This window comes from Erpetoichthys calabaricus, chromosome 11, assembly GCF_900747795.2.
Source record: "Erpetoichthys calabaricus chromosome 11, fErpCal1.3, whole genome shotgun sequence".
Taxonomy (NCBI): Eukaryota; Metazoa; Chordata; class Cladistia; order Polypteriformes; family Polypteridae; genus Erpetoichthys; species Erpetoichthys calabaricus.
The window spans coordinates 108,198,155-108,342,333 of NC_041404.2; the positions used below are offsets into that span (position 1 = coordinate 108,198,155).

Below are 144,179 nucleotides of genomic sequence, written 5' to 3' on the forward strand. Positions count from 1 at the left end.
TATAGCTCCTCTGCCATGAGAGGACAGCCGCCCTAGTTGCTATGGGGGTCATGGGAACCAAGCAGGGAAGCTCAACCCTATAGGGGCCCGTGGCCAACGCCAGGGGGCGGGTACTGGATCCTGAAGCCCTGGAAGCCAGCACTTCCGCCACACCAGAAAGTGCTGGCGGAAGGCATTCCAGGGTCACCTGGAGGGCTTCCGGTTGCTCAGCTGGCACTTCTGCCACACCAGGAAGTGCCAGCAGAAGTTCGTCAAAGGTCTGGAGCATATATGGGGAAGTATAAAAGGTGCCGCCTTCCGACAGTCAGGGAGCTGGTGTTGGGAGGAAGAAGACAAGGCTTGGGAGAGTGGAAAGAAGGCGGCCCGAAGAGGAGTATTGTGAGGGTCAGTGAGAAGGGTGATTGGTGCTGGAGCACTGTGTGTGGTGCAGGACTGTTTACGAACTTGTAAATACTGTAAATAAACGTGTGGTGGATTTAAGAAGGTGTCTGTCTCTCTGTGGTCGTGCTGGCTATCACAGTTGGTTTGGACATGTGCAGAGGAGAGATGCTGAATATATTGGGACAATGATGCTAAGGACAGAGCTGCCAGGCAAGAGAAAAAGAGGAAGGCCTAAGAGAAGGTTTATGGATGTGGTGAGAGAGGACATGCAGGTGATGGGTGTAACAGAACAAGATGCAGAGGACAGAAAGATATGGAAGAAGATGATCCACTGTGGCAACCCCTAATGTGAGCAGCCGAAAGAAGAAGAAGAAAAGTATAACATTTAATGACTAACAAGGAAACATGTACAAAAGGTATAAAATAAAAACTAAAATTAAAAATGGACCAATATATAAAATATACCTGAAACTTAAAAGATAATGAGTACAAAAAACAAACCCAGAAATAATCAAGCCAGACCAACAATCCAAATTTCAAACTATATAAACAGAAAACCAAAAAAGCAAAAAAACAAAATTGTCGAAACATTTCCAAAAGCTAAACCAAAATACAAAATTTAAAAAGTGGGTACAAGGACACAGATAACGGTTAGGTGAGTAATGAGTAGCAAAGTTTAATAACCCACAAGCATGGATGGGCTGGCTTCACTGACCTGTACTTTCAGCAAACTGGCAGATAAACTTTTGAGTAAAAACCATAAGATGAGTGTAAAAAATATATACCGTATATATTTGAATATAAGCCGAGTTTTTCAGCACCCAAAATGTGCTGAAAAACATCACCCTCTGCTTATATTCGAGTCAGGTCCCGCTGCCCCCGCCAACTCGACAGAAAGCTGGAGTGTGAGAGCGCGAGAGATACACATGCGTGCGCGAGAGAGAAAGAAAGAGAGAGACACACGCGTGCGAGAGAGACACACACACACGCGAGAGAGAGACACACACACACAGACGCACGCACAAGAGAAAGACACACAGACGGGCGAGAGAGACACACACACACGTGAGAGAGACACACACGCGTGTGCGAGAGAGCGAGCGAGAGAGATACCATATTGTTTTTGTTGACCCTCTTCTCCACTTACAGAGCTAGTTTACTGGTTTTCTTTGAAATAAATACTCAAAAACATTTAACCTACTGATGCCTCAATTAATGTACGGTAATTTTATTGGTATTTATTTTGATTATTGAAACTTACCAGTAGCTGCTGCATTTCCCACCCTAGCCTTATACTCGAGTCAATAAGTTTTTCTAGTTTTTGTCGGTAAAATTAGGTACCTCGGCTTATATCCGGGTCAGCTTATACTCGAGTATATACGGTATATATATATATAAAGTGAAATGAAACCAAAACCCAATACAAGAGACAGTAATTGTTGTCAAGAGAACAAGAGAGTCAAAACCGAAAGTACATGCAATAAAAGAGCACAAAAATAAACTGAATATTTCTGAGATTTGGTACCAGCAGATCAAATAAGGATTTTTCACCCATAGCTGTCCTTTTATCCCATTGAGCTAATTATGCACGAGTCCGACCTCAGATGCCATGCTCCTAACAACACTGGAAGCAGACCTAATGATAGAAAAAATACTGGTGGCCTTTGGGGATCCAAAATCCTACCAAATCATAACATGACCAAGACAGGCCTCCTATTCTGGCTTGGAAAAGGCCTCACCTCAATGGGCCTAATTGCTGCTCTACTGGCCTAACCCCAGGACTTGCATTCCCAAAAGGAATTTAAGCCTCACATATATACTTAAAATGTCTCAAAAATATATCAAAAGCCCCAGAAGAGGAGAATTATTGAAAAACATCAAATTGTGCACAGGTGGGCAACAAAGAATCATGATAAATGAAAGGGTTTATTTTCAGAAAATTCAAAAGTAAAGAAAGAAAAGCTCACAAGAGCGGAAAAAAGCACAAAGGAGTTGACAAATGGCAACCCAAAAGCAAATAAGTCTCAATACGCAAATTCAGTAAAAGAATCCAATAAACAGAGCTAAATAAATAAAAAAACATAAAAACAGAACACCACACTGTACTCCCTATAATTCCAACAGACTTCAATGTGCCTTGAGCATGGGAAAGGCGCTATATAAATAAAATGTATTATTATTATTATTATATCTGAGCTCTTCAAAGGCTGACCTAAATTGCCAGGAGGAGAGCACAGATGTCAACGTGGCTCCGCCTCTTGGGACCTCACCCACAAAGAACATGGAACATAAGTAAATTTAAAGCAACAGTAGATAATTATAAACATAGCAGAAAATATGTAAAAACTTAAACACATAACTTAGAAACAGCAAAAACAATAATAAAATACATAAACACCTGCTTGTAAAAAGATTTGAGATAACCACTGGAAAAAGAGACATACAGCTACACAGTATAAAACCCAAAATGCAAGACAAAAACTGAAGTCAAAAAATCAGGGACAAATCAAAAAAACAGTGAATCGAAGAAATTGATTATTTTCCAAAGCAACAAGGATGTTTGGAGTCCATCAGTCTGTATGAAGAAGAACATCCTATGGTGACCCTTTAACCTGTCACATGTCTTCTCTGAGTCAGGACCTTGGAGAGCACACCACTGACAACGTAGGATGCTACCCTAACAACAGGTGCACAACTGTAGCACCGGCTGCAAAAAAAAAAAAACGAATTGGTGGCCAAACCTATTATCTTAACATCTTATAATTGAAAACTTAATTGAGATTATTAACAGAATTGAGATTAGTGACTGGATAAAAAAAAAACAAAAAATGTATCTGAACACCTAAAACAGAATTAAAAAATGTACAAAAATTCAGTTATAACAATACCATAACAACTGGGAACAGAGGGACAGTTTCTGGTTCGCTGATTTCTCTGTGGGACATGCTGTCAGGGCATAGAGAATCATTTTTAATATTGAGACTCTTTTTGTCTATAACCTTTGTTCTTGTTTTCTCCTTTTCAATTAAGATGCTTTGGTATCAGTTTGCCATTCTGACTATTGTGCTACTCCGACTACTCTTTACCCTCCTCCATTTATGATCCCAATAATTTCAGGGCTTGTCTATTCTACCCTTAACTCAGCACAAGTCTCCATTCATATGATCCTCATTACACTAACCTTGCGGCAAAATACAGATCAGGGGAGAGATGGTGCAAATCTTGTCAAAAATATGAAAGGAGGGGCTCATAAAAATCAAGGCATTAAATCAAATCTCTCCAACAAGGGGTAGCATTGTACTAACTACAAAAACTACAAATTTTGGAGTGTAATTGAATGCAAAATACCAAGCATTCTGTTTACTATGACTATTTACGATAACATGAAAGTTAAGACAGTTCATCAGAACAATCAAGTCAAAAGAAACATTAAAATGATTTATTAGACTGTGGTGAAGGGTAAGTTGAACATAACTAATATGACATTAACATCTAGTGTTAATACAACATCATAATTAAAAAAGAAACTTTTTATAATTGCATTTCCTCAAGTTTATTGTAGTCAGTGATCTAAACAAATGTAACTTTTATTTTATAACGATAACAACTTTCAAACACATATAGAGTGGATTTAACATTAGGTAGCAAGCCCTGGATAGAAATTAGTTACAGTCATGGCCAAAATTATCGGCACCCCTGGAATTTTCCCAGAAAATGCACCATTTCTCCCAGAAAACTGCTGCAATTACAAATGTTTTGGTATACACATGTTTATTTCCTTTAAGTGCATTGGAACAACACAAAAAAACAGAGAAAAAAAGCCAAATCTGACATCATTTCACACAGAACTCCAAAATTCTGCCGGACAAAATTATTGGCACCTTTTCAAAATTGTGGGTAAATCGTTTTATTTTAAGCATATGATGCTCATTTGAACTCACCTGTAGCAAGAAACAGGTGCTGGCAATATAGCAATCATACCTGAAGCCAGGTAAAATGGAGAAAAGTTGACTCAACCTTTCTGTTGTGTGTCTGAGTGTGCCACACTAAACATGGAGAACAGAAAGAAGAGCAGAGAATTGTCTGAGGACTTGAGAACAAAAATTGTGGAAAAATATCAACAATCTCAAGGCTACAAGTCCATCTCCTGAGATCTTCATGTTCCTTTGTCCACTGTGCGCAACATAATCAAGAAGTTCACAACACATGGCACTGTAACTAATCTCCACGGACGTGGACGGAAGAGAAAAATTAATAAAAGACTGCAACGAAGGATAGTCCGAATGGTGAATAAACAACCCCAATCAACTTCAAAACATATTCAAGCTGTTCTGCAGACTCAGGGTGCAACAGTGTCAGCTTGAAATATCCGTCGACATCTGAACGAAATGAAACGCTATGGCAGGAGAGCCAGGAGGACTCCACTGCTGACACAGAATCATAAAAAAGCCAGATTAGAGTTTGCCAAAATGTACTTGAGGAAGCTAAAATCCTTCTGGGCGAACGTCTTGTGGACAGATGAGACCAAGGTAGAGCTTTTTGGTAAAGCTCATCATTCTACTGTTTATAGAAAACAGAATGAGGCCTACAAAGAAAAGAACACAGTACCTACAGTCAAACATGGTGGAGGTTCTAAGATGTTTTGGGGATGTTTTGCTGCCTCTGGCACTGGATGCCTTGACTGTGTGCAAGGCATCATGAAATCTGAAGACTACCAAAAAATATTTTGGGCGCAATGTAGGGCCCAGTGTCAGAAAGCTGGGTCTGCGTCAGAGGTCATGGGTGTTCCAGCAGGACAATGACCCCAAACATACCTTTAAAAGCACCCAGAAATGGTAGAAGACAAAGCGCTGGAGAGTTCTGAAGTGGCCAGCAATGAGTCCGGATCTAAATCCGATTGAACACTTATGGAAAGATCTCAAAATTGCTGTTGGGAGAAGGCGCCCTTCAAATCTGAGAAACCTTGAGCAGTTTGCAAAAGAAGAGTGGTCAGAAATTCCAGTTGAGAGGTGTAACAAGTTTGTTGATGGTTATAGGAAGCGCTTGATTACAGTTATTTTTTCCAAAGGGCGTGCAACCAAATATTAAGTTGAGGGTGCCAATAATTTTGGCCAGCCTGGTTTTTGTGTTTTGTGTGAAATGATGTCAGATTTGGCTTTTTTTCTCTGTTTTTTGTGTTGTTCCAAAGCACATAAAGGAAATAAACGTGTATACCAAAACATTGTAATTGCAAAAATTTCTGGGAGAAATGGTGCATTTTCTGGGAAAATTCCAGGGGTGCTGATAATTTCGGCCATGACTGTATGACTATCCATCCATTATCCAACCTGCTATATCCTAACTACAGGATCATGGGGGTCTGCTAGAGCCAATCCCAGCCAGCACAGGGCACAAGGCAGGAACAAACCCTGGGCAGGGCACCAGCCCATCGCAGGGCACGCACACACACACACACCAAGCACACACTAGGGACAATTTAGAATCGCCAATGCACCTAACCTGCATGTCTTTGGATTGTGAGAGAAAACCACAGCACCCGGAGGAAACCCACGCAGACACGGGGAGAACATGCAAACTCCATGGAGGGAGGACCCGGGAAGCGAACCCGGGTCTCCTAACTGCAAGGCAGCAGCGCTACCTACTGTGCTACCGTGCCGCCCTAGTTATGACTAAAATAATAAAAAACTGGTTCTAACATATGTACGATGTTTAAGAGAAACATCTGCAAAATAAAAGAGCACAGCTGGTGAGAGGCAAGAGGTTGCTGTGGCTTCATGCTTGGGGAATTTGTCTTGCAGGTAAACAAGCCTACTCCCAAGGTACAGGCTTGTTGCAGACTGCATTAGGTTTTCCTCACTGATTTCACTGTATTATTTTTGTATTCATTTTATTCTCTACCCTAAGAAGCCCTCCAGGGCCAGCTGCAGAGAAGCATCCCCACAGAATGATGTTGCCTTCACCATTCTTAATGGAGGAAAATGTGCATTAGTTGGCTTACGGTAAACATGGAGTTTAGTTTTATGTCCAAAAAACTCAATGTTGGTGTCAACAGGCTGTACTACTGTATTTCAGCTGACTGTGCTTTCTGGCAAACTCTACCTGAGATGTTATGTGTGGGTGTGTGTGTGTTTTTTTAGCAGGTGCTTTCCCTTTTCCACTCTAACATAAAGCTATGACTGGGGAAACACCCGGACAACAGTTGTTGTATGCACAGTCTCTTTAACATGGAACTACTTTCATCGTAGGTCAGTTGGTTCACTAGTCCTCTTCTGACATGACTACTTACTTTTTGTTGACAGCCTGCTATATTCATATTTACAGCTGTTTGTTCTATTGTTTAAAGATTGATTCAACTGGACTCTAAAGGATACGCACTGACTTGGATATTTTCTTGTATGCAACCCCTTGATTTGTGCTTTTCAATCCCCTTTCAACAGAGTTGCTTGGAGTGTTCATTTTGTAGATTAGGCCACAATATTCACTCCCCACCAGTTTATGCTACAATCAATTGAAACCCTTGACTAAAGACAGGCGATCTCCAATTAACTATGCGACAGACAAGTAATTCACTCCAGATATCATAAAGGTTTGGAGCAGCCACCCGTATATTATATCCTGGCTGCAAAAGTTTAAATAATTGAACAGAGATATTCACAAGACTGAGTCCAAAACGGAACTGTCAGACTGGAGGTAAGATGGCCCATAGAGGAAGTGACATCATCGGGGCCGGAACCAGAAGTGATGTCATCAAAGGCCCCTGGACCAGAAGTGACATCATCAAAGGTGCTGGAACCTGGTGGGATTTCCTGGGAATGGTCTGCTAGGGACTGAGAAAGACAGTCAGTGCATCCTGCCGCCCCTTGGTCTGATGTGGTATTACAATTATTCAAGCCCTTTAGCTGCCTCCTACTCGCACGTGTGTGACTAATTCTCTGACTTCTAAAAGCATTTGGCTGCACCAGTGAAGAATTAGAGGTGTTATGTTATAGGAGGTGAATACTTATGCAGTCAGTTATTTTATTTTTTTAGAGTAGTAATCAATTTAGACCACTTGGCAGAGATCTGTTTTCTCTTTGACATGAAAGAGTCCTTTTTGTTGATTAGTGTCAAAAGAGCCAAATTAAATCCACTGTGATTCACTGTTGTATAACATTAAAATGTGAAAACATCCAAGGTGGTGAATACATTTTATTTGCATCATACATATGCTGAACATTTGCAAAGATGGTTGGCGTTTATCCAGTTGTGGTGGACTAGCCTGGACAAAGGTCCAAAGCCAATTTTTTGATTCCAGTCCATCCTTGTCCTCAGGTGCTGTAATAAATGAAATAAGGGCTAGCATATCTAGTAAACAGAGGTTCCTAAATGCATGATGTCATCAAGACAGATGGACTTATCATGACCCTAAATTCAAACAATAAACCAAATTAAACTGAAGCAGAACAATACAGGATAAACAGAAAAATAAGAAACAGAGTAAACAAGAAAGCAAGATCCACAGTTGAATATTACAGAGTCCAGTTACTATAATACATTCCTGCTGCTCCTCAAAGGTTTTGTATACTGTATATGAGGGTGGGTTGACTTTTGATATGCTGTATAGTTTATCCAGCCCTACATACAGACACAAATAAGAAGACAAAAAGAAATATTTACAACAACCATGAACAAATAGATATGGTTTTATAGCATTCCCAAACTCAAAATTACAAAAAGTCAAAATATATAAAAATGGTCTTTTACTGTGGAAAATAATTAAAGGGAGGGGTAAACCAGTAAGTGAATTCAAGGTACACCAATGTCTATGGGTTCTCTGTGGTTTTCCTGACAGATTTTGCCATGTCATTTGATAGCTTGTTTAATTGTCCACCAAAGCACAACAAAGCACTCCCAATAACCACCTGTTCTTTCTCTCTCATGCATCCCCTGCCAGTTGAGCACTTGCCTCCACCTTCCTCCTGGCTCAAAACAACTTTAAGGAAAGACTTTAATGTGGTTTTTAAATGTTGACTCTTTTGTCAATGGTGGCTGCAATGCAAATGCCCCATCTACCAATTAAACTGCCCTTTGTGCAAAGCATCCCAAAACAAATTTCTATAAATTAAAAACTGTGCTACAAAATGTTCTGGACAAACCTTGTACAGAAAAAAAGAGAACTAGTCCCAGCACAGAACACTGGGTGACAACATGTTAAATATGTACCAGATAATGGAATACAATACTGTATTTACAGTAGACTATGTTATAAACAACTAGATGAGTAAATGAAGTGAAGTAAATCAACTATAAACAGTGACTGACAGGCTAACTAATTGTAGCTGAAAAACATAATCAAAAGCGGCACTTGTCTTAATTCTTAATAATGGCGAATTTTCTGTAACAAAGAAAATTACAATATAATTTACAATATGAGATAAAGCAGTTTCAAGTACTGTGACTGGGGTGAAAGCCAGAGAGAAACATCTCTTGAAGATGGTATTTTAAAAGATATGAAATATGTTGTATGGATACAATTTTCTCTAAAACTTAAGAAAAAAAAATAAAGGTTGGTGTATAATTCTTAAGATCATTAGGATTTGAATTGATTTTTCCAATAGACGTCTAACAAATACTTTATGTTAACATTTTTGTTAAAAGCCAAAACCTGGCCTGACTTTTGATAAGAAGCACTTACAGTATGTGTCTAATCTCATTAGTGGCTTGAAAATAAGCTGTGCCTGAAGCACAAACAAACAAACAAACATTGCCCTTTATAGATATAGAAATTGTTAGGTTTTTATTTTCAAAAATTAGAAGGAACTTGGCCTAAAAGAGATTTAGTAGGTTTCATTCTGGAAATTAGATGAAAGATCTCCTGTTGTGCCCAGGAACTTTTCTAGCATATTTGCTGCCCCAGGCAAAGCTGTAAATGGTGCTCAAACTACATACACCAAAATCATGGGCCTGTCTATGACATGAGTTTTTTAAGTGTAGTATGATTACTATTTTACCAATTAAAATAGTATTACCTAAATAACATTCTGTTTATAATCTAAATGTATTATAAGTGAATTACAATTATTCAAGCCCTTCAGCTGCCTCCTACTCGCACGTGAATTTCCCCTTAGGATTAATAAAGTATCTATCTATCTGTCTATCTATCTATCTAAACCGATACATACATTCACATTCATGTATGCATTTTATGTGGACTATAGGTATGTATTTCTTTTGATGAATTTCACAACTCTGGTGAATTGATGCTAAAGAAAACTAGCAGTTTACTGCAGATATTAGGTAAATGAAAACAAATTTGACTTAACCTAAGTTTAAAGTTCTTTATAAAAAATTCAAATTCTTGAAATTCAAAACTGTATTTCTCTTGACTTCATCTTTGCAAACTTAGAAAATAATTCTTTCAAATTGGTTGTTTCAAATAATTCACTCTCCACTTATAAATGTTGCAGAGAATTATATGAATTTACACACACACACACATTTTATTAGTGCCTAAAACAGAACATTTTCAGGTAAGAAAAACAGAAGTTTCAAGTAAAAAGATAGAAATTTCAAGTGAAGGTTGTTATACTCACTTATGCTCACTGATTAGCACATGTAAGTAAGAAGGTGTTCACTGAATGGAATTTGCATGTTCTCCTTGCGTGTGGGAGGGTTTCCTTCCACAGTCCAAAGACATGCAGGTTAGGTGGATTGCTGCTGCTAATCTGGCCCTAATGTGTGTGTGTATGTTTTGTATGTGTGTTCACCCTGTGATGGGCTGGCACCCTGATGCTTACTATGATAGGCTCCAACTGCCCCAGAGATGGATGGATGGAGGGATGGATGAATGCATGAGTGTATATCTTGTAACAAATAGCCCGGCCAAAGACAGACGCAACACCAATGTCCAAAAACATGCGTTTATTTACAATTATGTACAAATTATGGGTCCACCAGTTCACTCACGACTCCTCAGTCTTATCTCTCTTCAGCCGTCTCCTCTCTCTCTCTCTGAGCACAAAGACAACCCGAGCCGCGCGTGCATGCATGCCCGATCTGCGTTTTTTCACTTTGTGACACGAGTCCCCATCCGATTTGTCTCGCGCACGCGCTGGGAAAGCACATTGACATCTATAGATAGACGCCGCATTCACTGTTTTGCCCAGTCGACGCGATACGTCAGCGCATACGCCATATTGCGAGTGGCAAAAGTGCCATTTAAAATAATACAGGTAAACGTGAAAAAAGGGTTTTCTTATGAAAAAACAATAACGTTTTAAACAGTATCATTTACATGCAACATATTTTGGCAAATTGTTTAAATGCAATTACTTATATCCATTTAAACACTAATAATGATAATTATTAAATAATAATAGTAATTATTATTATTATTATTAAATAATTCCTCACATATAAGTAACATTTCTTGGACTGCCTTCTTCCATCTCCGAAACATTTCTAGACTTTGTCCTGTTCATATGCAACACAGTACTGAAGTATTGGTTAATGCCCTAGTCACTTCACATATAGATTACTGTAATGCTATTCTATGTAGCATCCCACAAAAACTTATCCGTCGCTTACAACTTCTTCAAAATTCTGCTGCCAGGATAATAACCTACTGTTCTAAATCCACTGAACCATATTACACCTATTCTCTCTCAACTTCACTGGCTCCCTGTTAACTACAGAATACAATACAAAATACTGTCCTTAACATTTAAAGCTCTCCACAACCTCACTGATCTCCTACAGACTTACACTCCTCTCGCTCCCTCAGATCCTCATCTGCAGCTCTACTTTCTGTACCACACATCAAACTCTGTGAAATGGGAGCTCGAGCACTCTCTCATAGTGCTCCTTAACTCTGGAATTCTCTTCCCTCTCATATACGTCAGCTCGATTCAATAACACATTTTACAACTACCCTCAAAACTTATCTTTTCAAACTGGCATACCAATTGTGAATATTGCACTGTTACTGCCAGTTATCTTTGTTTGTTTGATAATTATTGCTTTTTGATTTATCATTATCTTGTTTTAATTTTACTAATGTTGTTTAATTTTACTGTAAGGTGACCTTGAGTGATAAGAAAGGAACCTGTTAAATGTATTATTATCATCATTATTATTATTATTAATTATTGAGACAAAAACATGACCAATGTCTGAAAGTCAAAATAGTAAGACTGCAACTGGCAGTCTGGTCTTTCTTTTTAACAGTGAAATGATACACTCAATGACAAAAAGAAACAATTTTATTGTACACAAATTGGCTTAATAATTTCTGAAAACATTTCACTCATTTCTCTCTCAATCTCTCTCTCTCTCTCTCTCTCTCTCTCACACGCACACACACACACAATGTGGTTACTTAAATATATACAGGATAGGATCTAAAATCCTTGAAACAGAACTGTATCCATGTGTTGCCACTCTGTAATTTGAGAGTATTCAGTCTGGCAAAATGGTGCAGCCTTAGTTTGTGGAAGACAGACACAACTAAAGACCTGAGCATAAAATGATGGTTATCAATTTCAAACTATGTTTCCTCAATGTGCTCCTTGAGAAAAAATGCATCATCTGAACCAATCTCAGCCTGAACAAACTGATTGATCAAAGATCTACTGACAGCTTGCCCTAATGTCGACTGTTGGATAACATGCTCAGCTACTTTGACCACCTTGACTATACCCTCAGAAGGAACCATCAAACCTCCTTTATTTTTTAACGTGAGCAAGTGGTAGCTTTGATTATATGATGCCGGTACAGCATCTGTTACCAAACTAGCAGGCACACATCACAGGACAGCTTTCTCAAAATCGTGTCTAAGGGCTACCTCCCACTGCTTCCTGAGGTGGATTTCTTTGGGAAACCTTCAAAGTTTGAGAAATGTTAACAGCTAACAACAATCTACATAGTTAGTGACTAAATACATTTAGCCAAAACGTTGATTGGAGGCTCACTTGAGCACATAAATGCATAGCTTTGCTAGCTTAGCCTGGCATAGCTAAAATTGAGATTATAAAACGGGATTTTCTAATGGCTAAATATAACCAAAACAATTGTTCAGCTTTACCTATGAAATGTAATCCCCTGGGATCTGGTTTGGAGCGTACAGAGGTTTGTACAATCCCAAGCAGCATATGTGTGAGGCATGTTTATCCATTACTTCACTCCACAGCCATCCATCCATCCATCCATTCTCTTCCGCTTATCCGAGATTGGTTCGCGGGGGGCAGTAGCTTGAGCAGAGATACCCAGACTTCCCTCTCCCCGGCCACTTCTTCTAGCTCTTCAGGGGAATCCAAGGCATTCCCAGGCCAGCCAAGAGACATAGTCCCTCCAGCGTGTCCTGGGTCTTCCCCTGGGCCTCCTCCCGGTTAGACGTGCCCGGAACACCTCACCAGGGAGGCATCCAGAAAGCATCCTGATCAGATGCCCGAGCCACCTCATCTGACTCCTTTCGATGCGGAGGAGCAGTGGCTCTACTCTGAGCCCCTCCCGGATGACTGAGCTTCTCACCCTATCTTTAAGGGAAAGCCCAGACACCCTAAGGAGGAAACTCATTTCAGCCGCTTGTATTCGCGATCTCATTCTTTCGGTCACTACCCATTGCTCATGAACATAGGTGAGGGTAGGAACATAGATTGACTCATAAATTGAGAGCTTCGCCTTGTGGCTCAGCTCCTTTTTTCACCACGACAGACCAATGCAGAGCCCGCATTACTGCGGATGCCGCACCGATCCGCCTGTCGATCTCACGCTCCATTCTTCCCTCACTCGTGAACAAGGTCTCAAGATACTTGAACTCTTCCACTTGGGGCAGGATCTCACACCCAACCCTGAGAGGGCACTCCACCCTTTTCTGGCTGACGACCATGGTCTCGGATTTGGAGGTGTTGATTCCCATCCGAGCCGCTTCACACTCGGCTGCGAACCGATCCAGAGAGAGCTGAAGATCACGGCCTGATGAAGCAAACAGGACAACATCATCTGCAAAAAGCAGTGACCCAATCCTGAGTCCACCAAACCGGACCCCCTCAACGCCCTGGCTGTGCCTAGAAATTCTGTCCATAAAAGTTATGAACAGAATCGGTGACAAAGGGCAGCCCTGGCGGAGTCCAACTCTCACTGGAAACGGTTTTGACTTACTGCCGGCAATGCAGACCAAGCTCTGGCACCGATCGTACAGGGACCGAACAGCCCTTATCAGGGGGTCCGGTGCCCCATACTTTCGGAGTACACCCCACAGGATTCCCTGAGGGACACGGTCGAATGCCTTTTCCAAGTCCACAAAGCACATGTAGACTGGTTGGGCGAACTCCCATGCACCCTCCAGGACTCTGCTAAGGGTGTAGAGCTGGTCCACTGTTTCGCGACCAGGACGAAAACCACACTGTTCCTCCTGAATCCGAGGCTCGACACTCCGATGGACCCTCCTCTCCAGAACCCCTGAATAGACTTTTCCAGGGAGGCTGAGGAGTGTGATCCCTCTGTAGTTGGAACACACCCTCCGGTCCCCTTTCTTAAAGAGGGGGACCACCACCCCAGTCTGCCAATCCGGAGGCACTGTCCCTGATGTCCATGCGATGTTGCAGAGACGTGTCAACCAAGACAGCCCACAACATCTAGAGCCTTGAGGAACTCCGGGCGTATCTCATCCATCCCTGGGTCCCTGCCACCAAGGAGTTTTTTGACCACCTCGGTGACCTCAGTTCCAGAGATCAGGGAGCCCAACTCCGAGTCCCCAGGCTCTGCTTCCTCATTGGAAGGCATGTTAGTGGGATTTTGGAGGTCTTCGAAGTACTCCCCCCACCAATCCACAACATCCCGAGTTGAGGTCAGCAGTGCACTATCCCCACCATATACAGTGTTGACACTGCACTGCGTCCTCCTCCTGAGACGCCGGACGGTGGACCAGAATCTCCTCGAAGCCATCTGAAAGTCGTTCTCCATGGCCTCCCCAAACTCCTCCAATGCTCGAGTTTTTGCCTCAGCAACTACCAAAGCCGCATTCCGCTTGGCCTACCGGTATCTATCAGCTGCCTCCAGAGTCCCACAGGACAAAAAGGTCCTGTAGGACTCCTTCTTCAGCTTGACAGCATCCCTCACCGCTGGTGTCCACCAACGGGTTCGGGGATTGCTGCCACGACAGGCACCGACCACCTTACGGACACAGCTCCGGTCAGCCGCCTCAACAATAGAGGCATGGAACATGGCCCATTCAGACTCAATGTCCCCCACCTCCTTTGGGATGTGGTCGAAGTTCTGCCGGAGGTGGGAGTTGAAGCTACTTCTGACAGGGGGCTCTGCCAGACGTTCCCAGCAGACCCTCACAACACGTTTGGGCCTACTAGGCCTGACCGGCATCCTCCCCCACCATCGAATCCAACTCACCACCAGGTGGTGATCAGTTGACAGCTCCGCCCCTCTCTTCACCCGAGTGTCCAAGACATGTGGCCGCAAGTCCGACAACACGACCACAAAGTCGATCATCGAACTGAGGCCTAGTGCACATATGAACACCCCTATGCTTGAACATGGTGTTCGTTATGGACAATCCGTGACGAGCACAGAAGTCCAATAAAAAAACACCACTCGAGTTCAGATCGGGGGGGCCATTCCTCCCAATCACGCCCTTCCAGGTCTCACTGTCATTGCCCACGTGAGCATTGAAGTCTCCCAGCAGTATGAGGGAGTCCCCAGAAGGTATGCCCTCTAGCACCCCCTCCAAGGACTCCAAAAAGGGTGGGTACTCCGAACTGCTGTTCGGAGCATATGCACAAACAACAGTTAGGACCCGTCCCCCCACCTGAAGGCGGAGGGAGGCTACCCTCTTGTCCACCAGGGTAAACCCCAATGAACAGGCTCCAGGTCGGGGGGCAATAAGTATACCCACACCCGCTTGACGCCTCTCACCGGGGGCAACTCCAGAGTGGTAGAGAGTCCAGCCCCTCTCAAGGAGATTGGTTCCAGAATCCAAGCTGTGCGTCGAGGTGAGTCCGACTATATCTAGCTGGAACTTCTTGACCTCGTGCACTAGCTCAGGCTCCTTCCCCTTCAGAGAGGTGACATTCCACGTCCCAAGAGCCAGCTTCTGTAGCCGAGGATCGGACCGCCAAGGTCCCCGCCTTCGGCCACTACCCAACTCACACTGCACCCGACCTCCTTGGCCCCTCCCATAAATGGTAACTCCACAGCCGTGCCACTCGCAATATGGTGGCGACGTTGACGTACGGTGCTGATGGTCATGTGGCGTCTAGTAATTCTATGTCTATGCGGGTAGTGACCAAGTACTAGTCTCTGCAGAACAACATGGGCGTTCCCCAAGCAGTATGGGCGGGTTTCAAGCATCCAATCAGAGAACGTAATAGGCGTTCCCCAAGCTGTAGGGGCTGGTTTCAAGCATCCAATCATCGTTAATCCTTTTTTTCGGTGACAAAAAACAGGGAAACTGGAACGCAACCTGCAAAATACAACTGTAACGGCTTGGTTCCGCCACTAACTTTCAATATTTAAAATGCGATGAGCTGGGATGTGTAATGTGCTTGCTTTGCTCTGCATTAAGCGGTACTGTTCCAATTTATAACCAAACACATCCACACGCGATCTACTGCTGAGCACGCTTTTTTTAAATCAACCTACCATTCTTCCGGATGTCAATGTCAGATACGCTGCACATTACATTTATTCTCGTCACTGTGTTATGTGTACATTCTGTCTACCTCCCCATCCCCTTAGCACAGTAACATGACTGTACAATACCAATATTTCTTTTGTCCAATATATATTTATATTCTGCTACAATATTCAAATGAATGTGTATTTAGCTCCTATATAATATTCTGTCTCTGTGCAATGCTCATGCACTTTACCTTTTATACGATTATTCATGTGTAGGCCTAGATATTCCACAAACCTAACACCAGCTTTTAAAACAAATGGCTCCCTCACTCGAGGACATTGCCAACACCCGGCACCATAGCAGAGCAAACAACATCATCAAGGACACGTCTCATCCCGGTCATCAACACTTCAAACCTCTGCCCTCAGGAAAACGTAACGTAAATCAAAGTACGCACTAACAGACTGCCGAACAGCTTATTTAAAATAGAATTCCAGTCGTTCAATAATAACTTTGAACGTCTTTAATATCCATACTCATAAATCTTGTTCATAATACATGTACTGGCTGCTGTAATCTGGCACTCATTACACCTTACACTTTTAAGCACTTTATATTTTTATCTTTTACATGATTGTCAATTTTACTTACTTTTACCTGCCTTGGTTGTGCTTTATACGATGTTTTTCATGCCAAGTCTTGTGCTGTGTGATTTCAATGTTTAATTCAACTGAGATGGGGACTTGCAATGTTATTGTATACAGTAAAAGGGGGTCCAACCCGCTACTAGCAAGGTGCACCTAATTAAGTGGCCATTGAGTGTATAGATTCATGTGTGTAATTAGTTTTTTCTATCTTGTTCATAGTCATAGTAACATTTTTATACTTTTTAATCTATACAATTGTTTCTACACGCTGTGCTGCACACATCCTAGTGATGTGTCGTTCGCGAACGAGCCGGTGTTCTGACGATTTGTCCTACTTTGTCGAAGTATCCTACCGTAGTTTATTTCGACAGATGTATCTATCGATTGGTGCTACCTTATCAAAACATCCTACCTTTATAATGCATATGGGTAGATCATCTCGATGGGGTAAATAACACTAACTAAACATCCTACCTTTATTATACACATGGGTAGATCATCTCGATGGGGTAAATAACACTAACTAAACATCCTACCTTTATTATACACATGGGTAGATCATCTCGATGGGGTAAATAACACTAACTAAACATCCTACCTTTATTATACACATGGGTAGATCATCTCGATGGGGTAAATAACACTAACTAAACATCCTACCTTTAATATACACATGGGTAGATCATCTCGATGGGGTAAATAACACTAACTAAACATCCTGCCTTTATAATGCATATGGGTAGATCATCTCGATGGGGTAAATAACACTAACTAAACATCCTACCTTTATTATACACAGGTAGATCATCTCGATGGGGTAAATAACACTAACTAGACATCCTACCTTTATTATACACATGGATAGATCATCTCGATGGAGTAAATAACACTAACTAAATATCCTACCTTTATAATGCATATGGGTAGATCATCTCGATGGGGTAAATAACACTAACTAAACATCCTACCTTCATAATGCATATGGGTACATCAGTAACACATTTCCAAGGACTGAAATATACTGCAAAGCTGACACATTATATACTGTACAGTATAGTATAACAAAATAAACAACAACTGTATTACATACAACATTATAAAGTATGTGTAATATTTTCTATTGAACATATTAAGTGAAACTTTTAAGGTCCATAAAGCACCTTATTTGAGGGCATTTCAAATAAAACAATAGCACATCATAGGAAGAATAGAAAGGCTTTAATTAACATACATTTGTGAACAATAAAACACTCCAACAACAAAGACCAAAGAACAATAATTATCTATACATTTTTTACAAACATATGTTATTTCAATTTTTTCATTGTATTTTTCACATTCAAAATGTGCCCAGCGACTGCACATATCACACTGCACCTGAAAAATAAAACATAACGATTAGTCTGAACATGGAAACAGTAATAATAGTGACTAATTCAATTAACTATTTCTTCCGATGCGGCCAAGCAGGTGTAGAAGCAGTTAATATGTTACTTGTTAAGTTATATTACTAGACACCAAGAACAAAATTATGAAGACTGAAAATGAGCATAGTAGGATATTATATTATTGTGGATGGTACATGTTGAAATATTGTTACCATTTCAATTGTGCTTTTGTTGGGATCATCTTCCAGCTTGGAACAAACCAAGCAATAACCTTCTGCACTGCCTATAATCACAGTTGTTCTCATTAGTACACAAGCTTTAACATCAGTCATTTGATTAATTTTCAGTATTTTGAAAAAGCAATAGTAGTGTTAGGTGTAACACACTGCTGTTATTCAAAATAAGAAAATAATCTTCACTCAATATTTAATTTACTTTCAATTATTTTATTGCTAGTATGCTAATATTTGCGGCTTCTGACAAAATAATTCTTCAAGCAAACCTAACTTAAAATTTGAAAGTGTGTTGCATCATGTTAGGTTTTCCAAAATGCAATATCAAAGATGTTAATCAGATATCATTACAAACAAGTATTGGACCTTAGAACATTGAGATGCTCCTTTCACATTAACAGAACTTTTGCAGAAGAATCCTTATGAACTGTATGATAAAATACTGTATATTACTGTATGTGAATCATATCGTTGTATTACCTCTGTATTCAAGGAGAGCACAGGCTATGTCCATCTTTGCAGTTCTCATGGCAGACTCACTGGTCAACACATCCATTAGCCCTCCTTTTGTGAGTTATAAATTTCTTCCCACTTTTTTTCCATAGCTTAAAAAAGCAAAATAAACAAGTTGTAATTAGCACATTAAATTAACAGTTTATTTATTACACACTATGTCAACAAAAGCAACAGATTACTTGGCATGAATGGTATATACACCGTATATGTTACACCCATCGGCAGGGGCGGGACTTTATTTATATGGGCACACAGAACATTGGCTCATAATGCCGGCTCGTTCACGAACGACATATCGGACTAGGATCGTACCATTATGTGAAAGAAGAAAGGGGGACAGACGCTCCGAAGACAGCGAGTGTTGGTACAGGCCAGGTACGCTCTGTGCACCTGTCGCTGCGACAGACGAGGAGCCAGATTTAAATGCAAGCGCATCGTGAAGAAAAAAAGAAGAGTGAAGAATTGAGTGAAAGCCGAAAAAGAAGCAGCATCTGACTGCCTTTCAGTGATATTGGAGACTGCAAAGCTAAGTGCAGAATTTGTAATATGAAAATAATCGTTAGAGCAGGGTCAACAACAAACCTGCACAGACATATAAGAACCACCCACCCATCCGTGCAACTGGAGGAGGGCGTGCCCTCTCTCCTGCCATCCACTGACCCTGGAAAAGAGCCAAGTACTTCTGCTGCAGCATCCACTGTCTTACCGAAAACTGCTGGTATAACACGATCTTCAGTTCAAACCAAAATAAGCACATTTATTCCAAAACAAATGACGCCAAACAAACAAATAAGTGTCGATGAGGAGCTGGCTAAAATGATAGCTAGCGACTTTTAACCATTTTCCATTGTGGAGGACAGAGGATTTACAACTTTTGTACAGGCCTTAAACCCCATGTATGTTCTCCCTAGCAGAAAAACTTTGTTCCAAACAATTATTCCATAACTATATATCTGAGGATGGAGTACAACACTGTGCTTTCAGAAACCATTGCTCTGGAAAAAAGTAGCATTTAATGACAACAGAGCTGTGGATGAGGCATTTCAAAGAATAAGTGCAGCAGCAGCAAGATGCAACCCCAGCAGCCTGTCTGCTCCTCCATCAGAGGGCCAAGAGGAAGAAATTGGAGCAGGGGCATGTTCACAGGAACCGCAAGCTTCTGCTGTGTGGAGGCTCTTTGACGAAAGAGCAACAGGAGACACTGCAAGGAGAAATCCCACAGCTGATGCTATGCTGGAGTTGAGGTCCTGTCTTGAGGAGCACCTCATCCAAAGATCTGAAGACCCACTGAGCTGGTGGGAGGCCAAGGCTGCAGTCTACCCACGCCTGGTTAAGGTAATGGTAGGAAGACTTTGCATTGTCGCTACATCGGTCCCCTCAGAAAGAGTCATCTCAAAAACAGGACAAATAATCACGGAGAGGAGAAATCGCATCAGCCCATCTAAGTTGAGGCATCTGGCATTTCTGAATGCCAACCTGGCCTAAAAACGTTTATTCAAAGAGTCATAGTGTTGTGTTGTTGTTGTTGAGTTTGGCCTTTATTTAATTTGTTTGCTGTGGTTTTGCGTTAAGTTGTTCATTTAAAGCTTTTATTAAAATGTTAAACAATAGTAACTGTGTATTTATTGTAATGAAAAAATGCATAAAATACGTAATGTCTGAAAACAATGAATAAGAAATTGCTTAGGCTATACACAAACCATTCATAATTGCTTAATTAGGCTAAAATATAAGCATCCAAGTGATGCTAAACGAAGAGCCATTCGGGAGCCATAAGAGCCGGCTCTTTAAAAGGAGCCAATCCAAAAGAGCCGAAGCTTTGAAAAGAGCCGGAGTTCCCATCACTAACACATCCAGACTAAAATTCTTTTTCCGGTATGATAAGAAGTCCCGTCACACAGCCAATCAGATACTTAACTTGAAATCCGCCCAGTTGTCGTTTTAGCCAATCAGAAACTCCAATGGAACCCACCTACTCCGCTTGAAATCCACCCAGTGTTTGTTTTAGCCAATCAGAACAACGCTTTGAAACCGCCCACTGTAATACACTTCCAGTACTTGAAATCCGCCCACTTGGGTAAGTGTTCTGCATAGACACCCACTACTAAAACCTTACTAAGATGGCTGCCATTAAAGTTTAACGCGGATATTCTAGCTTATGCACGCGCTTCATATCGGTGGTATTTGGACGTAATTAGCGTGTTTTTACATTTGCGTAGCGGGGTCCATTCAAAATGAGGAATCAGTGATGTATAAAGTGTTGTGTCTTTAATGTACTTTTGTATTTCCGATTATTTTATTTTTTTTATTGTAATTATAAAACGAGTGGCGATACGCTGCGAAATAGTAGAGGTAAGATTGTTGTTTTTTCATAATTTTAATATTATTTACAAACAGGAAAAAGTAGGGTGAAATGACACCTTTTATTGGCTAACTAAATAGATTACAAATGCAAGCTTTCGAGGCAGCTAAGGCCCCTTCATCAGGCAAGGTGTAACAACACTCCGATTTCCCATTGGGATTAATAAAGTATCTATCTATCACTCTACTGCCATTATTTACAAACGTGAGTTAGGTAAAATGATAAAAGCCATGAAATGTTTGAACTATTTTGTGTTCAGAGTTTAAATGTTTTGGTAGACCGCAAAATATGAATGTTTCGTCTTGGTCTTCAGTGCCAGACTGTTTTTGGTGTGTTTGTCTTTCTTTTTAGCAAGAAGATTATTAGTAAATTACATTGTATAATTTACCCGGGCGGATCAGAAATGCTGGATACAGATAACCTGTTGGGGAGTGTTATTCTTCCGTTGCTGTTTCTTGAATTAAACAGTGAAATTGTTCCAACCTTGTATCGATTAATGTATTATTCGTAAACTTGAAATTTAGTGACGTTGTGTTTTTGTTTGTTTGTTTGTTTGTTTGTTTTTTTAGACGTAGTTTGGACATGTCCCAAAAGAAGAGAACTTCAAGCCAGAAGTCGCAGGCCCAATCTAATCGGGTATGTAAATATTTGTTTCAAAGTTGTACAACCCCCCCAAAACACACACACACACACACCAAAAAAGAAACCTATAGTAGGCAGAAAATTCGCCAGATGATTAAAATAGGCATGCTTGATGCATACTTTATAGCAAGGAATATAGCCAGATGATAGTGGACAGTGTTGTTTTAAGTTTTGCAGTTAATTTAAAGAAATAAAAAAATGCAGATGACAACGCGTAAAAAACGCCTACAGCTTTGATAGGTGTGGTGCAGTTACAGGATGATATACTATTATAGTAAAGCACACAAAAATAAATTACGATTACACGTTTTAAAGCAATAATAATTTACCATTTACACAGCACCTCTGAAATGTGTGATTGGTGCCATACATTTGTGGTCTCTTATAGATGCATTTCCAAGTGCTCCATACCGGGGTTTAGTGAAGGTTTTAATAGTGATTTTCGCAGTTAGGGTAAGAAAGAAAGGAAAATCTTATTTTCAATTAATAGACTTTTAATTTAGTAATAATCGCTCCACCATTTTCTACAATTCCTAGTTGTGCAATCTTGCATCGGGACAAAACAAACATGAAAGACTCTTGACAAATATCAGAAATTAACAATAGTGCAACTTTTACTTTTGTTTGGAATTAAAAAGATGATCATTGCTGCCTTGCACTAAGAGCATTAGAGTCTATTTGCTTTCTGCTTAATTACTAATTTTAATTCTTTCGCAAGTTTATTTTTTAAAATATGTTATTTAACTAGTAAGCAACTTATACAAAGTGGCACAAATAATGCATTTTATTAGCACTGTTTTCACTATTTCCTTACCTGTGCAGTTTGAAGGGTTTTACTCTTCTCCAGTCAATGATTTATGCCAGCCTTCCTCAAAATAAAATGTTTAGGAAAATGTCTAGTTCATTTTTTATTTAAAAAAAAAAAAAAAAAAGGCTGAAGTGAACACCTTCAGCTCTTTATGACTTTTCCCATATCCCCTCACACTAGCTTACTCTTCACACCAACTCTGAACATCTTATTATGATTTAGTACTAGGAATACTCCAGTTAGTCTTTTTTTAAGATCAGCACTAATCACTGATTTCATGTTACTGAATTGGCTGATTGCATTTTTTTAAATCCCTTTTAAAAAAAAAAAAAAAAAAAAAAAAAAAAAAAAAAAAACACAAACCCTTTACACTAAGCTCTCACATAACCAGTTGCGTAGAAGCCTTATGTGCTATATTAAACTGATAACTTTGATGTTCTTATAATTAAACTATAGGTCACTTGCATTAACTGTTCATTTTTTGTTGACAAAAAGAAATTCTGTGAACTTATTGTGACCATAAAAATGCTAAAATAAATAAAATTACCTTAACCCTCTAAACTTCACTTCAGTTTTGTCCGTTTCGTGCTACTATGACTTAACTGGTCACAGATTCTCCATACTTAACTCAATATCCATATTGAGTACCTCAAAGTGAAGGGGAGACCGTTCTGTTTCAGAATTTTTACAACTGGATATATATTACAACTGGATTTATTTATTTATATATATATATATATTTATATTTTTTTATTATTCATTCAGTTCAATTCGGTTCATTGGATCAAAATAAATAGCAGCTAAGAAGATTTGATTATCCAGTAAGAAATTCTCTTTTTTCCTTCATTGAAGATAACAATGCCATCAGCTATTAACCCTCCACTTTTATTCAGGCAATAAAACAAGCTCTTCCATTCTAAGAAAAATTTACCGGGTGTTAAATCTTCATATTGCAACCTCTTGATGACAGTAAAGGGGTAAGAAAGTAGACTTTCCAGTTACAGTGGAACCTCGGTTCACGAATGTCTCGGTACACGTAAAAATTGATTTACGACCAAAAAGTTTGCCAAACTTTTGCCTCAGTTCACAACCACACACTCGGTATACGAACAAGCCAGTTTCCCTTTCGGTTTGTGCGCGCCGATGATTTCTGCACGTGTTGCATTGTTCTCGGTCAGACGTGCGTGCTTTCGCTGTGAACTCTTTGTGCTCTATTTCATTTCCTTTCCGGTTCGTACACGCCGATTACTGTATTTAAGCACGTGTTCAGCCTCTCCCTGTTCATTGTTCTCAGTCAGACGTGCGTGCTTTACCTGTGAACTTTGTGCTCTACAGTATTTCGTGTGCTTTTGCAGTTAACCTTGGCTTCTAAGCAAGTGAAGAGTGGTGAGAAGAAAGTTTTGCAGAAAATTGAAATCGAAGTAAAGAAAGAAATTATTGAAAAGTATGAGCGTGGCGTCGTTCATGTTACAGATCTTGCCGCCTAGTACAAGAAGTCAAAATCTACGATTTCGACTATTCTAAAGCAGAAAGAATCTATTAAAGCAGCTGATGTTGCAAAAGGAGTTACAGCGTTAACCAGGCAGAGGCCTCAAGTGCTGGAAGAGGTGGAAAAACTGTTGCTAGTGTGGCTGAACGAGAAGCAACTTGCAGGGGATAGCATAAGTGAGGCGATGTTACGCGAGAAAGCCAGGAAGATTCATGGCGATTTGCTGCAAAACTATCCTTCTACGAGTGGCGAAAGTGAGGAATTTAAAGCCAGTAGAGGATGGTTTGAAAAGCTTTGCAAGAGAAGTGGCATTCATAGTGTGGTAAGGCATGGAGAGGCTGCTAGTTCCGACGCTGAAGCTGCGAAAGAATTCGTGAAAAATTTCACAAAATTAGTGGAGGACGAAGACTACATCCCGCAACAAGTCTTCAACTGCGACGAGACCGGATTGCTTTCTACCCAGTTCCTCCTCACTTCATGCCAGAACTCGACTCATGCAAGGTTAGTTTTCTTGGTGGTTTATGGTTAGTTTTTGTATTACAGATTTTTCAAATGTTCCTTTTTTTCCCTGTGCTTAAAACTCATTTAAAAAAAGTGTTTACAGCGATCGGGTCGGCAATGTTAGTTTTCTTTGTTGTTCAAGGTTTTCTCAGTGTTGTTCAGTGTTTTTACATTTAGTTTACTATTATGATATGCTTTCTATGGTGTTATTAACTATATTTGTGCTTAAAAATCTTTAAAAAAAAAAAAAAAAAAAAAAAAAGATTATATATTTACATACAGTTTGTACAGTCTGGAACGGACTAATTGTATTTACATACAATCCTATGGGGGAAATTGCTTCGGTTCATGACCAAATCGGTTTACGATCAGAGTTTTGGAACGAATTATGGTCGTGAACCAAGGTTTCACTGTATTTTACTTGTGGCCACTGCCTTTCAGTTAATAAAACATTTTCATTGTCCAGTTCTTCAAGAAAGTCTTTTAGTTCAAGCAAATGCTTTACCATCAAATAAGTGCTTCCCCAGTGTGTTGTTTGGTCCAAAATGGCTCCTTTTCTTGCACGTCTTTTCAAAAGAGCATTTGCTTTAGGCGCCCTGGCTGCAACAGTTACTGCCTCAAGTTGCCAACTAGAGTAGCTGCATGACGATCTTTCAATCCATCTCTTTATTGCAAGTTGCAGAGTATGAACAGCACAATGCATATGTTGAATAGTAGTAAGCTTAGATGCTTCTTCAGCAACGTTATCCAAAATTTCGCTATTCTCTTCGATTTCACTTTGTCCAATACTTGCAGAACTGTTTTCCTCTAATCTGTTTCTTTCTTTCTTCATCTACTTTATTCATTTTTTCAATTTTGCTTAACATTAGAAGAATTATCTGTCACAATACATAGAGTCTGTTCCTTTTTAATTATTTCAAAATATTCTAGAACACCCTCCACTAACCTTTGAAGATAGTCAGTGGTATTATGTGCCTGGGTGTCCTTTACTGCCAAGGTCTGCGTTATTGTTTTATTATTTTCATCAACAAATCTAACATTAATAGCAAGGTTGTATAATAGCTCCGCTGAACTTCACACTAGTAGTAACACAACTATGCACTGGGCTTTATTCTTACATCAGAGAAGTTCTTAATTATGACTTTTGTTTGTGAAATGGGACATTTGAACTTGTTGTATTTTTTTTCATTACAATTTAAATTTATTAGAAGTCGGAGTCTGTAAATTTTTGTCGACTCCTACCCCGTCTCAAAATTGTCTGACTCCACATCCCTGCCTCTAACGCAACATGAAACATAATTTTCAATTTCAATTTATTATGTTGTACTATGTTAATTACTCGCTGTAATCTGAAATAGTTAGTTCTATTATGTATATGTTATTTTCATGGGAATTGTTACAATCTATTTAAATTGTACATCTGCTTCCCCATATGCTAGTGGCAGATCCACTAAGTGGCTAACGTGTAGCGCCACCTGGGGGTTGGCGAGCAGGGGGCAGAGCCCCCTAGTTTTTACAAAAAATACTCTTTGAATATTTATTCCTATTAGCATAAATGTTGGAATAAGCTACCAAACACCATTTAAGTAATGCATAGTGTGTCAGCAATAACCAAAAAATGGTTATGAAATATCCACAGCTAACATGTCCATTTTTGTGTTCAAGTAGTAAAAAAATACAGGATTTTTTTTTTTTTAGCTTTTGCTGTGTTTAATAAATGCCTACATTATGAACATTCTTTACTGAAAGCACAAGTACTTGATTTCCAAATGAAGGCCAAGAATTGCTGTTTCAGAATTTATACATCTGGTGAAGGGACTATGTTGGGACTAGAAATTACAGCACTATAAATTTGCAAAACCCGTTTTTACCAAAAAACGCAATTTGAATATTTCTTGTCATTAGTGTTGGAGTATACTTCCAAACCCCACAAAGGCATCACAGAATACATGTCCAGATAGATACAAACAACTAGAAAAAAGTCATGAAATGCTAGCAAGTAATTTGTAAAGTTTTGAAGCAGTAAAAAAAGAGAATTCTACTGCATGCCTAAATTATAGTGCAAAACAAATTGCAAAATTCTAAAATGTCTTAGTTTTTTTTCTGAAATATACCACTATCATCATCAATTTATAATTTCCCTTGTAATAGCATAAGTTCATTAATATTTGAAATAATAAAAGTAATGTCCTAAGAAGAGAAAACAATATACTGAAAATTTGATCAAGAGTTTAAAAAAAACCTGTATTACAAACAGTTGTGCAAAACCATTCAATTACAAGAACTATTATAAAGAACACACAAGTATTTACAATTCAAAACAGTTTGAGTGTAATATTTACACATACATACTGTACACATATATTACACATGTGCACACACACACACACTCTACATAAATGTAAATAAATATACAGTGCATCCGGAGAGTATTCACAGCGCATCACTTTTTCCACATTTTGTTATGTTACAGCCTTATTCCAAAATGGATTGAATTCATTTTTTTCCTCAGAATTCTACACACAACACCCCATAATGACAACGTGAAAAAAGTTTACTTGAGGTTTTTGCAAATTTATTAAAAATAAAAAAAACTGAGATCACATGTACATAAGTATTCACAGCCTTTGCTCAATACTTTGTCAATGCACCTTTGGCAGCAAGTACAGCCTCAAGTCTTTTTGAATATGATGCCACAAGTTTGGCACACCTATCCTTGGCCAGTTTCGCCCATTCCTCTTTGCAGCACCTCTCAAGCTCCATCAGGATGGATGGGAAGCGTCGGTGCACAGCCATTTTAAGATCTCTCCAGAGATGTTCAATCGGATTCAAGTCTGGGCTCTGGCTGGGCCACTCAAGGACATTCACAGAGTTGTCCTGAAGCCACTCCTTTGATATCTTGGCTGTGTGCTTAGGGTCGTTGTCCTGCTGAAAGATGAACTGTCGCCCCAGTCTGAGGTCAAGAGTGCTCTGGAGCAGGTTTTCATCCAGGATGTCTCTGTACATTGTTGCAGTCATCTTTCCCTTTATCCTGACTAGTCTCCCAGTTCCTGCCGCTGAAAAACATCCCCACAGCATGATGCTGCCACCACCATGCTTCACTGTAGGGATGGTATTGGCTGGTGATGAGCGGTGCCTGGTTTCCTCCAAACATGATGCCTGGCATTCACACCAAAGAGTTCTATCTTTGTCTCATCATACCAGAGAATTTTCTTTCTCATGGTCTGAGAGTCCTTCAGGTGCCTTTTGGCAAACTCCAGGCGGGCTGCCATGTGCCTTTTACTAAGGAGTGGCTTCCATCTGGCCACTCTACCATTGGTGGATTGCTGCAGAGATGGTTGCCCTTCTGGAAGGTTCTCCTCTCTCCACAGAGGACCTCTGGAGCTCTGACAGAGGGTTCTTGGTCACCTTCCTGACGAAGGCCCTTCTCCCCTGATCGCTCAGTTTAGATGGCCGGCCAGCTCTAGGAAGAGTCCTGGTGGTTTTGAACTTCTGCTTACAGATGGTGGAGGCCACTGTGCTCATTGGGACCTTCAAAGCAGCAGAAATGTTTCTGTAACCTTCCCCAGACTTGTGCCTCGACACAATCCTGTCTCGGAGGTCTACAGACAATTCCTTTGACTTCATGCTTGGTTTGTGCTCTGACATGATCTGTCAACTGTGGGACCTTATATAGACAGGTGTGTGCCTTTCCAAGTCATGTCCAATCAACTGAATTTACCACAGGTGGACTCCAATTAAGCTGCAGAAACATCTCATGGATGATCAGGGGAAACGGGATGCACCTGAGCTCAATTTTGAGCTTCATGGTAAAGGCTGTGAATACTTCTGTACATGTGCTTTCTCAATTTTTTTATTTTTAATAAATTTGCAAAAATCTCAAGTAAACTTTTTTCACATTGTCATTATGGGGTGTTGTGTGTGTAGAATTCTGAGGGGGAAAAAAATGAATTTAATCCATTTTGGAATAAGGCTGTGACATAACAAAATGTGGAAAAAGTGATGCGCTGTGAATTACTTTCCGGATGCACTGTACATGTATGTGTGTGTGTGTATAGCGGTAACAAGCAAAGGCAGACTTTGAATTGGTCATATTCATATGTTCTTAACTTGTGAACCACATACAATACAATACAATTTATTTTTGTATAGCCCAAAATCACACAAGAAGTGCCGCAATGGGCTTTTAACAGGTTCCTGCCTCTTGACAGCCCCCCAGCCTTGACTCTCTAAGAAGACAGGGAAAAACTCCCAAAAAAACCTTGTAGGAAAAAATGGGAGAAACCTTGGGAAAGGCAGTTCAAAGAGAGACCCCTTTCCAGGTAGGTTGGGTGTGCAGTGGGTGTCAAAAAGAAGGGGGACAATACACAGAACAGAACAAATCCTCAATACAGTGTAAAAATAAAAATTTTAGAAGTACGTAGCAGAATTTAACAGTAAATGATATCACATAAGAAGATTTGGATATATTTAGAGTCCTGGAGACCTCATCCATCAAGCTGCCTCCACCATTTGGCCATTCCATGGCTGAAGTAGTGCTGGTTCAGCCAATCTGATGAAAGGACCCCTCCTTCCCATGATTCCTGCGATCCTCTATCAGGGATGACTTTACCTTAGGCAGGCAAAACAACTTGACAGGTGGGCCGAGGCACCAAGTGCCACATTTGAGTACCGAGGAGAGAAACAGAATAGGTGAGGGTTAGTATCCAATTCTAACTATCAAGTTACTTATGTTTTAGTGCTAATGACAGAAATGCAGTCTGTACAGTTAATCAGCAGCTCTAGTCAGGATATGCTAAACTGACGTAGTGATTCTTCAGCCGGGCCATTCCACAGTTTAGGGGCCCTGTAACTAAAAGCTCAACCTCCCATTGTTATTTTATTAATCCTTGGAATCCTAAGCAGACCGGCATCTTGAGATGTTAATGTGCACTCTGGTTTGTAAGTCATAAGTTCCGACAAGTAAGCCGGACCTTGGCTATTTAATGCTTTATATGTTAAAAGGAGGATTTTGAAATCCGCTCTAAACTTAACCGGGAGCCAGTGTAAGGATTTAAGAACTGGAGTTATGTGTTCCTATTTTCTTATTCTTGTAATAATTCTTGCAGCCACATTTTGGATTAACTGGAGGCTGTATAGAGAACAGTTTGAACATCCAGTGAACACTACATTGCTGTAGTCAATCCTACTAGAGATAAATGCATGAATTATTTTCTCAGAATCCTGTTTATTTAGAAAGCGCCTTAATTTCCTAATATTTGTAAGATGGAAGAAACATGATTTGGAAAACTTTGTAATATGCGCTTTAAATGACATGCTAGAGTCAAAGTCTAACTCCTAGATTGCGGGCTGATTCAGCATAATTAATGGGGATTCCAACTGAGTTAAATGATGACAAAATTTTATGATCGATGTCATTCCCTCCAACAATTGACATCTGTTTTATCTTTGTTTAAAGACAAGTAGTTCTCATTCATCCACTCCTTTAATTCACTAACACAACTAATTAAAGACAACATTGGAGAAACTTCATTTGATTTAAATGAAAGGTATAACTGGGTGTCATCTGCATACAAGTGAAAATTAACATTGTTTCCTAATGAGAGATCCCAGTGGAAGCATGTAAAGTGAAAACAATAAAGGTCCCAGTACTGAGCCCTGCGGGACATCATTATGAACTCTGTGTATAATGGAGTACTGTCAGCACATTTCTGTACATATTGGAATCGATTTGATAAATAAGAACTAAACCAAGCGAGCACGGTGCCTGTAAGCCCCACATCATTTTATAGCTTGTGTAGTAAAATAGAATGGTCAGTGGTATCAAATGCTGCACTTAAGTCCAACAACATAATTACAGTAGAGTTTCCTTCATCAGAGGATATCATAATGTCATTTACAACCCGTGTTAGTGCCGTTTCTGTACTATAACCAGTGCGGAAACCAGATTGGAATTTCTCAAATGAACTGTAATGCCTAAGGTGTGACTGAAGCTGACTGGTGACTACTTTTTCTAGTATTTTTGAGAGGAATGGTAAAATTTGAAATAGGCCTATAATTATTTAGTATGTGTGGGTCTAGGTCTGACTTTTTAAGTAATGGTTTAATGACTGACACTTTTAGTGCATCAGGTACTGTGCCATGCAATAATGAACTATTGATAATAGGCGCTGCAAGAACATCCATTGCACTTTTTACTAGTTTTGTTGGCACTGGATCTAGGGAATAAGTAGTGGGCTTCATTTTAGAAATTAAAGACTTCCTGCTCAGTTACATGACTAAAATTATTAAAGTTCTGAATGCAATGTGAGACAGGGTCTGCTAAGCTAGTATTTGGTTTGTACCGTGATGCAGAGATCTGGGATCTTATATTTTTAATTTTCTCATTGAAGAAGTTCATAAAGTCTGTACTGCTAATATGTGCTGGTATTTTGCACTGTTGATCTGAATTTCCATTTGTTAATTTAGCCACTGTTCTAAACAGTACCCGAGGATTTTTATTATTGCTATCTATTATTGTAGAATAATATTTTGAGCGAGCTTTAAAGAGGGCTTTTTTATATTTGTTAACACTCTCTTTCCATGCAATTTGAAAGACATGTAGCTTTGTTGTTCTCCATCTGCTCTCCAGTTTTCCACACTCTAATTTAAGAGCTCGAGTGTTTTCATTAAACCAGGGAGAGTTTCTATGTGCTTTGATCACTTTTGTTTTAAGGGGAGCCACTGTGTCCAGAGGTCTCTCAAGGTTACATTATGATGTGATGTTAGCTGATCTAAATTGTTTTCCACAATTACACTCGACTTACTCAAAGTATCCATAAATTTTGAAGCAGAATTATAATCTAGATGTCGCACGGTCTTTGTTTTAATCTGTGAGTGTGTTGGCAAGGGCAGGACTAAATCAAATGTAATTAAGTAGTGATTGGAAATAACTTCATTTAATGGAATAATATTAAAATTTTGAATATCAACTTTGTAAGTTATAATTAAATCTAATGTGTGGTTATGATTATGAGTTGGACCTTTGACATTCTGACAAAATCCTATTAAATTTAATAAATAAGTAAAAAATTTGCTTAAAGTGTCGGTTTCCACATCATTGTGTACATTAAAATCCCCCATTAGTACTACGTGATCATAATTTATAGCCATATCAGATAGAAGGTTGCTGAATTCAGTCATGAACAATAAATATGGCCCTGGTGGTCTGTAGACTAGCACTATAATTGTGTTGGAATCTGTTATAATACTGTATTTAAAATGAATGCCTCAAAGGATGCAAAGTTGCCTAAATTTTTAGAAGTGATTTGCATTTTGCTACAGTGAATTATTCCAAGTCCTCCTCCTCAACCAGAATCTCTAGACTTATGAAGGAACGAGTAGCCATCTGGTGACGCCTCAGCTAGGGGGACAGTGTCACATTTACTAAGACAGGTTTCAGTGAGAAGACACAGATCAGATTTTGTACTTAATATAATATCATTTATCAAAACGGCTTTAGTGCCAAGAGAGTGAATGTTCAATAAGCAACATTTAAAACTGCATGGTTCTTTCTGAACTGGTGATATATTTTTTGTTTTAATTTGAAGTAAATTTCTATTACAGATGCCCCTGTTGGAGGGTCTGGTTTTATCCCTTGGTCTAATTATACACCTTATTTTTTGGTTATCAATTAATTTAAGGTTTGTATCAAGACTAAATTTACTGGATGCCCCACAACAGGGATTATGGGTAACAGCTTCAGGATAGTAACAGGTGGGATAAACAGCAGCCTGTGATTTAAGATCACATGACTGCAGCCTGGATGGTACTCTAATCGGTCAAACAGGCAGTTTTGCTGCCATATTTTGGGATAATACATAAGATCCCACATGGCATGGGTAAGAATGATTGGTAGCGTTTGAAAGCTTTAACACTCCTCTTTTTTGTTTAGTAGATAAAGACCATCCCATTGAATTGACCCTGTCCAAAATTATACCTCATAGGTGCAATATATCATTTTGATGGCAAACTATTCAACTTTATGTAAAGCACACTGTTAAGATAATTTCTCACAGTTTTTTAAAATAAGTGCCATGTCGGAGTGCTTTGGCTGCTGTTTGAGATGGGGCAGACTGTAAAGAGATAAAAAAAAGAAATTTATTTTTATATAGATAGAAAAACATTCATAATACAGAAGGTATAAAAGAAAATGTTTCTCATTATTACAAGTTGTCTTGTTTAATTTCTTCTGTAATGAACTTACTGGAAACAAAGCTGATCTTAGTCGTTTTCACCATTTGTGTAACAAATAACACAGTTGAACATTGATTCATTAAATCAAATTGCTCATTAAACATTTCTTAAATGTAATATACATGCACTTCTAGTAATGAGTCATTTTTAATCATTAATTGAACTTTTTTGACGTTAGAATATGCATTTACTATATTTTGGTGTGTGTGTTATTTAACAGTGTACCAGTTAAGACATTCCTAATTCTTTAAGTGTAATTATAAACATGGATTGCCATTTTAATTTTATAGTACTTGTTTCTTAACAAAATGTATACTGTATGACACACACAAGCAAATAATAAACACAGTTCAGATCCTTAAATCCCACAAATCTTGGTAAACATCTTGTGAATAAGCTACAAGGCTAACCTAGTAAAATAGACTAAATTTGTTTTTAGGCTAACAAGCCTATTTTTTTTACTAAGCCGCAATTTGATCAAATCCTTCATCTCATTCTTCTTATTGAAAAGGTGAGCAGCTTTTCTAAACACAAGCTCACTCAGTACCCAAATTCAAGCAGTGTCCATTTTAATTCAAAAGACAAAATGAAAAGGTCTGAATTCATTAAAGTAGTTTTTCTTGCAGTTTGCCTAATTGTACAGGATGACTGCTCTGATTTCCTTTTCTCAGGACTCCAGTTTCTTTAATGTAAAGGCTAATATTCTAGTCTTCCCTCTTTGGTAAAGCCTGCCTTGCTACAGGAAGTTCATAGCAACTGTTGTAATACCTCACGTAAAGGAGGACTACAGCTTAATTGCTATAAAACTTAGAAAACCAAATGCTGAAAAAAAAAATTTTTTTTTGTAATCTGCCTATTTACTCTGAGTTTATTAGAACATGAAAGAATTAGCCATTGGATTAATGGTGAAAAGTGTTAATGCTTTTAAAATTTGTTGTTAAATGAGTTTCTCTCTTATATAACAACGGTAGTGTATTGTTACAGCATTGTTTTGGTAAAAATCCAAAAAAAACTTTTAAGATTATATTTTAATAGCTGTCAAGTCTGTCTCCTGTGTATTGTTTTTCACCAAGAGTGGCCTAGAAGCACTTTTCCCTGAATCCCAAGAGGCACTTTAATACTATATATATTTTATAGCTGTCCCAGGTAGCAAGAAATGAAGCTGTTGACAGTGATGAGGAGGATGTTTCTCTGACAGAGCCAAGCACATCTCAGGTTCAGCAGAGTCTTTCAAGACTCACTGTGGCGCAAGTAGACCGTAAGGTAAGTTAGTTGTTTACCTGGTGTGCATCAATGTCTCCTTTTTATCTTTTTTGTTTGGTCTTTATTTATCTATTTGTTTATTTGCTTATTAAGATGGCTGAAGTACTGCAGTTCATTCTCATTAAAGACCAGAAGAAAATGCCAATCAAAAGAGCTGGTGAGTTAACTACTGAGAAATTCTTAATATTTATTTTCCATAGCATAGTGTAACCTGAAGAAAACCAAGGATTTCAGTGTGGTGTTGTAATTCCTGGCATAGTAACCCCCAAAGATTATAATTAACCGTGGGGTCTTAAAACTGTAAATGAGTGTATTTATGTGAAGTGTATGGTACATTTGTATTGGAGCCCGACAGATCAATCATGTAATAGATCTGATCATCAGATAAAGGAGCTAACTTCGGCAGAAATTGTGCTGATGGGAGCAGATTAAACACCAGCATTTTGAGTAACTGAGTTTGACAAAAGACTCCAGATTCGATGCACACACAAGTGGTGTGATTCCCCATAAGTGGATTTAGGTGCAGTTGAGGAACCTACTGATTTCAAACAATGGATAAGCCTTATTTGTTTTTAGGTAATATATATATTGTGTACAGATTACACAATGCCGGTATCAAAAGAAGGTTTTCCAAGTTCAACTAGAGTCAGTTTTACCATAGCCAGCAAACGTTTACTGTTTTGACTTTTCTTTGCACAATAGTCAACCTAGTCTTCCATTTCAATAGCAGTTATGCCACAGGTAATGAATGCAAAAGCTTAGATTATATGTGACTTTCTATTGCTTGTGTTCTTCAAATTAAAGAATCAATTACATTGGAACATAGTCCAGTGGCTGCAGTCTGTATTTGCACATCCCAAATGGGTTTTGTAAAAGAACTGAATAGGCTACATAAATATGTGCATCTGCCCTCATTGTTACAAGTACAACACCTTCTCTTGAAGTGCTGTTCTGTTTGCATGACGAATTTGCAAAATGTTATGGTAGATGTTCCATTATCATTAACAGCTTTTGAAAGACAGTCATAACCCCTGTATCCATGAATTTAATTTACATGGCTTCTCTTGTGAAAGCTGAACATCCAGGATATCAGATTCCTTCGTGACAATGGTATGTTGCTACATTAATAACTGTTTTGCAGACAATCTCGCTGCATGCCAGTCACAATGGTAGCAACCTTGCTACCTATACAGTATGCAGAGCTGCTCAGATGACTGGGTTTTGTTCCAAAAACCTTTCTAGCACTTCCAATGCCCAATGAATGTTTCTTTGTGTGACCGCATCAATCACAAATATGTGTGTTGGCAAGTCAAATAAACATTGGTTTTCTTTAAGCACGTGGCTAGCTGTACTGTTAAGGTGGAAAAAGTTTGCAATGCGCCTCACCCGGTTAAGCAGGTGGGTTTTGTTGGAGTTTTCAGAGCTGCCTGCGATACCAAAGTGAGCTTCTGCGCGAAGCAGCCGACATGAATATCTCCATACGTTGCACCGTTCAAATCATATTAGTGGAATTGTCAGTCATGATGACCGGATCTTTTCCTTTTATGTTTCATTCATTCAATGCCACTGTCAATAAGCATCAGCTCTAGATCCTCATTTTAAAACGTTTCCTTTTTGTCTGATTTGAACTAACATAAAACCATGATTTTCTGTGCATGGAAAGTGACATGCTCAAAAAGAAAAGGGGGGCCAGGACATTTCATATGCCTGTATGTATATGTGAAATTCATAAAATTGTTACTGAGAATGTTAAAGGCATTAATTAATTTAGTCCCCCAGCACCCTGACCCCTTTTAGTGTTCCATATCAAAGAAGTTACTTTGGAATCTAGCTGTTAACCCTTTCTGAGGTTAGGCCCAATAATCTTCTTGGATATGTTGGTATTTTTGAGTAGAGAGTAATGATATTTCACCCCATCAAGGTTTTTGTTTTCCCCTCTGATTCAGTATAAATTCAGTTTTACAGTTTGATTCAGTATAAATTCAGTTTTACAGTTAAGTCAGTTATGAATTGCACTTTGTAACATTATTATGAAAATTGTGTGTGTACAAACCAAAAACGGATTTTATTTCAATAGTTTTTGTAAAAACAATGTATGCACAGAATGAATGAAACTGGAGGGAAAAGTGAAGCAAAGAATTTTTGAACCAATGACTAATTGTATATCTGTACTGTACTCTACAAGAGTATCCCCACTTTTCCTGGCATACATTAGGGTCCCCTCACTTTTATTTGTTTTTTTTTTTTTGTCCTTTTATTTAACTATAGTGATTAATTACGCTACCACAAGGTACTTTATGTCCTCCTGAGTTAGTAAAAATTCAGCTATTCATTCATGTCAGGCACTATATAAACCATTAGGCTCTATTGACATTACTGTAAGATATGAAAGTGGTATACAGTGAGATAAAGACAGTTATTAAAATCTTTACGGTAATGTGTACAAGCAGAATTAAGAGGAGGTGGGAGAGGAAATCAAAACCATATTTTGAACTGAAAAATATTCCTTAAGTCTTTGCTACCCCTCTTTACCAATATGTTATGTATATACCCACTTCCTATAGTACAGTCCTTTACTGTTAGATTTAACCTTGCTTTATGTATAAAATATATCATAAGTATGTCTAACATCATTTTGCTTTACAGCAGGTACCCTTTCCTTTTGCCAAAGAGCACAATAAAGAATGCTTACATAAAAGGAAGAACCTTCTTAGCATTAGATCCGAGCGTCACTTGGGCTCTTAAACAGTGCTTAAAGTATTAGTCACAATCATCTCTCGGCCTGTATAGACGCATCGCACAGGTGTTAGACCCAAGGATTACTTGGGCTGTAAAAGTGGCAACAGCATTGCTCAGGAAATGATATAGGTGTGTCATGCATAAGCGTCAGGCCCGAATGAATCTGTCTTCAGGCAATGAAATTGGAGCGGACAGTGAAGTCGAAAGTGATTCTGATGAATCCAAAAGTGACACTTGTGTCAATCACACATGTGCAGTGTGCTGTTCAAAAGCAGATCAGCCTGGAAAACAATCCGCAAGGAATCACACTAAAATTGTTATGACTGTGACAATGGATTGTGTATTTCACCATGCTTCAAGATATACCACACAAACATATTTTGACAGTATATACAGTAATTTCATTATTATTTCTATCATTATACTTTCCACACTTTGTACTTTTAGTGTTTTGCAAGTTTTACAGTAGAAAGATCATATTTAATGTCATTTTTGAAGCTGAAAAATGTAACGCTTTTTACATGGTTTATTTTTTTTTTTTTTTTTGCAGAAAAATGTAACACTAAGGAGGCTACCTGGCTTAGTCTCGATGCACACAGAAATAAAATGAATAATACATAAAAATGGCAAAAAAATAAGCAAAGAAATGTGTAAAGATAACCCTGCACATAAACAGCCACCATATAGTAAACATGCTCCCAGGTAAATTGGAGTGACTGTTGAGAATCCCCCCGTTTGTGACATGGTACATATACAACTGTCACTTGTATAGCTTTTTAGAAGTGTGATCTTTAAAATTGTTCAAGTCATGCTGACATGCTTATTTGAAACTAATTTGAGAGTAGATTTTTTACTGTGCCTATTATATTTCTTTGACATTGTGGTTGTTCCTTTATTTTAGATATTGTAAAGCATGTCCTTAAAGAATATAAGACAATTTACAGTGAGATTTTAAAACGGGTGGATCGTACTCTTGGGCAGGTAAGAAGTTCTTTTAGTCCTTTCTTCTTTAGTTAAGTCAGTGTTTCTCAACCTTTAAGTATTTGTGACCCGAGTTTTAATCGCGCCCCCCCTAACGTTTTTTTGAAAGGAGCCCGCTAATACCAATTTGTTCTTTTTTAATTAATGATATACAGTGCATCCGGAAAGTATTCACAGCACATCACTTTTTCCACATTTTGTTATGTTACAGCCTTATTCCAAAAAGGATTAAATTCATTTTTTTCCACAGAATTCTACACGCAACACCCCATAATGACAACGTGAAAAAAGTTTACTTGAGATTTTTGCAAATTTATTAAAAATAAAAAAATTGAGAACTCACATATACATAAGTATTCACAGCCTTTGCCATGAAGCTCAAAATTGAGCTCAGGTGCATCCTGTTTCCCCTGATCATCCTTGAGATGTTTCTGTGGCTTAATTGGAGTCCACCTGTGGTACATTCAGTTGATTGGACATGATTTAGAAAGGCTCACACCTGTCTATATAAGGTCCCACAGTTGACAGTTTATGTCAGAGCACAAACCAAGCATGAAGTCAAAGGAATTGTCTGTAGACCTCAGAGACAGGATTGTCTCGAGGCACATATCTGTTGAAGGTTACAGAAAAATTTCTGCTGCTTTGAAGGTCCCATTGAGCACAGTGTCCTTCATCATCCGTAAGTGGAAGAAGTTCGAAACCACCAGGACTCTTCCTAGAGCTGGCCGGCCATCTAAACTGAGTGATCTAATAATCCAATTGTGCTTTACTCACTCAGAATATGGAACCAAATTAGAAAGCATTTTAAGATGGAAAATCTTTTATCAGTGGCACCTCTGCAAGAGAACCACCTCTTTCAACCTTCGCAAGTATATCCAGTTTTTAATTCCTGGAAAAGTTTTGGGATTAAAATGCTCAGAGATCTTTATATAGACAACATATTTACATCTTTTGAACAATTATGTTCAAAATTCAACCTCCCAGCTACACATTTCTTTTACTATCTTCAAATTAGAAATTTTGTTAAACAGAAATTGCCCGATTTCCCCCACCTTGCACCCTCCACAATGCTGGAAAAAATACTGCTCAATTTCGAGGAAACAAACACTATTTCCGCAATATATAAAATCTTATTAGAGTCCCTACCTTTCAAAGATCCAAGAGGACATTGGGAAGAAGATCTCTTAATCAATATATCAGAAAAGGAGTGGAAGGTAGCAAAGCAGAGAATTCACTCGAGTTCTATATGCGTAAAGCATAGAATTATTCAACTAAAAATTATATATCGAGCCCATCTGTCTCGCTTAAAACTGTCCAAAATGTTTCCAGGGCAGGATCCAACCTGCGAGCGCTGCAACCAAGCTCCTGCCTCACTGGGTCACATGTTTTGGGCCTGCACCAAACTAACATCATTTTGGACAAAAATTTTTAAGTGCCTCTCAGACAGCCTTGGTATCACAATCCCTCCTAACCCATTAACAGCTGTGTTCGGTGTTCTTCCAGATGGACTTGAATTGGAAAAGGACAAGCAAACTGTGATTGCATTCACTATACTTTTGGCACGCAGACTTATTTTGTTAAATTGGAAGAATCCTAATTCTCCTCTTATAAGTCAGTGGGAAACCGATGTTTTATATTATTTGAAATTGGAAAAAATCAAATTTTCAGTTAGAGGATCTGTACAAAATTTTTTCAAAACATGGCAGGATTTAATCAATATTATTTTAGAATAAGAGAAATAACTATTACCGCATTTAACTCCCTTCTCCATCTCTTATTTACATAGATATTTACTTCTCCCTTTCTTTTGTTTAATGTTGCCTTATCAAAAAGCCTTAAGCAACTCTCCTTTAGCTAAGCTCTCCTTCTCAGGGGTGGGGTTTGATTAGTCTTCAAATTTGTTGGGTTATTAATTGATCTGTTTGTATGGAATGATTACAATAAAAATTAATAAAATAAAAATATTAAACTGAGTGATCGAGGGAGAAGGGCCTTAGTCCGGGAGGTGACCAAGAACCTGATGGTCACTCTGTCAGAGCTCCAGAGGTCCTCTGTGGAGAGAGGAGAACCTTCCAGAAGGACAACCATCTCTGCAGCAATCCACCAATCAGGCCTGTATGGTAGAGTGGCCAGACAGAAGCCACTCCTTAGTAAAAGGCACATGGCAGCCCGCCTGGAGTTTGCCAAAAGGCACCTGAAGGACTCTCAGACCATGAGAAAGAAAATTCTCTGGTCTGATGAGACAAAGATTGAACTCTTTGGTGTGAATGCCAGGCATCACGTTTGGAGGAAACCTGGCACCATCCCTACAGTGAAGCATGGTGGTGGCAGCATCATGCTGTGGGGATGTTTTTCAGCGGCAGGAACTGGGAGACTAGTCAGGATAAAGGGAAAGATGACTGCAGCAATATACAGTGACATCCTGGATGAAAATCTGCTCCAGAGCGCTCTTGACCTCAGACTGGGGCGATGGTTCATCTTTCAGCAGGGCAACGACCCTAAGCACACAGCCAAGATATCAAAGGAGTGGCTTCAGGACAACTCTGTGAATGTCTTTGAGTGTCCCAGACTTGAATCCGATTGAACAACTCTGGAGAGATCTTAAAATGGCTGTGCACCGACGCTTCCCATCCAACCTGATGGAGCTTGAGAGGTGCTGCAAAGAGGAATGGGAGAAACTGGCCAAGGATAGGTGTGCCACGCTTGTGGCATCATATTCAACAAGACTTGAGGCTGTAATTGCTGCCAAAGGTGCATTGACAAAAGTATTCACAGCCTTTGCTCAATACTATGTACATGTGATTTCTCAATTTTTTTTATTTTTAATAAATTTGCAAAAACCTCAAGTCAACTTTTTTCACGTTGTCATTATGGGGTGTTGTGTGCAGAATTCGGAGGAAAAAAATGAATTTAATCCATTTTGGAATAAGGCTGTAACATAACAAAATGTGGAAAAAGTGATGCGCTGTGAATACTTTCTGGATGCACTGTATCATGCTAAGCAACTAGCAGCTTTGTTTCATCAGGTTTCAGAATCTGTTTTCTGTACAGATTTAACTTGACTGTTGTATTGTGTAAACGTTTTCACACAAAATACTATATTGGTAGAAAAGCCTAAATTATTAGCTTTGATTTATGCATACACTCCACAGTTCTTACCTTTGTGACAGTTTCTCATCACAGACTGCAAGGGCCTAGGCAGGCTACCTCAGCGTCAAAACCTTAGGAAGGGCCAGCAGTCAACTCATTTGTGAGCCACACTCCTGTCAGGAGAATCACATTGGTTCCTCTGAAAGGTCTACATTTTCAAACTACCTCAGCAAAGACCAAGAGCCACTTCAAGAGCTTCACTTCTGCTTTGATGCACAGGTGTTGTTTTCTTTGTACATAATTGTTACCTTTGAATGGGTTGTACAAAACAAACCTTTTAGTAATATGGTCAAAGCTGGCTACCTAAGCTTCAATACCTTACCAGGAGCCAGAGAGATGCTTATGTCCTTCGGCTCCCTCATCGTTAAACCTTTGGTTTCCCCATCCCTACATTTGAAAGAGCTAAACAAATATTCACTTAAACAAGCACAGCTTGCTATTGCATTCATCACTGGGGCAGAAGATTTTGATAAGCAAGGCAGGTTTCATTGAGACATTTAAACTTTAATTATAAGTTGGGTTTATTTAAAGAGAAATTGGGCATTAAGTCCTAGTAGTCAGATAGAGAAGAAAACATACAACTTGAATGATTCGAGTTAATGTCCATATAGCAAGCTTCACTTCACTATAACTGAGAGAGATATGCATGTGTTTTAGAATCCATTCTTCTTAACACTAAAATCCCTGAAGCCTACGAAAAAACTTGTAATCCCTGGCCACCTTAAATTCATTCACACCTCCTCATCAGCATCTTTTGTTTTGCAAATGTGTTGATCAGCACAAGCAGCGTGCTATCCCATGTTGCTGTCAATGAGTTAAAAACCCAAGTTCAAATGTCAATCGACAGAAAGTAGATATGTATTCTTGGATGGTGCAGAAGTAAGAACTGCCGCCTTAATAATCCAAAGGTTACGGGTTAGAGTCGGGGCACTCCGCGTTTTTATTAGTGAGTCACTATTATTATTATTAATATAATAAAAACATACATTTGATTTGAGTCTAGAACACCCAGTTTAAATTTTGGCTGCTTGTAAAAGCTGGTGCTTTATTATTCAGTTTTATTCTGTCAGTGACGTTCACGTGGTACAATGAACTTGTCTCTTCCTCTGAGTTGATGGCATTTATCTCCATTCTTTTCACCAAGAGCAGCATTGACCACCGTAACAACAGACAGCTTTTTCACAGTGCTTTCGCTGGCTAATAGTCTGATGCACCACAATACATCTCTGCTTGGCACCATAAGTAAAATGGGACCTCCACCTACAGCTAAAGACACTTTAGTCTGCGAGCAATTTACCACGCTAGTGTTTAGATCTGTGTCACTCAGGCAACTGTACAGCTGCATCTTATGTAAGCGTTAGAACCGAAAATCACTCGGGCTGCGAAAATGCTGTCAGTGCTGCTATTCTTTGTAGAAATTATGTCTGAGTGCAGGTTTTCACTAATTATGAAATATCTGCACTTTTCCAACAATGAAGACTATGAGAATAACCATCCAGCACCCAGACTGAAGAAAATTTGTGAGATATAAAAGGCCATTGTAGCAAAATTTTGGTGTATTTACATTCCGGACAGTGGTGTCCGCATCGATGAAAGTCTTTCCTTATAAGCCATGAGACTGTCATGGATACAGTACATCATGTCAAAAAGAGCAAGATTTGGGCATAAAGTTTTTACAAGCTTTGTAAGTCTAAAACGGGAAACATTTGGAATTCAGGGAAAGGGACAATGTTTGATCCGAAATACAATCCGTACAGCGTTGCTACATCGTTGGTGCCAACTTTGATAGATGCTCTGCTGGATCAGGGTTCCTGTGTAATCAAGGTTATTATAGTTTTGCGTTTTTATATTAGTTTTTATTTCTATATTTTTTTCTGACCTTACTTGGAAATTCAGTTTAGTTTTAGTTTTCCTTCATCATGTATTTTTAGTTTAGTTTTTATTTCACAAAGACATTTCCATTTTATTTTTATATATGTTTCAGTTTTAGTAATTATGGCATGGAGCGCCTACGGAGTTAGTATTATGTCACAATCAGACAGAACTGTATACTTAACAGATTTGAATAATAGTAAGCTTCCACTAACATTAAAGTACATTGCCTGGTTTACTATCTGGTTTTGTTTTTGTCTGATAAAAACAAGCATAATCAAAACTAGACACTGAATATGAACAATTTTACACAATTTTGTAATTTTTAAAATATTTTTTCATGAAAATCACAGGGGCTTAGGAAGAACAGGGCTCTTAGACTTAAATGAGTGTGCAGACCCCACCTAGCTGTATTGAGGGAAACAAAGAACAACAAGCATGTAGTGTCAAGGTTAGGGGCAGTGAATCTTGAATAGACCACCATAAAGGACAGTAAACCCATAATGAGCAGAGTAAGAGCAGGTAATAGGAGTATGGACAGGCATAAAACAACAGACACAGTGTCTCGAGATTAAGAACAACATATACAATATCTAAACCTGTTTATCCAGAGTAGGATTGCAGGAAATCTGGAGCCTACCACAGCAGGTTTGGATGCAAGGCAAGAAAAATCCCTGGCATGCAATATGTATGATAAGGCTGATATTAAGAACAAAAAATATATTTCAACTATCTATTTTGAGGGAGAAAAACATTGAAAAAAGGGAGACAAATATTTTGAAATATAATTCTGCTAATGGATTACTTTCACAATATCAGGTATTTTGAGTTGTGAATATGAACTAAAAAATATAAATGAATAAATATGGAATAAATACAAAAACCCATTAGTATGTTTAGTTTTTCATCAGTTGTCAGACTCTCTACCTTTGTTTGTATCTCTTCGTTGTTAAACAATGTTTTTAAATCAAAAGTGATTGGTCAGCCACAATATGCTGATCTTGAATGATGACCTAGTCAGTCTCTCGATCAATGCCGTTTTATTTTCAAAAATCGAGGAGTGCTCTCAGTTTGACTTTCTTTTATACTCAGATATGGGGATGGATATTTGAGGAGTAAACCGCAAGACAATGATTATATTTTTATATTATGTACATTAAGGAACCATCAACAACAAATCCAATTAATAATATATTGAACAATTATAAAAGTAAAGTTGAATAAATCAAACTCTGCAGCTGTATTAAAAAAAAAAAAAAAGAGTATGTGTTCAGGTAAAGTACCACTTCCTGGTGATGGATTTGGCCCAAAAGTTAATACAGATCTATAATTATGGTGTAACAACCACATGCCAAATTTCATCCATCTATCTAGTTGCGTTTTTGAGTTATTGTGTTTACACATGCACACACACAATTCCAAAAAACAGTATTGTTGGACACTGGTTAGTCTATAACGTCAAAAGATTCATCAAAATATCAAGGTAGAATTTTTTCATGATTACTGTACTTTCTCTATACTTCATATATGAGAAAGTAAAAACAATTTATCCTGTGTGAAGAGGTAGGTGAATTGCTGTCAACAAAAAGCAGACACCTGAGAAGTAACTGAAACGTTACTCATGATTTTTCTGTCCATATGGTAAATGTTTTGTTGACCAGCACATTCTGATTTCAGCTGTTTGAATTACATCTTGATATACAACAAGAACAAAGAAAGGCGGCACGCAAATCGCTTTCTGTTTCTCACGCTTTACACACCCGCACTCAACTTGCTCCATCACCAGCCGCCATTCACTGGATGAATATATGCGGGCGGCTCGTGGTGGATGACTTTCTGTTTTAGAGTTAAAACTTACAAGGGTTAAAGACTAACAGCAAGAATATTCATTCACAAATGAAAACTATCATTTTAGTAAATTATTTTATTTCAGTTAGTCTTTCCAGCTACTTTAATAGTTTTTAGTTTTTCATTTTGGTTTTATTTCAGTTTGCGAAAATGTTTTTTTAATAATAGTTTCAGTTTTGATTTTAGTTTTCGTTAACTATAATAACCTTGGTAATCATGGCCAATTTAGCACTGTACATAATGCAGCTATGGACACAGTACAGGCAAAAGGCAACAAGCAGGTTACGAAGCCTTGTGCTGTGGTCGACTACAATAGCATGATAGGAGGCATAGATCGTGCAGATCAAGAATTGACTTTCTATCCCGTTATTCGGAGGCAACAAAAGAAATACTACAAAAAGATATTTCGTTATCTGGTAGAACAGTGCATTTGGAATGAATTTGTCTTGTACAAACAAAAAGCTGTATCTCATGCAAACTTTACATTGTAGAACAAATCATTGCCGCGCATCCACTGTCCACACTACCCTTAAAGAGATGCGGTCGACCCAGCACATCGTGGATCAATCCAGAGCATCTTAATGGGAGAGATTTTATTAATTATATACCTCCAACAGAAAAAAACAGAATCCAACTCATACCTGTGCAGTGTGCTGTTCAAAACCTGATAAATCTAGAAAGAACATCCAAAAAGAAACACACAATTATTGCCCCAACTGTGACATTGAATTGCTTCTTTCACAGTGCTTTAAGATTTACCATAAAAAGGACTCATTTTTAAAATTCTATACTGTTTTGGCATCATTAGTATAGTATTATTATTACTGTTATTTTTTGTTGTTCATTTCATATTTTTATTTTTATTCATCATTACTATTATTTGTATCATTGTACTTTTGAGATTTAATCTTAATGAGATGCTACTGTCATGATTAATGTAGTGAAGATGAGGATATATTTAGTGGTAGAAATATTTTTACATGGAAACCTCCATCTGTTAAAATTACTGGGCACAATCGAGCACACTGACCTGCACTTACTGGGGACAGCATAGTGTGCAATAAATTTAGCCATGTGTTTGAATATGGTGAGAAGGTGTGCTGCTTGCTTACTACTTTCAAATAATTAAAATACTCAATATTCTTTCAGGTGTTTGGCATGAAACTTGTGGAGATAGATACAAAAAACCACACATATGTCTTAATTAACAAGCTGGAGCCTGTGGATCTTAACATTAGAGACATGTGAGTAAACACTGACATAAATGTTATACTTGTAGCTCTAACCATTTCAAAGTTACTGAGATTGCAAGGTGCATATTCTTAAGACTGTGAACCAAACAATTAAAACCTGGAGCAGGTCTGTTTCATTTAATTGAAAGAATAGTAAAATTGTAGAGATTTGTTTTATGGGTTTACAATGATGCTAGTTTTAAATAGTGTATCTTAGATGAAAAACTAACCTGCGATTATTTTTTTAATGGATGTATCCTACTCTGCTGGACTAGTGAAGAACAGAGTCCATCGGACAGTAGTGCTTTTTTCCTGCTCCTGCAATATGTTCCTTTAATTCGTAGTATGACGAGTTGCTATACAAGGAAAAAGTAATCCTTAATGGTTACACGTAACATCAGAAGCATAATATCTCCACCTGTTAATCTTGTTTTCATGTCTTTGCATTGTTACTGCTTAGAAGAAAGGATGTTGAACAACAGCTTAGACATATTGGTGTGACATTAGAAATATTTTACTAACAGGTACCACACTTCCTTTTGAGAGAGAGAGAGAGAGAGAATATTTTTCTAATATACACAACTCTGGAAGGAAAAGGCTGCATTTCAGAAGCACATTGATACCCATTTTATGTATATTAAAAGCTAGAGGTTGTATGCACTAACCTCATTATGTTTAAATTATCTAGCATGGTAGGTTTTTACTGGGTATACCCTGGCTTTGTTGTGTGTGAGTGTGTGTGTGTGTGGTTTTTTTTTTTGCCTCCATTCTTCTGCACTTTAGTACTGGGATAAGCTTTATTTCTCTCACAGCCCTGTATAAGGGCACTGATAGTAGACTTTTGATTGATTTACTACTTTAAATCTTATAGTTGTTTCAAACCTGCTTCCTTGGATAGCTACAGTAGCTGCAGGTTTTTATTCCATGAGGGATATTCAGTTAGAAACCAATTATTGATGCTGGCTATCAAAGAAATGCTGAAAAATGAATCTTTCTCTCCCTCAAATAAGGATTTTCACACAAAAACTCACAAACTACTGGGTCTTGCTGCTTGATCTTGGTCTCAGTCGAGAACTTATGTCATGACACATGTAACACGACCTATAAATTGGTCATGCTGGCTATATCTGGCATGAAATTGGGCTTTGATTCCTTCTAACAGCTACCGGTGGTGGGGTGGAGTGCCATAGCTGATAGAAAATCAATGGCCACACGGGCGCAGACATGGCCGTGTGTGCATGCTGTGCTGATGAAGTACATTGTGCAGGCCAACTGATAGCAGTGCAACAACTGGTGTGTGTGCACGTGGCATTGGCAGTCAAACACATTGCACAAGCTTACTGATAACTGAAGGTCATATATTACAATCACAAAACAAAGTGCACATAACAAACCAAGAGTTCAACAACACAACATGGACACTATGAAAACAAATCATAGAGTTGTGGTGACAGAGGATATCCGTGAAGAACATTGTTGCAAATTCAGCTTAAGTTACCTGGGATGCTGTATTTCATGAGTGCTGCTTCTTTGAGCACTGTTCATATGAATGTTTCTAGTTGAAAACATACAATGGGGAGAGAATGCCTGGTGTACAACAGTCTTTTGAGAGAATGTTAGATTTCTAACTATGTATTAAAGAAAATATTACATTTCAAAAGTAGGAATGAAACTAGATCCCAATATTTATTGTTACTCCTTTCATTCAAAGGCAAAGCAGGTTGAATCTGTAAAAAAACATTAGTAAAAATGAGTTCTTGCCCACAAGCTCTGATACAATATGACAACTTGGAGCTAAATTGCCTCTTTTTTTTCCAAAGTTGAGGGCCGACTGAGTGTGTTCTTCTATACAGTTAACTTTTTGTATGCTGTAATTGTTTTTTGGTAATATGATTATATGTGTGTCAAAAACTAATAATCATTTAACCATATTAGTCCTGATGTCTTCATCTTTTTCCTGTTCCTTAGGCAATTTATCTAATCCACTAATTTATATAAAATGGTATTTACTGTATGTACTGTATGTATGCAGCACTAAAGTCCTGGAACTCTTGAGTAGCCTACTTAAGATAGTATGGATCTGTTCCAGGTGCTGCTGTACTGTAAATAAAAAAACAGTACTTTTAGCAGTTTTGCATAGAGAAGAAAAAAAACCCATTGTTGTATACTTCTTTTGTGGGAATAAATTCAAAATCTAAAGTGTTAAATGTTACACAGAAGGCTTTTTGGGGCTTCATTGTAGGGTGAGTGCAAAATACTGGCAGCGTAATTATTTTCAATGAAGTATTCTGTTTCCTTAAAAGTTGGTTATTGATGTTCAGTGGACTAGTGGAGGAGCTGCTTCTATTCTCTTGACTGCTTTACAGTAGAGTATTTGAATGGTAAAAAATATAACAAGCCCTTTCTTAAAATCCATCCATTTTCCAACCCGCTGAATCCAAACACAGGGTCACGGGGGTCTGCCCTTTCTTAAAATGTGCTTTAAAAAACAAATTCATCACCTTTAGGACAAAATATAATTTACTTTCTAAGGAAACTGTATGACAATTTATAGCGAGAACACCCCCCACTCCACTAAGTTATCTGTAGGAGAAGGAGCGAGTCAAGTGCATCTGTAGGAATATTGCAGTTTGTGCATGGAAGCTGTCTAGACCTTACATTTTCTTTAAGCTTACTAATATTTATTTTAAACATTGGCATTTTGAAATTGCATTTTTTTACACTTAAAAGATTTGAGATGAAATAGTAATTATTTCTAGATTTTAATATTTGTAGTTCTTATGAATGACTGATCAGATCTGCATTTTCACTTTTCATTTTTTGGCAATTTCCCAAAAGAAAAACAAGGCTTCATTTCAAAATTGTTTGTTTTTTATGTTGCAGGCACACTGGTTCTCCAAAGACTGGGCTGCTTTTTGTTATTTTGGCGGTTATCTTTATGAAGGGGGGTATTGTAAAAGAGTGTAAGTACTGATAAAATGATTATTTGCTTGTATGGTAGTGGAACAGTTCAAGAGCAGCTGGAGGCCAATAACTATTTATCAATAAGCTGCTAGTGGGCTCTGCCCCCTGCTCCCCTCGCTCGCCAACTCCCCGGGGGCCAGCGCCAGCTGTCTCGCTGCTGAGAGAAGGGTGTCCGGGTGCTCCTCCATTAGAGAAAGCGATTATATTTAAAGAGATTGTATATAGAGGAGTATGTGGAGCATGAAACGAAGATGGTTTGGTGCTTAGTTACTATGGATAGAAAATCAGTTACTTGAGTATTTCACTACAAATGTCTATTTTAAATACCAGTAAGTAATAAAACATAGTAAAATGTAAAAAAGCCTGGCAAGTAAATAAAAAATTAAATTACATTAACGCCTTGTCAAAAACAATATTATGAATTACTTTATCCCCTAACTTACATTCTGTAAATGTTGCTTTTTTGCATTTCTATTTCCATTGTTTGGAATATTTTTTCCTTTTCGTTATTGGATGATTCTTTGTTCTTGATTTTTATTATATACATCTCTTTTGTTCATTTTTTTTCCCCCAATGTTCTTTATCAGCTCTTCACAGTTTTTTTTTTTTTTTTTTTTGTTTTTGTCTCATCTAAAATTTGACCTCCTTGAATAGGTAATTTTCTTTTTTGCCTGGTCATTATAACTGACTGTGTTGAAGGGCGAGTTAGCACTGAGAGGTGGTATGGAGAGCAGATATGAGCAGTAGGAGTAATGATCGGGCGAGCAGTGTGTGGAGTGGTCAAGGATGAATATTGCGGACACAATAGAAAACTTTTTTAATATAATAGATATACAAGATCGAAATAATTGGATTTGTCACTACTTTCACAAACAAGAAATTTGATCAGTAAAAACTACTATTTAGTTGACTTTGCCACTGGTAGGCTGCTTATCACTTTATTACTACTTATCTTATTCTCCCTAAAACTTTCAGATCTTGCTGCCATTTTCTAAATTTTCCAGGCTCTTCTTTAGCAACAGAAGGTGACACACCTAAATAATTTTCTTTTTTTCTTTCTTTCTTTTCATAGTACTAGGGTGTTGTACCATGTTAGCCATTATGAATGTAGAGAAAAGCCAAGCAAAATGACACCTTTTTTTGGCTAACTAAAAAGATTACAGTATGCAAGCTTTCAAGGCAACTCAGGCCCCTTCTTCAGGCAAGATGTAATGAATACGTCTTGCCTGAAGAAGGGGTCTGAGTTGCCTCGAAAGCTTGCATATTGTAATCTTTTTAGTTAGCCAATAAAAGATTTCTTTTCATACAAAGTTATAATTCATCTTAAATTTTCCTAATTTAATTTCATTATTTTAAGACAGTTACAAATGGAAGTGTCATGTGGCAAATCCAACTAGTGAGTGCCCAGGCACTTGTAACCTGTTCCTCTATACAGTACCAGTTATCTGATAATGATCTGACTTTTAGTTATATAGTTTATAAATGAAACATTGTGACATGCATTTTACAGTTCAAGCATCATGAGTTCAGTTACCGTATCTGAACACTGTTGCACTCTGTCGGTTTTCTGAGCAGCGCTCATCTCGCTTTGCATACCCATTCTTTGCATACCCACTTGAAGTTTCATATGAGGAGCCCTTTAATCCGTTGTCACTGATCATGCAAACTTACACAGTGATTCACTCATTTGCTCACTGTATTTGTATAGCACACTATTGCTCCTTGCAGTTTCACATGGAGACCCCAGAATTGGATGTTGTTGAATCACACCATGCAGACTTTCACAGGGAAACATCCTTCCAGTTAATGCTACTGCATCACGCCATTCCGATGCCTGTAGTTTCATGTGGGGGAAACACATGTTGGGCTGAGGATATAGTTTATATCATTAAGTCTCATGTGCCTATGATACAACAATGGCCCTGTGATCCAAAAGTGGCTGAGAAACACTGGTTTTAGGTGTATGTGTATTGTGTGTACAACCTCTAAGGGGCCCTGTCCAGAGCTATTTCTTGCCCAGGGCCGCCAGCAAAGGCATTGTCCACTCCCCTGTGACCCAGCACTGGAAGAACCTGGTATGAAAATGAATGTATATACTTGTGTTTTTCCTTGTATTTCGCATGTGGAATAAACTAAAAAAAATTAAATGAAACCAACCTAACCCTTTTTTGGGGCAACTGCAACAGAAGGTAGGAGAAGATAGGTGATTTGCAGCACAGAAACTCCAATGTGTTATACAAAATGTAAAATATGTTTATAGTTTAACCTACTAATTTTCTGCCATAAATTAATTCTTCTGCTTCCAAGTAAAATAAGTCTGACTTGACCATAATATTATATTGGGAATATGATACCCGTCTGAAAAAACAAGCAACATCAGGGTGTTTATTTTATTTGTTGTTTAATCTAAAGCATGTTTGGTGTTTTCAGAGACAGCTTGATAATTTTGTTATGACACCCTAAGTGGACAGTTCTTTTAGGCTCAAGCATGAATATAAGTGCAAGTTGCATTATATTTTGTTTTGGCAATTTTTTTTTTTTTTGTGGCTATTTTAGTAAAACATATTTGGCCTGTATTTTTCTCTTGAAATCAGATTTATTTTTCCCTCTGATTCTTTTTTTTTTTTTTCTTTTATACAATTTCCTAAGGTAATGCTTTCATTGCCTGAAAATGCTTTTTTTGTCCTCCTTAGCTATAATCTGGAATATGTTGAAGAAACTCAAAGTAAAGTGTGGGTAAGATGACCATGTTTTCTTATTTATTTATATGAATGCTGGTGAAAGTTTGTTGAAAAATGGTAAAGTAGTGCATTTCACTGCTTTTAAAATTTCAAAGAAAATATTGGTCTACAATTTGAGTACTGTAGAATTATCTCTCAGACAAACGCAGTTAAACTAATGTACTAAATTACTTTCATATTAAGTATATATTAGTTCAGTGTCATAAGTAGTATTAGGTGCAAGGCAGGATACAACTCTTAATGGTAAGATTGTTCATTGCATATCCCACTCAACTCATAAACCTACAATCAAACTTAAGTGTTGTTAATTAGGAATTGTCATTTAATTGCATGTGGGAGGAAAGCCTAGAGTTCCTCGAGCACAATCAAAGGAGAATGTGTAGATTCAACACAGAAAGTACCTACGTGGGATTTGAATCTGGGGCCCTGGATCTGTAAAGCAGAAGTGCTAACCACTCCAACATCAACCACTTACATATATTTACCGTAAATGTATTAAATATTGTCTTTTCACATAACAAACCTTGAAGATTAATCTTATGAAGTACCTAACAATCTTGCTTTAGAATTACATATGTGTTTTAATAAGTATTTAGCTGTGAATACGTATTTATGTATTTTATTTAGTTTTGGTATTAGGTATTATTTCTTGAGGATTGTTACTTTTTGTTAAATCATTGTTTTTCAGTGTTCAGTGCTGACATTTTTTTTTAATATATTGTGCTGGTTTGCACAGAGATTACTTTCTGCAGTCTTTATTTATTTTAATGCCCATGACACACATTCTTTTGCATTTCTTCTAAGCTTGTTAATATCTGTGAAATGCTGTTAATCAGACTGTTTCTAGATTTATGCAATGAATAAAAGCCATTTTTTTGTACTTAAAGAATCAGAATTACCTTAAATTAAGGGTATTCCCAACATCTTAGATGTAAACAATTGCAATTTTGTTGACTTCAAAATTGAACTGATGCATTAAGTTCATATTAGTGACATGATTGAAGCTCATTTTTGCTTTTGCCTGCAGAGAAACCAGTGTGCTGCTTCATATATTTTTTTTTAATTAAGTCTTCCAATAATCTATTCATTCAGTTTCTTCCCATTTTGAAAATGATATACACACTAGAATCAAGGTTATGTTACTGTAATTTTGCTCAGAACCTGAAGAATACTGCTTATATTTCAGAAGAGCATTTGAAGTTTTTAAAGTCTTTACCCATCTTGATACATTCAAATGTCTCCTTGAAATCTTACATCTGCAGTATTAGTTACATTGATTATTCCAAGACCAAAATAACACTCTTTAAGGTGAATATTTTAAATGTGGAATTGTTAACCATCCACCTACCAAAAAGTTATTATAGGTCTTTATTGACATTTAAGAATAAAATCTGTATTTTTCAAGTCAGTTATTTCTTTATAATAATGGTATTAGTTTGCCACATGAAAGTCATTTCTAAAGTGAAACATATTTTATAAATTAAAATCTAGCCTGCTTTTGTGCTTTGTAATGGAGCCGAATGGTACTAGAGTCCAGATGTGACTTAAAACTTACAAGCCAAAATATTAGTGGTGCTATGTGTCTTGGGGTCATATACATACTGCAAAACAGCACACCTATGTCATTTTAAGAAGGGGAGAAAAAGGCAAACCACTCTTGTGACATTCAGCCATTTTTAAAGGAGACTGACTGTGTATCTCACTTTGCTAAGTTTGTCTTCCTCTGCAGCAGTGCTGCACCTTTCAGGGCTAGGGGAGGACTGAATTCACGCTGGAAAATCCTTGCCAAGTATTATTATTAACATAGAATTTTAATGCCAAGTTATGAATTTCTGTAGATATCTAGACAATAATAACTGAAAAAGTCATGCAATCGCTGATATTTCACTATATGGAAAAACAATCTTTTTTTTTTTTTTCTTCTCTCGCAAAGATTGTTTTTTGCCACTGGTTTGTTAAAGCATACATGTTCTCTGGTGTGATAGCATTGTGAGCATGTACATAAACAGGGTTTATAAATGGCCATTTTTCTTTTTCATTGGTAGAGTACCTGTTGTAAATGATTGCAGCACTTTGTGCTGTAACAGCAAACACAACAACCCCTCAACCTCCGCCTGCTCTTTGATATATCTCTAACAGCATGCCCAAAAAAACTGAGGGGTCCCCCACACCAGCTCAATTTAATGAAATTACATAAAATTTGAAATGCATTGTGAGGAGGACCAAGCAGCCTACTAAAGTATTTTGCAAATTGTTTGTTTCTACTTCAAACACTGCACATAGCATGTAATCAAGTAACAAAAGCTGACCCGATTGTTATAGGCATACATTCCGACTATCAAGGGCAAGGTCGCAGGAGCCTTTCCCAATAGTCATCAGATAGACACAAGGCAGGAGCAAGTCCATTTCAGGGCGAACACAAACACACACTAAAGGGCCAAATTAGCAACACCAGTTCACCTAAGTTTAATCAGGTTGAAATTTAAGTTTGGTACGAATGTTATAACATAGGCAGAGTGGGCAGTCATTCCTGCCTCAGCATCAAGTTCAGCATAGAGTCTGCGTCTTCTTTCTTTGCATTTACAGATCGATTGTCATCAATGTGAGTTTACTCACACTATAAAACTTTTTGCTGTTCTCAGTTCTACTATTACAATAACCTCAGCATGCATTTAAAAAAAATCTATAATTGGTTTGTGCTGCTAAAGTTTGCTCAATCAGACACAGTTTTCATTGTCTGCATTTTATTTTTTTTTTTATCCTGCATACGCAAGACACACGACAGAAAACATGGCTTGTCACATCAAAAATTCAAGGTTTTCATTACAGTGTAGTGTAATCAGTCCATTTAAGGATTATTATGTATACAATGAAACTACTGTGCTTTTTTCACTGTGCTCCCACTTCACGTTAATCTCTCACTGTAGGCTATGTAAGATAACCCAGAATGTAATGGTCAGTGTTTGGTGTTTTGTCACACTTCCACCCATTACCCCTCCAGCAAGCAGACAAATGAACAAGAAATGTATAGTTAACTTGAGAAATTAGGACAAAGAATCTGTGTTAAAATAAATTATCACAATGATGCCTCATAAACATGAAAGGCATGTTTTCTTAAATCAAAACTTTGCCACTTTATAGTTGGTAAGTTTTAAGGCTTTTTCTTTCTCCTTTGGACCTCATTACCCTAAAGCCACATTTTAAACTGTAAGAACAGACAATGTATTTTTTAAATTTATAAAAAATCTTCAATTTAGAACATACTGTGGAACCTCGGGTCACAAACGTCTCGGACCACATACAAATCGGGTTACGACCAAAAAGTTCACCAAACTTTTGCATCTGTTCACGACCACACACTCAGGTGACGAACAAGCCAGTTTCCCTTCTGGTTCGTACGTGCCGATGATTTCCACACGAGTTCAGTCTCTCCCTGTGCATTACCTGTGCAGAGAGCGAGAGAGCCCAAGCAGAAGAAGTAAACATTACAGAAGAAGTAAGCAAACATTTAGTTTACTATTACACTGTGCATTCTATGGTATAATTAACTATTTTTGTGCTTAAAAATCTTTTTTTTTTTTTTTTTTTTATTTACATACAGCTCGTATGGTCCGGAACGGATTAGTTGTATTTACATACAATCCTATGGGGGAAATTTACTTCGGGTCATGACCAAATTGTGTTGCGACCAGAGTTTTGGAACAAATTACGGTCATGACCCAAGGTTCCACTGTAATATTAAGTGGTAATTTAATCTATACCATGATTGTGAAGAAATAATTTTTACCTGGAAAAATACCAAACCTTTCCTTTAACGTTTTTGTGGCCACATTTTGTTCCTAATAGCATTTTGTCATTGCAGTGAAAAGCATGAGGACTTTGGAGATGTTAAGAAGCTCATTACTGAAGAGTTTGTCAGGCAGAGGTAAGACGTTTCTCCCCGCATTTGAGTGATACTCAGTTTTTATTTGTATATGAATGGCTTGCGCAACAGGGAATACAAAATTTTATCACATTTTTAGCATCATGGGCATTATTCCAGTATGATGGTGAATACTGGTGTGACGTTGTACCAAGATCTGAATTTTTGCTATATCATTCGTATAGGGATTACCCTAGGAATGGTCAACCACAAATAACCTCTTAAATACCTTCAAAAATTGATCTGAAACAACACCTCTAAACTCAACCAAAATATTAATAATATAAACAAAGAACACTCGCATCACTTTTAAGTCCTATTTTTTGTTTCCAAAGTCCAGTTGTGGCTCATTTCTCTGGCCAGTATAGAACATAGCGCTGCACAAGATCCATAATCTAGGACAAGAGGCAAACTTTTGAACTTGTAGATTGCATGACTGTTTTGTGCCCTTCTACTTAGAAACCCAGCAATAACCTATAAAAAGAGTAAAATTATATTGACAAAAGATGAACAAAAAGCAAGGTGTTTCAGTAAAAGCAAAAAAGTTAACAAATTTCTATTCTCCCACACCCAGACACACACAACTCAAAGATCTATTTACAAATAAGTGTATATAGTCTTTTTAAATGGCAACAAGTCCGGTTTAACTTCATGTTGCTGTTATATACAGTATACATTATGGAAGGTGCCAACAAACAGTAAGACATTTTGCAATATAGTAAACAATCAGCAACATGAAATAACTTCACCGTGCATTACAGAATTTTTTTCACAATGGCTCATTCTTTTATTCTTCAGTTATGTATGGCCATGCACCAGAATCCACCAGTGAACATTTTTCTACTAACTCTTCTGGATGAGACACCTCTTCTGATCTTTGGTTTATTACTTCCTGACTGTCTCCTTTTAATTTCTGCTTTTATATTGTCGTGGCTAAAAATTGTCACCAAAAGGCTTTTTACTTGAAATAAAGGCTATTAGGAGTCTCAGGATAGGCATAGAGAATCTACAGTTTTATTGCAATAAAATAAGTATAAAAATAACAAGGACTCAACCCAATACGGCCAAATTGAGCTGAGCCCCGAACAGTTCAAAATCCAAAACCTATATATCATTTTCTTATCACTTTGTCCTTGCTCAATTAGCTCATTCTGTACCTGGCTTTACTGTCTATTGTTTCTCTTGGTGTCTTTTTGGCTTATTTTGATTGGTCTAAGGCTGGGCAGATGGCTTCCGCTTGCCATCTTTGGGTTTTTCTGTTTAATATTTTTATTTTATTAATTTTCATTGTAATCATTCCATACAAACAGATCAATTTATAACCCAACAAATTTGAAAACAAATCAAACCCCACCCCTGAGAAGGAGAGCTTAGCTAAAGGAAAATTTCTTTAAGCTTTTTAATAAGGCAACATTAGACAAAAGAAGGGGAGAAGTAAATATCTATATAAATAAGAGATGGAGAAGGGAGTTAAATGCAATAATAGTTAATTCTCTTATTCTAAAATAATATTGATTAAATCCTGCCAAGTTTTGAAAAAATTTTGTACAGATCCTCTAACTGAAAATTTGATTTTTTCCAATTTCAAATAATATAAAACATCGGTTTCCCACTGACTTATAAGAGGAGAATTAGGATTCTTCCAATTTAACAAAATAAGTCTACGTGCCAAGAGTGTAGTGAATGCAATCACCGTTTGCTTGTCCTTCTCCAATTCAAGTCCATCTGGAAGGACACCAAACACAGCTGTTAGTGGGTTAGGAGGGATTGTGATACTAAGGCTGTCTGAGAGGCACTTAAAAATTTTTGTCCAAAATGATGTTAGTTTGGTGCAGGCCCAGAACATGTGAGGCAGGAGCTTGGTTGCAGCGCTCGCAGGTTGGATCCTGGCCTGGAAACATTTTGGACAGTTTTAAGCGAGACAGATGAGCTCGATATATAATTTTTAGTTGAATAATTCTATGCTTTGCGCATAAAGAACTCGAGTGAATTCTCTGCTTTGCTACCTTCCACTCCTTTTCTGATATATTGATTAAGAGATCTTCTTCCCAATGTCCTCTTGGATCTTTGAAAGGTAGGGACTCTAATAAGATTTTATATATTGCGGAAATAGTGTTTGTTTCCTCGGAATTGAGCAGTATTTTTTCCAGCATTGTGGAGGGTGCAAGGTGGGGGAAATCGGGCAATTTCTGTTTAACAAAATTTCTAATTTGAAGATAGTAAAAGAAATGTGTAGCTGGGAGGTTAAATTTTGAACGTAATTGTTCAAAAGATGTAAATATGTTGTCTATATAAAGATCTCTGAGCATTTTAATCCCAAAACTTTTCCAGGTATTAAAAACTGGATATACTTGCGAAGGTTGAAAGAGGTGGTTCCCTTGCAGAGGTGCCACTGATAAAAGATTTTCCATCTTAAAATGCTTCCTAATTTGGTTCCATATTCTGAGTGAGTAAAGCACAATTGGGTTATTAGTATATTTGCGATAACTTTCATTTATTGGAGAGCAGAGCAGGGAATATAAAGAAGTACTACAGGATTTTACTTCTATTGCAGACCAAGCCTGTGTATGTGCATTTATTTGTGTCCAGGTTTTTATGGCTTGTATGTTTGCTGCCCAGTAATAAAACTGAAAATTAGGTAAAGCCATGCCACCTTCTGCCTGAGGTCTTTGTAGGGTCGCTCTTCGGATACGTGGGTGTTTTGAGTTCCAAATGAATGAGGTTATTATTGAATCTAACTGTTTAAAAAACGATTTATTGATATATATTGAAATGTTTTGAAATAAAAAGAGAAGTTTAGGAAGGATATTCATCTTAACAATGTTAATTCTTCCGGCTAGAGTGAGATGAAGGGTTGACCATCTATGCAAGTCTTGCTTAATTTTTTCCATACAGACGCCAACATTTTGTTGATAAAGAGCTTTATGTTTACTTGTGATATTTACCCCTAGGTATTTAAACTGATCTGCTATGGTAAAAGGTAGGGTGTCTAATTTAATATTATATGCTTGTGAGTTCACTGGAAAGAGTATACTTTTATTCAGATTAATTCTAAGACCAGATATCTTTTGAAATTCTGTTAGTGCTGTTAAAACAGCAGGGACAGTGTTTTCTGGGTCCGATATATATAAGACCATATCATCTGCATATAGAGAAATTTTCTGTTCCAGTCCTTCTCTGACAATCCCCTTTATCTGATAAGAATTTCGGCAGTGAACCGCCAGTGGTTCAATAGCGATTGCAAACAACAGTGGCGACAAGGGACATCCTTGTCTGGTACCACGTTCTAGTTTAAAGTAGTCTGAGCAAATTTTATTAATACAAACTGAAGCTTCTGGACTGGTATACAGTAGTTTGATCCAAGCACAAATATTCGGGCCAAACCCAAATTTCTCCAATGCAGTGAAAAGGTAATTCCATTCGATCATGTCAAATGCCTTTTCTGCGTCTAATGATAGTAATATCTCTGGGGTGTTTGATTTTGCTGGTGAATATATAACATTAAACAAGCGTCGGAGATTTGAAGATAGATGTCGGCCTTTAATAAATCCAGTTTGATCTTGTGATATTACTGAGGGCAGCACTTTCTCCATCCTTCTAGCTAGGATTTTTGAGAGTATCTTAACATCATTATTCAGGAGTGAAATTGGTCTATATGATGCACATTGTAACAAGTCCTTATTTTGTTTAGGAAAGACGGTGATTAATGCTTGTCGAAATGTTTGAGGTAGTATTTGGTGGTCTTTAGCTTCTGTAAATGTTACCAATAAGAGTGGAGGTAGCTGAGTGGAGAATTTCTTATAAAACTCTACGGGGTAACCATCAGGGCCTGATGATTTCCCGCTTTGTAGTGACTTTATAGCGTCTAGTAATTCTGTTAGCGTTAGAGGTTTATCCAGTTCCTCAGCACTTAAAGCATCTATTTGTGGTATTTGTGAATTATCCAGAAATGCATTAGATTGCGTGTTGTTTTCTTTGGGCTCAGTGGAGTATAAAGACTTATAGTAATCTCTAAATGTGTGCATTATTTTATTATGGTCGATGATTTCTTCTCCATTCTTGTTGGTGATTACTGGTATTGCATTGTGAACTTCTTGTTTATGAATTTGTTGAGCTAAAAGCTTATTAGCTTTTTCTCCGTGTTCATAGTAATGCTGTCTAGACTTAAAAATAAGTTGTTCAGTTTCTTTAGTTGTTAAGATGTTAAGTTCTGTATGCAGGGTGTTTTAGTTTGGGAAAATGGTTCAAAGGTTTTAACAGAAAATAAGCAGGCAAGAATCAGAGAGGAAAGGTCCAATACTTCAATTGTTTACTTGTTCAAATATAATATCAGTTACATACAATATAATAGCAATATACATGCAGATATAGGAATTGTACTATTGACAAAGATATATGATTTATACTATTGACTTACAGTAATACAGATATGTGAATTATACTATTGACTTACAGTAATACAGATATGTGAATTATACTATACTTACAGTAATACAGATATGTGAATTATACTATACTTACAGTAATATCAAAAGACCCAGAGCCATCATCCTAGACCAGTAGACTGAGGGAGCCCGCGTGTCAGTCTCGTCAGAGGATCAACTCGTGAGCCTGGTCCAATACCGGGCGGTGTGCACGTTCCCCACGGTTGAGCTTCCGAAGAAACTGAGGGCGGAACCTTCCCTTATATACTAATTGAGTGTCCTTACCCAAAATGGCTTACGTGTAAGCAGTGTATACAGAAGTGATCAGTTTCTGCACACCTTCTTCCCACGGGACATCTTATTGTTTTTCTTCTACTTGGCCCTCACTGAGATGGTGCCTAGTATCAGAAGACACACAATAACAAGCGTTGCTTGCAATGAAGCCCCTCGAAGTGAAAAACAAGTACATGGCCTTGACTGTATTCCCATAACATTCTGAAACTCTTTATGAGAAGCAAGTTTTTGCACATTCTTTCGCTATCATCCCAAACATTCCAATCTTTGTAGCTGGTTTTGCACTGAAGCGACCAACCCCCCCTCTTACTCCTTTATTTCATCCCTTCTCCTGTTACAGAGAAAACCTTTTTTATTACAATCGGTCCCTCGCTCAGCGCAAAATCAGCAACCTTGTCTGTCGTGCTCTGTTATTAATTCGTTTTAAAACACAAAACACATAGCAATTAAATATAGTCATTAAAGCAATAATAATAATAATAAGCAGCACCAAAGGGCGGAAGAAAACTGACAACATTGTGGATGCCTTTGGTGACCAACCTGTAAAGATTGACCACCACGCATTTACAGATTCACCTTCAATTTTGGTCCCTAAAATTTGTAATTGAGACGTCGTCATGACTGTCTGTACAGTAAGTGCATCTACATGTTTTTGATGTTTAGCAGCCAATTCTTTTAATTGCAGGGAGCTATTTAATAAACGTTCAGCTACAGCCAGTGAAATTGAGGTCGGAGCATGCCAGACTTGCCATTGAACCTTGGTAAGATGATTTTTAGTGGTGTAATTATTCAGATAGTAAGTATTATTTGCTATTTGCCAAACATATACATTATCAAGACATCCAGAAAACGGAACCTGTGGCAGCCTACGATTAGCGATGGTGGTGGAAACACAGAGTCGGTGAGGTCCCACTTCATACAGAGTGGTGTTCTGATTAACTAGTCTCCAATTACAGGTGGTTGCTTTACCTGAAATACATGGGTTTTCCTGTCCTGACATCAATCCACAGAACATACCAATATTAGTGTGTTCGCAATTTCGTAAATCATATGTTTTGTTTGTTTTAGGTTCTAGCCACTCACCATCCAATTGCAGCTGCCAAAAGTGTCCGTGTGCAACAACAGGTAAAACGTGATATCTACACAAGGTTATCATAGTGGTAACATTATATTGAAACCAATACCCATTACATATTGTATCATTACACCTAGTGTTTTCAGGTTTAACCGTTAACCATAAGCTACTGCTAATGTTCCATATATCTTGCCATATTTGCATATTATTAGTCCTTAAAGCCATTTGCATGTTATTTTTCTGTATCTGTGCTTGTAATATGTTAAAAGTGCATACAGTCCAGTTCATGAAAGTTGAGACATTTAGCCATCGAATGTCATTGCTAGCCATGATTATCCAATCTGAAGCGCGTTGTTCCCAGTTTACTGTTTGCTGATGAGAGACCATGGACTGAGGTAACCACCTAGCCATTTGGTCTGCCACTTTGTGAGTATGTCGTCCCACATTCTCAAGCTTGTTTGCAGTTATTTCATTATCTATGGTGTTTAAAGTTCCTAGGGTGGTGCCAACCCCTCCTAAGAAAGTGTCATACCATGCCCGTTTAGCACGCTTACACTGTGGCAACAGTGGAAATGTCACTTGCCATGTAACCTTAGTCCTTTTTGCTGTCATAGAAACAAGTTTACATGTGTCAATTATTGGTTCTACATGTGACTGTCTTGTTATGGGGGTTCTGGCCCACACGGCTATAGCAAGCATTGGTATAGTCCTGTTAATAATTTCAGTTGCATTGATCCAGCCAATGGGCCCAGTCTTATTAGAGGTGTATTCGCCTGATGTTGCATTAACCTCGCACTGTACCTTGGAACCATTCCAGGGCCCCATACACCAAGTTACTTTCGACGTCCAGGTAATATTTAAGTTTTCAGAGCACTCAATCAGATACTTCTGTGGTTTTACCCCCGGCACCTTCAAGTTCGAGGAGTAGATGGTGCACCCATCACCAGTTGTAATTGTAAGGACATTGCAAGACTGATTCTCCGGACACGTCGTGTTCTCCTGCCGTCTAGATTTAGTGGAAGTGTTCCACCACCATCGGACCTGAGTCGTCTCCGTTGCCTCGCCTCCTAATGTAGTGGCTCCTACTTCATTCAGAACACCCCCAATTCTGTAAAACAAGAACACAGCATGTTGCACCCACTCCTCACTCCCGTCTATAGCAGTGTTTTGCAGGAACATTTACCCATGCTTCTTCTCCATTGTATAGAACAGTTACAATCAAATCCTGTCCCATTGCGATGATTTCTGCCGGGCGGGGTGGTCCATGGGGTTGTTTAACCCACACCTTCGCCCCATTAACCAATTTAGGAGCATCTGTTGATCCAAATCCCCCCACATTCCGGCCAGTCTTAACTACTGGTGCAGTACTTTCCTGCACTTTTCCCATGTGAACTGGTATTATTAACAATTGCGCTATTCGATCTCCCTTAGTCAATTTGATTGGATCCCCCATTGAGGATTGTAACAGAACTTTGACGGTCCCTTGGTAATCTGCGTCGATTACGCCTGCTAGCACAGTGACTCCCTTTAGCGCTAGACTTGATCTTGGGCATACATGCCCGTAGTGTCCCTTCGGGATTTTCACCCCTATCCCTGTATTAATTATAGTTACTCGTTCGGTGACTGTCTCATCCTGTATCGCATAGAGATCTAAGCCTGCTGCCCCCTCACTGCCCCTAATGGGTAGTTTCGCGTCTGGATGCTCTGTCCAGATCTGTATTGGCCCGTCTGCGTCCATTTTACAGATCTGAAATTTCATCCTCTGCAACGGAGTCGAACCTGTTGCAAATGGGCGATTATTGAGCGCGCAAACCGCATCCACTAAATGCTCCTTCCAGTTTTGGAGTGTTCCCCCTCCTCTCTTACGCAGCTGAGTTTTCAATAACCCGTTAACTCGTTCCACTAACCCTGCGGCCTGCGGATGATAGGTTACATGGTATACCCACTCTACCTGTCTTTCCGCCGCCCAGCGCTTCACTTTCCATCCTGTAAAGTGCGTCCCGTTATCTGATTGAACCTGCAATGGGAGGCATATGCCAATTCTACCTTTTGAAGGGCCAATAGGGTGGCCTCTTGGTTGGCATGTGGGCAGGGATGTACCACCAATACTCCGGAGTATGTGTCCACCACCGTGCATGCATACTCACACCCTTTGGACCTAGGCATGGGCCCAATAAAATCAATTTGCCAAATTTGTCCTGGTTCCCGCCCCCTGTTAATATGTCCCATTACTGGTTGCAATACCGGGAGCTTCTGCTGATGCTGACATGTTTCACAATTTAATCCTACCTCCCTCGCTTTGTCTATAGTTAGGGCCACCCCCCTCTCTGCTGCCCACTTTACAGTAGCAGCCGCCCCAAGGTGACCCCCCCTCTCATGCGCCCACTTTGCCATGTCTGTTCCATGTTCCATTATTGTTACTGTCGCGGTTTTGGTTTGAGCATCCGCCACCGCGTTAAACAGAGCCTCTGCATCCGTCCCTTTTGTATGCGCGTCCACGTGCGACACCGTGATGTTAGGATTATTGGCAGCAATTTCCCAAATTTGTTCCCACATCTCTCTCCCCCCAAACGTCCCTTCCTTTGATTGCCCACTTATTTTTCTTCCATGTGGGCATCCACACCCCTAGCCCGTTTGCCACGGACCATGAGTCAGTGTAGATATGACAGGGACTCAGCTTTTCCTGCTGTAATATCATCGCTACTGCCTGTAGCTCTGCCCACTGACTGCTCTTTCCTTCTCCCCTCCCTTCCAGCATTTTCCCAGTGTGAGGATTATACGCCACCGCTTTCCAGCAGCGCCGCCCCCCCACCACTCTGCAACTCCCATCGGTGAACCAGGCGTGCTGTTTTTGCTCGTCTGTCAGGGTATCGTATAACTTGCCCCATTTCACCGGCGACTCCTCCTCATGAGTCACCATTATTATTTCCTCTCCTTCCTCCGGTACCTCTGCTACTTTCTCATGTAACACAGACACACCGGTTGCGCCGGGCTTCGCCCGGTCAGCTATGTACCATTTCCATTTGATTATGGTGTTTTCTTGGGCTGCCCCCACCCTGTGAGTTTTGGGGTTGCTCATTACCCATGTCATGATCGGTATCTGCGGTCGCAAAAGGACCTCATGTCCTAGTGTCAGTTGTTCTGTGTCTATGAGTGCAAGATAACACGCCTGCAATTGTCGTTCGAACGGAGTGTAGCGTGAACATGCATCTACTAATTTTTTAGACCAGAACCCTAAAGGTCTGCGTTTCCCACTCTGCTTTTGCCACAAGCTCCAGTTAGCATAGCACTCGGTTGAGGACACCTGCAATTCTAGAGGCCCATCCTCCACCCTTGCCAGGCTCCCTGCCTGCACTATCGCTTCCTTGGCCAGCGCGAAAGCCACCTGCGCTTCTGGTGTCCATTCGAACGTATTCTTTTTACGTGTGATCTTGTATAACGGCCCCAGAATTTGCCCCATGTGCGGTATATGGTGTCGCCAGTATCCAAATAGCCCCACAAATTTCTGCACATCCTGCTTTGTTTTTGGGGTTGCAAAGTGAACGACTTTGTTGCGTACCTTTTCCACTATCTCTCTTTCTCCCTTGTTCCACTGAATCCCCAAAAACTTAACCGTGTGAGAGGGTCCTTGTATTTTTTGTGGGTTAATTTCCCATCCCTTGCTTTTCATGTGTTCTACTAGTGAGGCTATCGCCTCTCCTACCTGCCCCTCTGTCTCCCCCTGCACCATGATGTCATCGATATAATGGGTGATTGTGAGGTCCGCCGACCTTTTCCACTCATCTAAATGTTCTGCCACCAGCCGGTGACAGATGGTTGGGGAATGTAAATACCCCTGTGGCAGGCGTGTGAAAGTGTATTGTCTCCCCAGCCATGTAAATGCAAACTGATCCTGCTTATCCTCAGGGATGGGGATTGTGAAAAAGGCATTTGCCAAGTCTATCACCCCGTAACACTTTCCCTTACTTGCCTGAATTTTTTCTATCAATGTAATAGTGTCAGGCACCGCCGCCGTCAGGGGCGGTGTGTGCTTATTTAGTTCTCGGTAATCTACCGTCATTCGCCAAGTGCCGTCTGACTTTTTAACAGGCCAGATTGGGTTGTTCCACTTAGTGGTTGCTCCCCTCAACACTCCTACGTTCAGGTAATCTTTTATTGCAGCCTGAATTTCTTCCTGCCCTCCTGGAATCCTATACTGTTTTTGACACACTACTTTTCGGGCGATTGGGATGGGGAACGGTGGTATTTTCAATTTCCCCACTGTCACTGCTCTAACTTTCTTTGGGCCCCCAAAAGAAAATGTCCCCTCATTGGGGAGATGAAGAGTCATCCCCCGTAAAATGTCCATCCCTATTATATACTCTTTCACTGGGGTGATTAGTACGGGGTAGGGTCTCACGGGCAACTGACCAATTTGTAACATCACCGTCACCTGAGTGGCAGGGATGTCCGTTCCCCCAATCCCCTGCACTGTCAATCGTTTCCCCTTGAATTTAGATGGATTCCCATATATTAAAGTGGCCTCCGCACCCGTATCGATGAGAGCCTTTACTATTTGTTTGTTTTTAGTTTCCCAATGTATCGTTACCGGTACAAAAGGTCGAATGTCCGCATCGTGCCAATTTAGAGCTCTCACCTGTGCTTGGCCCCATCCCTAACAATCTCGTGCTGCGCGTTCTAATTCTTCGACGGGATATAAAGTCCTTCCTTTATTTTTCCCTTTCCCTTTGCTCTTAGCTTTCTTCCCTCCTTTCTCATGTTTACTCTTGCGCCGGTTTTTCCCCCTGTCTTCCTCCTCCTCCTCCGAGGAGCTCTCGGAAGATGAAGAGGGGCCAATTTCATCACGCTTCTTACTCAACTTTTCCCACTCAGCAAAAGTAAGAACTTCGTCATGCTTTTTACTTAATTTTTCCCATTCAGCGAAGGTAAGAAGTGAATGTACTTCTGCCTTTGCTACTCGTTTCTTTATTCCACCAGACTTATCTATAAGTCCTTTTTTCTTTGCCCTGTCCAGGAGCACTCCTGTAGGCAGTCCATCTATCTCTTCCTTAGGGACTTTAGCATTAATTAACGCTCCCCATAACTCCTTCCTATTCACTCCCCCTGTTCTATAGGCGCTATCCCTTGATGTAGCCCCAGTGCGTTGTGTTGCAGCTGTCCCTGGCGGGGCTCCTCCCCACTCCCCCAGGTCACCTAAATCCCGTAATTTGGCTACAACTTCCCCCACTCCTGCACCTACCTCATTCAGTAAAAGAGTCATTATTATTCCTTTCAAGTTAGCAGGGGCTGTTTTTATTAGGATGGTCCTGGCTACAGATGTAAATGGGAACACATCTAACTGATCCGCTTGGCCCGCTACCACGGCGTCCCTCATTGCCAATTCTCTAACCACCCGAATCGCCTGCTGCAAAGTCGTCCATGGTTTTACTTCAGGCCAATTCTGGGGGTGTGGATATATTTCATATGCTGCATTCGCCGCCAGCGCCAGCAACGTGCTGTCCCCTTCTAACTTAGTCAATTCTTGTCTCATTGCTTGTTTAAAACGGGAATCGACAGCATAATCTGTAAATTCAGTACCATCCCCCTTATCCAGTGACACATGCCCGGCTCCTGCATCATGCAAGCGTACGAGCCATGTGTCTACTGGCTCATTTCGCCCTTGTGCATAACGTGATCTAAATCCTTCCCTTTCTTGTGCAGTATAATCTTCGAAAACATCTCCCCTCCTAACATTACCATGTGCGTCAGTAAAAAGTCTGCGACGCATCACGGGTTTAGCCTGTAAAGGCAGAGGATCAATTACCGACCCTGCATCGGGTCCGTCATCATCCTCATAATCATCATCCCAAATGTTACCGTCCCATTTTTCAGGATCCCACTCATGGACGTTAACTGCGGCTACAAACGCTTTGATCTTCGCAACATCCGGTCTACGCTTCTTTTTCGCATTCACCTTGGCTATGCAAAAGGCTGCCTTTTCCGCCATCCCCTCGGCTCTCTGTACCCGCGGCAATAATACAGCTACCTGGGATTCGGCCATTGAGGCCCGCCCTAACGCATCCGCCAAGTCCATTTGCATTTTCTTAATCTCCCTTTCTTTTTCGTTTATCAGACTATCCAGATTTTTAACCGCAGTTAGCAAAACCCACCCTCGCGTCTGCAAGCCCATTATGGGTTCCTTTGCAGACACCTGACATTTCTTAAGCGCGGCTAGCACATTCACTGGTGTTGGGGGATCCAAGCTCTGCCAATATTGTGCTAATCCCCCCCCACATCTCAATTCTCTGGCGCAGTCTTCCCATACCGTTTCCTCCCAGCCTGGGAGAGGTAAAGGAGCTGTGCCAGGGTTTTTATCCTTTTTCTTAAACATCTCTGATTTCCTTTGCCTCACTTAATAGTTCAATATTTTACCAGATTCCCCAAAATCCTGCCGACTACGCCAAAATGTTTTAGTTTGGGAAAATGGTTCAAAGGTTTTAACAGAAAATAAGCAGGCAAGAATCAGAGAGGAAAGGTCCAATACTTCAATTGTTTACTTGTTCAAATATAATATCAGTTACATACAATATAATAGCAATATACATGCAGATATAGGAATTGTACTATTGACAAAGATATATGATTTATACTATTGACTTACAGTAATACAGATATGTGAATTATACTATTGACTTACAGTAATACAGATATGTGAATTATACTATACTTACAGTAATACAGATATGTGAATTATACTATACTTACAGTAATATCAAAAGACCCAGAGCCATCATCCTAGACCAGTAGACTGAGGGAGCCCGCGTGTCAGTCTCGTCAGAGGATCAACTCGTGAGCCTGGTCCAATACCGGGCGGTGTGCACGTTCCCCACGGTTGAGCTTCCGAAGAAACTGAGGGCGGAACCTTCCCTTATATACTAATTGAGTGTCCTTACCCAAAATGGCTTACGTGTAAGCAGTGTATACAGAAGTGATCAGTTTCTGCACACCTTCTTCCCACGGGACATCTTATTGTTTTTCTTCTACTTGGCCCTCACTGAGATGGTGCCTAGTATCAGAAGACACACAATAACAAGCGTTGCTTGCAATGAAGCCCCTCGAAGTGAAAAACAAGTACATGGCCTTGACTGTATTCCCATAACATTCTGAAACTCTTTATGAGAAGCAAGTTTTTGCACATTCTTTCGCTATCATCCCAAACATTCCAATCTTTGTAGCTGGTTTTGCACTGAAGCGACCAACCCCCCCTCTTACTCCTTTATTTCATCCCTTCTCCTGTTACAGAGAAAACCTTTTTTATTACACAGGGCCTGCCTTTTCCTGTGAAGAGCTTCACTTGGACGCCTGGCTTGTTCTTCATCTATTCTAGTAATTTCATTTCTTAGCTCTGACACTTTCTTGGTTTCTAATTTATTTCTATGGGAAAGTTATGAAATAATCTGGCCTCTTAAGAAGGCCTTTAGAGTTTCCCAGAGTGTTCCTGCAGAAACCTCTGTGGACGTGTTTGTCTCTAGGAAGAAGCTGATTTGTTTGGATATAAATTCTGTGCAGTTCTCGTCTGCCAATAAAAGAGGGTTAAGACGCCATCTGCGAGGTGAGTATGAGGGGCTTATTGATTTTAGCTCCAAGACTAGAGGGGCATGGTCAGAGATAACAATTGTGTCATATTTGCATGATTTAATTGTAGGCAGGAAATTATTATCCATAAAAAAATAATCAATTCTTGAGTAGCTATAATGCACTGGTGAGTAGAACGAATATGTTCTTGAGTTTGGGTTAAGAAACCTCCAGGGGTCTGATAAGTTGTGATCATTTAAAAACTGTGTAATTATCTTTGCAGTATTAGATGTCGTCCCCCCTGTCACAGGAGTCCTATCTAAGAGTGGATTTAAAACACAAATAAAGTCCCCAGCCATTATAATTTTATGAGTGTTCACATTGGGAATGGATGCAAATAGATTTTGCATGAATTCCTTATCATCAACATTGGGTGCATAAACATTTATCAAAATCATTTTACTGTTATATAAGTTGCCCATGACCATCACATATCTCCCTTCAGGGTCCGACACTACCTCTGATGCTACAAATGGAACTGTTCTATGTATGAGAATTCCCACCCCTCTAGTTTTCTTTATAAAGCTAGAATGGAACATTTGGCCAGTCCAGTCTTTTTGTAATCTGAACTGATCCTTGGTTAGTAAGTGGGTCTCCTGTAGAAATACTATTTTAGCGTTTAAGCCTGTTAGGTGAGAGCATACTTTCTTTCTCTTTAATTCGTGATTCAGGCCTTTAACATTCCAGCTCACAAAGTTAACTGTCCCATCATGGAGACATTGATTCTGAGTTTTTAATGTCATTTATAGTTTTAATTGGTAATATGGCAGTTTTAATCTTAGTTTCAAGATTCCCCATGAGTTATTGCATTTTAGCCTGTTGTTGCATTGATATTTATAATTATAAGGATTATAAGAATAGATTAGATATAACCTGCTCTCCTTCTCTCCCCCCTTTATCCCCCCACCCCCCCATTTTGCCTCCCCACATGAGGCTAGACCCCACTTCGTGATGTTCCAGTCCTCTGACATACGAAGAGACAGAGCACGTCCAAAACAAAACAAACCTCACCCTGCAGCGGCGTTACAGAATTAAAACAGAGATATCTTTTACAGTTAAATCCTTAATACTATCTGCCGAAAATGTTCTCATTAACAATATTTAAGCTTGAAATAATCTTCAGCGCTTTTAAGTTAAGATATTAAGATTAAAAAAAAAAAAAAAAAACAACCCTGGGAATGATTTTAAAAACTAGTCTAGGATAAACCTGGTAATTCCTACTGTAATAGTATAATGGTAATTGTATAAATAGTAGAACAAGCAATAAACCAAGGGTATGAAGTTAAACAGTCTACTTTAAGGTATAGTTAAAAAAAAAAAAATATATATATATATATATATATATATATATATATATATATATATAAATAAATAAAACGAATCCTACTTTAATCACTTCCACATTTTCACACTCACGTCTATAAATCTGATTAAAACATAAACATATAACATATAAAGTCCAGATAAAAAAAAAAAAAGAAAATAAGGGATGTACAGTAATCCCTCCTCCATCGCGAGGGTTGCGTTCCAGAGCCACCCGTGAAATAAGAAAATCCGCGAAGTAGAAACCATATGTTTATATGGTTATTTTTATATTCTCATGCTTAGGTCACAGATTTGCGCAGAAACACATGAGGTTGTAGAGAGACAGGGTTATTCAAACACTGCAAACAAACATTTGTCTCTTTTTCAAAAGTTTAAACTGTGCTCAATGACAAGACAGAGATGACAGTTCAGTCTCACAATTAAAAGAATGCAAACATATCTTCCTCTTCAAAGGAGCAAAAAAATCAATAGGGCTGTTTGGCTTGTAAGTATGCGAAGCACCGCGGCACAAAGCTGTTGAAGGCGGCAGCTCACACCCCCTCCGTCAGGAGCAGAGAGAGAGTGAGAGAGAGAGAGACAGATAAAAAAAATCAATATGTGCCCTTTGAGCTTTTAAGTATGCGAAGCACCGTGCAGCATAGTTAAAAGCTGCACACAGAAGGTAGCAACGTGAAGATAATCTTTCAGCATTTTCAGACGAGTGTCCGTATCGTCTAGGTGTGCGAACAGCCCCCCTGCTCACACCCCCTACGTCAGGATCACAGATAGTCAGCGCAAGAGAGAGAGAAAGAAAAGTAAGTTGGGTAGCTTCTCAGCCATCTGCCAATAGCGTCCCTTGTATGAAATCAACTGGGCAAACCAACTGAGGAAGCATGTACCAGAAATGAAAAGACCCATTGTCCTCAGAAACCCGCGAAGCAGCGAAAAATCCGCGATATATATTTAAATATGCTTACATATAAAATCCGCGATGGAGTGAAGCCGCGAAAGGCGAAGCGCGATATAGCGAGGGATTACTGTATAATTATAATACCAGTCTCTTTAAACATGGATCCAGCGATCAGATCATAGGTCCTTCCCGTGCCTTGATAGAATACGGCTCTTTAATTTTAATTAACTTTCAAAAAAGTGTCGGAAACAGCTTCTTTAATTCTTTTTCAGCTTCTTCTTTGCTGAAGAAAATATAATGTCGATCTTGAACTTCCACTTTCAGTTTGGCAGGATACAAGAGGCTGTATTTGATATCGGCTTCCCGTAGCATCCTTTTAATGTCGATGTAGGATCTGCGTTTTGCAGCTGTTGATGGTGAGAAGTCGGGAAAAATACGAATAAGATTCTTTTCGATTATAATCTCTTGCTTGTGTCTGAGAAGTGCCATCACATCAAGCTTACATCTTAGTCGTTCGAAGCGGACAATAAAAGACCTAGGTTTAAAGGCGCTTGGTATCTTTGTGCAATAAGCCGTGGCTATCTCATTGTCGAGTTTAAAGTCATCTCCGATTATTTTAGACAGTAATTCTACTGCAAATTTCACTGGGCTTGAGCTTTCTCGTTTCTCAGGTATACCCTCAATTCTTATATTATTTCTTCTGCACCCGTCCTCCAGGGCTGCAAGTCTGTCTCCAAGTTTTTTGTATTCCGAGTTTGCAGCTGTGGCTTTTTCATCGGCGTTAGATGCCAGTTGTTCCGCTGTTTCCACTCGAGCCGTGAGTCCCTGCTTAACGTCTTCCAGCTGATCTGAAACGTCATTAATATGATCATCAAGCCTTTTCAGTTTGGAATTAGTTTCTTCAATGTGTTCCACTAATTTCTCCAACATGCCTTTAAAGTTCACGTCGAAACGTTTAAATAGACGCGTTTCCTTATCTTTGTTATCCTTCTTGAGCTCAATGGCCACCTTCTTAAGATCATTTGTGTTATCTTTCTTAAGCTCATTCATGGCCGTAACCATGGCAGTGGCCAGTGTAGCGATCATCTCTTTCTGTGTAGCGATCATCTCTTTCAGTTCGGACAGTTCGCTTCTGCTTTCGTGCTCCTGCTCCGCAAGTGAAAATGCAGCTCCTGTTACAGGCTCGCGATGAGTAGATGAGAGCACGTCCTGCAGAGCCCTTTCTAGTCTCGAATGATCCTCAGAAATCGGCGATCCCTCGCGACCTGTATCACTTGCGCCTTCGCTCCCATTTTCACTCTCGACTGGAGACGATACAATGGAGCGGGGTCATCAGGAATTCTGCGCACTCTTCTGCCTGTTCCAGGTCAGTCTCCGTGATGCCATACCTTACACTTGCACTCAGGCCGGAAGTCTGTCCGGACTTTGATGCAGCTTTAAGTTTCTTTTCCGGTTCTTTCTGAGTTTTCTTCTTGTTACTCATGCTTGTATATTGTAGTGGAAGTTCCTTGGTCGGGTAAAATACAGGATACCTCTAAATAATATGAAATACGTGGGAAAATAAAGCAGCTGCTAGCGGAGCTCTGCTTCAGACGTCCATCTCCTATAAACGGACGAAACCAACTCCTAAAAACTCCTCGTAAAACTTCTTATCACTTGGAATGTTTTCCAGCTCTTTGGGTTTTTCTTATGTCATTTCCTATCTTCTCCGACCTTGCTCAAATGAGCTCTTTTGCTCATCTTCTCTGACTCCCCTCTACTCCTGTCCGGCCTCCCCTTGAGTTCCCATGGGAACCCTTATTATCTCCTCACTTTCCTGCAGCTGGCACCCTCCTGGTATTTCTACTTTTCTACTTTGTTCTTATTTTTTTTAACTGGCCAAGGCCTCAATTCCATATATGGGTTTCCTTTTCTAAGCCTTCCAAACTTTTTTTATAATGGTGGCCTGAAGCTTAAGCTTTGATTTAAAAGAAATATAGCATGTGCCTTTATTTAATTATTTGCTTGGCATGCTTGATTTACATTTAATTTCTGTACTTAGGTTAAATGCTAGTATTACTAATTTTCTAAACATATTTGTGTTAGAACAGATTTTTTCATCTTCCTTGCATTACATCACCTGACCTTGGCAGCAATGCCTTCTTTCCATCTTTGCTGATTCAATATTTCAGCTGGCTTCATACGTGCCTTTCAGAGCCATCTTTTCTCTGTGGTATCATTCTTTTAGCTTCCTATCCTTGGACACAGGTGTTCTCAATTTTTTTTTCTTTATCTGTTCTTTCCCACACTAGCAATTCTGTAAGCTTAAAAAATAATGCAAAATGACTGATTTCTTTATTAACTATTTACTTGACCTATCTTATTTCCTTAACATTTTAATTATGCTTAATCTAATGTTTTAGAAGCTTTTAATTACTTTTTATGGCTCTTTATGTTAATTAGCTATTTTTATGCGAATATAAAAATTACACTTCTACAATATCCTGCTTCTTATTCTCACTTTTATACCTCATGTCTTACTCTTATACTGAGCTTCGTCCTTTTACACTTTAGAATAACACTTACAATGCTAAGGTGAGTGAGTACGATACCAGAGTAGAGTGAAAATCTGTGCGTGCAGTGGCATAACAAGGCACGTTTACACTGAAGCTATAACTGTACTTTAATTTGGTTGTGCACCAATCTCATGCACTCCTAACTGCACTTGCTAGCCTTAGCTCCTGTAGTGAAGAAAACACTGAAGAAAGTAGTTGGATTGAATAGCGAATAAATGTAATTTTAGAAACCAGTTTTAAAGTAAAACAAACTGAGGATGACAAAGGAAGTTGAAACAAACTATATTCAGACTAATGACACATAATTGGTTTAAAAAAGGGGGGTCCTCAATTATTTGTAACTGTTTTGGTTTCAGGGTTTTAGAATTTATTCAAAAAACTAGGGGGGCAAGCCCCCTGGCGCCTTTGGCGCCCAACTCTCAGTTGCGGCCAGAATATTAGTAAAATCTGTAAATGTACAAAAGAAAAATTATTATTTGAGTCAAAAATCAGGAAATTCTATAAATATGTAAAAGAAAAATAATTTAACGAAGTAAAAAAATCATGAAATGAGAATAAAATATTTACTCTCTTACTGATTGGAGTTTTCCCATTAAACTGAGGTCCACTATGTATTTGTAAGAGACTAAATTAACGGTCCATTCATTTTAAATGACATTCTTATAGATAAAAAAAACTTTTTTTTTTTTTTTTTTAATGACTCGTGAAAACTAAAGTGGTATGCAGTGGGTCATCGTAACTCGACCTTCAGCTAACTAAATCACCTAAATACAAATATTGGTGTTATTAATAGATCATTTTTATTAAATAGTTTGTTCCTATGAAAGAAAGTTTACTTAATCAAAAATAAAAACCACAACTTCCTTGATATTAAACCATGACTTTCTTGATATTTTAGTTTATAATTTAAAAACGGAATAAGAATCTGAAAATCTAACAATATCACATTAAATTTCGGTAAATTCTGAAAAGAATGATACCAAACATATATATGTAGGTTTTAAAATAAGCCAGAATTAAACCGTCACATAAAAAAATCACATAAAATCGTTGCAATTTTAGGCTTAGGATTTTCTATATAGAGAGTAGATAATGCTTTTCAAATTATGTTGTTCAGTGGTGGCTAAAAGTGGAACCACCACCAAGCTTTTTAAACTCCTCATAACCGTTGATATGCATGAATATCAAGAAGCTGCTAAGCACATGACAATTAGCTTGTGCAGCATTTAGTTTGGCTCAAAACCATGAAGCAACACAACCTACAAATAGCTATTGATTAAAGCATCATTTCCTGCAGATTCTCTGAACTACAAAAACAACAAAAATTGGAGTAATATATCATCCAGTTGCCTATTAAAAAGTGAAGGAAATGGCACCCATTTCAGACCTTCGAAAAACGCTTCAACAAGTTGATTTGAACCAAGATATGAGATACTGAGCTTGTACATATTTTAGTTAAACATGTATACCAGAGTTCTATACCGAATGTTGTGAAAGGATTATGAATGAGTTAAGTAATACTGTCTTCAATTTCCCAACGGCCATCTTAATCTTCAAGCCAGTTTCCATAGCCATACTGTATGCACAGTAAGTCTCACTATTCACTTAACTGACTACTACTGGACCCTAAAAAACAGATGCCTTCAGACTTCAGTTTGATCACAGTGGGAAAATAACTGCACCATAGCTAAAATAGGTTCCCTTGTCTTTTGGGCTTAAAATAATCGTGTCATATTTGTGTGGCTACTTAGAGTGAAATGAACATGATCAGAGTATTAGAGCTGAACAAATAGACAAGACTGAGCTGTTTCAGACGCATTGTACATTGCTATCGGTAAGTTTAAGTGGCCAAAACACATAACTTGTAAAGGTTAGCTTTTTTTTTTTTTTTTTTTTTTTAAATAGTTTTATTCTCTCATTCGCGTTCACTCTTTCCCCGATCTGACACTGCTGTTTTCACATAAAGGCATCATATAACAGAGGTGAACTCAGATGATGACGAGGGTTCTGCATCGGAGAAAGAATGCACATTGCACTTTTGCCATCACTGTACTTTGTATATGTACACGGGAAGCTCTGCAGTGCACTTGTGACTTTACGCTGTTCGAAAGATAAGTTGATAAATCAAGGTAAATAGGTAAATAACATTCAATATGGCTCTTTTATACAAAGTACAGCGACGGCAGCTTCCACCTGCAGCTATAGACTCTTCAGTACGCAAGCGACTTTCCACTTTAGTGTTTAGATCTGGACGGTGCATGTGCCCAAAACATTAACATTTATATGCTACTTACATAAAAGCCAAAATTCCAAATTGGAAGAAAGCGTTTTTAGCAATAGTGATACTTGCTAACCTGCAGGCAGATAGTACAGTGAATGTTACATTTTAAGCAAATATATTTTTGGAAGCAGAGTTGCTGCTATCTGCGTTGCTAACAGTCTGACAGTGAGCAGTTCCAAATTGTTGATAGCCTTTCTTAACATTGCCCTCCAATAAGTATGCTAATTGTTTTCTCCATTATTCTGTTTGCATTGTAGACAAATGGATGCCAATACAGTGTGTTTGGTATTTGGAACTTGACATGTGCCATGGCCATCTTTTCAAAATGCTACTTCAACAGTTATCTTTCTTTTCTTTTGCAAGCTTAATTTCCCTTCCTTAAGAAGCATATGTCTCAACATTTGTTTAATATTTACTCTCCACAAAATGAGTGTTCTGTAGAAGAAGTTTTTTCCCCTCCATAGCAACTCTATGTACACTACCTAGTTAATTACAGGATATGAAGAACTTGGAGAAAATTAAGAAATTAAAACAACATTTTGAGAATTGGGGAGATTGCATCATTTCTGGACGTTTAAGGCCTGTTTACTCAAAACATTTTAATCATGTCCAAATACGTTTAGGTTTGTTGTGGTGGTGGTTTTAGCAAATGCTGTTCTTCTCAGAAATACTTTCAAAATATAGGTAACATGGTAATTTTTCATTTTGGGGATAGCATAGTATTTATGCAAAATATACAGCTGGAAAAGTGCTTTAAAACACTATAAGAACTATTTCTGTGCAACTTATATTTAGGGGGAGATGTAGCCAGTCAGTCATAATTCCACCTCCACCTCCCACTCCCATAAATTCAAACTTTGTTAGCTTAAATCTCCCATAATATTGATCCAAGACACAAGCAATTCCAGTTGCATGGGTCACTCATATGACCAAATCAGCATGCCAAGTTTTATTAAAATCTGTGACAATGAGGTTCAAAAGTATGATAATTTGACATGAAATTACTCTTCTGTAGTTGTCTAGCTTACAAAGAATGTGTATTATGTTTAATTTGAAACCTTCTTTTTTTCATTGGTGTGTTCAGAGCAGGTATCTTACAGACCATGGGTTCCTGTTTATACCACACCATAAAGTAACTTTGTCAATGGGTTGTTATAAATGAGTATAGCTTTTCTCATTATGTTTACCCATGTGATAAAACATTTTTCAGCAGTTGACAGCTTATGTTTTCACTATATTTATATTTGATAGTGTTGAAGTTTGTTCAATAAACATTACCTCACATTTATGTCTCAAGATTTTTGTACACTGAGCTAGACTTTATTTGCTGATCAGCCATGCATATCACCTTTCTGAAATAATTGAAAAATGATTTGCCTCCTTCCTAATGTCCTTTTTATCCATAATTATTGGCTTAAGATCTTTAAATGAAATGTAATAATTAAGAGCACCAGATAAAACATTTTAATACCATTTCTAAACTGTTACTTAATATGTTTAAATAAAGATATCCAGTACCTATATTTGTGTTTATATATAAAAAAAAAAAAAAAAAAAGTTAGTTATTCACTCAAACAATTGAACAAAGTTTTAAAAAATTAGGCCCAACTGACTAAACACAGATAGATGACTGTCCCCTTTTGACTCTAAAACTTACCATACATTGACACTTTCCATATGAGTGAAGTAGTAGTACAAGATTTCAAGAAGAACATATGCTTTAATCAAAGGAAATTCCAGAAGAGATACTGCAAATGGCAGTTGGAACTTAACATTTAGGAAAGGGTTACACATTTGATTCTAGGGTTCTTGGACTCCACAGCACCCATTAAAATCCATTATCTCCAAGTAGGGTACTTTTGGAACAGATGTGAATCTTCCCAGGAAATGATAGCCATCCAAAATTACCCCAAGGGAACATATCCAACCCATTCAAGAAATCATAAAGATTCCCAAAACATCATCCAAAGAACTACAGGACTTTCTAGTCTCGGCTAAGGTCAGCAATGAGAGGGACAATAAAATGGGAAAGTAGCAAGGTACAGTAGAAATGTTCAGCAGTAGGAACATCATACCCACAATACAACATGTGGGTGGTAATTTGATGCTGTGGAGATGCATTGCTTTTTCAAGACATTGAAGATCTAAGAAAATTTGGACGTAATAGTTCCTTCAATAATGGCAGAACATTCTTAAGCTCATCTGACCAAGCTTTAATAGTTATGAAGCAGGTCTTTGGCCCAAAACACCAAAGCAAGTTTATAGGTCTGAATAGCGCAGAGGCTACAAAAATAAGTTTTGAAGTGGTCTAGTCAAAAAGTCCTTTCATGATCCAAATGGAGGTGTTGTATCACTACCAGAAACAAACAGTCCACTCTTGCATATCTACCAGTGTGTCTGAAAGCTTTGCTTTCTCTAATATTGCATTTTGTCCAAGAATCTGAGGTCATTCATTGTGTAAAAGATGTATAAATGGATGATATTAGAGAGGGGGCAAATACTAAGGCGCTGTACCTCTTTTGCCCTTTGTAGTCTGAGTTCATATTTTGCTTCTCCCCTTCCCCCCCTTAAATTATACCATATATCAGAAAATACCAATTTAAGTTTAACCGTTCTGAATTTGTGAAGTGCTAATTTTTTGTAAATATCATTGTGGGCTTTTCCCAAAATTTGGGTATAGTTTTTATGATAAACCAAAGTGTACAATAAAGGTATTACCTTATATTTTGATCATTTTCTTTGTAGTTTTATTACTTCATGTAATTCTACAGGCAATTATTACGGACATTTTTCTGAATGGCCACTGGGTGATTATAAAATGTGCATGTGCCATGGGGATCTGCCTCTTTCACAAACATTTTCGGTGAATCTTTAATGTTAACAATATAAAATTGCAAGTTATATCTACAAGCACCATGTTGAAACTTTGTGGTGTTTGCAATATTCTTAGTGGTCAAAGTAAAGGGGACATGGTAGAATTCAGTTTATTATTTACTGGCTCCAAACTTTGTTCTCTGATGTCATGTTAAGTGCATGGGTGAAAAGGGGCTTTTTGTAAAAATAACATTTTTATCAAAATAGTGAGTGGCTTATTTAGTTTTATTAATAGCAGAATAAATACTAATTAAGAAGTGTATAGATTGTTTCGTTTTTGTTAAACATGGGTAAAATATAAACAGTAACTAATATTTACCGAATCAAAAGAAAACCTGTTTCATGTATGTTTGTGGTGCCTAATTTTTCCATACCTAGAGCCAACATTTAAGATATAGCTGACTACCTCCATCCAGTAGTCACTTGTTAGTAATTTCACATTATAAATACCACATTTGTTTTATTAAAAATAACTTTTTAAAAAATACTAAAATTCTAATCCATTTAAAGTTTGAAATTATGGATTTGCATTTCAAAGGCAGAGAGATTTCTTTGGTTACACCGGTGCAAATAAATCGGTACCACAAGCGAACTATGATGCATATCTCAATGAGGGAAGTCGCAAAATCAACCGAAATGTTCAAGCAAATTATAGAAAAAAACCCGATCTACATTGGTCTTACTCATCAGTAGGGCAGAAATGCTGTTTGAGGTGGTATATTTAACATATTTCTTTGTTTGTGCTAATTAGAAAATGCTTAGATTTTACAATCTGCAGTTTAATATGTATTTTAATAACTTAACATTGTAAAATTATTAGAGGTTCAGACTTTTAGTGACAGTGGTGTGCTATAAGGTGTGGTACTGTATTTGCATATACTGCTAGTAACATACAGTATGTGTGCTGCCCTCACCCAGGGAAAGAAGCACTATCTGAAAAAAAGTTTTATGTACATTGTGGTGCTAGTTTTAGACCAGTTCCTCCTGGATCTTACAGTAGCATGGCTATTGAACAATAGCCTGCTTGCTGTTAATGAATATATACTGATGTATCTGAGTGATTTAAAAGTCACCTTGCAATCCACTTGACTTCTGCTTATAGATCACATTCTGAGAACCACTGACGTAAGTTTCCAGCATGGTTTCCTAACATAGTGTTTAAGCTAATATTAGCTAGTCTGTCATCTGCTAAAATTAACCGATTTAAAATCCATTATTAAGGAGATTAACTTCTCTTGCTCTATGAGGAAATGTGATGCTTGATCAGTTGCTGTCTGAAAGCCATACATTTTATGTTTTCACTGGCCTTCCTTGTTAACTGGTGCATAAAATCAAACATATAACCATGCAGTCTCTATAGACAAACATTGGCAGTAGAAAGGGTTGTACTGAAAAGCTCAGCGACTTTAAATGTGGCACTGTCATAGGATGCCACCTTTGTCACAAGTAAGTACATGAAATTTCCATTCTGCTTGATCTTCTCCAGTCAACTGTACAGGTGCTGGTCATAAAATTATAATATGACAAAGTTGATTTATTTCAGTAATTCCATTCAAAAAGTGAAACTTGAATATTAGATTCATTCATTACACACAGACTGATGTATTTCAAATGTTTATTTCTTTTAATGTTGATGATTATAACTGACAACTAATCAAAGTCCCAAATTCAGTATCTCGGAAAATTAGAATATTGTGAAAAGGTTCAATATTGAAGACACCTGGTGCCACACTCTAATCAGCTAATTAACTCAAAACACCTGCAAAAGCCTTCAAATGGTCTCTCAGTCTAGTTCTGTAGGCTACACAATCATGGGGAAAACTGCTGCCTTGACAGTTGTCCAAAAGACGACCATTGACACCTTGCACAAGCAGGGCAAGACACAAAAGGTCATTGCTAAAGAGGCTGGCTGTTCACAGAGCTCTGTGTCCAAGCACATTAATAGAGAGGCAAAGGGAAGGACAAGATGTGGTAGAAAAAAGTGTACAAGCAATAGGGATAACCGCACCCTGGAGAGGATTGTGAAACAAAACCCATTCAAAAATGTGGGGGAGATTCACAAAGAGTGGACTGCAGCTGGAGTCAGTGCTTCAAGAACCACCACGCACAGACGTATGCAAGACATGGGTTTCAGCTGTCGCATTCCTTGTGTCAAGCCACTCTTGAACAAGAGACAGCATCAGAAGCGTCTCACCTGGGCTAAAGACAAAAAGGACTGGACTGCTGCTGAGTGGTCCAAAGTTATGTTCTCTGATGAAAGTAAATTTTGCATTTCCTTTGGAAATCAAGGTCCCAGAGTCTGGAGGAAGAGAGGAGAGGCACAGAATCCACGTTGCATGAGGTCCAGTGTAAAGTTTCCACAGTCAGTGATGGTTTGGGGTGCCATGTCATCTGCTGGTGTTGGTCCATTGTGTTTTCTGAGGTCCAAGGTCAACACAGCCGTCTACCAAGAAGTTTTAGAGCACTTCATGCTTCCTACTGCTGACAAACTTTATGGAGATGCAGATTTCATTTTCCAAAAGGACCTGGCACCTGCACACAGTGCCAAAAGCTACCAGTACCTGGTTTAAGGACCATGGTATCCCTGTTCTTGATTTGGCCAGCAAACTCGCCTGACCTTAACCCCATAGAAAATCTATGGGGTATTTGTGAAGAGGAAGATGCAGTACGTCAGACCCAACAATTCAGAAGAGCTGAAGGCCACTATCAGAGCAACATGGGCTCTCATAACACCTATGCAGTGCCACAGACTGATCGACTCCATGCCATGCCGCATTGCTGCAGTAATCCAGGCCAAAGGAGCCCCAACTAAATATTGAGTGCTGTACATGCTCATACTTTTCATGTTCATACCTTTCAGTTGGCCAACATTACTAAAAATCCTTTTTTTGCATTGGTCTTAAATGATATTCTAATTTTCCGAGATACTGAATTTGGGACTTTCATTAGTTGTCAGTTATAATCATCAATATTTAAAGAAATAAACATTTGAAATACATCAGTCTGTGTGTAATTAATGAATCTAATATACAAGTTTCACTTTTTGAGTGGAATTACTGAAATAAAACAACTTTGTCATGATATTCTAATTTTATGACCAGCACCTGTAGTATTGTGAAATGCAAGCATCTAGGAGCAACAGTTGCTTAGCATCAGCTTCAGTGGCATAAAGCATGCTACCATTGGCCTCTGGAGCGCTGAATCATGCTTCATTTTCTGGTAGTCTGACAAATATGGGTTGGGCAGATGCCAGGAGAAAGCTATTTTCTAGATTGCAGAGTGCTTACTGTGAAGTTTGGTAGACAAAGAACAATGGTCTGGGGTTTTTGGGGTGTGAGCTAGGAACCCTGGTTCCAATGAATGATACTGTTAATGTTATAAGATGCAAAGACATTTTAGACATTGTGTGCATCCAACTTTGGAACCGTTTAGGAAAGGACCTTTTTCCAGTATCAATGCGTCCCAGTGTACAAAGCCAGGTCCATAAAAACCTGGTTTGACAAGTTTGGTGTGGAGCCTGCACAGACCCCAGACTTCAACCCTACTGAACACTTTTGGGGTAAATTGGATCCCATTTCCTAACCACATCTCATCCAACATCAGTACCTGACCTCACAGATACTCTTTTGGTAAATGACTGCATATTTACAATATATATACTTGTGCAGAATCTTATGCAAAAACCTTCTCTAAAGAGTGGAGCTGCAAAGGGAGAGGGAACTCCATATTAATTCCTGTGGTTTCACACGCATTCATACGTTACAGGTTTCAAATGTTACATATAATTTTGGGGCATTTTTGCCCTTTGGCCTCATTTACAGTTGTGCTTGAAAGTTTGTGAACCCTTTAGAATTTTCTGTATTTCTGCATAAATATGACCTAAAACATCAAATTTTCACTCAAGTCCTAAAAGTAGATAAAGAGTAACCAGTTAAACAAATGAGACAGAAATATTATACTTGGTCAATTATTTATTAAGGAAAATGATCGAATATTACATATTTGTGAGTGGCAAAAGTATGTGAACCTTTGCTTTCAGTATCTGGTGTGACCCCCCCTTTGCAGCAATAACTGCAACTAAACATTTCCGGTAACTGTTGATCAGTCCTGCACACCAGCTTGGAGGAATTTTAGCCCATTCCTCTGTACAGAACAGCTTCAATTCTGGGATGTTGGTGGGTTTCCTCACGTTAACTGCTCGCTTCAGGTCCTTCCACAACATTTCGATTGGATTAAGGTCAGGACTTGGCCATTCCAAAATATTAACTTTACTAGTGACCTGGCGCGCGCTGCGCGTTGGATGACCACAGTTGAAGGACTCCCTGTTTAAATGCGGCTGCCAGTTGTGAACTGGGTCCTTCATCGCACCGCATTTGATTTTTGCATGGGAAACAAAATTTCAAAACAAAACCCATGATTCACGAAGTGTGGGATGCAGACTAATCAGAAGGGGTTTCAGATGCCTTTCATTGTGCGGCAGAGACGCGTCATTGAGCTAATCTGTGTGAATGCTGACTGTCCGTTTCTTGCGAGCGACTGGCACGCCTTTGCCTCTTTGCTTCGTGATGACGCTGTAATGTGTCCCCTCTCGCAGCAGCAGGTTCAGTTGCCTTTCGTTTCGGCATTGTTCCGTAAGGTCTCCTCCGTACAAGTGCACATGGGTATCTGAAGACGGAAAGGCATAGTGGGCCAGAAGGGAGAAAATAGAAAATTGCGGCTTGAAACGCACGAATTGGTGACCAGGGGAACCATCTGACTCAGACGCGGGGCTCGAAATACTCACGTGCACAAAGGGGAAAGAACGGAGGGGGGTAAACAGGAATTCTGAGCGGGGAAGGACTGGGGCTTTTCTACGGAGGTGGCTATACAGCCAAAAGGAACCCGGACACGGACGCCGCGCTGAGCTTTTATTATATAGATTCTTCTTTAACCATTCTTTGGTAGAACGACTTGTGTGCTTAGGGTCGTTGTCTTGCTGCATGACCCACCTTCTCTTGAGTTCTCTTCAGTTCATGGACAGATGTCCTGACATTTTCCTTTAGAATTCTCTGATATAATTCAGAATTCATTGTTCCATCAATGGAGGCAAGCCATCCTGGCCCAGATGCAGCAAAACAGGCCCAAACCATGATACTACCACAACCATGTTTCACAGATGGGATAAGGTTCTTATGCTGGAATACATTGTTTTCCTTTCTCCAAACATAACACTTTTTTCATTTAAACCAAAAAGTTCTATTTTGGTCTCATCCATCCACAAAACATTCTTCCAATAGCCTTCTGGTTTGTCCACGTGATCTTTAGCAAACTGCAGACGAGCAGCAATGTTTTTTTTGGAAAGCAGTAGCTTTCTCCTTGCAACCCTGCCATGCACACCATTGTTGTTCAGTGTTCTCCTGATGGTGGACTCATGAACATCAACATTAGCCAATGTGAAAGAGGCCTTCAATTGCTTAGAAGTTACCCTGGGGTCCTTTGTGACCTCGCCGACTATTACACACCTTGCTCTTGGAGTGATCTTTGTTGGTCGACCACTCCTGGGGAGGGTAACAATGGTCTTGAATTTCCTCTATTTGTACACAATCTGTCTGACTGTGGATTGGTGGAGTCCAGACTCTTTAGAGATGGTTTTGTAACCTTTTCCAGCCTGATGAGCATCAACAACTCTTTTTCTGAGGCCCTCGGAAATCTCCTTTGTTCGTGCCATGATACACTTCCACAAACATGTGTTGTGAAAAGCAGACTTTGATACATCCCTGTTCTTTAAATAATGCAGGGTGACCACTCACACCTGATTGTCAACCCATTGATTGAAAACACCTGACTCTAATTTCACCTTCAAACTAACTGCTAATCCTAGAGGTTCACATACTTTTGCCACTCACAAATATGTAATATTCAATCCTTTTCCTCAATAAATAAATGACCAAGTACAATATTTTTGTCTCATTTCTTTAACTGGTTTCTCTTTATCTACTTTTAGGACTTGAGTGAAAATCTGATAATGTTTTAGGTCATATTTATGCAGAAATATAGAAAAGGGTTCACAAACTTTCAAGCACAACTGTACGTTTGACACTAGTTGGGATGTGTGTAATCTGCCTTGCAATAGCTATAGGTGCTTTTTTTTTTAAATTAAGATTTGATGCTCCTTCACTAACTTCTTTAAATGTGTACTACATTTTACTACAGGATTCCCATAATTCTGCTATTTAGGAGATGTTCTGCTCATTATCATTTGCAGAGCAGTGGGGCCCCAATGTTATGTTTGTATTGATATTTCTATGAAGTTCTTCAAATTAATTCCATACAACTGACATTGCTGTAACAGTATTAAATTTACTTTATAATTTTTCAGTATTTTAAATGCATTCCAGCCTTTAAAATGAAGAACATTAAATTTTAGTAGCCTAATGATTTATTGTTTATAGTTGTTGTTTTAGCCAATAAAAGTAGTGATTCATTTAAAACTGGAAGGTGTATCCTGTTTAGGTGAATGTATATTTTGGCAAAAAAGATCATTTTTGTGTAATATAACACAAAAACCAGTCTCTAATTCTTCTCTGCAGCTTTAGATAGAACTTTATTTGTCACCAGTGGGAAATTTTGACTGTTTACAGAAGCTTTTTAAATAAGTACATAAATGGGTGTGTAAATAAACACATACACACTCTAGAATGACTATAAAGCATGAACATGAAAAGAAAGAAAAGTTCTGGCTTATCTCTGAGTTTATTCCTTAACAGGAATGGCTGAATGGTATTGAAGGAACTGGAGAAATCCAAAAAACTAATCCTCACAGTGCTGCCAGGTTTGACGGCGCGAGAATAAATCTTGTGGAGCAGATCAATAATTGAATCCTCCACTCCAATGTTTGTCGGATAGACAAACTGCATTGGGTCCAGGTGGTTTATCAGAAGAGGACTCAAAAGGTCCCAAGTCCAGTTTCTCAAAGGTTTTCATAATGGGAGATGTGAGTCATTAATTGAAGAGGCACCTGCCTTCTTTGCAACAGGAGCAGTATTTCATTGAATATTTTGAACAGCAGTGGCATTTTCTGAAGCCTTATGGACAGACTGAATAGGTGACAGAGGACACCACAGAGTTTGTCAACACAGGCCTGAAGGATTTGGACCCACTCCATCTAGTCCCATGGCTTTTCCTGTGTTTAGTTTCCTCAGTTGTTTCCTTACTTGGTCTTAATGTGTGAATAGTCCACACTGACGGTCAGAGGTGGACTTGTCACTGGGCCTTCCAGTTGACGTGGTAGGAATTGTTGATGTAGTAGGGAGGGTGACGGGAGACTGGTCATTGGACAAGGTGGCAGTCGCAGGGAAAGTCTGTTTAAAAAATTGGTTCACGGTGTTGGCTTTGTCCACATCCCCTTCTAGCGCATGAGCCTTGGATTGCTTGAGCCCCATAATTATACCCAGTCCATTCCTAATATCCTTCATTTTATTCCGAGTGAATTTAGTTTGTGTTTTAGCTTCATTCCAACAGAGTGAAGCTGCAGACTACAATACCTCTGACGTTAGACATGGAACACCCTCCATATCATGGAACGCCCATAGCTTCAGTCACAGAACGCCCTTCAGAGCACAACACACCACACACCCATGTAATGACGCAATTATCGTAACGCCCTTTCCCAGCGTCACTCGAATCATGCCCTCTGCGAGACAGTGTTGATGCGCTCGTTGCACAGTATGCTGTAGTTGTACAAATTACAACAGTTTTCTATCTGGTCAAACATAAATGACTTCTAGTCTCATACTTATGCTATCCAATCATTCTAAGCTCTTTCACGATTCTAACACTTTGCCGATATAAAGTATAGTTTTTTTTGTTTTTTTTTTACTATTTTGAATGGTTGTTCATTACGTTTTCTCCTGATGTGTTACAATATAGTAAAAGTAACAAATCTTGTTACTATCCAGTATTTCAAACGGAGTGTACCTCATAAAACTCATACCTATATATTTTCAATCTATAAATGTATTTCATATTCCCACTTGCAAATTATACACGTGAAACAATAATTAGCTTAATTATTTTTAGAAGGTTTGCAAAAACAGCGCTACATATAAAATTGGTTTTAAAACTGACAAGGAAACCTTTTAGGAAACCGTCATTTATTTATTGATTTGATCCATCAACGATTTCGTTACTAAAAGCTGCATGTGTGAAATACAGTATGTCATGTACATATCAATTGAAAGGCATGTGACAGCGAGTAGATTTTACATAATTTTACATTTTTTAACAACTTTTCAGTTTGAGACAATCGTGATTGTTATTAAACCTTTTTCGTGTAACATTTAAGTTGATTGCAAAGACCCAACTTTTACCAACATAGACTTAAACTGTCTTTGAGTCGTCGTCTTTTTAAAATTTTGATAAATATCAAAAACTGTTACAACTACTACTACTAATAATAAGTAGTGAGTCAGTTAGTGTGCTTTCAGCAGGGAATTATCCCCAGGTGATCTCATCATTAAACATACAGTATTTATTGTCTTGTGTATACAGTACAATGATATTGTTACTTACTGTACATGCCTCTCCAGAACAATGATAATATAATAAAACACAACAAATATATAGAATACAATTTACAGTATAGATATATATTCAGGTATAGTTCAAATATTTATACCCAGTCTTTTTCTTACAATGTTTCTTACTATGATTGGCTGTTCTGTAACTCTAACTAAAACACTTTCTTTGAAGCCATACTTAGCGCCATTGGTTCTTTACTGTTTACCAGAAGGGAGGATTAAGAAAAACACTTGTGCAGGATGGCCGAGTGTGTAATAATCTTAGTAGAATGTCTTTTAGATACCCTGGATAGAAGGCAGCTGGGTGCCAGTATTAGTTTGTGGCTTTCCAAGCGTGTGTGCCCTACCAGGATGTGATGCCGCCAGTGAAGATGGACTCCAGACAGCACCTGTGAGACATGCCAGGAAGGCATTGGTGAACTTGGCAATAAACAAAACGTGCTGTTCTGTCCTCAATTCATCAGTGATTGTTACTGTATGAAATTTAAACAAGCTCACCATTTCCACAGCACCCCACAAAAACAAACCACAGCTTAATCCATTCACTGAAGTCTATGACCTGCTCCTTAATTTTTGGGCATGAAAGGTCAGATTGTCCTGTGACCACTGAGTCAGCAGATAGACCTCTTGTCTGCAAGCCATTTAATCATTGGTAGTGATCAGGCATCTGATGGTGATGTCAGCAGCTTTTTTAATGATGGAGCTGGCGTGGTATCCGGACATACACATTCATACTGGGGGATTAGCATACTGCCCCATAATGTACCGGGGTTGAGAGTGAGCATAGAGGATATGATGCTGACAATCTGCAACGCTCAGGTCTGCTCGCTATGAAGTCCAAAATCCAGTTTTGTTGGCACAATAGTGTTGAATGCTAAGCTATTATCTATAAACATATCTCTGTAAGAGCAGTTTTTACATTATCCAGATGTGCCAAGATGATATGGAGTACAAGACAACTGCTGTACCATTATGCATCATGGAGATAGTGAAGGGGAGCAAAGTTGTGTACTAAGTTAAAATTTAGTAAGAAGTCCGAGTGAGTGTAGTTAGTTCTAAAATGAGTTATCACATACAACACACAGACTGTTATGGACATGAAATGGATGAATAAACGGATAAGCACATTTTAAACATAAGAGATGTAAATCATGAAACACACATATATCTCTCATACTGTGTGTGTGTGTATGTGTAATATATATATGTGTGTGTGTGTGTATAATATATATATATATATATATACACATACATACATACACACACATACTATATATTAATAATCCCGATTTGTAACATGGCATTGTTTCATACAGTGGTTCTCATATTCAGGCCCAGGCCCATTAGTTGGAAAAATTATCCCAAGTAATTTTTTGCTTTTAATTAGACTCCAATCTTGAACTTGCAAGCCAACAGTCTAGGTTTTGAAAGTTAAAGTGATGTATCAAAACACAAAGCTCATTGTTATAACTACTACATAACGGAGTATAACCTGTGGGGGGCATTTTAGCACCCAAACCCTGGACACAACCACACGTATAAGTTTCAAGTTAAATATGAATATATTTTAAATTAATAAAGCACACAATCCCAGTCAGGACACCCTTCCATGTCCTTCATCCACTATATGGGTCTTTTGAGTAGACAAGGAACTACTGAACCAGATCAGAAAGCCAGTCCATCCCCTCCTTTCTTTACAGTGGAAATTTTGAAGGTTGACAAAATTAAAACAAAACATAACAACCTAACTGGTAGAACAGCAGCAACTGATGGGAACTTTTTATTTTATTTACCCTGTATTTCATCAAGATATGAGAGCATATCCTTCATGCAGTCAAAAGTAAATAACAAGGAGGACATTACTTCTTCAGTATCTTCATCATCTCCACTTTGGTCTAATTTTCCAATTGTGTGTGTTCCTTCATCCTCGTCCATATCCAGAATTCTTGACCTGAGTTCCTTCCCAACAAGTCGGTCACAAGCAGTCAGGATGTTTTTGATCAATGAAAAAGAAAACAATACAGAGTGTGAAGTATTTTATTAGGAATATCAACACATTAACTCCACTTTTACTCAAAGTATAGTCAAATTTGCTATGAAATAAACCCACCAATATGACCAAAGCTTGTCATAGGAATGATTAGCTCTGTTGATTTCTCTGGCTTTTTGCCTCTACTGTACTCCCTGTATTTATGAGGTAGAGTAAAAAAGAATTTAGAAACTCCAGTGTACAACCATAGCAGTTCATCTTCAAGGGAACGCCGTGTCTAGTTGGAAAACTTTTTAGAAAGTACACAAATAATTCAAAATGACTAAGTGCTCTGAAGTGAAAAAAGCGTACATTTTTATTTACTAATACATTGCTGTAAGACCCATTTCAATTCAATCTGTACATCTACAGGAATTGTACTTTAAGTGAGTACCTGAAAGACAAAAATAGTCCAATTACCACAATGTAGTCACTTGTGAAGACCAGATTCATAATTTCAAATAACAGGTCATTTAATTGTTACCAATGTAGTAAGTATACTTTAAAAACTACTAAAACATTCACCTAAACATATTGCAATAGAAATGCTAATGTAAAAAGTTATACATAATTTAAAGTGTTTACCTGAATCAAACAATCACGCCTTTCTAGATTGATTGATGACTGAATGATACCGAAAAGTAAAAAGAGAATCCTTACCTTTAAAAGATTTCCTGTGTTTAAGCCAGCCATTCATCCTCTTCCGCTTATCTGAGATTGGGTCGCGGGGGCAGCAGCTTGAGCAGAGATACCCAGACTTCCCTCTCCCCGGCCACTTCTTCTAGCTCTTCCAGGAGAATCCCAAGGCGTTCCCAGGCCAGACGAGAGACATAGTTCCTGCAGTGTGCCCTGGATCTTCCCCGTGGCCTCCTCCCGGTTAGATGTGCCCGGAACAACTCACCAGGGAGGCGTCCAGGAGGCATCCTGATCAGATGCCCGAGCCACCTGATCTGACTCCTCTCGATGCGGAGGAGCAGCGGCTCTACTCTGAGTCCATCCCGGATGACTGAGCTTCTCACCCTATCTTTAAGGGAAAGCCCAGACACCCTGCGGAGGAAACTCATTTCAGCCGCTTGTATTCGCGATCTCGTTCTTTCAGTCACTACCCATAGCTCATGACCATAGGTGAGGGTAGGAACATAGATCGACTCGTAAATTGAGAGCTTTGCCTTGCGGCTCAGCTCCTTTTTCACCACGACAGACCGATGCAGAGCCCGCATCACTGCGGATGCCGCACCGATCCGCCTGTCGATCTCACGCTCCATTCTTCCCTCGCTCGTGAACAAGATCCCGAGATACTTGAACTCCTCCACTTGTGGCAGGATCTCGCTCCCAACCCTGAGAGGCCATTCCACCCTTTTTCGGCTGAGGACCATGGTCTCGGATTTGGAGGTGCTGATTCCCATCCCAGCTGCTTCACACTCGGCTGCAAACCGATCCAGAGAGAGCTGAAGATCACGGCCTGATGAAGCAAACCGGACAACATCATCTGCAAAAAGCAGTGACCCAATCCTGATTCCACCAAACCGGACCCCCTCAATGCCCTGGCTGCGCCTAGAAATTCTGTCCATAAAAGTTATGAACAGAATCGGTGACAAAGGGCAGCCTGGCGGAGTCCAACTCTCACTGGAAATGGGTTCGACTTACTGCCAGCAATGCGGACCAAGCTCTGACACTGATCGTACAGGGACCAAACAGCCCTTGTCAGGGGGTCCGGTACCCCATACTCTCGGAGTACCCCCCACAGGATTCCCAGAGGGACACGGTCGAACGCCTTTTCCAAGTCCACAAAACACATGTAGACTGGTTGGGAAAACTCCCATGCACCCTCCAGGACCCTGCTAAGGGTGTAGAGCTGGTCCACTGTTCCGCGACCAGGACGAAAACTACACTGTTCCTCCTGAATACGAGGTTCGACTATCCGATGGACCCTCCTCTCCAGGATCCCCGATTAGACTTTTCCAGGGAGGCTGAGGAGTGTGATCCCTCTGTAGCTGGATCACACCCTCCAGTCCCCCTGCTTAAAGAGTTTAAGCCGCAAGAATCATTTCACTACATACAGTACCTGACAGGGTTATGCCTTTGTGCAAACCACATTTTTCATGTTACAAGGCACAGCAATACAGATTATTAAATATTATTCATTTCTGCAAATCAATTATGTAGCATTTCAATAATTTTAATACATTACAATTTGCTAACTACACATAACCATAAATCTGCTGACCTGCAAATTCAGTTAATGCTACCTAATGCCACAGATGAAACTGATCTTTGAAGAACAAGGAAAATAGTCAAAAAGTTACACTCCACAAAAGCAAGCCTATGATGCCATTCATTGCCTAAATTTTAAGAACAGTAAATTAAATTTGATACTATTTATTGTATTGGCATAAATAATTCAGTCAACGTTTTCAAAAATAGATGGATGTTATATAAAAGTTTGCGTATTTATAGGTGAAAACACTTGACTTTCTACTGTATTCCAGTTTAATAGTCTCATACCACACTATATATTTGCAAAATATATTTTACATTATCACATATGGAGTAAGCATACACAAATGTGTGAGTGAGAAAAGGAGAGACAGGCAGCATATGCTTCAGTAATGGAAAAGAAGGAGCGGAGAGGGAAAGATACTTGCTGTTCCTTATCTTGTCTGGAATTACTGGAAGCAGAAATAATTGCCATTTAATAAATCAGTTAGAGCACACAAAACCCCCATGTTTAAGACCACTATTGTCTGCCCCCATAATGCCATTGACACAACATAGGGCTGAAGAAAGACACAAGCCAGTGAAGGCCTCAGTGGATGCCTGGTTTGTGACCTGTTGGTCAAAGACTTTTTGTGAAGTTCTAATACATAAAATGAGTGTCAGAGAACTTTTAAACTGAGAATTAGGAAGCACTACCTGTGGTACACAGAATGTCCTTCTCGTGTGGAAACTGAAGACAGCTGTCTTGGCTGGAAAAAAAAAATTTCAGAAATACTGTAAGCTGACAAATTCTGATAAGTGTATTTCCCTTAAAAAAAAAAAAAAAAAGCTTGAAAGGTTACACACCTTTAATGCTGGCTTAAGAAATGTAAATCAGGAAATTACAATAAATTCTATGAACAAAAAATAGCATGCTATTTCTTTTAATCAGAACAAACATTATAATAAAAGATACAGCCAATGATGCTTTTAAACATTTATGAAAATACTAGACAAAGAGCCTGTTTCGACAACGTAAGATGAAACGGGCACGAGTTTGTGTCAGCAGTGTGTGAAGAACAAATGATAAGTAACAAAGAAGTTGTTTTGTAATGATTGTAGTCCACTTTACTCATTACTGTACAGGCTTGTACTGTTAGTTGATGAATTTTCCAGGCCTATAGTATAATAATGAATGATGACTGTTCCAGTACAATATGGAATAGTAATAAGTATAAGCACCACAAACCTGATATAGGTGTATTGAATGAATGCATAATTGAATCAGAATGCGTAATTAGGCCTCAAGCTGTAGTCGAAGTCGCCTTTCAGGCCTCTAGAGCTTTAATCGAAGTCGCCTTTCTCTTTGAATTTTTGCGGCCGTAAATCTGCCGCCTGCTGCGATGTTGGGGTTGGATGTCGGTCTCGTAAGGTTTTTCGGGCAGCTGCACAGAAGGCGACTGCACATTCGGCTTCGGACGTGCGCAGAAGGCGACTGCGCATTCGGCTTCGGACGGATGTGAGTGAGTGAGGAGACAGGCGAATTATGTATTAAGATATGTTACCAGTCAGTTGTACGTAATGTAACTCCACGTTTACGTTCCTTAAAATTAAAGTATTTGTACTATGATCTTTGTCATATCCTACTAAATATTTTAAAAGAGAAATTGTGTTAATAAACAGTCATGAATTAGTTAATCTAAAATTAATCAAAGCAAGCTTTTCAAAAGGTGGAAACGTACACAGTATACTATTTTGTCAAATAAATTCTTGTTGTTAAGGTGGAGATCTAGCTGCATTTAATTGTGTTAAAAGTGTCAATTGATCAAAGTTTACAAGTTCTGAGAGCTTCACATCCCTCCATGGACCACCACTGTCCTTCTGTGGCTTTGTAAGTGGCTGATGAGGCTTGTATAATCTGATCTTTTATAGCAAAATAGACAAGCAAACTCCTGAGCACCAAACACAACTGTAGGTTCCTCTGTGGACTTAAATATACTTACGTGTGAAATAGATATAAAGTTCTTAAAACTGACAAATATGCACAAGAACAAACGTTTCACTTTATTTAAATAAAAAAAAAATTCTAAAGCAGTATTTTTGAAGAATGCAGGAGAGATAAGCATGAGACATTGAATATTGTTTTAAGAGTTTAAACAAACTATACTATCATTGAAAGAATTTTACAAAATAATTAATAGTAATAATAATAATAATAACTGGCTGTTCTTTTCCCCATTGTCTAGATTGTAATTTGAACTTTCTTGAACAGGAGGTAATTGAATATTGCTTTAACACTTAACCTTTGTAGCTACTTGTTAAAATTTTTCGTTATGTACTGTAAATATATACAGAACTATGAAAAAAGATCTAAAGTGACCTAAGTGTATTCAAACTTTTGACTAGTAACATTATTATACCAAAAAAAATAGTATATCCACCATTAACTGTGTTTGTCTTAGTCACTTTATATTGGCTCAATCTCTCTTCACTGTCTTTCTGAAATATATTTTGGTATGTAAAATACCAGGTTACAAAAAGGTTTTGCTTCTGATTAACTAGCATATGTGATATACAGGACAATTATAGGGCAGGGCAATTATAAGTACTTAATTGCGGTTACAGATATTTGATTACGATCCGTTACACTTAGCTGTGGTCAATTATACTCAATAACGGACAATCACATATAATAATATAGTTACTATAAAAAATAATCGACAGCTGAATCTGTCGATTTTACTACTCCAAATTGAGTATTCTGAACAGCCCTGTTGCAATACATTACACAAACGGACCTGCTTGTTGTTTAATACTTTCTAAGAGCGCTTAGTATTGCACGGCACCTGAAAGTCGATTCAACTTAATCTTTAATACACTCTAGTATAATTTGTACCCTACCAGTAAAGTATGATATTATCTAATATTAATAAAACTTGCAACAAACTTAATGCCATCTTGATTTCAAACTCTGTCTTATTCTTCTTTCCTCAAAAAGCTTTCATAAAGATTTATTCAAAATCCACCATTCCTTTGAGCGCCAACAAAAACAATGATTGGTGTATTAAAACTGACATCAAAGTGCGTTCCATCACTGGCGTTAGGGGCATTCCGTGATATGAAGGGCGTTCCGTGTCTAACTTCATAGGTATTGCGGGCTGGAGCTAGACCCTTCTCCTTCATTCAGGTTTTATTTAGCACATGCTGTATATCCTTCAGAACCTCTTTGTCACTGGATTTGAATTCTCTTTTTGACATTCAGGAGACCATTTTAGAAGTCAAGCAAAATGACACCTTTTATTGGCTAACTGAACCGATCACAGTGTGCAAGCTTTGGAGGCAACTGAGGCCCCTTCATCAGGCAGGTTGTAGAAGGGGCCTCAAGTTCCCTCAAAAGCTCACACATTGTAATGTGTTCAGTTAACCAATAAAAGGGGTCATTTTGCTTGACTTCTCATTGCATCCATAATGGCTAACATGGTACAGCACCCTACTGCAGGAGACCTTTTATAAAATTGATGCAAATTGTACTTCCATGACCAACTTTGAGTGCCATAGCACGCCATCAGTTTTTGTTTACCAGTGTATACATAAAAACCTATGCTGCAGCCTTACTTTCTCACGTAAAGATATGGGCCAGCTTAAAATAATTATTTGATGATTAGAGCTGTTGTAGAAGGGACTACAGGATACATGAATTCTGCAATGGTCTAATAACTGTAATCAGAGAAGCTTGTTTCATTCATTAATATCAGAATTTGTATCAATGCATAGGATGCAGTTGTTGTAGATCAAATAGTTTTTTATGGTTGGTCTTAATTTTAGTAATGGTTTTGATTAGTCATTGATAAGTGTCCGTTGCCTTTCTCAGCATTCTTGATTTTAGGGCTGCAAAAACTAGTCATAATCGATTATTAAAAATGGTGACAATGATCACTTTCATCGATTGGTTGATTACGTCATTGGGCAGAGTATGTTGTGCTGTGTGGTTCCATCTTAACGTCCTTCAGCTCTGAACGCATTTGGAAAAAGGCAGACAGTATGAAAATGTTTGAAGAGAGGAATAATTCAAGTAATAGTCTGGACATTTCCCCAACATATGACAGAGATGTTCATTGTGCTAAACTATTTTCAAGCATTATTGCAGACTTTACAAGGAGAAAAAAAAAAAAAACTAAACATGATGATGGTGGAATATTATGGTGGTCAGATAATTGCATGGTGCTTTGCCAGCAAATTATCCCTTTCATGGAAGCTGAAATAAAACAACTGAGTTTCCTGTTTAATTTTGAAATGTGTGTTTAGTGTGATTCTGAATACACAAGCCAAAATACGAGTTTATTTAATTTATTGAAAAGTGTTGTGTTTTAAGGCAATTTTGAGTGTGAGTGTTCATTGCACAACCAGAGCCAGAAGTACTACTGATTTATTTCTATTTATTACTTTTTTTTTCTGTGTATTATTATATAAATGTGTAAAAACCTTTTTGTTTAAAAAATATATATAGTTATTTTTTTTTCTAAGAGTACTTTTCTGAAAACCTGATTATTTGGGGAAAAGTTCCATTTTTATATGCACTTTATGTGTTTTCTTTCAAATATTTTTTTCAATCCAACTAATTGATCATTTGACAAAATAATCGGCACATTAATCGATTATTAAAGTAATAGTCTGCCTTGGAGTAGATTTGCATCACAGGGTAACGATCCTATTCACAGATGTTTGTTTTACTGAAATTGTCTTTTGTCTCCACATTGATCCAGTTTCACAGTGGCATAAGTCTAGGACAGTTGAAATTTGGACTTGAAAAATATACTTGTAAATATTTTACTTAGACAGACAGAACCTTGTGCAGACACGTACTGAATGCATTAAAGGAGCTCCATCGTGCCGTGAAGACTCTTCTGCCCTCTTAATTTTGAAAGTTTGGAATTTTCACTTTGGATCTTGCTTTGTTCACCCTCTCCCAATATTTAAAAGAAACTTGAACTTCACAAGTGAGTAGAATGAGGCTCTAGATTATGTTGAAAATACCATGTGTCCAATGGAGATAGTGAATTAAACATCACCATTCAAACTATAAAAAGTAGTTCAACAGAGAATGATTTCCTATGATTTTAAAGTATCTTGTGGCAGGGGGGTGTGTTGTTGTGGGGTTTTTTTTTTTATATATATATAAACTTTAACAAGCATCTTGAAAGTAGGTTAACAACAACTACTTGAAAGAATAGCAATGGAAATACATTTAGTAAGAGACATTTTGTTAGTTTGTTAGCAGAATGATATGAAAATTATTGGAAATGATTTATTTTATCTGTGTAACACTGATAGTTCTCCTCAACTTTCTGCCTTGTTTTCTTTACAGGTACCTTGAGTATGCCCGTGTTCCACACACAGATCCCATAGAGTATGAGTTTCGATGGGGTCTACGGGCTGAAAAGGAACTGTCAAAGATGAAGTTACTTGAGCTTGTTTCAGAGGTAATTTTAACAATTAAATTTGGACTGCCTTTTTTATTTTTAAAACTACTCAACCATACAAGTAACACACAATGGTAAGCCAGAAGTTAATTTTCTTGTGTATTCAAGCATCCATGCCTGTCAATTCTGTATTACTGATAAAGAATACTTAAATAGCTGTCAGGAGGTATTGATTTTTTTACATGTGTCTTTATGTCTTTGTCATATGATATTGTTCTGCTTCCTTCTTTCATGATTTATTCTCTCCGAACCCCCTGCTGGTATGTGTTCAGAAAAAAAACTTGATTGATTAGCATTGTTTGTTCCTTCCCATCACCTTGTGCAAGAAAGCACCTTTTTTGTATCTTAAAACCCTTATGCACATGGGCTCTGTAAATCTCAAAATTACATTCTGCTAGAACTGGGTAGTTTGACAGTGTCCAAAAGAACCAATCTGGAGTATGGAACTTGTGCCTTTCTGCTAAACTGGCGTAGATATATCAGTGATCAAGATGGAACATTCTTTAAAATAAGACAAGTAGATTCTGAAGTGTGGGACTTTATTAAATAGATTCTTGCACTTTTGTTTTTGCATTGGGTCATTGTATCACCACTATCAGTGCCACTAACCTCATCTTGGTGTGAAGGAGGTTGTTTTTTTTTGCTGCCCGATTCCTCTGATAACTTTTTAATGCAAAATTGCAAGTGGCCTTTCCCTGGATTCACGAAGTGGCTATTTGCTGCCTCCTTCTGATCTTTAAGTTATAATGGCATGATTGGCTTTAAAGATAATAGGCAGAAATTTTGGAAGAGAATCGGTTTTCACTTGAATCGTGGGTGCTGTTGAGAAAATTTTTTAGTTTCCACATTGTGTATAAGGGACCATTCCAACAGTGAAAGTCCCAGAAAACTACCCAGTTAATGGATGAATGAGTAGTACAGATTTTTATAACATCTATGTAGCACGGAACACAAAATAGGGAACTACCCAGAATAAGTTGCCACTCCATTACAAAACATGCTTATTTCCAATTTCTGACAATCTTCTTTACTTTACAGCCATGTTTTAGTGCTTAAATGCATTTATTTCTCCTGTAAATAACTGTGAAATGGCAAGATATTAGCCAACAAGTACATATTCAAAATGCAGGATCACTGAAAGAATGAAATTAGAATTCACTAGAACTATTAAATAAGAGCAGTGTGCCACCAGTAGTATGTTTATTAGAAATCTGCATCCTGGGTTTGAATCCTATAGTGCTTAAGCATGTTTTACATGTAGCAATGAAAAACCACTCAAATTGACTGAAGAACCCATTATAATTATAACATTTGTACTCCTTTAGAACTTTGACATCCACTACTTTGGGCAGTCTAAAAATCAGATCTGTGCAATTTAGCTCATCATATCATGCAGGCATATCTCTCAACCTACTGCAGGAAAAAAAATCCAGATATTGCCAAATCACCAATGAATTTAATTATTTCTATGGCTGTTGTAGGGCAGGGAGAAACTTGGCCCATTTCATTAGGCTTGTAATGGTACACAAGACCTTCTCTGGGGAAAAAGATCAGACTTAACAGAAATGTTAAAAGCCATTTGCCTGTACATAGCTGCATTTTGGACTGTAGCTGAGGTATTATACTGAGAAATCAAGCTAACTAAACATTGAAGTGTTTATCAAAGATTATTTGATATCTTTGCAGAAAGCTAATTTAGAAAAATTGGCTTATACAGTTAATTTTAAGCTTGCAGCTGTGATGGTTGGAGCAGTGCACATACAGTATGAGCAGCAGGCACTGGTTCAGTAACTGGAAGAGACCCCTTACCAGAAACTACACCCTCCCTTAAAACTAGGTGCATGTATCTCTTCTATGTTTGGAGCATGAAGTTCACACACTCTGGGAGCAAAGGAGCCTTTTTTGGTCCTGCAAGCTACTCTTCATAGAGCCTTAGATCTGGACACCCTGAACTCACTCTAAAATTCACTCCTCCAAGCTTAACCTCTGTTGCAGTGACTGAAATCTGTCTAGGAGGAGAAGCCAGACTTAAAGAAGGAAATTTCAGAACCTACACGTTCCAGAAATAGTATACTTTTCTCTACAACATAGCAGACCTGGAAGACAGCCTAAAAGTGAACAGAGAAAGAAAACATCACAACCTATACAATGGACCACATTGTGAAGACAAAGTGCACTACACAGAAAGCTTCTAGAATAACATACAACTCACAGCCCTAGATATCATCTTAAAAGCTTGGTACTGGGGAATAACTGTGTCAGGTACACTTCTAGGTTTTACAAGCTTTTAAATTAATTGGAGAAAAGTTATAGGTTGCAACATGCGGTTTTAGCTTCAGGCCACTGACTTTCTGAGAGTTTGAGTTTAAATAATATTTACAACACACTTTGTTATACTGCTGTAATGTATCAAAATTCTGTGTGTTTTCTCATTTGCATTCTCCCCAGTCTAGATTGCTGAATAGAAGTGGGGAGAAATATAAGCAACATCTGCAATTTTATAGTGGGTATAGAAAAGAATCATTCCCATCGAAATATTCCCATTTTTTTGCTTTACAGCCTTAAATGAAAACACACAAACCAATATTTTTTCCAGCTTTACTTACTCAGTGCAATCTATAACATCCAAGTGAAAGATACTACAGCTACAGTTCAGAAGAATTTAAGAAAATAAAAAACAAGAAATACTGAGATTAATAAAGGATCACCCCCCCTCCTAAACAATATTTGTAAACTCAATCAGGTGTAACAAATCACATTTCCATTGTAGACCATAGTTACTGGCTTCCACCTGTGATCAATTGTAATTAGTGTGATTAGTGAAGCATAAAAACAGCTGTTCCTGGAGCATTCCCTTGCTTGGTAGTGCAACTGACAGCAAACAACTGACTATGGATGGCAAGCCACTTTCAAAAGATCTCAGGGATTGAGTTGTGGGCAAACATAAGGCAGGAGATGGATACAAAAAAATCTCAAAGGCTTTATCAATTCCAAAGAGCACAGTAAAGTCCATAATAAAGAAGTGGCAAGTGTTTTGTACTACTAGGACCCTCCCTGGATCTTGCCGTCCCTCCAAACTGGATGGAAGAGCAAGGAGAAAACTAGTAAGTGAGGCTACCAAGAGGCCAATGGCCATTTTGAAGGAGTTACAGGATTTTATGACAAAGTGTGGTCATTGTGTGCATGTGAACAAGAAAATGTTCACTGAACTGCTACCTTTCTTACCTTAGAATAGAATTAACAAAGTAGAGTATAATTTGGAGGTGCTGCTTTAGTTAACACTGGCGCCTCTTTGCTGCTGAGCCACATTTCACTCAGATTATTAATATAAAAAGTAATACTAGTTAACACTAGAATTACCAAAGCCTATGAAAAAAACTCATAAACCTGGCCCACCTTAAATCCATTCGCACCTCTCTGTCAGCGTCTTTTGTCTTGTAAATGTGTTGATAAGCCCGAGTAGCCTGCTGTCTCATCCTCCCACCGCAGCAGAAATAGCGAAAACCTCTCCCAGCTCAAGCCTTGTTTATCAGGGAGTCAGGTAGTACCTAGAGTTGTATAGGCTAAAAAAATATTATTTGGAACACATGCATTTCATGTGTGTTCCGTGTCTATAAAGATCTATGTAAGTCAGGTTTGGGCAATTTTTTTCCCCCAAAGGGCCACATGAGAAATTGGAATGGTTTTAGAAGTCCGGAATATATACAGTGTATCCGGAAAGTATTCACAGCGCATCACTTTTTCCACATTTTGTTCTGTTATGCCTTATTCCAAAATGGATTAAATTCATTTTTTTTCCTCAGAATTCTACACACAACACCCCATAATGACAATGTGAAAAAAGTTTACTTGAGGTTTTTGCAAATTTATTAAAAATAAAAAAACTGAGCAATCACATGTACATAAGTATTCACAGCCTTTGCTCAATACTTTGTCGATGCACCTTTGGCAGCAATTACAGCCTCAAATCTTGTTGAATATGATGCCACAAGCTTGGCACACCTATCCTTGGCCAGTTTCTCCCATTCCTCTTTGCAGCACCTCTCAAGCTCCATCATGTTGGATGGGAAGCGTCGGTGCACAGCCATTTTAAGATCTCTCCAGAGATGTTCAATCAGATTCAAGTCTAGGCTCTGGCTGGGCCACTCAAGGTCATTCACAGAGTTGTCCTGAAGCTACTACTTTGAAATCTTGGCTGTGTTCTTAGGGTCGTTGTCCTGCTGAAAGATGAACCGTCGCACCAGTCTGAGGTCAAGAGCGCCCTGGAGCAGGTTTTCATCCAGGATGTCTCTGTACATTTCTGCAGTCATCTTTCCCTTTATCCTGACTAGTCTCCCAGTCCCTGCCGCCGAAAGTCATCCCCACAGCATGATGCTGCCACCACCATGCTTCACTGTAGGGATGGTATTGGCCTAGTGATGAGCGGTGCCTGGTTTCCTCCAAACGTGACACCTGGCATTCACACCAGAGTTCAATCTTTGTCTCATCAGACCAGAGAATTTTCTTTCTCTGAGAGTCCTTCAGGTGCCTTTTGGCAAACTCCAGGCGGGCTGCCATGTGCCTTTTACTAAGGAGTGGCTTCTGTCTGGCCACTCTACCATACGGGCTTGGTTGGTGGATTGCTGCAGAGATGGTTGTCCTTCTGGAAGGTTCTCCTCTCTCCACAGAGGACCTCTGGAGCTCTGACAGAGTGACCATCGGGTTCTTGGTCACCTCCCTGACTAAGGCCTTTCTCCCCCGATCGCTCAGTTTAGATGGCCAGCCAGCTCTAGGAAGAGTCCTGGTGGTTTCGAACTTCTTCCACTTATGGATGATGGAGGCCACTGTGCTCATTGGGACCTTCAAAGCAGCAGAAATTTTTCTGTAACCTTCCCCAGATTTGTGCCTTGAGACAATCCTGTCTCTGAGGTCTACAGACAATTCCTTTGACTTCATGCTTGGTTTGTGCTCTGACATGAACTGTCAACTGTGGCACCTTATATAGACAGGTGTGTGCCTTTCCAAATCATGTCCAAATCAACTGAATTTACCAAAGATGGACTCCAATTAAGCTGCAGAAACATCTCAAGGATGATCAGGGGAAGCAGGATGCACCTGAGCTCAATTTTGAGCTTCATGGCAAAGGCTGTGAATACTTATGTACATGTGCTTTCTCAATTTTTTTATTTTTAATAAATTTGCAAAAATCTCAAACTTTTTTCATGTTGTCATTATGGGGTGTTGTGTGTAGAATTGTGAGGGAAAAAGGCTGTAACATAACAAAATGTGGAAAAAGTGATGCGCTGTGAATACTTTCCGGATGCACTGTATAATATATTTAATACCTATAATATTCTTAAGTTCCCACTATAAGAAACAGTAAATGAAACATTACAATGAGAAAATGTGGAAGAATTAAATATATAAATATATATAATATAATATACACACAGTGGGGCAAAAAAGTATTTAGTCAGCCAACAATTGTGCAAGTTCTCCCACTTAAAAAGATGAGAGAGGCCTATAATTTTCATCATAGGTATACCTCAACTATGAGAGACAAAATGAGAAAAAAAAATCCAGAAAATCACATTGTCTGATTTTTGAAGAATTTATTTGCAAATTATGGTGGAAAAAAAGTATTTGGTCAATAACAAAAGTTCATCTCAATACTTTGTTATATACCCTTTGTTGGCAATGACAGAGGTCAAACGTTTTCTGTAAGTCTTCACAAGGTTTACACACACTGTTGCTGGTATTTTGGCCCATTCCTCCATGCAGATCTCCTCTAGAGCAGTGATGTTTTGGGGCTGTCGCTGGGCAACACGGACTTTCAACTCCCTCCAAAGATTTTCTATGGGGTTGAGATCTGGAGACTGGCTAGGCCACTCCAGGACCTTGAAATGCTTCTTACGAAGCCACTCCTTCGTTACCCGGGCGGTGTGTTTGGGATCATTGTCATGCTGAAAGACCCAGCCACATTTCATCTTCAATGCCCTTGCTGATGGAAGGAGGTTTTCACTCAAAATCTGACGATACATGGATCAGTCGTCCTGGTCCCTTTGCAGAAAAACGGCCCCAAAGCATGATGTTTCCACCCCCATGCTTTACAGTAGGTATGGTGTTCTTTGGATGCAACTCAGCATTCTTTCTCCTCCAAACACGACGAGTAGAGTTTTTTTCATCTGACCATATGACATTCTCCCAATCCTCTTCTGGATCATCCAAATGCTCTCTAGCAAACTTCAGACGGGCCAGCACATGTACTGGCTTAAGCAGGGGGATACGTCTGGCACTGCAGGATTTGAGTCCCTGGTGGTGTAGTGTGTTACTGATGGTAGCCTTTGTTACTTTGGTCCCAGCTCTCTGCAGGTCATTCACTAGGTCCCCCCATGTGGTTCTGGGATTTTTGCTCACCGTTCTTGTGATCATTTTGACCCCACGGGGTGAGATCTTGCATGGAGCCCCAGATCGAGGGAGATTATCAGTGGTCTTGTATGTCTTCCATTTTCTAATAATTGCTCCCACAGTTGATTTCTTCACACCAACATGCTTACCTATTGCAGATTCAGTCTTCCCAGCCTGGTGCAGGTCTACAATTTTGTTTCTGGTGTCCTTTGACAGCTCTTTGGTCTTCGCCATAGTGGAGTTTGGAGTGTGACTGTTTGAGGTTGTGGACAGGTGTCTTTTATATTGATAACGAGTTCAAACAGGTGCCATTAATACAGGTAACGAGTGGAGGACAGAGGAGCCTCTTACAGAAGAAGTTACAGGTCTGTGAGAGCTAGAAATCTTGCTTGTTTGTAGGTGACCAAATACTTATTTTCCGCCATAATTTGCAAATAAATTCTTTAAAATCAGACAATGTGATTTTTCTGGATTTTTTTCTCATTTTGTCTCTCATAATTGAGGTATACCTATGATGAAAATTACAGGCCTCTCTCATCTTTTTAAGTGGGAGAACTTGCACAATTGGTGGCTGACTAAATACTTTTTTGCCCCACTGTATATTTAATGAACAATCACAAAAACAGTTTAGAAATTTTCAACTTTTCCAATGTTTAAAAAACAAACTAGCATCATAACTTACGTAAAATAGCAGCATCAACTTACATTGATAAAGCACAGTAAACCAAACATGTCAAACAGTCAATCAAACAAGTGTGGAGCACAGAATTATTGCACTATTTAAGGAACATTTATAAAAACAATTTAGAAAATGTGCGTTTGTTGCAGCATTTCAAACATAGCATCATAGCTTTATTAACTAGTTTTCAAAGACCAACATCACATTAATTTACCTCAGTTCTTTTGGTGTTCAGTGAGAGATATCTAGCCTGTTTTGGGCTTGAACAAGTGCACTGAAGTCAAGTTGAATATCTGAGGTGGATATGCGAAGGACAGCACACAAGTGATCATCACTGAGAGAGGATCCATGTTTGGATTTGTTACACTTCATCACTGAGAATGTTTGTTCACAGATGTAGGTAGATGCAAAGAGAACCAACATCCTCTGAGCATGCCTTCTCAAGTGTCGGAAGATTTCCTCTCTTAGAGAGGAATAAAACTCCAATAGTGATACTGACTTAAAATGCTCTGCCAGTAGATTATCAGACTGCAGATTAAGGAGTTCAAGCTGGACATCACTGGGTGCATTATCCACACTATAAGTAAAAGGAGAAGAAATCATGTGCATTTCACTCAACTGTTTTGAAGTCTTCAGATCTTCTTGAAAACTCAACATGCAGTGCCCCTAACATGGATGAATACTTGTGGAGGTGATCAGCTGAAAGTGCAACACGCTCCCCCCACCCCCGATCTGACACTGCTGATTTCAAATAAAGATGTGCTATAACAGAGGTAGAACCCTCGTCCTCATCCAAGTTTACATCAGAGAAACAGAACAGAAGCCCACACTGCAAGAAACGTCAACTCACATATAAGAACAATGCAGCTGCATCAGGCATAAAGGCGAAAGATGGCACCGTTTGGATGCAGGATGAGGTCCGGCGTCATCCTGCCAGTCAGTCTGCCCCATGCCTGTCCTTCAACGAAACAGCACAGCTTACAGAGCTCGCGAACGTATCGTGCAAAGTCCTATTTGTGATTATGTTTTGTGATGGTCTTTACATAAGAAACATTTATGTTACTTGTATAAAAGCCAGATTGAATGTTATTTACCTTGATTTATTTACTTATCGTCCTACAGCGTAAAGTCACAAGTAGACTGCAGAGGTTTCTGTTTTTGATCAACAAGGTCATGCTCACAAATTACACGTGTAATACCATGAAAAATGCCTGCTGACACTTCAGTACGCGAGCAATGGTACGAGAATGCAGTTAGACTTCTTTTTTGGGCACATACACCGTCCAGATCTAAACACTAGCATGGAGAGTGGCTAGCGCACTGAAGAGACTATCACCACTGTCTGCAAGCATGTTTGGATAGCAGAAAGCTTTGAAGTATCTCAGTTGTGAGTGGTGATGATAGTTTGTGAGGGTGGAGGTGATGTGGGCTTTGGCTCCTGCATGCATTGTCATCTTGAGCAGCTGCCAAGGTAAAGCCCAGGGTATGATTAGCACAGTATGGACTAGACGTGGACGATGCTATCCTAGACACTGATAATTTTTGTAGTAGGCAAGCTTCTATTGCTTAAAATGCTTTCATCTGGCAAGAAGCTGTTGGATTTGCTTCTCTAGGGGTTCCAGTTCTTCCACACCACGTTGTTGTTAATGTTCAGCCATCTTGAAAACTAGCTGGGCTAGCCTTACAAATAGTGGAGTGCCGTGGCTTCAGTTTTTAGATGTAATCAGTGACAGTTTGCCAACACATTATGTTAAAGCACCAATACTGGAGGTAACCTGTCTGAATTTAGTATTTTGTAATAACCAGGATAGAATTAAGGGTGCTATTTCACTACGGTCAACTGACCATAACATAATGCAGTTCTCAGTGTTTTGGCAACGCGTGGATGCAAAGACTAAAACTCTTAAGTTTAACTTTGATAAGTCGAATTTTGAACAGATTCGACACAGTCGGGGATGACCTTTTAACTGTGGAGTCAGCTGAGGAGTAGTGGAACAGTTTTAAAAATGTGTTACATACGATGTAGGACAGATTCATCTCAAAATTTGGAATTAGTAAGAAATTAAACTTTCACATCAGGTAAATAAGGAATAAAGAAGCCGCATAGACAAAAACAGCTGTATAAGGAATATAAAACTATTAATTCCAATGCTAAACATATACAAGAGCATCAGAATAACCATTAAGGAGGGAAGTTAAAAGACAGTTAAGGTGAAAGATGACTCAAAGAGATTGTTTTAGTATTTTTGTAGTAAAAGAGCAGTCAAGAAGAAGCATATCAGGAATGGTAAATACATAAATAGTGAAATAGCAAATGCGCTAAACTTTAATTTATTTGTAGTTTTCACATGTGGATAACCTCCCAGCAGTAACAGGGACTACTATGGATGTACTTAGTGTGTTGGAAATTGCAGATAGAGAAATACTGCTTAGATTTAATAGGCTGAAGTGTATATAATGTTATATAAAACCATTCTCAAACCTGATTAATGTAATAAAGGTATGACGGATGCTTTAGCTCAGTTCATCTTTACACCCATGAAAGCTGAAATTACAAGTTTTTTCAAGGCTTTAAATATACACTGGATGTTAGATGATAGCTTTCTGCACTGACCTGAAACCACTGTACAGATGTACTAAAGTGGGGTCATAATCGCAGTTCTACTTTAAGGTATGAACCTTGCTATTGTATTTTGAGTTTCTGGATGTTAGACAATTTTACAGGCAGCATAACAATTAGAAATCAAATTATTTGAATTGGAATACATGAATGTTTGACATTAATGTTTAAATTTTCTTTTAGGGGTATTAGCATAACTATAGATGGTAGAGTATGTATCTTAGTTTTACAATTTTGTGAAATATTATAGATTGTGTTAAAACATGAATAAAGGTTGCTCTATGTCAAAATCAGCACTTGAATTGTTTACTTTATGTTATTAAAATTAATTTTCTAAATTTGCGTCTTGGTTTACAGGTAAGACCAAAAATAAAGAGTGTATGTTGTAGGTGTCAAAGGCTTTCTGAAAAAATAGGTCAATTTAACTTGAGCCTAACTCAGGCTCAAAACAGGCAGTGGAAAACAATACCAAACCAAAATAAAGTGGCTATAGAGAGTCTTTATCATAACATGAGCTTGGGTGAATATCTTGTCTGCCAGTAAGGTTTCATAGCTTTTCAGCTTTGCCAGTTTGGCTTTCTCTGGGTCCAAAGGCTTGGCAAATTGATTATCTCCACCAGGTTTTCCTGGCTTAATCTTGGTTTAACATCTTTCTTTTTTTAATACATTTGTACAAAATCTGGAAATACGGCAAAAAATAATTGTCAGTCTGACATACACTTTTTCAGTATGTGGCAGGAAGCTGATGTTTCCTTCGAAACTCCACATAGTGTGACTGGGTAAACCACTGTATTTGGTTGTTAATTTAATTCAAATATTTTTTCATAGTGCACTTGTGTAGTAAGCTCAGACAGCTGTAAATGTTGACAAAAATAATGTAGGTAACATACAGCAAAATTTAATAGAATAACACAGAAACATAAGAGTTTGCTATGTTGAAATAAAATAGTTCAGAAAATAATTTGAATGGAAACACATCAGTTTTCTAGCCTAGTTATCCACTTCTGGATTGTGAAGAACTGGTACCAACTCTATGTTGTGGGAGTGTTTGGAGGAAGGTGAGAACTTAAACAGTAAGCCTGTATATTGCAGAGTTTAGTCGCGTATTTCTGTGTAATATGGGAAGCTCAACCAAACCTTCCTTAGAAGGCTGGCATCCTTCAACATCTGCAATAAGATGCTGCAGATGTTCTATCAGACGGTTGTGGCGAGCACCCTCTTCTACGCGGTGGTGTGTTGGAGAGGCAGCATTAAGAAGGACGCCTCACGCCTGGACAAACTGGTGAGGAAGGCAGGCTCTATTGTTGGCATGGAGCTGGACAGTTTGACATCTGTGGCAGATCGACGGGCGCTAAGTTGGCTCCTATCAATTATGGAGAATCCACTGCATCCACTAAACACTGTCCTCTAAAGACAGATGAGCAGCTTCAGCGACAGACTGCTGTCACTGTCCTGCTCCCCTGACAGACTGAGAAGATCGTTCCTCCCCCAAACTATGCGACTCTTCTGTTCCACCCGGGGGGGGGGGGGGGGGGTTTAAACATTAACATTATACAAAGTTATTGTCTGTTTTTACCTGCATTATTTTCAATCTTTAATATTGTTTTTTGTATCAGTATGCTGCTGCTGGAGTATGTGAATTTACTCTTGGGATTAATAAAGTATCTATCTAACTAACTAACTAACTAACTAAAACAGAGTAAATGTGCAGCTCCTCAGTTCTAGAACTATGAAGTAGCAGTGTTAATCACTGCCCTGCTGGGCTGCCATATTTCAAAGGAAAGATCTGTAGGTAAAGTCATATTGTCTTGTAAATAAGAGCCTTAAAACGTCTGAAAAAAATTAAAGTAAATGGCAAGTGGTTTATTGACTATAACAAAGATCTAACAGCAGGTCAGTGATGGGTGAAAGCAGTGTTTTCCAGCTAATCTAATGATCTAGGTTAGGAGCATTAGGTTGTTCAGTGAATTTTTTCTGTCCATCAAGGCCATGTTGCATTACACAATTTTTACAGCATTTTTATTTCCCTTCCTTCAATTATAGTCTTTAGGGGCAGTCACTTTGCACTCCTGTGACCACCAGTCACATAGTGTAAATGCCCAGCGATTCAGTCCAACTAGTCTGCAGCCTACTCTATCAAAATCAAACAGGTTTGATTTCCTCTTAACCCCCTATCAGTGCAAATTAATATCAGCTGGTTTAGTCCAAAGTGATGGCCTATAAAAATGTTTCTCATTACCAAGGTGTACACAAGAAGCATCTCATGATGGGTAAAAGCAAAGAGCTCTCTCAAGACCTTTGCAACCTTATTGTTGCAAAACATACTGATATTGGTTACAGACGTATTTCTAAACTTCTGAATGTTCCAGTGAGCACCATTGGGGCCATAATCCAGAAGTGAAAAGAACATAATTTCACCATAAACCAGCCACGACCAGATGCTCCTCGCAAAGATTTCTGACAGAGGAGTCAAAGGAATAATCAGAGTTGTCCAAGAGCCATGGACTAATCGCAGAGAGCTTCAGAAAGACCTGGAATTAGTAGGTACAGTTGTTTTAAAAAAAAAAAAAAAATATAGGTAATGCACTCAACCACCATGGCCTGTATGCACGCTCATCATGCAAGACTCCACTGCTGAAGGAAGAGCATGTAGAAGCTTGTTTAAAGTTTGCTGCACAACATTTGGCCAAGCCAATGAAATGCTGGGAGAATATAGTCTGGTCAGATGAGATCAAAATTTAACTCTTTGGATGTCATTGCACACACCATGTTTGGAGGAGAAATGGCAGTGCACATCACCCCAAAAACACCATAGCAACAGGCTGTTTTTCAGCATATGGTACTGGCAGACGGGGCGGCATGTGGCGCAGTGGGTAGCGCTGCTGCCTCGCAGTTGGGAGACCTGGGGACCCGGGTTCACTTCCCGGGTCCTCCCTGCGTGGAGTTTGCATGTTCTCCCCGTGTCTGCGTGGGTTTCCTCCCACAGTCCAAAGACATGCAGGTTAGGTGGATTGGCGATTCTAAATTGGCCCTAGTGTGTGCTTGGTGTGTGGGTGTGTTTGTGTGCCCTGTGTTGGCTGGGATTGGCTCCAGCAGACCCCCGTGACCCTGTGTTTGGATTCAGCGGGTTGGAAAATGGATGGATGGATGGTACTGGCAGACTTCATATAATTGAAGGAAGGATGAATGGAGAAATGTACTGGGACTTTCTTGATAAGAATCTGCTGCCATCTGCCAGGATGCTGAAGATGAAACGAGGTTGGACATTTAAACAAGACAATGATCCCAATCAAACAGCCAAGGAAACTCTCAGTTGGTTTCAGAGAAAGAAAATAAAGCTGCTAGAATGGCCCAGACAATCACCCGACTTGAATCCAATTGAAAATCTATGGAAAGAACTGAAGATCAGAGTTCATAGAAGAGGCCCCCAGAACCTTCAAGATTTGAGGACCATTTGTCTGGAATAATAGGCCAAAATCACACCCAAGGAATGCATGTGACTAGTTTCTCCATACAGGAGACGTCTTGAAGCCGTCATTACCAACAAAGGCGTTTCTACTAAATATTAAATAAATTTCAGTAAGCGTGTTCAATACTTATTCCCTGTGTCATTCCTCTTTATTACACATAACTTAATTTATGGACTTATTTGTTTTGATTTCTTAGTATGTATGGATTACTTGAGTTGTTCCTGACATCTGGTGAAAATTTCATGTCAATAGCCCCATTAGAAATATATTTACTGAGAAATACATTGATGCGTTCAATACTTATTTTCCCCGCTGCATTTAGGTAATGAGATCAGCAACTGCAGCCATTAAGTCCAATGTACCCTTCAAATAGATGATGCGCAAAATGTGTTTCAGCTTAAGTCTTAATAAACCTAATTAATTATTTGATGAGTTTTGGATTAATTTGTATTCATGTTGTCAAGAATTTAAGAATATTTGATTAACTAATAGGAAGTATTTTGTGTAGATGCAATTTTTGAATGGATATTAAAAGAGATGACTGGGATCTTCAAAATTGATTTTATATTCATTTAACATTTCACATCATCTTAGCAAATTTATTCCCCTTTGTTCATTAATGGAAAATAATCCTTTCATAACCTCATATGGTAGACATTAGTAAGAAAATGGAATATTTGTCTGGCACCTATGGATAGTTTTGAAATGTGTTAATTTGATAAAAATTATAATTGAAAAGTATGATTTAATGCATATTGTTAGTCTTAGTAGAAATGAAAGACCAATAGTTTTGTTTCTTCCTTTCACAAATGTTTGTGTGAAGGTTCCCCTGCTTAGTTCATCTGATTTGTTTTTCACACTTGTCAGAGGAGTTTCCTTTTTCAATTTTTGCAACCATGTTTTCTCTTTCTTTAGTTAAAGTGTTAAAAAAAAAAAAAAAAATTGTTTTTGGTGACATGGCTTTTACTATCCGTTAAGAAGCTACATGTCAGTCTTAGATAATCATTAGGTATCATAGAATATCCTGTATGTTAGCTCTTGTATTTGCATGATCTTATCCTTCAGGAAAAATATTTTTCCTGTAGTACGTTCTGAATTTTTTAGAATGTGCAAATTGTTTACCTTTTTTTTTTTTTTTTTTTTTTTTTTTTTCTTTTTCACATACAAAATTGATTAAGAATGAATGTTAAAGACTGTAAATTATTCATGTAAATGGTAATTTACTGAATTATTAAACAGTCCCTGTAGATAAAACTAACTACCTGGATATTTCAATATTTTCTGGTGTTTGTTGAACATAATATAATACAGTATACAAGGACAATAGTAGACATGTTTCCGGCACTTTGTTGTTTATTCCACTATACCTATAGTTCAGTGTTGCACAGATGACAGGTAATTTAAAAGCAATGCTGAGAACACTTCTGCAGCCATCCTTATACTATGAAGACATTTGAAAGGTCTGCATTTTGGGGACATGTGATAAATTACCGATGTATGTTTTGGATGTAATGTCTTCTTACATGCTTTTTTGTTAAAAGAATAGTACAATCGAAAAAAAAAATTGTGGGTATATGCATATGTAAATGATCAGATTGCATATTTATATTTACCGTGTGTATTTTATCCACCTTAATAAAAGGATAAGTGTTTATGTATCTGTTTGTCCATTCAGTTGCTTTATCTCGGTCATTCCAACAGATGCTGCATCATCAATATTAACATTGCTTTTACAAATCCCATACCAAATGTAACAGAGGCACATGTATTGCATTCGTCATCCAAACACATGACGCATCACAAACATTTGGAGTGATGCATTTTACTACTACATATGTTTGTGATGCGCCACTGTTGGGATAAGAATGGCAGTGTATTTTATTAAACCATACATGCATTACAAATTATGTTCCAATAGATGGTGCACTGCAAATGTCAACACTGAGGTCTACATTGATTACTTAGATTTCAATCCATCTTGTATTAGTAGCAAACCTAGTTAATATATAATACACAAACACTTTACTTGAACCCCACAAACTATGTGGTATCAGAAGTGAAGCCATAAATGCCATAATTAAAACACATCTGGTTTTTCTAAAAAAAAAATGGCACACTACAAATTTGTTTCTATTTTTTGCTCAAAAGAGCCCAAGAGGATTTAGTTCCCCTTCTACCAGTCAGATAAAGAAATGTAAAATTGTGCATTGAGTACCTCTTTTCTGCTGGGTCCTTCTTGATCACATCAAATTTTAAAAAGTGCACAATTAAGTAGGCTAACTAAAGGGTGCAGTAACAACAATTTTCTGTTAGCAGTAGTACTCAAAGTTTTACATGTTGATTTATGTTTATTGTAGGGATCAATATTGAGATCTGCTGACCAAAAATAGGCTCGAAATTTTGGGATTCAGGACGCCTGAAATCCATGCTTTATATTAATAGACACAGGGAAAAATAAATCCTGTTCAGACCTGTACTGAAGGGCATCTGTTTAAGAAAGAGCTTATCAGTTCCCGTTATCAATCAGCAAAATAGCCCACAACATATCAGTAATTTTAACTTCTCTTTAAAAATGTTTTCTGGAAATCTTCAATATTATTGGACTTTGCCGCGAAATATCCACAAACAGTAATATGTAATCTGTTTGCAATTTTAAAGCATCAACACGGGGTGAAGCTTGCCTGGATTTAGCATTTTGTAATAATCAAGATAGAATTGAGGACATTTTTCACTTAGGGGAGTACTCACTTTTTTTGGCAGTGGTTTAGACATTAATGGCTTTGTGTTGAGTTATTTTGAGGGGACAGCAAATTTACACTGTTATACAAGCTGTGTACACTGACTACTTTACATTTTATCAAAGTATCATATCTTCAGTGTTGTCCCATGAAAAGATATAATAAAATATTTACAAAAATGTGAGGGATGTACTCACTTTTGTGAGATACTGTATATGGTTTAAGCAAAAGAAGATTAAGAGGTGACATAGTTGAAGTGTTTACAATTATGAAGGGAATTAGTATACTGTAGTGGATCGAGACTGGTATTTTAAAATAAGATCGTCAAGGACACAGTTGGAAACTTGTTAAGGGTAAATTTCACACAAACATTAAGAAGTTTTTTTTTTTTTTACACAAAGAACAATAGACACTTGGAATAAGCTACCAAGTAGTGTGGCAGATGGTAAGACTTTAGGAACTTTCAAAACTCAACTTTTGTTTTTTTGAAAAAAGAATTAGGACTGGCGGGCTTTGTTGGGCTGATTGGCCTGTTTTCGTTTAGATTGTTCTAATGTTGAATCCAATATTAAGTTGTTCAGAGTCATATCTTCTGTTTTGGGCACAAGGCTGGAGTCAATGGTGAACAAGGGAAAACAATCAAAATCCACCCAACTGATGTCTTTATATATTGTGTAATATGCACATGGGTAAAGTGTTCCTTTTTGTGTATATAATCTTGCAGACATGGACATTACAATTAAGAAAATTGTCACTCAGTTGTGCATTTCATCCTCTGCTCAATAGATCTCAATAGTTATTGGACAAATTAGTACTGTACACACACTGTATTTCTGTTCAATTTGCTTGTCATGTTTGGGAAAGGTGTAACATCTGTCCAAAGTGAAGTTAGAAGTCTGCAAAATTCCAGAGCATGTAATTCTTCAGTATTGTTTTCAATTTTCTGCATAGCTATTCTGCAGTTCATATTTACCAAAGGCTTTGTATGCATGCATTTTTTTTACCATTTTGTCTAAATTCTTTCTTACAGTGTCAATTACTGTGTTTAGTTACAGGAACAAGACCCCCACTCATGGACGACCCAGTGGAAAGAAGCAGAACAAGCAGAGTCTAGTTCTCGAGGTAGTTCTCAGTGATGCTTTAGTTTTTTACACTTTGCTATCCTGAGTATTCTTGCCTTTCGCTAAGGTATATTTTATTTTTGTAAAAATAGTCTATTTTGGTTCTGGCATACACCCTTAAAGTCTACAAAGGACAGAAAAAGAAAAAACATACTTTGATTCTTTGTAGTTTTTTCTTAGTGGGTGGTGTATTTATAGGCATCTTTTTTCACAAAAAAAATATTTGAAAAAATGTCTATTCTCAAATGTTTTAAATAATTTTGTATAATTAAAAATCTTTCAAACTCCCTTGTGTTTTACTGTCTGTTTGTTTTTTTCTTGCCTTTACCCCAACAGTACGAAAAGCTTCAATTCTGTTTTCTGTACTTAATACACAGGGAAGTAAAGTTAAGTCTTACCTGCTTTTTAGTGCATGATTTGTGATGACGCTAAAATACAATTTCTTAAATTAGTCAATATTTGAAAAATCACGGAATACCTGTGTTCTGCATGTGTACCAATTTTTTGTAATCTGAAGCTTGTCCTTTCTACATACTCTGTTTTGTACAATTTGGGTTTAAATATCAGCCTGGATCATCATTTGGTGGCTGGCCCTCGTGGATGTTTTATATAACCCCAAGGTATCCTTCCTCTAACACTTTTCCCCCTCAGTTATATTAAGTGTATGCAAAATCTATAAATTTCTGTCAAGTGCAGAAAATTTGAAATGGGCAGGTGCGGTTTTAAGATTAACTGGACACTTGAGGCATAGGAGAGAATTCATAATGAAATTAAGTATTTCATTCCAGGTTAGCCACTTTGATTACACTGGTCTACAAAAATGTTTTTGTTTGTTAGTGGGAACTTCAGACCAGCTCTTAAGTTTTTTACACTGATTTCATATATGAAATCGGAATGAAGCTAGCACTTCAGCTTCTTGAGATACACATCATTGACGTTGTGACACTTTTGAATATGAATATACAGTAATATATCAACACATGGTTCTGGAGTTTGAACTATGTCCCACCAAAATTGTTTTGATGTATTTTTTCTGAAAACAAACCAGAAGACGATACCAGAGACCTGTTCAAACACGTTTGTCAGTTTATCTCAATATAAAAGTGAGGTCAGCATGTTCAAAAATGTTTGAAGCACTTGCTTTTGCACTTGTACTGCACATCCGTCTCTCTTTACAAGAACAAACAGATGAAATCTTTCCCCAAACCACCAATATTTGTCATACAAAAATAACAATGTGAACGATGGTTTGTTGGTTCCCGCCACACCATGGGTACAGCAAAAGGCATTTTCTTCTGCTTGCCATTCAGCCAATGTGTTAAACCCGAATAGCAAATAGTGCAGCACACATGAGGTGCCCATGCTTTATTTTGGTCACCAAGTTTACAGCCAAAGTAATGCTTGTATGGAGTTTTAAGTCTGCTGGAAATATTCTTTCACTGGTCTTGTGGAGTAAATTGTCCACAGACATGACTTAAAAATTGAAAGAAAAAAAAATTGTGAGCACAACTTCTTCTCATGCCTGGAAATTAGTTTAAAAATCCACAGTAAACAAATCAGCAAAAACACTTTTTAACAACAATTTTCAAAGTAATGGTGAATCTAATGAACGAAATGTCATGAAATGCAATGTTATTTTAAGGAAACAGTAAAACCGACTACCTACTGCAGCATCATGTCTGAGTTGTATCATTATGCTTTAGAGTCCTATAAAACTTTGTAATCAGTAACATGTTTTTTCTGCTAATTAAAAATTAATAATTTTAAATAAAATTCATAATGACAAGGTAAATAACTCACAGCTGTTAGTTACGTGATAAATTCGTTTATTTCAATGATATCCCTGGTGGAATTACCGGTATTTATCAATATCTGCCTTAACTGTCCAGTCACCCTAATAGTCCAAGACCTAGAACTTGATAACTAAACAATGGCACATGCTAGATGAAAACTGTTTTCAAATTTGGAGTCAGCAAATGAAATTTGTTGAAGTACAGGTGAAAGAATCCCAGTTATGAAATGCTTGTTGACCGGTGTTATACAGCAGTTGAATGTCAACAGAGGATGGCTGGTATTCTGCCTATTTAAATTGTACCGAATTTTTATCTTTGAAAAAGAGGAGAGCTTTTAATTTTACTAAGTATGGAAAGCTTATGTTATTACCACATTTGTCATTATTAAAATAGTTCCAAAATAGAGATACTTGATTTGTGTTTGCTTTGAGAGAATGATGAGGTGGTAAAAATAGGCTGTGCATTGTAATTATTTTAACTTGTTTAATTCATTTGAATAATTGAGTTACAAATGAAAGGTCAATTGCTTTTAATGCTGCGCCATCCATAAACCCTGATAAAGGAATGGATGCTTTGTTTTTATCCTTTCAATGTAATAGATGTTGCTCTAACTAGTATATTTCTACCTGTAACTAGTCTACAAGATTTTGCACAATTAGATGCTACATGTTTTCATTCCAAAATAGCATTTATTTAGTGTTTCTAAACATCTATATTTGCCAGATATTCATTTGGCTCAGTTTGTAATGCTTTGAAGCATGAGTTAGACCATTCTGATGATATGATCTTGAATGTGTTTATGGAAGTACATAATTGCTGGGTGATTCTTGAAAGAGCATACTAAAGTCGATAAGCACTAAAGTAATATTCATTAGTATTACAAGTAAAATGTGATGAACGTTGTGTAAGCATATGCAACACACATTTGAAAAGTATGATGCCATGTCCAGATATGATTATTTAGTGCAGGGGTGGATAGTCCAATTCAGTGGCTAGTTCTGGTTTAGTACACAGTTAAGCAGGTACAAAGCTTTGCCACTTACGTTCAGCACCTTGAAAAAAATGTAAGGGTTGTTATACAAGAACGAAATAATTGATCAGCTCGATTTCACAGAAGCAGCCTTCAAGTTGGAAGAAATGTTACAAAATGAGGGAGAAATGAGCAATATTAGAGCATCACAAGTTTCTGACATTTGAAATTTGAATTAATCTGACTTATCCATTAAATATTATTCATTAGTAAGTGTTATTATCCAACTAATGTTTCCTCCATATACTGATACAAAACATAAATATCAAACCTGACATAGTGATTTTCTGACAAGTCTGATTTGAAAAACGTGCTGTTGCACAAGCAGATTTAAAACGTTAATGTAAATAAAATGATCCTGATTAACTTCAAAATTCACCCATTTATATGACACCAATATATTGTAATGTCTCAATTTTTGTTTACTTTAAGCAGAATTTATTTTGCTTATGGAACAGAAAATGCCCACGAGTAAATTTGGTACATGCTCATAGTAAGATATGTTTATAGACTAAATAATTTACTCATTAGTCTTTATATAATGAAAATGGTATTGAATTTCAATACTTGATATAGTATCGAAGTTTGAAATGTTGGTATTATGACAACTGTAACCAGTACCAGCCTGTACTTTGTTTAATAACAAAGGTATAAGTCAGTGTTGAACTGACATCTTTGCAGAGTCCCCATTTCAGACGGGAAGGTGCCAAAGTCTGAACAAAGAGCTGTAATTCAATGAGAGGCAACAGTGATGGACAAAATATTGTGCTTATGAGCAGGCACTTATTTTGTAACTGCAAGTGACTTTATTCCAATCGCAATAGGTTACACATTTCTTCAAAAACTACCTGCACTATTCTCTCTTTGGGGGACAGGAATCTATTGGCACTCTCTGAAATTACATTTTGCATTCTCAGAAACCTAAAATCTGGTGAGCCATTCTCTTTGTGGACCAGATAGCTTGGATCCACCCTGCCAAGCCAATTCCAAGAAGCATTCATTACTTTAAGATGAGAACTCCAGCATCTAAATTCTTATGCCAGAATGAGTAATGCTTTTCCCTAAGAAGTTGCAGATAATACAACAAAGAGCCTAAGAAAAGCACAACACACCATGAACAAAGGACCAAATTGCAATGAGTAAGTCTGTCTTGGGTCCTGTCTTGTATGTCTATGTATACACAGTTATCATTTCTATAATCCTTGTGTTTATCAATAAACTATTATTCTGCTTCTTAAACCGAAAGTGCTTCATTTAAGTTGATAAGTCTTAATGGTCAGAGATGAGACGGATTCCTACACAGTAAGGCAAGGAAAATAAAGGTGGAGAAATACCAAATTATTTATTTACTGACATTACCGAAGACAAAACCAATAATTAACCAAATTAAATTCTCGGCTTTCTAACATGAATGAATGTAGGAGTGTGTCTGCTTCTGTGAAAATTTGCCCTCATCATACAGTATCAATCATGGTGGCATCAAATAGCTTTGTGTAATTTTCCAGTGGTCTTCAGCATACTTTCAAATGGATGATTAAATTAACACCTAATAACATTAAAAAAAATGACAGCAAGACATTTGTATGTGGTGAACATTCATTGACAGTGGACCAAGAAGAGATGGAAAATTAAAAAAAAATCTTTATATAAAAAGCATTTTATTTTAACCAACTTTTTTTGAAACTGTTAAAAATTAACTTAATCACTTAGTGAGGTGGTGGGGGTGAGGGGAGTTACTGGTAGCAGATTTTGCTCCAGATCAGTAGGTTATGTCTTGAAGCACTACACCCTTAAAAGCCTGTTAGCCTTGTTAATTATTTCTGTTTTAATTAAAACTTTCCCTCTATTTATGTAGTTCATTTGTACTTTGTGTTCACCCAGCAATAGCTTTGCAGTGTTCTGGCACATTGTAACTGAACAGTAATAAAGTGAATACCTTTCTCTTTGTGTAGTGTTTTTGCCCCAGCACATTATCCCTGAGAATCCTTTGCAGCTGCTGCTTGCTCAGAGTGATGCAAAGTAAGGCAATATCAAGGCTATAAATATATAACCAGTAACGTTCACAGCCCTTTTGATGGGCAAAGGCTCAAAAGGAGAAGAGGAGCACCATATGAGACATGATTTGTTACATTTTAATCTTGGACTCCATTTGGTTAATACATTTTAACATCATAAAAGAGCCTCTCCAGGAATTGACACTTAATCGTGGTGGTCTGCCCCTGTGACCCTAGGAGCTATGTTGTCCAGAGCAGAAGCTCTTGATAGGGCCTCCCAAAGCAAATTGGTCCCAGGTAAGGGGTCAGACAGAGTTATTCAAAGCCAAGAATTAAAAAGAGTATGCCACCTGGTATGGGGGTTACTGGGGCCTCTTCCACGAGCTTGGCCGGAGAGGAGTGCCTGCAGACGACCGCCTGGTGGCTGGGCCTGCCTAAGGGGCCCTGTCGGGCACAGCCAGAAATTGTAACATGGAACTGCCCTCCCATGGGCCCACCACCTGCAGGAAGAATAGGGGCTGGGTGCAATGTGACCTGAATGGCAGACGAAGGCAGAGGTAATGGTGGACTGGAACCCAGACATACAAACTGACTCTTGGGATGTGGAATGTCACCTCTCTTGAGGAGATGGAGCTGGAGTTGGTGGGTAAGGCTGAGCACTACCAACTAGATGTAGGTGGCCGTACATCCACCCACTCACTTGGTTCTGAAACCAAACCCTTCAAAACAGGCAGGACTCTCCTTTCTCTGGAGATACCTTGAGGGAGTGGTCTTCTTATTGAGCCCCTGCCTGGTCAATGCCATATTGGAGTTTGTCCTAGAGAATAAGCAAGCTGCTTCTGTGCGGCTGAAGGTTGCAGAAGGGAGGACTCAGCCTGCCATACAGGTACTGGTCATAAAATTAGAATATCATGACAAAGTTGATTTATTTCAGTAATTCCATTCAAAAAGTGAAACTTGTATATTTGATTCATTCATTACACACAGACTGATGTATTTCAAATGTTTATTTCTTTTAATGTTGATGATTATAACTGACAACTAATGAAAGTCCCAAATTCAGTATCTCGGAAAATTAGAATATTGTGAAAAGGTTCAATATTGAAGACACCTGGTGCCACACTCTAATCAGCTAATTAACTCAAAACACCTGCAAAAGCCTTTCAATGTTCTCTCAGTCTAGTTCTGTAGGCTACACAATCATGGGGAAGACTGCTGCCTTGACAGTTGTCCAAAAGACGACCATTGACACCTTGCACAAGGAGGGCAAGACACAAAAGGTCATTGCTAAAGAGGCTGGCTGTTCACAGAGCTCTGTGTCCAAGCACATTAATAGAGAGGCGAAGGGAAACACAAGATGTGGTAGAAAAAAGTGTACAAGCAATAGGGATAACCGCACCCTGGAGAGGATTGTGAAACAAAACCCATTCAAAAATGTAGGGGAGATTCACAAAGAGTGGACTGCAGCTGGAGTCAAAGAACCACCACGCACAGACGTATGCAAGACATGGGTTTCAGCTGTCGCATTCCTTGTGTCAAGCCACTCTTGAACAAGAGACAGCGTCAGAAGCGTCTCGCTTGGGCTAAAGACAAAAAGGACTGGACTGCTGCTGAGTGGTCCAAAGTTATGTTCTCTGATGAAAGTAAATTTTGCATTTCCTTTGGAAATCAAGGTCCCAGAGTCTGGAGGAAGAGAGGAGAGGCACAGAATCCATGTTGTGTGAGGTCCAATGTAAAGTTTCCACAGTCAGTGATGGTTTGGGGTGCCATGACATCTGCTGGTGTTGGTCCATTGTGTTTTTTGAGGTCCAAGGTCAACACAGCCATCTACCAAGAAGTTTTAGAGCACTTCATGCTTCCTGCTGCTGACGATCTTTATGGAGATGATAATTTCATTTTCCAACAGGACCTGGCACCTGCACACAGTGCCAAAGCTAACAGTACCTGGTTTAAGGACCATGGTATCCCTGTTCTTGATTGGCCAGCAAACTCGCCTGACCTTAACCCCATAGAAAATCTATGGGGTATTGTGAAGAGGAAGATGCAATACGCCAGACCCAACAATTCAGAAGAGCTGAAGGCCACTATCAGAGAAACATGGGCTCTCATAACACCTGAGCAGTGCCACAGACTGATCGACTCCATGCCACGCTGCATTGCTGCAGTAATCCAGGCCAAATTGAGCCCGAACTAAATATTGAGTGCTGTACATGCTCATACTTTTCATGTTCATACTTTTCAGTTGCCCAACATTTCTAAAAATCCTTTTTTTGCATTGGTCTTAATTGATATTCTAATTTTCTGAGATACTGAATTTGGGACTTTCATTAGTTGTCAGTTATAATCATCAACTTTAAAAGAAATAAACATTTGAAATACATCAGTCTGTGTGTAATGAATGAATCTAATATGCAAGTTTCACTTTTTGAATGGAATTACTGAAATAAATCAACTTTGTCATGATATTCTAATTTTATGACCAGCACCTGTATGTGCTTTTGCACCAAATGTCAGTTCGGAGATACAGGACTTCTTGTAGTACCTGGATGGGATTCTAGAAAGGGTCCCAGCTGGGAAATTGTTATGCTGGGTGACTTCAGTGCCTATGCTGGTAACCATGGAGACACCTGGAAAAACGTGATTGGGAGGAATGGCCTTCTTAATCTAAACAAGAGCAGTTTTTTTGTTATTGGACTTATGTGCTAGGCATGATTTGTCTATAACAAACAACATGTTCAAACATAAGGTGGCTCATATGTGTACTTGGTACCAAAGCACCTTAGACCATAGATCTGTAATCAGGACAGACTTAGAAAACCCAAGCCAATAATGAGGGCGACTATCGATCCAGCTCAGTTCTGTCAAACCATTAGGTGACTCAGAAAGGGAAGGTAGGGCTTCATCCAGGCTGTTCTCAGCCAGACTGGAGAAGTGCTGACCCAAACTGAGGATGTTATATGGCGGTGGAAGGAACACAATGGACATGCCCTCTGTGGAGGAGGCAAAGACAGAAGCTGATGGGGGTATCAATGCCCATTTCCCTGATGAAGGTCATTGAGGTAGTTAAGCAACTCCGCAGTGGCAAGGCCAATGGTATTGGGCTGACACCCGTTTTCATTGTCGCATGGTCATTGGGAACCATGCCTTTTGGACTGGCAGACCAGAGTGGCAGTCCCCATTTTTGAAAAGGAAGTCAAGAAGGTGTGCTCCAATTATCGGGAGATCACACTCATCAGCCTTCCTGGACAAGCTTATGCCAGGGTACTAGAAAGGAGACTACACCCAGTTGTGGAACCTCAGATCCAGATACACCAATGTGGATTCTGTCCAGGCTGTGGAATGGTGGACCAGTTCTTTACCCTCATGAGGGGGCATGGGAGTGCACCCAATTGGTCTACTTGTGTTTCATAGACTTAGAGAAAGTGTATGACAGTGTTCTTCTATCCTGTTTGTGATTTTCAATGACATGATATCAAGGCGCAGTCTGGGAGGGGAGGGGGTACAGTTTGGTGGCCTTAGAATTGCATCCTTGCTTTTTACAGATGAAGTGGTCCAATTGGCTTTATCTGGCTGTGAACTTCAGCACACAATGGGACTGTTTGCGACCGAGTGTAAACTAGCAGGAAAGAGAATCAGCATCTCCAAGGCCATGGTCCTCAGTAGGATAAAGGTGGACTGTCCTCTCTGAGTGGGAGGTGAGTTACTGCCTCAGGAACAGTTAAAGTACCTCTGGGTCTTGTTTGCGAGTCCGGGAAAAAGGGATGGTGAGATCAACAGATGGATATGGGCAGTGAGTGCAGTTATGCAGTCATAATACTGTTCTGTAGTGGTGAAGAAGTAGCTGAGTCAGAAGCTATGGTCATGCGCTTTGGGTAATGACCAAAAGAATGAGATTGCTTATGGTTGAAATGAGCTTTCTCCACAAGGTGGCTGGGTTCTCCCTTTGGGAGGAGGTGAGAAGCACAGACATTCAGGAGAAGCTCAGATTAGAGCCATTGACTCTCCATATCGTGAGGAACTATTTGAGGTGCTTTGGGCATCTGATACTGAAGTTGAACATTGAAAATGCGATACAGAGAATCGATCCCATGATGTTGCAAAGAGTGTACATGAACATGCTGAAATGGGCACAGAGATGTATTGACGCACAAGGAGATCACTTTCAACATCTTCTGTAACTGTGAATACCAAATTTGATCATTTTTCTCTTCACCACGTAATGCAGTCATCTCAGTGGAGGTGCGCCACTTTTTCGTGGGCCATCCTGTATATACTATATATATTAAGATCTCTCAGTAACACAACCAAAAGAAAAAGTAATATTATTTTGCTTTCTTGTGTTCTCATCTTTTTGTTTTTAATGCAAAAAGTATTATTTTGGTTCTGACTCCTGTCTACTTGTAATGGAAGAAATTGGAGAATATAAAGAAAATAAAACCAAATATAAAAATAATGACAATGTGTTCACTTTTTCAAAAAGGACCCATAGTATACAAGACAAAATAAACATAACCAGAAATGCATCCCTCAAAAAGTGTCTCTTCTCTAATTTGTGATTTAGGAAAGCTGATACAGATTTGTAAGTATGATGTCACACAGCAGTCTTTTGAACATGGACACATTATTTGCTCATTGGTGTATGAACTGGCATTGTTACACCACAGTGTTATTAAATGTACTGATAACTAAATAGAATTGTTACACTTGTCTTTTAAAGACATTTTCTCTCCTTCTCGGTAATTCATTTTTTGACCACTAAAAGAATGGAAAAAAAATCAAATCAACCTACCTACAGTATTTCGGCTCTTCACTAGGGTAACATTTATCTATATGTTACCTGTTTCTTAAAATCATCTTTCACATGTAACAGCACTCAAGTGAGCGAATCCCTTCCGGTGTATGGATGACATTGCTCCTCAGCATCAAAAGCCCTCATTGTCACGAAGACTGGAGCAGATTACTATGAAGGTTTGATTTTTACTACCCCACAATGGCACCACATGGAGAAGTGATGTTCTCAAAGGCAAGTGTGCTTGAAGCAGTTAAGCAATGGGTCTGTCGAAAATTAATTAGGTCAGTACTGATTGTTGCTAGTGAGCTATTCAGCGTAGAGGACGAAGAGCAAGGCATCAATGGCTCAAATATTTAAAATATGCTATTAAACATACTGTACAAATCTCATCTTGTACTGGCAGTCAGTGGCTCCACATTGAGGACATCTTTATTAAGCTCAGATTGCTGTCAAGATCAGAGTTTTGCTTTTCCATAAGGAGGACATTGCAACTTTTAGAGCCCATTTACATACCCAACCAGAGGTGTGTGCTCACCGATCCTGCACAGAAATAAATAAAATAAGGGAAGCTGTAAACATTTCTACCCAAAGACAAATAATTTTAAAAATTGGAAAAACCCACAACTTGTGCTTTGCCGAGTACCGTATTCAGATTCAGCTCAACTCCAACCTGTAATTCAATATCTTTCACATTACCGTCGGGGAATTTTAGCTTATTGTTCCTTGCACAACTGCTTTAATTCAGAAACATTTATAGGTTTTCAAACATTAATTGCCCATTTGAAGACCTACCACAACATCTCTGTGGACTTGTGTTTTGATTTTCAGTCATTATCATGCTGCATGTCTCATCTGTTAAAAACATTGGTTCTTTAATGGCACTTTATGGTTCTTTACTGGATTGTGTGGTTCCTCATAGACCTATTGTTTGACAGAGCACTATTTCATACTGGGCAGGGTTCCTTGCCTATGTACGTGGTGGTTCTTTGTGCTATGAAAAACGTCATAATATGTAGAAAAAATAAATCCTTAAGGTATAGTAGGCTACAGGATACTAACAGATTAAGAAAACCTGGACTTAGCTTGTGTTATTGTATGACGCGAGAGTTCTTTTAACATCAGGACCCACTGGTATTTCACAAATCTGTTACCATTATTAGTGGTTATTTACTGTATGGAGCCTCTTACAGATCTAAATAAATAAAGGCTCTTTCTGGAACCTTTAGGTGGATGGGTCCTTTGGGAACCAAAAATGGTCCCCCTATAGCATAATTCTGATGAACCACTTTAGCACCTTTATTTTTAAAAGTATGCTTCAGTACGTGGATAGAATGCTAGATGCTTTCTTTCTTTAGGGCTAGTTGTCCAGATCTCCTGAAGCAGCAAAGTGTCCCTACCCCATCCCACTGCCGCCACCACCACCACTTCTGACTGGTGGAATAATGGGTTTGCTTTATACCAGACATAATGGAGCCCACATCGGCCTAAAAAACTCACTGGTCTTTTTAACATTGCCATGGTGCTTCCTGACCAATGGGAAGATGAACAGTTGTGTTCTTGGTTTGCAGTGATTTTCACCTTGCTGTTCTTCAGTGATGGCATTTTTGCTTGGTGTCTGTTCGTGTATTGATTTTTGCTGAGGCAAGGGAAGCCTGAAGTTCTTTGGAATTTTTTTGCCACTTCCTGGATGATTTTTTGCTGCATTTAGTAGACTTTTGGGCTGAGCTGCCACCAGTATGAAGACTCAATACTATTTCTAGTTTTACAATGTGAAAATAAGCTTCTTGTCATGGTTCGGTGGGGTCTCTGAACCGTAGAAGTGGCTCATTCCAGGCCCTTTCAACACTAATTGAAATTTTAAAAAACATTTCTTGTACTCTGTTTGGTAGTTTTCTGTGATAGTGGCATTATATTCTTGTTGAATTGCGGTGTAGCAACTCGATTCTTCCACTGTGGGTCAAAGTTAGTGAGGTTTCTATTGAGTGGAAGCCTGGCAATGTGTATTCAGCTGATTCTTTCTGTTTAATTGGGGAGCCAATTGCTGTTGGGTAGCTTTGTTCATTTAACAAAAGAACGAGATAAATTTGTTATTTGTTCACTCGGCTTCCTTTTATCTAATACTAAACTTTGGTTAAAAACCAAAAAACGTTCATTGTAAAGAGAAATTGCTGTAATATAGGAAATCAAGGAGGGGCAAATACTTTTTCACGGCAGTTAAAATATACCTCGTGCCTCTCATGGCGCTAGTAAGTAAAAGTTGTTCCGCTAATGTTGAAAAGGTGACCTTCAGTAGAAATGCTACATGGATTTAAAAACGCCGTCAACAAGAGCGAAATGTAAAGCTATCAAGCAATATAAAACAAATATGACATGTCCACGCACGCCCGCTTGGTTTTAGTTAACAGTGTTGAAACGTGCAGGTTAAAAAAAAACTACCGAAAATACTTTCACTGCCGCCCTTGGATCCTCTCCAAGCCACACGTTTCACCCGCGGCGGAAACTGCAGGCTTTCTAAAGGGCAAGCAGCTACTCACCGGACCGCTTCTGGGGGTCTCCGACCTGATCGGCACAAGTCGCACGCACCTCGCTCAACTGAGAAACCGGCAAGTCAGAAACGGCGAAAAAAGAATGGATGTGATGTGGCCGCTGTGTCTCTTTGCCTTTCGCTCCCTCTTGCTCGCTGGCTTTACGGACTTCGCCACTTGCGCGGACTATAAGGTGGTGACCCACGCCAGCTCACCACTTGGTCGTCAGGAGACAGAAGGCGTCTGGCTTCAGGTAAGTGGACAGCACTGAGCGAAAGTCAGTCTATACCCCGAGGTCGCATGCGCTTTGTTGAGCCTGCCATCCCGGAGCGACTTGTCGAATCTTGTAGCGGGACGCGAAGCCGAGTGATGGACGTTTGTACATTTCGAATTCTGGAACGAGTGCGTCAGAAGGCAGAGGGGGAAAAGCTCGTTATGGATACGCGAAGAGGTTTGTAGGTGATCAGCCAACATCATCAGGACGGTTACTAAAATAATATGAACATCGTCTTGTAGTACATGTCATCGTAGTCCAAATAACGAGCATGTGAGCAGATACGACAGCTATGGGTAGTGAGATACGTGCACTTCGTGAACTTGCGATGGACGCTCAGATCTTTTTTTCGTCATTTTCTCCTATATGTAAATATACAATCGACATGAGAGAGTAATTCGTTGTGTTATTTATATAGTGCATTTCGTAGTCACCTGCAATCAAGAGCCTCACATTTTTTCTCCAGCACCTTTAATTAAAGTACGTTACATACTATGAGGATTAATTTGTTGAGGATTGTACCAGCAGCCTGGTGGGCTCCATTCCAGCCACTCTGCCACTGGAAACATTTTTTCTATACTTTATATATGAAAATGCATCCTTCTTATTGGTTGTAGGGTGTGTGGGTTACAGCTGCCAGTGACTTTTAATGGTCTCCGACCTCACAGTTAATTTACTGCGGTAGTCAAGGCAGCTTTCTTTGCCAGCTTTCATTCTTGACAGTGTGTTTTGATTCTGTGACTGGAACTTCTCAAATAGTTGGAAGTTTGCTTCACAGAGATGCATTTAATCATTAAATGCCTGTTCAGAGTTTGTTGGCTGACATCTTCATGCATGGTAGATATATCATTGTAAAAAAGAATATCCAAAATCTATTGTTACCTTCTTCTGAACTTATTCATTAAATACAGTATGCCCAAAAAGTTGGAAAATAGTAATGTAAGATATAAAGATGAAAGTGTGTGTGTCTGGTTTACAAATCCACACTATTGAATTAATATCTGTACATTCATTTTTTGTCCTTCTTGATCAGTGCAGGATCGCAGGAAGCTGGGGTCTATTCCAGCAAGGATTAGGTGCAAGGTGGGAACAAGATCTGGACAGGATGCCAGTCCATCATATGTTGAACAAATACACACACACACATACACACACAGGCCAATTTAACAGTGCTAATTCACGTAACCTTCATGTCTTAGGACTGTGAGAGGAAACTGGAGCACATCCACACAGACACAGCAGGACACACTAACTCCACACAGAGAGCACACTGGATGCAGACCCTAGTCTCACTTTTGCAAGGCAGCAGTGCCACCACTGCATCACCCTACTACCCGCTGTTGAACCTGTCTGCTCTTAATTTTGCACATGTGCCCCCACACATTGGTACAAGGGATCACAATAGTCTATGTTTCTTTCTGGGGAACTTTATCAGCACTTTAAATGGGACTTGGCACATGTTTATAAAGATTCTCCCCGCTGTGGGTTTAGTGAGTATAATTTAGTTAGTGGCCAAAAATTTCCCCCTTGGGGAACTTAACTAGTGTTCACACCTTCACTTTACTCCATCCCAGGTGGCAACATGAACCCCTACATGTAATGCTTTGAAAAACATGTTGGAGAAGCTATGTGATATGGTGACCATAGAGAGGTGTACTTGAATAAAGTAACAATGTTTATGTCAGGTTAATCTTTTAGCTGCAATAAAAAAAAACTTTAATTTAAAGAAGTAAGATTTAGGAGCCCAGTCTTATTAAGAGAACCCTAAATCTAGAACTTACACTGGTGACATGGATTTTCTTAAAGTATGTTAGTAAAATAATCAACTCTTTTATCGTATATGAGAGAGAAAAATGCCAACGCAGTCCAATTTGTTTGATGTAAAGTTGTTTCTTTTTAAACTTATTGGTTTAGGAATTACAGTACAGTGAATAAGTTACATAAAATACTACTTCTTTTTCAGATTAAGTCCAGCATTGAATGAAATGCCTCATATTACTTGTGTTCATGGCTAATGGCTGATCTACAGTATAAATCTGAAACTGTTATCTTGTGTCTGAAAGTCCAGTGGCTTAGTTTGTATTGACTAAGGAGACATATGGGGCAGTGATGGTGGACGTTGTGAAGATCATACTCTCGACAAAACACACTGCACATAAATTTCATTTTGAAAAGTTGTGTTCACAGTCCATGCCACCCTAAAGTGACTTGCATGTGGTGTGAAACCAGGTGGGACCTTGAGAAGGGACTTTGAGTTTGAGTGAGTGATAAGGCTTAAGCCCTCCTGTTTGTGGTGCCCTAGTTAATGTCTCTAATGTGTTTCATATCTTGAATCATCTTCTTTAGTATCTTGGCATGAGGTTTACCATATAACTGCATGTTCTCTTTTGTTTTATATAAGCAATATTTTAAGGCAGGCAAATCCTAGAATCTTTAACAAGATGTCGACATAATGTACACTCAAGCCTAATTGTATAGTTTGTTACTTTAACTTCTCATAATGTTGAGTAAAGGTTGTCTGTCTTTTTAAAATACAGTAGTATAACAATTTGTGGTAAATCTTCATTAGTACATAACAGAAGGGCTAAGGTGATAGGGATATTATAACATTCCTACAATAACTTAATCCAATTCAGAGTCATAGAAGAATGTCTAGGCAGCATCTGGCACAAGACAGGAAACAGCCCATTCTCACACACACACACTCCCATATTCACAGTGGGCCAGCATGGAATCGCCTGTTACCCTAACATGCCTCTCTTTGGAATTTGTTAGTGCAACTGGCACATGTTTGCTCCCTCACCCAAGGCGTGCCCAGTGGACTCCCCAGTCAAACGAATGGAGCATCAAGTAACTCATCGAGCATTTGACAGGGAAGGTGTCTCTACTTTGCAGTGGGCTCTTTCCATTTGAGCTGCACACTGTATATTAATAAACTGTATGGACTCTTATCGAATAAGAGTCTTGGATTCGCTTTATCCATCCATCCATCCATCCATTGTCCAACCCGCTGAATCCGAACACAGGGTCATGGGGGTCTGCTGGAGCCAATCCCAGCCAACACAGGGCACAAGGCAGGAACCAATCCAGGGCAGGGTGCCAACCCACCGCAGTCCACTTTATCCAATTCAGTGTCATTATTACTAGTAGTATTAGATTAGCAGGAGCGCCATTATACACGTCAGGGCACTGGACAGAACTCTCCTATTGAGCTCCAAGTCAGCTTCACAATCATTTAACAAAATCATGCCTAACAGAATATTAATAATGTGTATTTTGTAGTATTTCAAGCAAATACAAAACATTGACATTGCTTTGTTTTTTTTTTACATTGGAATATATTTTGTAACACTGCAAAAATACAAAATATTCCTTTAACATCAAGTAAAATATATATAGCAAATAGCAGGTCCTGTCTTACTCTACTAATTTCCATAGAATCCACATCAAAGCTGCACAGTCATTATGACCATCTGCAAAATTCAGTCAATGCACAAGGTCCATTGCTTGACCAAGCACCATTTCTTTCTGGGTGGGGTTCTTTGCATATTTGATGGACTTGACCTCAGTCTGTTTAGTCTTGGTTAATTATTGAACGTAAGTAATTTTTAATCCATTTTTACAATAATAGCCTACACTGGCCACAGTGACTGGTAGCACACAAAAAATACATGATGCAGTGCACACATCTGGGTAAGATCTCTCAAGGTTCATGCAATGTATGGCATCTGTGTCCTTCTTTAAAAGTATGTCTTCTTCAGATGTGTAAGTCGACAATCAAAGGCTGTTGTCAGATCACCGGTTACTGTTACTGACAGTGCTGTCACAAAAAATGAATTTGTGCAGACTGTTGTAGGCCCCCCGGCAACCCAAAGCCTGGAAAAAATGTTCTCAAACGTTGAAGCCCCTGATTGTTAGTATTAGTGTTATTATTTTCAAACCCAAGGTAGCCTCTGCACATTGGCACCAGAGTTCTGCAGTGCTGTCTCAATCTGCTGTTTATAATTTGGAAGTCTCCTGATTCTCAGAGTTGGCTTCTAAGACAAACTTTCTGGTGATATCAGCATAAGGGGGATTTGAATAAACTAGTTGGCACTGAGAAAAGCCTCATATGTAGAATCTGAGAAAACACTGGGTGCAGTGTGAGGAGGTTTCTTGCTGGTGCCCCTCATAATGACTGGGAGAGGGCCAGCTGAACTGAACGGCTGCCAACAGCTGTGATTGAGTTTTCTCACATTTTTTGGACTTGTTTATCTGGGACCTGTGTTATTTCCCCTCTCAAATTCTTGTTTCCAGAGACTTTTATAGATTTTTTTTCTTGGTTGTAACTTTTCATTTTCACTTTAACAGCACTAATCTTATAAATGTTATCCTCTAATAGATATAGGCATCCCAACAGAAAACATTGACATTCACATATTTGAAGAGAGCAGGGGTGGTCTATCTACAGCTTGTCTTGGGTTCTTACACAAAAAAGTAGTATTTAAACTGGAGAAAAATAAATAAATACATCTATTCTATATAATAAAACACTACTATATGTGTGTGTTAGGGTGTGTGTGTGCCTCTCCCCACTGAGCAATCTGACTTGCTAGCTTGGCTACGGCTGCTAAGTGGTAGTGATGATGACATGATACTTTAGGGTGCAAACTTCAATTATGAGTGTGACAATTTCTTTTTTAATTTTTGCATACAAGGTGTTAAAATGGAGCATATCAACAACAACAAAGCAAATAACTTACTGAGCAATTTTGGTTCACTACATGCTAATGAGGCACAAGCCGAGTTGATTTCAAAAACGGGCAGTATTCACAACAGTACAAATGATGTTCTCACAGCAGGTAATGGGGGCCCACTACCATTGGTGGTAGTCAAAAAGCTGACAAAAGCTGATCAAGGTGCCTCGAAATGACAAAGTCCAAGAAGCAGGTTTTTACGGAAACTTGATCAAGTTAGGAAAATTCCGGGCAAGAGAGAATGAGACACACAAGGAAACCAAGGAAAGACATTTAAGGAACATTGAGGGTACACCTAGGGCAGTGTTTCCCAACCTTGGTCCTGTGAGCCCCCTGTGGCTGCAGGTTTTTGTTCCAACCAGCTTCTGTTTTTAATTGGACTACTGGGCTAATTAAGTTCTGTGTTTTGGGAACAATCTAGAAATTACTAAGAATAACTAAGTTTGGTAAAAAAATACCAGCTAATTAAATGAGATCAGTGCTATAAAGTGTTGTCACTGATTAGGAATCTGGTTGGAACAAAAACCTGCAGTCACAGGGAGGCCACAGGACCGAGGTTGGGAAACACTGACCTAGGGCAACAGATGTTGAGATACACATGGATGCAGAGGAAAAATGCAGGAGAAATGCTACAGGTACATTTAGGAAAAGATAGGTGGAGTAGGGTGGCGCAGTGGGTAGCGCTGCTGCCTCGCAGTTGGGAGACCTGGGTTCAATTCCCGGGTCCTCCCTGCGTGGAGTTTGCATGTTCTCCCCGTGTCTGCGTGGGTTTCCTCCGGGCGCTCTGGTTTCCTCCCACATTCCAAAGACATGCAGGTTAGGTGGATTGGCGATTCTAAATTGGCCCTAGTGTGTGCTTGGTGTGTGGGTGTGTTTGTGTGTGTCCTGCGGTGGGTTGGCACCCTGCCCGGGATTAGTTCCTGTCTTGTGCCCTGTGTTGGCTGGGATTGGCTCCAGCAGACCCCCGTGACCCTGTGTTTGGATTCAGCGGGTTGGAAAATGGATGGATAGGTGGAGTAGGAACACAATTTCTAAATTTATTCTATTACCTGTGTTCAACAAGTAAGCATAGCAAGTAAATAAATAAATAAAGAACTGTCACATGTGATGAGTTCACTCTGTCCCGTACTGATGTGGGAAGGGGCCATTAGGACCAATGCGAAAAATTTCCACAACACTTTTTGCCCCCTCATACAGGTTCATTTGTACTCTTAAAGTAGTAGCTGTTTATTGGCACTATGTTTTTCTTTACTATGTTGTGTGGTTCCCCGTAGCTTCATTGCTTGACCAAGCACCAAATATTCTAGAACAGGTACTTTGCACGGGTGTTTTGAAAAATTTCTTAATATGTGGAAAAAAAATCTTTATTGTACGGTGGACTGCAGGGCACTAACAGATTAAGAAAACCTGACCTTAGCCTCTGCTACTGGACATATGCAGCGAGACATATCGGTATCTCACAAATCTTTTACCATCTATTGGTGATTATTTACTGTGTGAAGGCAATTTACAGATCTAAACTAATAAATGGTTCTTTCTGAAACCTTCACGTGAATGGCTCTTTTGGGAACTAAAAATTGTTCCACTATGTCATCACTGTGAAGAAGCACTCTAGCACCTTTATTTTTAAAAGTGTGCTCTGCTGTCCACACGTTAAGAACTTGCTATTATAGGTCTTTGAGCAATGCATACAATTTAAAGATTATTTTATGGAGGAGATGAATAAAGAACAAAATCTTTAGGAAGAAAAAATAAGATAGTTAAAACTCTACAGCCTTCACTACCCAAGTCTAATTGCTGCACAGTTGTGTACTACTCTTGTGTATTGTTTGTGCATCGGCCATATTAATGCTACCCTAAACTGATTTCATTCCATTTTTTTAATCAAAGAAAGTGGTCTGCAACACGGATATATCTAGGCATTCCAGAACTCTCATATCTGGCTAATAGACTGGGGGTTGAGTGGTTGAAGAGGTTTAAACACCAAAAAATAATTTTTAAAACATGATTAAAGAAATGGCTACAAAATGCTATCTTTGCTGGAAAGAGTACCCTTAGGTGAAATAGCATTATGCCTTTTCACTCTAGGTATATTATTTCAACGTCATAGACTGGATGTAATATGTGCAGCAGTATTTTCAGTGTTAAAATAGCAGAATTTCTACCCAGCATCTTCAAAGGCAACATATTCAATAATGTAAACCCACAAAATATTATGTATGCCAGTGCTGATTTTATTTGTGTCACAATTCATTATGGGCTGCACAGTAGTGTACTGGTTAGCACTGCCACTTACTTCCAGGATCCGGTGTCCTCCTTCCATTTAATGGAATGGCATTCTGTTCAGGGCTGATTTTTGCCTTGTGCCCACTACTCCTGGAATAGGCTCTGTTATCCCTGAGACTTTGAATTATCTTACGTTTGAGAATATTATGCTAAATGAATTTCCAGTCATTTTTCTAAGATGAAATTAAGCATTTTTGAAACTGGGAACAGTTCAATTGAGTTCTTGCTGATGTGAGTGATGGCATCCTCCACAGAGAAGCTTACTTCATAAATCTGACGAGTCTTGTTTGGTTTGTGTAATGTGTTTAAACAGGACACATTATGGAGGTATCAGTGGATGCATGGAATGAATAGTGAAAAAATAAGAAGAGAAGAGTAATCTTACTGTCATGGTGTACAACTATCAGTTGTATATTGTTAATACTGAACATTAATTTGACCTGAATTTGAACTTCATAGCCATACTCATTCATGCCAGACCAATTTATAAGTACTTATTAAATCTTATTACCTTTTTTTATCTCTTATGACTAACAAGATTTAAGCCTAGTGCCAATGTTGCCATTGTGGTCTTCAGCTCCCTGCAAGTGTGTAATGGAACAATGTGACCTCATAAATATACAAATGCACCCACCCTTCACCGCAGATAGGTTTGCAGTTTGCCAGTTTCTGTTATTACCACATTCACAGGAATAAAGTAACAGCAGTAAAAACTTGGGCCTGCTTGTTTTAAACTCTTCTACTTTTGCTGTACAGTCTGTAATTTTTTGCAATTGTTAATTCTTTCAGTATGTTTTGTGTCTGCCTTATGTCTTCTGCCTGTTTCTCACACCATGCATACCCACCATGTAAGATGCCCTACATGCTCAAACTAGCTAATCTGGCTCTTCTCAGTCTGGAGAAGCTGTGCTTCTACTCGGTGGTCCTCTTGTATTGCTAATTTCCTCACCCTATCATGAACAGTGATCTCAGTAAACCCTTGCTTATACTCTAAATATTATGCTTCTGATTACTACCTACAACTGATGACCTTAGATGAGATAGATAGATAGATAGATAGATAGATAGATAGATAGATAGATAGATAGATAGATAGATAGATAGATAGATAGATAGATAGATAGATAGATAGATAGATAGATAGATAGATACTTTATTAATCCCGAGGGGAAATTCACATGATGAGGATTGAGAAGAATGTTAACTAGTAAACTGAAAGCTTTATCCATGGAGTTGACTCTTATTTCACCAACATTGTCCAAGAAACACCTGCTGGATCGAAAAAAACAGGGAATTTGGAATGTAGTGTATAGATGGGTCCAAAATACTAGAAGGCAAAGGGTTATGGTGCAAGGAGTCTTACCAGAATTAGGTAATGTTATGAGTAGTGTCCCTCAGAGGTCAGTGCTTGTTCTGCTGCTCTTTTTAATATATACAAATGATCTGGATAGGAATATAATTAAAAAGTTGTTTAAGTCTACAGATGATACCAAGCTAGGAGAAATGGCAGCTAATAGAATCAGCTACATTTTTACAGAAAGGCTTGGACAGAATACAGCCTTGTGCAGATTAATGGCATATGAAATGTAATTTAAGTAAATGTAAGGTAATACAAGTAGAAGTAAACATTTTAGATGTGAAAACATAATGGGAGGTCTGAAACTTGAAAGTACTGCTTATGAAAAGGACGTAGGAGTCATAATGGACTTGTCACTATCATATTAAGATGATTTACAAAAGCCATTGAGAATGTTAGATTACTTAGTAGTAGAGTACAAGTCAAAGGAGGTAATCCTCAAGCATTAAATTGTACTGGTTAGACCTCATCTGGAGTGCTGGGTACAGTTTTTGGTTTACAGTCTACAAAAAAGACATAGCAGAGCTAGAAAAAATCCCAAGACAATTTTTCCCCTTTAAAATACTAGAAACTAGATTAATCTGTTCCTGGGTCCCATGAACTCAAATTTTCAAAATGATTTTAACAGTAAATACACTGGATTTTAAATAATAACAATATTTTATTAAAAATGTAAATTAATAAAATTAAAAATTGTAGCTCTGACAGCTTTCCTCTTACTCTTAGTTTCCTCACTACACTTTTTAGGACCAATGGCGAATACACTAAGTTGTTATTGTATAAAAAATAACACAATCATATAATTATATTTTCGGCAGATAGTATTAAGAATTCAGCTGCAATAGATATCTCTTTGTTTTAATTCTCTGAGGCCGCTGCAGGGTGGTGATTGTTTTGTTTTGGACGTGCTCTGTCTCTTCGTATGTCAGAGGACCGGGACATCGTGAAGTGGGATCTAGCCTCATGTGGGGAGGCAAAATGGGGGGGTGGGGGGATAAAGGGGGGAGAGAAGGAGAGCAGGCTATATCTAATATATTCTTCTAATCCCTATAACTATAAATATCAATGCAACAATAGGCTAAAATGCAGTAACTCATGGGGAAATTTTAAACTAAGATTGAAACTGCCTCATTACCAGCTAAGACTATAAAATGACATTAAAAACTCAGATTCAATGTCTCCATGATGGGACAGTTAACTTTGTGAGCTGGAATGTTAAAGGCCTGAATCACGAATTAAAGAGAAAGAAAGTATGCTCTCACCTAACAGGCTTAAACGCTAAAATAGTATTTTTACACGAGACCCACCTACTAAGCAAAGATCAGTTCAGACTACAAAAAGATTGGACTGGCCAAATGTTCCATTCTAGCTTTATAAAGAAAACTAGAGGGGTGGGAATTCTCATACACAGAACAATTCCATTTGTAGCATCAGATGTAGTATCGGACCCTGAAGGGAGATATGTGATGGTCACGGGCAACTTATATAACAGTAAAATGATTTTGATAAATGTTTATGCACCCAATGCTGATGATAAGGAATTCATGCAAAATCTATTTGCATCCATTCCCAATGTGAACACTCATAAAATTATAATGGCTGGGGACTTTAATTGTGTTTTAAATCCACTCTTAGATAGGACTCCTATGTCAGGGGGGACGATATCTAATACTGCAAAGACAATTACACAGTTTTTAAATGATCACAACTTATCAGACCCCTGGAGGTTTCTTAACCCAAACTCAAGAACATATTCATTCTACTCACCAGTGCATTATAGCTACTCAAGAATTGATTATTTTTTTATTGATAATAATTTCTTGTCTACAATTAAATCATGCAAATATGACACAATTGTTATCTCCGACCATGCACCTCTAGTCTTGGAGCTAAAATCAATAAGCCCCTCACACTCACCTCGCAGATGGCGCCTTAACCCTCTTCTATTAGCAGACGAGAACTGCACAGAACTGCACAGAATTTATATCCAAACAAATCAGCTTCTTCCTAGAGACAAACACGCCCACAGAGGTTTCTGAGGGAACACTCTGGGAAACTCTAAAGGCCTTCTTAAGAGGACAGATTATTTCATTTGTTTCCCACAGAAATAAATTAGAAGCCAAGAAAATATCAGAGCTAAGAAGCGAAATTACTAGAATAGATGAAGAACAAGCCAGGCGTCCAAGCGAAGCTCTCCACAAGAAAAGGCAAGCCCTCCACACAGAACTTAACATCTTAACAACTAAAGAAACTGAACAACTTATTTATAAGTCTAGACATCATTACTATGAACACGGAGAAAAAGCTAATAAGCTTTTAGCTCAACAAATGCACAAACAAGAAGTTCGCAATGCAATACCAGAAATTACCAACATGAATGGAGAAGAAATTATAGACCATAAAAATATAATGCACACATTTAGAGATTATTATAAATCCTTATATTCTACTGAGCTCAAAGAAGACAACACACAATCTAATGCATTTCTGGATACATTACAGACACCACAAATAGATGCTTTAAGTGCTGAGGAACTGGATAAACCTCTAACGCTAACAGAATTACTAGATGCTATAAAGTCATTACAAAGCGGGAAATCAGCAGGCCCTGATGGTTAACCCGTAGAATTTTATAAGAAATTCTCCACTCAGCTAGCTCCACTCTTATTGGCAACATTTACAGAAGCTAGAGACAACCAAATACTACCTCAAACATTTCGACAAGCATTAATCACCGTCTTTCCTAAACAAAATAAGGACTTGTTACAATGTGCATCATACAGACCAATTTCACTCCTGAATAATGATGTTAAGATACTCTCAAAAATTCTAGCTAGAAGGATGGAGAAAGTGCTGCCCTCGGTAATATCACAGGATCAAACTGGATTTATTAAAGGCCGACATCTATCTTCCAATCTCCGACGCTTGTTTAATGTTATATATTCACCAGCAAAATCAAACACCCCAGAGATATTACTATCATTAGACGCAGAAAAGGCATTTGATATGATTGAATGGAACTACCTTTTCACTACATTGGAGAAATTTGGGTTTGGCCCGAATATTTGTGCATGGATCAAACTACTGTATACCAATCCAGAAGCTTCAGTTTGTATTAATAACATTTGCTCAGACTACTTTAAGCTAGAACGTGGCACCAGACAAGGATGTCCCTTGTCACCACTACTGTTTGCAATCGCCATTGAACCACTGGCGGTTCACTGCCGAAATTCTTATCAGATAAAGGGGATTGTCAGAGAAGGACTGGAACAGAAAATTTCTCTATATGCAGATGATATGGTTTTATATATATCAGACCCAGAAAACACTGTCCCTGCAGTTGTAACAGCACTAACAGAATTTCAAAAGATTTCTGGTCTTAAAATTAATCTGAATAAAAGTATACTCTTTCCAGTGAATTCACAAGCATATAATATCAGATTGGACACCCTAACTTTTACCATAGCAGATCAGTTTAAATACCTAGGGGTAATTATCACAAGTAAACATAAAGCTCTTTATCAACAAAATTTTGCCGTCGGTATGGAAAAAATTAAGCAAGACCTGGATAGATGGTCAACCCTTCATCTCACTCTAGCCGGAAGAATTAACGCTGTTAAGATAAATATCCTTCCTAAACTTCTTTTTTTATTTCAAAACATTCCAATATATATCAATAAATCGTTTTTTAAACAGTTAGATTCAAAAATAACCTCATTCATTTGGAACTCTAAACACCCACGTATCCGAAGAGCGACCCTACAAAGACCTCAGGCAGAAGGTGGCATGGCTTTACCTAATTTTCAGTTTTATTACTGGGCAGCAAACATACAAGCCATAAAAACCTGGACACAAATAAATGAACATACACAGGCTTGGTCCACAATAGAAATAAATTCCTGTAGTACTTCTTTATACTCCCTGCTCTGCTCTCCAATAAATACAAGTTATCGCAAATATACTAATAACCCAATTGTGCTTTACTCACTTAGAATATGGAACCAAATTAGAAAGCATTTTAAAATGGAAAATCTTTTATCGGTGGCACCTCTGCAAGAAAACCACCTCTTTCAACCCTCGCAAACATATCTAGTTTTTAATACCTGGAAAAGTTTTGGGATTAAAATGCTCAGAGATCTTTATATAGACAACATATTTGCATCTTTTGAACAATTACGTTCAAAATTCAACCTCCCAGCTACACATTTCTTTCACTATCTTTAAATTAGAAATTTTGTTAAACAGAAATTGCCCGATTTTCCCCACCTTGCACCCTCCACAATGCTGGAAAAAATACTGCTCAATGCCGAGGAATTAAACACCATTTCCGCATTACAGTAATCCCTCCTCCATCGCGGGGGTTGCGTTCCAGAGCCACCCGCGAAATAAGAAAATCCGCGAAGTAGAAACCATATGTTTATATGGTTATTTTTATATTGTCATGCTTGGGTCACAGATTTGCGCAGAAACACAGGAGGTTGTAGAGAGACAGGAACGTTATTCAAACACTGCAAACAAACATTTGTCTCTTTTTCGAAAGTTTAAACTGTGCTCCATGACAAGACAGAGATGACAGTTCAGTCTCACAATTAAAAGAATGCAAACATATCTTCCTCTTCAAAGGAGCAAACAAATCAATAGGGCTGTTTGGCTTTTAAGTATGTGAAGCACCGCGGCACAAAGCTGTTGAAGGTGGCAGCTCACACCTCCTCCGTCAGGAGCAGAGAGAGAGAGAGAGAGAGAGAGACAGATAAAAAAAATCAATACGTGCCCTTCGAGCTTTTAAGTATGCGAAGCACCGTGCAGCATGTCGCTTCACGAAGCAGCTGCACAGAAGGTAGCCAACGTGAAGATAATCTTTCAGCATTTTTAGACGAGCGTCCGTATCGTCTAGGTGTGCAAACAGCCCCCCTGCTCACACCCCCTTCAGCGCAAGAGAGACAGAGAAAAGTAAGTTGGGTAGCTTCTCAGCCATCTGCCAATAGCGTCCCTTGTATGAAATCAACTGGGCAAACCAACTGAGGAAGCATGTACCAGAAATTAAAAGACCCATTGTCCGCAGAAATCCGCGAACCAGCAAAAAATCCGCGATATATATTTAAATATGCTTACATATAAAATCCGCGATAGAGTGAAGCCGCGAAAGGCGAAGCGCAATATAGCAAGGGATCACTGTATATAAAATCCTATTAGAGTCCCTACCTTTCAAAGATCCAAGAGGACATTGGGAAGAAGATCTCTTAATCAATATATCAGAAAAGGAGTGGAAGGCAGCAAAGCAGAGAATTCACTCGAGCTCCATATGCGCAAAGCACAGAATTATTCAACTAAAAGTTATGTATCGAGCTCATCTCTCTCGCTTAAAACTGTCCAAAATGTTTCCAGGGCAAGATCCAACCTGCGAACGCTGCAACCAAGCTCCTGCCTCACTGGGTCACATGTCCTGGGTCTGCACCAAATTAACATCATTTTGGACAAAAATTTTTAAGTGCCTTTCAGACAGCCTTGGGGTCACAGTCCCTCCTAACCCACTAATAGCTGTGTTCAGTGTTCTTCCAGACGGACTTGAAGTGGAAAAGGACAAGCAAACGGTGATTGCATTCACTACACTTTTGGCACGCAGACTCATTCTGTTAAATTGGAAGAATCCTAACTCTCCTCTGATAAGTCAGTGGGAAACCGATGTTTTATATTATTTGAAATTGGAAAAAATCTAATTCTCAGTTAGAGGATCTGTACAAAATTTTTTCAAAACCTGGCAGGATCTGATCAATATTATTTTAGAATAAGAGAAACAACCATTACCGCATTTAACTCCCTTCTCTATCTCTTATTTACATATATATTTATTTCTCCCTTTCCTTTGCTTAATGTTGTCTTATTAAAAAGCCCTAAGCAATTCTCCTTTAGCTAAGCTCTCCTTCTCAGGGGTGGGGTTTGATTTGTTTTTAATTTGTTTGGTTATAAATTGATCTGTTTGTATGGAATGATTACAATAAAAATTAATAAAATATATAAAAAAAAAAAAAAATAACACAAAAACAGGCACACAAAAGATTCCAAAGCAGCATTCGGATTCTGGGGCAAAATTTGTTCAAATTTTTTGTTCGGATTCCAAGTTGTTCGCGTTCTGGGGCGTTCGGATTTTGGGGGCAATACTGTACATTGATTGAGGTTTGAGCTATGAGGAAAGATTGAAGAAGCTGAATCTTTTCAGTTTATGAAAACAGAGATTAAGAGGTGATATAATGTTTTTAAAATTACTCAAAATTTCTAGGCGCAGCCAGGGCGTTGAGGGGGTCCGGTTTGGTGGGCTCAGGATTGGGTCACTGCTTTTTGCAGATGATGTTGTCCTGTTTGCTTCATCAGGCCGTGATCTTCAGCTCTCTCTGGATCGGTTCACAGCCGAGTGTGAAGCGGCTGGAATGAGAATCAGCACCTCCAAATCCGAGACCATGGTCCTCAGCCGGAAAAGGGTGGAGTGCCCTCTCAGGGTTGGTAGCGAGATCCTGCCTCAAGTGGAGGAGTTCAAGTATCTCGGGATCTTGTTCACGAGTGAGGGAAGAATGGAGCGTGAGATCGACAGGCGGATCGGTACGGCATCCGCAGTAATGCGGGCGCTGCATCGGTCTGTCGTGGTGAAAAAGGAGCTGAGCCGCAAGGCGAAGCTCTCAATTTACCAGTCAATCTATGTTCCTACCCTCACCTATGGTCATGAACTATGGGTAGTGACCGAAAGAACGAGATCGCGAATACAAGCGGCTGAAATGAGTTTCCTCCTTAGGGTGTCTGGGCTTTCCCTTAAAGATAGGGTGAGAAGCTCAGTCATCCGGGAGGGGCTCAGAGTAGAGCCGCTGCTCCTCCGCATCGAGAGGAGTCAGATGAGATGGCTCGGGCATCTGATCAGGATGCCTCCTGGACGCCTCCCTGGTGAGGTGTTCCGGGCACGTCCAACCGGGAGGAGGCCCCGGGGAAGACCCAGGACACGCTGGAGGGACTATGTCTCTCGACTGGCCTGGGAACGCCTTGGGATTCTCCCGGAAGAACTAGAAGAAGTGGCCGGGGAGAGGGAAGTCTGGGCATCTCTGCTCAAGCTGCTGCCCCCGCGACCCGACCTCGGATAAGCGGGAGACAATGGATGGATGGATGGATGAAAATTACTCAAATGAAAAGAGTTTGTTCAGTGGATCTAGGCTGTTACTTTAAAATGAGTTAAACAAGAACCCGGGACAAAAATGGAAACTTCTTCAGGGTAAATTTTGCAAAAACATTAGAAAGTGTTTCATCACACCAGAGACCCACAAACACATGGAATAAGTTACCAGGAAGTGCAGTAGAGAGCACAGCATTAGGAACCTTCAAAACTCTGCTTGATGTTATTTGGAAGAAATTACGTGAATAGAATTAGTGTGCTTTGTTGGGCTTAAAATATCATTCTCATCAGCATATTCACTGATTAATATCTTGAACATTCCTACATGACCATTGGTCAGGATGGCAACATATCCGAGTTGGTCTCATCCCAAAAAAATGTGTGTAACTGTCATGTGGGTTCCCTTTTAGAAAGGCAAAGGGGAGAGAGTTGGGGGCAATGCTAGTGGGTTAACAGGCAAGAGTAAAATGTTAAGAGTAATTAGTGACTCAAACTTGTCCCTGTGTGAGCAAATGTGGGTGTGTGTCAGGGGGAGCGTCAATCCGTTCTGGGATAAGCTTTGATACCTTATGATCTTGAAATGGGAGAAGCTGGCTTTAAACAATAGATGGGTGTTTCCACTGCTACCACTGTTTTATGACTCAATGTTGTTTCCCCTACAATTAAGTCTTTACACAAATGAACATTGTCTTCATTCCCATTAAAAAGTCGTATATATTTTTATGGACTTCAGAATTTTATTTTTGTAAAGTGCTTTTCCCCAGGACTATACATTCACATGTTAAGCTTAACAGATATCCCATAAAATAAACCACTTAATCCTCCAATGGTGACAGCCTTCAAGCACACATTGAATATGGGAATCAGTGCAATGAATTGTGCTGGTACTCCAGAATATAAGACCACATCTGAAGAACAAAAGATTACTTAATATTTTATAACAATTATAACAATTTTAAACTAATACATCCTTCATCATTCATCATCCTTCATCTGTTATTCCACAAGTAGAGCACCAGCCCATTGTAATTTCTACAAATATAATTTTTAAATATTCATACTTTTTAAAGTGGCTCAGGGCCAAGTTAGGGAGAAGTCAACAAAGGTATAATCTTTGATTAGGTATCACAAACTCAGTCTTATTTTCTACATACTTGAAGGCATCTAGTTCAGAAAAATGCTACACCCCAAAAGATAAGGATTGGCTCAATTAATGAATTTTGTTCTGATTAGTCAGTTAGCTGGGCATTCATTTACTGAACATGTGCATTCACTTTCAGTGTCAAAAGGACCTGCAGCTTTTCTCGACTAGGCGGGGTACAAGACAGGACCTAATTCTGGAGGAAGTGCCAGTACATTGTGGGGCCTGTTCATGTTCTCAATGACACTCACTCACGGTGAAGTAGTTTAGAGCTGCTAATTCACATAAAAGTCACTTATTATTATTATTATTACTCGGGGGCTTTGCCCCCTGCTTGCTTCGCTCGCCAACCTCCGGGCCGGTGCTATACACTAGTTACTTTGCAGTTCAGCTGCTCGCTTATGGGGATACGGATTTAAAATTTAAACAGATTGTTATTTTCATGGGAATTGTTACATATGTATGATAGAACTAACTATTTTACATTACAGCAAGTAATTAACCATATTAAAAATAGTAAAACATAATAATTTGACAGTAAATTATGTTTCATGTTGCGTTAGAGTTATTCATTGTGTTATATGTTTTCTTTCTGTTTGAATTTGAAATTAACACACAAATACTTTTTAAAATTACACTTTTACTGTAAAACTTCAGGAAAAACAATTTTTTGAATAATATTTTCATCAATATTGCAGTGAATTTTGATTCTGTGTTTGGACTTACATCGTGACAACACAACGTATAGCTGCACATGAGTGAATTTCGTTTCTTTCTCTCTAATAAATAAACTGAGTTTTTCAAATGTTTGTCTCTGTGATTTGTTAATTGTCTTTGCAAAAGCTATTCTAATGGGAAAATGTTAACATTTTAATTCGAATGGCATATCAAGATCTCCTTTGGTGTCTAATGTTATCTGCGGGAGATGTACTACATTACCTTTCTTGGATACATCCTTCCTTCA

The 144,179-nt window shown here is 38.7% G+C and overlaps 2 protein-coding genes and 1 non-coding gene across 4 annotated transcripts in view; all 3 read left to right on the forward strand.

Moving 5' to 3' along the window:
- The first annotated feature begins 20,930 nt into the window (after nt 1-20,930).
- ndnl2 (necdin-like 2) lies at nt 20,931-114,422 on the forward strand. Of its 2 annotated transcripts, none has more exons than XM_028813710.2 (11): nt 20,931-21,127; nt 21,707-21,773; nt 33,950-34,075; nt 34,169-34,232; nt 37,716-37,795; nt 45,815-45,909; nt 48,781-48,860; nt 51,555-51,597; nt 55,465-55,527; nt 97,005-97,119; nt 114,063-114,422. In XM_028813710.2, exons 2-11 carry the CDS (start codon nt 21,720-21,722, stop codon nt 114,147-114,149), a joined length of 807 nt encoding a protein of 268 aa, XP_028669543.1. In that variant the 5' UTR covers nt 20,931-21,127; nt 21,707-21,719; the 3' UTR covers nt 114,150-114,422. The 2 variants fall into 2 exon arrangements, with proteins under 2 accessions (XP_028669543.1, XP_051790142.1); XM_051934182.1 differs by lacking the exon at nt 20,931-21,127 and adding an exon at nt 21,328-21,350 and having other exon boundaries at nt 21,713-21,773.
- On the forward strand, nt 77,054-77,185 carry LOC114661448 (small nucleolar RNA SNORA11). The gene has a single exon (XR_003717835.1). It is a non-coding gene; the product is annotated as a small nucleolar RNA SNORA11 (small nucleolar RNA).
- Nucleotides 114,423-126,165: 11,743 nt separating the features above from the next.
- Nucleotides 126,166-144,179, forward strand: part of itih6 (inter-alpha-trypsin inhibitor heavy chain family member 6) — a 112,406-nt gene continuing 94,392 nt past the window's right edge. Inside the window, exon 1 of the mRNA XM_028813711.2 lies at nt 126,166-126,521. Within this exon, the coding sequence (XP_028669544.1) occupies nt 126,372-126,521 (150 nt within the window). The 5' untranslated portion in view covers nt 126,166-126,371. The remainder of the gene's footprint in view (nt 126,522-144,179) is intronic.

What these genes read in the sequence shown, in the direction of transcription:
- ndnl2 (XM_028813710.2), top strand. Translation starts at nt 21,720, where the DNA reads ATGTCCCAAAAGAAGAGAACTTCAAGCCAGAAGTCGCAGGCCCAATCT. An exon ending in CGCAGGCCCAATCTAATCGG is followed by an intron (nt 21,774 to 33,949) that starts GTATGTAAATAT and finishes TATATTTTATAG; the next exon opens with CTGTCCCAGGTAGCAAGAAA. An exon ending in GGGGGGTATTGTAAAAGAGT is followed by an intron (nt 48,861 to 51,554) that starts GTAAGTACTGAT and finishes TGTCCTCCTTAG; the next exon opens with CTATAATCTGGAATATGTTG.